Source organism: Antechinus flavipes, chromosome 4, assembly GCF_016432865.1.
Source record: "Antechinus flavipes isolate AdamAnt ecotype Samford, QLD, Australia chromosome 4, AdamAnt_v2, whole genome shotgun sequence".
NCBI classification, from domain to species: Eukaryota; Metazoa; Chordata; class Mammalia; order Dasyuromorphia; family Dasyuridae; genus Antechinus; species Antechinus flavipes.
Genome location: NC_067401.1, coordinates 470,201,697 through 470,318,948, shown reverse-complemented (window position 1 = coordinate 470,318,948; position 117,252 = coordinate 470,201,697). Strand labels below are relative to the sequence as shown.

The following is a 117,252-nucleotide window of genomic DNA, read 5'->3' as shown; positions in this document are numbered from 1 at the left end:
TCACTTCTGGATCTGGTTCTCATTAACAGGGAGAAATTATTTGGTGGATAGAAATGACAGGAAGTCTGAAGAAGAAAGTATCACCCTTTCCTAGATCTTGTCATTGAGGGGGAAAAAATCCGGGCTTAGCTTGACATGTGTCTTACATGTTGGGAAGGCAGATAACAAAGGAGTGAGAAGGAGAAGAAAGTCCCATGCATAAAATGCTACAAGGAGAAGTTATCCCAGGAGGGATGGGGGATATGCAAAAATGAAAATTTAAAGACAGAAAGAGAAATCATTTCAGTGAGGAGGAACACATTTGTCTGAGTGTTTGCCCCGGAAATTCACCTTAAATTTAGATTTTAAAAAGAATTCTACAGGTGATAACAGAGGATAAATATAAGAACGTGGCAAGGTCTGGGAAAAATAATGTCAAGAATGTTAAAGCTCAGAATGAGTTGGGGCCGACACTGGAAATTAAGGACTAAAAATAGTGGAGAGAGAGTTTGGGGAGAGGAAAGATTAAGCTTTATGGGAGGAGAGGTGGACCAAAGAGTTTAGAAGATCTTTGCCTTGGGGTAGATGAAGTGATAAGTGAAAGGAGAGAAAAGACAGAGATGCTCAATATTTGTTTATTGCTGTTTTCTTTGTTAAAGAGAAGAACTTTTGCACGGAAAATAATGGTAAAAACAAAAAACAAAAAACATAGTTCCAAGAGAGCTGATAATCAGTGCAAGTAAGGATATAATCAGTGGCACCAGCTGTACTCGACAAATTCAAGTCATTTGGCTCAGGAGAGTTACCTCCTTCAGTACTAAAAGCACACGTAAGTATGAGTGTTAAGATGCTGTTGTGTTCAGGAAATATTGATCTTATTTTTTTAAAAATAAGTCTTCACTGATTTCTCTTATCTATTTTCTCATATCACTATATTGTTCCTATTAAAGCAAAACATTAAAAAAAAAAACCTATGGTATCTACCGACTACAAGCCAGTGAGCTTCCGGATGAAAGGAGCTAACATGGAGAAAGGGAAGCCGTGATTACAGAGGCAGCCTGGCTTTGTCAGGAACAGACTACAGATCACTTTCCTCATTTCATTCTAGGACAGGAAAACTAAAAGAAGAAATATGGGAAATGTTGTGGATACAGTTTGCAGAGATGTTTGCAAAACTTCGATAAATCTCACATGATTTATGGAGAAGATGGAGCAGTAATGACTTGATGATACCATCAGATGAATTCAGAGCTGATTGGATGGCTAGATTCAAAAGATACTTGTTAATTATACAATGTCAGTGTGGCAGGAGGTCTCTGGTGGAGTGCCCCAGGGATCTGTCCTTGGTCCTGCGCTGTTTAAAATTTGATCAGTAACTGATCATTATCGGCTGGGTTGCAGATGACACAGAGTTGGGGGGGGTAATAAAGAACAGGAGAGTAACTCTGTCTTTTCTCTCTTTTCAGTTATTGTTATTTCATCCATCTCAAGGCAAAGATCTTTTGACCTCCCACAATAGAGAGTCACACAATCTTCCCCACAATTTTTAGTCCTTAATTTCCAGCGTCATTCTCAGTTCATTCTGAGGATTAGCATTTTAACATTTTTCTAGGATATATATGTGTGTATATGTATGTGTGTATAAATGTGTGTATCTATGTCACACACACACACATATATCACCTACTATATGCCAGGCACTTTGCCAGGTACTTAAAAATATATCTTATTTGATCCTAATCACAACCCTGGGTGGTAGTTATTATTATTATTCCCATTTTACATTTGAGGAAACTGAAGCAAACAGAGTTTAAGAGAATTGCTCAGGGCTATACAGCTACTACGTGGCCAAAGTCAGATTGGAATTCAGGTCTTCCTAGCTCCAAACCTATTTGCCTATAAGTGGTTTTGCCAAACTACTGCCTATAAGGCAGTGGTCCTCAAACTTTTGTCCTCAATCTCTTTATCCTATTAAAAATGATTGAGGATCTGTCCAAAGAGTTTTTGTTTATGTGGGTTATCATTATAGATATTGATCATATTAAAAATAAAAACCAATTATGAATTTGTAAACTCTCTGAAAGGATTTCAGAGATTCCGAGGATACTCTGGACCAGACTTTGAGAACTACTGTTCTTAGGATTGAGTCACCAGCTACACAATGAATAAGAATGAGGATCCAAATGGGATCTTGATGGCCTAGATAGAGCATCTGACTGAGTCTGATAAGATGAAGTTCAATAGAGATAAATAGAAATTCTTAGATTTGGGGCCAAATGAGTCAACTACGTGAGTATGGAGTGTAGGAGGCGTACATATTCAGTAGTTATTCTGAAGGAAAATCTAGGAGATTTTTGCTTGCCACTGAAAACTCCATGAGAGTCAGCAGCGTGATATGGTAGGAAAGAACTCCAGTGTGATTGGGAGAACTGTGTCAGAGAATTCTCTCCATCAACAGCAAAAGGACTTATTTGCAGGTCAAAGGAAGTAGGCCAAAGTCAAAGCAATTTCTTTCTGTCTTTCTTTCTTTCTTTTTTTTTTTATTAAAGCTTTTTATTGACAAAACACATGCATGGGTAATTTTTCAACAGTGACTCTTGCAAAACCTTCTGTTCCAAATCCTTTCCTCCTTCCGCCCATCCCTTCCCCTAGATGGCAAGTAGTCCAATACATGTTAAATTATGTTAAAAATATATGTTAAATCCAATATATGTATGCATATTTATTCAGTTATCTTGCTGCACAAGGCAAAAAAAAAAAAAACTTGAGAAGGAAAACAAAATGCAAGCAAACAACAACAAAAAGAGTGAGAATGTTATATTGTGTCCACACTCAGTTCCCATAGTCCTCTCTCTGGCTTCTTCATCATTGAACAATTAGAACTGGTCAAAGCCATTTCTTAGCATATTAAGGAATGCTCTTCTCACTGAAGAGTAGCTCCAGCTTTCTCAGATACAGATTTAGGTTTTATAATCTTTTACGGTAGCTAGGTAAAGCAGTTGACAAGAGAGAAGGAATAGAGAAAGGGGGGGAGGGATCAGCCAAGGAAGAAAAGGGGAGTATTTGGAATGCAGGCGACAGGATTTATGATTAGAAAAGATTCCATTTCCCCTAGGGGAAGTGACCAGATGCAAGGTCTCTTATCCAAGGACAACAAGCAGTTGTTACAGGAGTGAATGAGACCACCCCCTTTACTATATCCTTGCATTATTTGTTATATTTTATTTCTCCTTCGATAGTAATTGGAGATTTTCTAATAGTAGTTCATCAAGTGGTTGAAGCATTAGGTCATCAGCAATTGAGAAATAATAGTGGTTTCTGTCCCCCTAACTATCCACAGTTACATTAAGAGAGAAAAAGCTTTCAGAACTAGGGAGCTGACAGTCTCACCATACTCTGCCCTTATCAGCTGCCATCTGGACTATTCTGTTGGGTCTGGACATCATGGTGTAAAAATGACACTGATAAGATGAAGAATTACCAGAGGAGGCAATCAGAACAGCGAAGAACCTTGAGTTTTTGTCATGTTAAGATCAGTTCAAGGAACTGGGTAAATTTTGCCTAGAGCACAGAAGATTCAACAAAGATATTAATTAGGGATGTCTTCAAATACTGCCGTGGTATGTGGAGAATTGTTTCGTCTGGCTCCAAAAGACTCTAAGGGAGTGAAGGGGGAAAACTGAAAAGAGGGAAAATTGGGGAAAAACTTCTTTAATGATGAAAGCCATCCTCAAATGGAACGGGCTGTTTTGAGAAATGTTGGCTTTCTCCTTCCATTTGCAGAGAGGCGATGACCTAGAAAATAAAGAAAACAAATTTTCAGACATCATTAATGTATAAGTTTTTTTTTGCTTGACTATTCTTATTTATCACAAGGATGGACTTTAATTTTCCTTGGGTTGAGAACTGGGGGAGGGAGAAGGAAAGTGATGATGTTTACAAAAAAAAAAGGGGAAAAAGGGGAATAAAGGAACATCAAAGAAACTTTTTAAATATGGAAAACAAACAAGTATATAAGGGAGCCATTTTTAAACATTTTAAATATGCAGAATAGAGCAGGGAGAGTTCAGCAACAGACACAGATGAACAGGTCAGCACTGGTACTAATCTGTTAAGTTTATACAATACAGAGATTCGCAGTTTTAAAAACAATCCGCATTTTCAAAAATTTCTCTTTGTATGTTGAAATGTTCATGTTTTATTGATGTTTGTTGATATTATATGTAAAGAACTCCCCATACCTTAGGATAAATATAAATGTTTGCTGTTACAATTAAATCCATAGCAACAAAAAAAAGTTAAAAACAAACAAAAAAAGAAATACTTCCCTCTAATAGCGAGAGGAAGGAAGAAGTCATCCATTCTCTGTTTGTTACCAGTGCCACATTGAACCAACTGTCAAATAATCACCTGTGATGAATTAGCTGGAATGGATATATTTCCAGCTGTGTAACCAACAGCTGCATTTGTTTGCTTCTCGGTTCATTCAGAAGGGTTAAGGGAATTCAAATAAATCCATGCCATGTAACCCAAATATCCCCTTCCTCCTGACTCAGCAAACTTTGTGAAAACACTTCCAGCCTCTATCAAGGAAAGACTAGAAGAGGCTTCATGATTCCGGTTAGGAATGGCGAACTGAGAGTTCTCTGGAGGTGATTATTAAAGCTTCATCTGATTCAAAACTGCTCTTCCCATTTTCCTGGAGGGGCGAACATAATACGCTGGGATCTGAACAGAGAAAGGAATTGTTTATAATAACAGGTCAACTTTACCAACAGGATGGAGGGAGACGCTTTTGTGTATTGGCAGAGAACCATGGAAAACCAAGGAGCAGATTAGCTGCAGAAAATAGCTGCCATTTACATGACAAATACCAGATAGTTCTGGAAGCTGCCAGGGGGAGAGCAAAGGAACGTTCGGTTCTCCCTGAAGCTTATGGGAGATTTTTCAATTTATAAACACGCACCCTTAGTCATACACTCACACATATATACATAGACACACATTTACACACTCGCCTTCACCCATAGAGTGTCTTAGATTGAAGAGAGTGTCTAGCAGCATCCCAAATCCTGGATTCTCTCTCTCTTTTCCACCTTCTGGCTTTCTTCAAATCCCAGCTAAAATCACCCTTCCCTAGGAAGCCTTTCTCAGTCCCTATTCCCTCTTTTAATTATCGCCTATTTACAGATGTTAATGAATAGCTGTTTCCGTGGTATCTCTTCCATTGGCCTGTGCACTCCTGCAGGGCAGGGGCTGATTTTTGCTTTCTGTGGATCCCCTGGCACACAGTTGGTGCTTAATAAATGCGTATTGACTGACTGACTGAATGTGTGAATTGATACATACCTGATCCATGAGTCTTGGACTTCAGCATTCATTTTATTCCAATGGGATATAAGTTCCTTGAGAGTAACTCATTTTTATCTTTGAATCCCAAGTACTTAGCACTCACTGAATACAATACACAGTTGCTTAATAAATGCTTTTTAATTGGCTGATTTAGGCCCTGGGAAATAATTTTGATTAAAATCTAGTAACTGCACTATTTGCTCTGCAGTATAGAGAAAAAAGTATGGACCTTAGAGGCCAGATAGAACTTCAATTCAAAGGTCTTCCAGGCCTTACTCACCTAAGGGAAAGCCACTTATCTCTCTAAGACAGGTAAATGTCATCTCATCTGCCAATCTGATGAGTAACAGCATCTGTCCCCTCCTGGATCACTGCTTTATCACGGCAGAAGGGCTTGGATAATTCAATGAAACGATGAGCTACGTGGTGTCAGGTTATCCAAGACGGAAAAGTAATAGTAGAGAATTCTGACAAATGGTGATCCATTGGAGAAGGAAATGGCGGGCCACTCTAATCAATATTGCACAGAAATCTATGACCAAATCATGTTGGACATGGTGAAACAGGAGACGGAAAGATTAAACAGTAACGTCTTGGTTGTCAGTGAACTTAAAAGATATAAATGGGCAAATTAATTCTGATGATGGTTGTCAGTGAACTTCAATGATAACCAACGGGAAATTTGATTCTGATGATCTGTGAAAAAGATTCCATTAAAAGAAATGGAACAGCCCTCATAGTCAATAAAAGCAGGAGAAAAGCAGTCCTGGGGTAGAACCTCAAGTGTGACAGAATGATATTTGAATCCAAAGCCAATCATCCCACATCACGTAATGCAAGTCTGTGCTCCTCAGGCTCAAGTTGCTCAGTTCTATGAAGACCTGTAACATTTTCTAGAAATCATGCCCCCCCCCCCCCCCAAAAAAAAAAAAAAAAAAAGAATGTCACGTTCATCATAGTGGATTAGAACGCTAAAGTCATCAGTCAAAAGATAATTGAAATAACAGACAAATTTGGTCATGGAGTCCGAAATGAAGTAGGGTGGAGACTGATAGAGTTTTGTCAAGAAAAGCTGCTGATCACAGCAAGTGCTCGTTTTATTATTTTTTTTCAAAGCAATAAATATTTATTAAGTGTTTACTATATAACACTTTATATGTGTATATATAATAATATATAATATGTAATAATAATATATCTAATACTTAGATTATTAGATTATAAACTTCTTGAGGTCAGGGATTCTCTTTACCTTTCTTTTTTTAAATAATAGCTTTTTATGTTCAAAAAATATACAAAGACGGGCAGCTAGGTGGCGCAATGGATAGAACACCAGCCCTGAAGTCAGGAGGACCTGAGTTCAAATTTGATCTCAGATACTTAACACTTTCTAGCTGTGTGATCCTGGGCAGGTCACTTAATCCCAATTGCCTCAGGTATATATATATATATGCATACATATACATATATATTTGTGTGTGTGTATACATACATACATATATATATGCAAAGATAGTTGTCAACATTCTCCCTGGCAACAAAACCTTGTGTTTCATATTTTTCTTTTTCTTCTTCCCTTCCTCCCCCTCCCCTAGATAGCAAATAATCCAATATATGCTAAACATGTAGCATTCTTCTAAACATAATTTCACATTTATCATGCTGCACAAGAAAAATCTGATCAAATAGGAAAAAAAACAAGCAAGAAAACAACAACAACAACAAAAGGTGAAAATACTACAAAACACTCTTTTTAAAATAATTCAAAAGGCAACAAATTCTACTCATGCACATCACAGATGGACGATATTGAAATAAAATTGGTTCTATACTTTGTAGTCAGAGGTGGAGGATTTCCATACACTTAAAACAAGACCTAGGCTGACTGTGGCTCAGATCATGAGCTTCTTATTACAAAATTTAGATTTACATTGAAGAAAATAGGGAAAGCCATCCGACCATAGAGATAGAACCTAAATAACATTCTTTATGAATATGAAGTGGAGGTGATGAATAGATTTAAAGAATTGGATCCCAAAGATAAAAGAAAAGCAAGAAAATATAGCAACAAAAAAAATCCCAAAAATAAAAGAAAAGCAAGAAAACAATGGTTGCCTTATGAGACTTTACAAATAGCTGAGGAAAGAAGGAAAATGAAAAGGAAAGGAGAAAAAGAAAGATAAATACAGAATACAGAATTACAGAAAATTGCAAGGAGAGATAAGAAGGTTTTCTTGGAGTAGAATACTTTCTCTTTTAATTAAATGGGGTACTCTATCCACTGCACCATCTATCTGCCCCAAGAAGGTTTTCTTAAATGAACAATGTAAAAAGTAGTATAAAAGAATAGAATGGGAAAGACAAAAGATGTCTACAAGAAAATTAGAGATATCAATGGGATGTTTCATGCAAAAATGGACGTGATAAAAAACCCCAAATGGTAGGAACTTAAAGAAAGCTTTTGACATCCCTGATAACCATGACAGTGCAGTTACTGACCTATAACCAGACATCCGTCTAGAGAATGAAATAAAATAGAACTTAAGAAGTATTGCTAATAATAAAGTTAGTGGAAGTGATGGAATTCTACCTGAACTATTTAAAATTCTAAAAGACATTGTTATTAAAACGCTGCACTCAACGTGTCAGCAACTTTGGGAAACTTAGCGGTAGTCACTAGATTGGAAAAAGTCAGTTATGTTCCAATCATAAAGAGAAAAAGTCAGAGAATATTCAAACTATTGAACAATTGCTCTCACACCTTATGCCAACAAGGTTATAGTTAAGATTCTGCGAATGAGGCTTCAAGAAACATATGAACTGAGAATTAGCAGAAGACCAGGCTGCTTTTTGAAGAGGCAAAGGAACTAGAGACCAAATTGTCAACATTCTATGGATTATGGAGAAAGCAAAGGAGCTCCAGAAAATACTGACTTCTGCTTTATTAATCGTACAAAAACCTTTGCTTGTGTAGATCACAAGAAATTATGAAAACTCCTCAAAGAAATATGAATATCAGATCATCTTACGTGTCTTTTGAATAACCTATATGTGAGTCAAGAAGCAATAGTTCGAACTAAACATGAAACAAATGAGTGGCTCAAAGTTGGGAAAAGGGTACAATTAAGCTTATATTGTCATTTTTATTTATTTAACTTATATGTAGAGTACATTATATGAAATGCCCGAATGGATGAATCAAAAGGTGGAATTAAGGTAATCAGGAAAATATCACCAATCTCAGATGTTCAGGTGAAAACACTCTAGAGGCAGAAAGTGAAAGAGAATTAAGAAGCTTCTGATGAAGATTCAAAAGAAAAGTGTGAAAGCTAGCTTGAAGCTTAATATTAAAAAAAAATCCTAGTTTGTTGTCTCATCAATTCCTAGCAAATCGAGGGAAAAGAATTAGGAGCAGTATTGAATTTTATATTCTTGGGTTCAAAGATCACTGTAGACTGCGAATACCATCAAATTAAGAGATACTTGCTCCTTTGAAGGATAGATAGGAAACTCTGGACAATATATTTAAAAAGTAGACATCATCTTGCTTATCAAAGTCCCTATAGTTTTTTCTAGTAGTAACGTATGGCTGTAAGAGCTAGGTTGTAAGGAAAGATGAACACAATAGATTCAATGAATGAATTCCTTGGATAACGGAGAGATCAAATCATCAGTACTTACAGAAAATAACTGATCATTCGTTATTTAAGGTTCAGTAATAATTGGTATTTAAGAATTCATTGGAAAAGTCTCTAATGCTGGGAAATATTGAAAGGAAAAAGAGAAAGGGACAACAGAGAATGAGATGGAGATTGTCCTGGAAATAGGCACTTGGAGCTTGGTCAAATAGGGAAGATACCAACTGCATCCGAGACCATTGCCAGTCATCTTGACTTTTGTCTTGCCAATAGACTTCAGTGACTCAAGAAGAGAGAGTCAGGCTGGGGGCTTCTGGCAACTGTCTCACTTTGATTCAATTTACTCCCAAGTCAAGAGTTCCTTTTGATATTATTAGTCTTCTTTGAAAACAAAAGACAAACAGCAATATCTTTTCACAGTACAATGAGCCTTGCAGAAATTTGAAAAAGATTCTTCAATTAATTCACTTCAACAAATATTTCTTGAGTCTTCTTTTTATGTGGGAGCAGAGTTAGAAATTGAAACTTGAATAACACCATTGTAAGTAGCAAGCTACTTCAGTGACAACCTGGTTTGCAAAGTAGGTTTTATGATCATCTCAAGATTTTGCACACTCAGTTTCATGGATTCCAAATTTCTAGGCAAGGATACTGGGAAGAAAAAAACATCATAGTTGTGGACAATCATCCACCTTGATTTCTATGTTGGCCACTTACAATGTATGTAGCATTAATGCAAAATCAATTTCGTCACTGACGTGTTGACTTCCCATGAGTCTAGAATTGTGATATAATTAGGTATGGATGACTAGGGTTTTTCTAGAAGCATTACAGTTTGAAGACTAGAAGATCTTATACCATTCAGCTATAAGATTAGCAACTAACTAGTAAAAGGGTAGAGATCCATGGGGGTCAATCAATAACCCAATCACTCATATCATGATGAAAATAACTGACAAGATTCTTTATTTAGCTATCTTTGTCAGTGTGAACACCTCAATCAATCGCCAAGAAATATGAATTAGGTTTGAACAAGATCTAGACATCTTACTGAATTAATCAATCCAAAGCTTTAATTTATTATATATAATTATGAGATATATTATAATATATATCATATAATTATAAATATAAATTAATTATATATATTTGATTACAAAACATATATGTATATTAATACATATAAGTTAAATAAATAAAAATGACAATATAAGCTTAATTGTACTCCTTTCCCAACCTTGAGCCACTCAGTTGTTTCATGTTTAGCTCTAACTGTTGCTTCTTGACTCACATATAAGTTTTTATTTTTTTAAAATTTAATTTAATTTTATAATAACTTTTTATTGACAGAACCCATGTCAAGGTAATTTTTTACAACATTATCCCTTGCACTCACTTCTGTTCCGATTTTTCCCTTCCCTTCCTCTATCCCTTCCCCTAGATGGCAAGCAGTCCTATATATGTTAAATATGTTGCAGTAACATATAGGTTTTTCAAAAGAGTCAACCAAAAAATTCTTAAAAGCCAATGGAAGAATGGAATTACATTATTATATAAGGATTTGATATAAAAGAACCCACAATTCAGAATCCCAAAATTAGAATATCTGGCAGCATGAAGGTGATTTGTTTCAGTCAAGCTCCTGAGAAGGAATCATTTGATTTCTTACATCTGAAACACTGAGAATTATTCCTAACCTATGCGCCTTTCAGGGACATTATGGAGATCAAAGAACTTGATTATAGCCCACATTTACATAACACTTTCCTATTTGTGAAATGCCTTATCTACGATTTGACCTTGGGAAGGAGAATGAGATGGATATTGTCCTGGAAATAGGCACTGTGGAGTGCTTGGAGCTTTAAAGGAATAGCTTCCAAGCTGATGCCCAAAGTAAGTAAGGGTCCAAGGAGAGATTTAAACCTGGAGCCTTTCTGACTCCAAAGTCAGTGACTTAGCCATTAGATTAGGCTGCCTCTGGGCACCTAGGTGATGCAGTGGATGGACCACCAGCCCTGAAGTCAGGAGGTCCTGAGTTCAAATCTGGCCTCACACACTTAATACTTCCTACCTGTGTGACTCTGGGTGAGTCACTTAACCTCAATTACCTCAGCAGAGAACAAAATTAAATAAAAAATAAATAAAATTTTAAAAATTAGATTTTACTCTTCAAATAGTGAATTTTGTAAATTGGGTCACTATACAAAGTAAAAAAGTCCCTTCCTACTCTAGTCCATCCTGTACTCAGCTGTCAAATTGATCTTAATAGGTATGTCATCCTCTCTAGAATTTAGCACAGTGCCCAGAATATATTAGGTGCTTAATAAAGGCTAGTTGACCTGCCTTGCCTTGACTGTGATCATTTGTGGGTCTTAGAAACTGACTTAAGCCATGGGGGAGCTCTGAGTTTCAGCTCCATTGTGTCCCAACTCATCCTCTGTGTGTTTCTGGAGTTCATTAGCATCAGAAAACTCTTTTTAACATGCTTCATAGGGCAGGATGCAAAGATGTAGGATCTGCCATGGAGATTTTATGACCCAAAGGGAATACAAGACAGATGAACACCTATTAATCAACACGTAACAATGCATGTTAAATGGCCAAGGAAATACAATACGCCTCCATTATACAAATACCTCCTGGAGCATGAGTGTCTGCAGAGCTAATTACAAGCTCTATATGGCAGAAGTTCACTTTGCTGTGCGATTTTGGGACCCACTGGCTCTCTCTGAGTTTCGGCTTCCTCGTCCCCTTAAAATTGGGGAAAATTTGCCTGTACCAGGGGCATTGTAGGGAGGAGCTTTGAGAAGCTCTATACAGAGTAAAATTGTGGATAAAAATCAACCCAGACTCCCCGAAGAGGAAATAACTGAATTGAAGATATTCCTTGGTGGCTCATGGAGCGTGAGCCTCCGTAACTAGGGCTGCTGCCAAGTTGATCTAATTGGCTTAAACTCTTTACAGGATAGAGTTGGAAAAGGTTCCCCTTTGTGCTAATCTGGAAGATAGACCCCTCTCTAGGGGCTTTCCCCTCTTTTCCCTGTTCCACGGACAAACAAACATTTCTACAGAACCATATGGCACAGTCAGACATGTTTGTCCACATGACCAGAAAGAAGAATTCATGATTGATGTTTTAATGCTTCTGCAGAGGAAGGGGGATTTTTGTTTTCCTAGGCACAAAGACTCCAGATCTTGCTTTCCAGCCAGGGAAGAGGGATTTCTGGGCCAGGACCAGCCCTGGGGGTTGACTTGAGAGACCTGAAGTTTGAGAATTCAGAACCTTGACCTTCTAAAGAGAAAAAAACTGCTTTTCCTGAGCAGGGTTGGTAACAGAAATCAGCTCTCAATCCCTTGCCCTATATAACCTCCCTTTTGGATAGAGGCAAACCTGTACTTTGCTCCCTGTTGACTAGGAGAGATTTGGACTGTGTTGGCAAGAAGGAACTAGATCCCTCTGACCTGAGGAGGTATAAACCAGAGAGAAGAGGTATAAACCTGAGTCTTGGAGTGGATCCTTGCAAAGGAGGGGGTTTCATTGAAATGTCAGTTAGTTCTGTAAAGCCCAATTTCCATCTCCCTATTGAAGGAAATCACTGTGAATATTTTACATGTTTTCTATCTTTATTTCTGGGCTTCTATGATTATGTTATGCCTTTCATTTTCTGTGGGGTGAATAAAATGTGCTACCCCGAAAGGATTACTTGAGTGTTTCTATAGGAGTTGAGAAAAATGTTTGTCGCAAAAGATATGAGCCTATTTTGAGTTTTCTTGAATAAATTCTGGCTGAGGACATAAAGAACTCAGTTGCCCTTTTTGGTCATTTCCCAAGACTGGACCCAGTTCAGGTGAGCTAGAGCCAGAAGGTCCCAGGTTTTGGATTATGTACTTTCTAAAACTCCCTTCTATCTGCTCTGTGTGGCCCATTTCTCTTATGTTTAAGCATCCCTTGTTAGAGTGAAAGCTCCTGGAGGTCAAGGACTCTGGCTTTTGTAGCAATAGCACTCAGCTTTGGGTTTTATACAGGTTTGTAAAGGAGCCAAGAAGAGGCACAGATGGAGTGGGCTGAGAAAGTCTGAGCAGGGAATTATCACTTCAATTTATGAGAACTGGGGAAACCTTCATGGACAGTGGGGTAAAGAAGCCAAACCTTGAGAGAAAGGGAAACATTTCCACACTGGAGCACATTTCAGACATGAGTCTTGGTCAGAAAGGAAGGAAAGGAGAAAGAAAGAAAGAAAGAAAGAAAGAAAGAAAGAAAGAAAGAAAGAAAGAAAGAAAGAAAGGAAGGAAGGAAGGAAGGAGGAAGGAAGGAAGGAAGGAAGGAAGGAAGGAAGGAAGGAAGGAAGGAAGGAAGGAAGGAAGGAAGACGAAGGGAGGAAGAGAAAGTAAAAAATAGTATATTTCTATATTCAGATAGTATCAGTTCCCTCTCGAGATGGATCATATGCTTTAGCTAATTAGTTCTTTAGGATTGTCTTAAATCATCATATTGCTGCAAATTGCTAAGTCATTCACAATTCTGCTGTTGTGTACACAGTGATCTCCTGGTTCTGCTCCCTTTACTTTGCACCAGTTCACGTAAGTCATTCCAGGTTTTTCTGAAATCATCCTGCTGGTCATTTCTTACAGCACAATAGTATTCCATTACAATCATATCCCACAGTTGGTTCAGCCATTCTCCATTTGATGGGCATCCCCACAATTTCCAGTTCTTAGTCACCACAAAAGGAGCGGTTATGAATATTTTTATTCAAATAAGTCCTCCTCCTCCACCCTTTTTAAATGTCTTTGGGATATAGACCTAGCTATGTGTTGCTTCATCAAAGAGTATGCTGAGTTTTGTAGTTCTTTGGGCATAGTTCTAAATTGCCTTCCAGAATCGTTGGATCAGTTCACAACTCCAACAGACATAAATGTCTCAGTTTTCTTGCATCACCTTGAACATTTGTCATTTTTGTCATATTAGTCAATGTAATAGGTGTCAAGTGGAATCTCAGTGTTGTCTTAATTTGCATTTTTCTAATCAATAGTGATTAGAGCATTTTTTCATGTGACTATAGAGAGCTTTGATTTCTTTTTCTGAAAACTGCCTGTTCATATCCTTTGACCACTTATCAATTGGAGAATGACTTGTATTTTTATAAATTTGACTCAGTTCTTCTGTATTTGAGAAATATGGCCTTTATCAAAGATACTTATCACAAATCCTCCTCAATCCACTTTTCTGCTTTCCTTTTAATTTGGTTGCATTGATTTTGTTTTTGAAAAAACCTTTTAATTATATATAATCAAAATTATTTATTTTACGTCTTTCAATGCTCTAATTTCTTTCATCCTAAATTATTACCTTATTCATCGATCTGACAAACTATTCTACCCTCTCCTCATTTGTTTATGGTATCAACCTTTCTTTATGTGTAAATTATATACACATGTTGATCTTATCTTAGTATGTAATATGTGATGTTGGTCTCCATCTGCCATATATTTATCTGTCATATAAATTTGTCATATTTTTCTGTCATATTTTAATCCAGTTTTCTCAGCAGGCTTTGTCCAATGCTGAATTTTTGTTCTAAAAGTTTAGATCTTGGGGTTTATCATATTACTATGGTCTTTTATTATAATGTAATATTTACCTAATCTATTCCATTGATCTACCAATCTATTTTTTAGCACCAGATTGTTTTGATAACTACCGCTTTATAAGAAAATTTGGCTAGGGTATGGTTAGACCACCTTACTTGTTTTTTTCATTGATTCTTTTAATATCCAAACCTTTTGTTCTTCTAGATGAATTTCGTTATTAGTTCTTTTAGTTCTATGAAATAAATTTTGGGAGCTTGGTTGGACTGGCACTGAATAAATAGATTAATTTAGGTAGAATTGTTATTTTTGTCATATTGGCTTGGACTACCCAATTAATATTTTCCTAGTTATTTATTTCTGACCTTATTTGTGTCGATGTGTCATATAATTGGATTAATGTAGCTCCTGGGCTCACATTTATTACATAAGCATGTGGATATCATTCATCCTCTGGGTTGGCTCAGTCATTCCACTAAGTTCCCAGACAAGGAACATCAAGACCGTTACACTCAAAATTTCTCAGGGTCCTTCACTTGTTTACTGCTCTAGCTCTTGAGCCTCCACTGATATCCTTTTATTTATACAACTGGCTTTTAATAATAATGAATATATTAGATGCCAACCGTAAGCATTTGCTTAAACAACAAAGCAACATATAATAAATATATAATCACAGGTACTTGTATTAATACCAAATGCATCACATTTCACATATAAACCTGGTCACACTTTCACCAATGCAGTCATTATCTGGCTGGTAAGTGATCCAAACGTACACAAACTTGCCATGAAATAGATGAATGAAGAAAATCCGTGTGCTCATGGCAACTCACACTTCTGACACTACAGATTTCGGTGCATCCTTTCTGTCTCATGAACTCTTCATCAAAGTTCCTTGATGAATGCAACTCCTGAATTGAAAAGAAACTTCCCTTGCTAAGGTGAGTTGATCTATACTATATTTGACTAATTAATATGTCCCTGGATGTGACATCTCAGCCAAACTAATTGATCTGCTGAGTACTTTAAGAGACAGCAAGGTGATGGAATGGATCAAGTGCTGAACTTGGACTTAGAAGTGCATGAGGGCAGCTAGATGGCCCAGTAGATAGAGCACCGGCAGTGAAGTCAGGAGGACCTGAGTTCAATTCTGGACTCAGGACACTTACACACTTATTAGCTTTGTGACTCTGGGCTAGTCACTTAAAATCAGCTTCCTTCAAAAACAAACAAATAAACAAAAAAACCCAAACCCTTCCCTCCAAAAAGAAATGCCTGAGTTGGAATCTAGTCTCTTTGTATCTTTAAGCTTAACCAAATAAATAAATAAATAAAATAAAATCTATCTTTTAGGGGCAACTAAGGGGCGCAGTGGATAGAGCACCAGCCCTGAAGTCAGGAGGACCTGAGTTCAAATTTGACCTCAGATACTTAACACTTCCTAGCTGTGTGACCCCAATTGCTTCAGAAAAAAAAATCTTTTAACTTCTCTCTTATAAACTTTTTGGGTTCAGACTATGCACCTTTTTTTTGTGTGTGTGTGAAAAATCCTATTTTAGTTTATGAATAGTAATCAAATTTTCCAATTTTATTTTTAACTGAACAAATTGTATTTTGACCCTAATTCATATAACTAACGTGATATCCATGTCTCTCTAAATTACTCTAGCTTCTTAGATCCTAAAAAGTTATATATAACTGTCTCTTAGTGAATTAGCATTTATTAAGTAACTACTGTGTGCCAGGAACTGTGCTAAGCACTGAGGACAAAAAAGAAAAGCCAAATGCGGCCCCTGCTTTGGAGGACCTCACAATCTAAAGGGGGAGACGAGAAGCAAATAACTATGTTTCAGATAGATAGATGATAAGTGGAGACTATGGAGAAAGAAGGCTTTAAGACCAAGGAGGAACTATTGTAAAGACACGAAGAGAGCCAGAGAGCTGTCTCCTAGAAACGGTTTTCCCTGGCCCTGGAAGTAGCTTAACCCAGCCACAAATCTTAAAGAGACAGAATATTACATGGAAAGATGAAGGCGCGGGACTCGTAGGGTCCCTCCCAGCTCGAAGGCTATGATTCTCTGAACAAGGTTTATACACATACATAATGTGGGTACACAAATATACATGTGTACATATGTGTTTGTCTATATACATATACATGTACATATATTAATATGTAATATGTTATACATAAATACATTACCCAAACCTATTTTAAATATTATATCATAATATTTCTATATTTTAATATATTTCCATCTTCAGGATATACTCATTCTTCTCAGTATTCAGCTACTGTATATCCTACTGCTTATGAAAATCCCTTCCCGAGGCCTTGTCTTTCTGCTTCTAGCCCTTTAGATATTTGCTTGAGTGAGCAGCCTCCGGAGAGTCCCGTTCTGCTGTTAGGAGTCTCTCGAGAGGATAGTAGCTACCTGATGGCACTTTGGGAGATTCCAGATAGCTCTCCCACACATACACAATGTATATTTTCAATACAACAGAAGATACCAGAGCTAATTCGTAGAGAGACCCGAGAATGATCTGAACAAAGAAAAGGGAAACAATTTGATATAAATTAGAATCCTCTACCATTTCACACATATATTGAAACTGTTGGTTTAAAGAATAAGAGAAAAGATTAGCAAATAATTTAGTTGTGTATTTTTCAGATTTCACGCTGAACTCATTGATTCATGTAGGAGATTGAAATTCAACAGAAGAATGGAGAATAGAGATTTCTTTTTGTAGAATATTTTAGACCGAAGACCTTAGATTTATGAAAGCTCGCATAGCTTTGGTTTCCCAATCAAATATTGTGCCTGGTTTGGTGGAACCCACATATAAACCTGGTCACACTTTCACCAATGCAGTCATTATCTGGCTGGTAAGTGATCCAAACGTACACAAACTTGCCATGAAATAGATGAATGAAGAAAATCCGTGTGCTCATGGCAACTCACACTTCTGACACTACAGATTTCGGTGCATCCTTTCTGTCTCATGAACTCTTCATCAAAGTTCCTTGATGAATGCAACTCCTGAATTGAAAAGAAACTTCCCTTGCTAAGGTGAGTTGATCTATACTATATTTGACTAATTAATATGTCCCTGGATGTGACATCTCAGCCAAACTAATTGATCTGCTGAGTACTTTAAGAGACAGCAAGGTGATGGAATGGATCAAGTGCTGAACTTGGACTTAGAAGTGCATGAGGGCAGCTAGATGGCCCAGTAGATAGAGCACCGGCAGTGAAGTCAGGAGGACCTGAGTTCAATTCTGGACTCAGGACACTTACACACTTATTAGCTTTGTGACTCTGGGCTAGTCACTTAAAATCAGCTTCCTTCAAAAACAAACAAATAAACAAAAAAACCCAAACCCTTCCCTCCAAAAAGAAATGCCTGAGTTGGAATCTAGTCTCTTTGTATCTTTAAGCTTAACCAAATAAATAAATAAATAAAATAAAATCTATCTTTTAGGGGCAACTAAGGGGCGCAGTGGATAGAGCACCAGCCCTGAAGTCAGGAGGACCTGAGTTCAAATTTGACCTCAGATACTTAACACTTCCTAGCTGTGTGACCCCAATTGCTTCAGAAAAAAAAATCTTTTAACTTCTCTCTTATAAACTTTTTGGGTTCAGACTATGCACCTTTTTTTTGTGTGTGTGTGAAAAATCCTATTTTAGTTTATGAATAGTAATCAAATTTTCCAATTTTATTTTTAACTGAACAAATTGTATTTTGACCCTAATTCATATAACTAACGTGATATCCACATCTCTCTAGATTACTCTAGCTTCTTAGATCCTAAAAAGTTATATATAACTGTCTCTTAGTGAATTAACATTTATTAAGTAACTACTGTGTGCCAGGAACTGTGCTAAGCACTGAGGACAAAAAAGAAAAGCCAAATGCAGCCCCTGCTTTGGAGGACCTCACAATCTAAAGGGGAAGACGAGAAGCAAATAACTATGTTTCAGATAGATAGACGATAAGTGGAGACTATGGAGAAAGAAGGCTTTAAGACCAAGGAGGAACTATTGTAAAGACACGAAGAGAGCCAGAGAGCTGTCTCCTAGAAACGGTTTTCCCTGGCCCTGGAAGTAGCTTAACCCAGCCACAAATCTTAAAGAGACAGAATATTACATGGAAAGATGAAGGCGCGGGACTCGTAGGGTCCCTCCCAGCTCGAAGGCTATGATTCTCTGAACAAGGTTTATACACATACATAATGTGGGTACACAAATATACATGTGTACATATGTGTTTGTCTATATACATATACATGTACATATATTAATATGTAATATGTTATACATAAATACATTACCCAAACCTATTTTAAATATTATATCATAATATTTCTATATTTTAATATATTTCCATCTTCAGGATATACTCATTCTTCTCAGTATTCAGCTACTGTATATCCCACTGCTTATGAAAATCCCTTCCCGAGGCCTTGTCTTTCTGCTTCTAGCCCTTTAGATATTTGCTTGCGTGAGCAGCCTCCAGAGAGTCCCGTTCTGCTGTTAGGAGCCTCTCGAGAGGATAGTAGCTACCTGATGGCACTTTGGGAGATTCCAGATAGCTCTCCCACACATACACAATGTATATTTTCAATACAACAGAAGATACCAGAGCTAATTCGTAGAGAGACCCGAGAATGATCTGAACAAAGAAAAGGGGAACAATTTGATATAAATTAGAATCCTCTACCATTTCACACATATATTGAAACTGTTGGTTTAAAGAATAAGAGAAAAGATTAGCAAATAACTTAGTTGTGTATTTTTCAGATTTCACGCTGAACTCATTGATTCATGTAGGAGATTGAAATTCAACAGAAGAATGGAGAATAGAGATTTCTTTTTGTAGAATATTTTAGACCGAAGACCTTAGATTTATGAAAGCTCGCATAGCTTTGGTTTCCCAATCAAATATTGTGCCTGGTTTGGTGGAACCCAAATATAATTCCTCCCTTCCCAGTATTCAGCTACTGTATATCCCACTGCTTATGAAAATCCCTTCCTGAGGCTTGTCTTTCTGCTTCTAGCCCTTTAGATATTTGCTTGTGTGAGCAGCCTCCGGAGAGTCCTGTTCTGCTGTTAGGAGCCTCTCTAGAGGATAATAGCTCCACCTTCCTCACACATCCCCTAAAACTTCTTTTCTCCCAGTTCCTTCCACTGGTCCATTATGACCTTGCTTGTCCTTGGTCTTCCTGGTTGCCCTCCTTTGGACCTTCTCCAGCTTATTAATGTGCTTCTTAAATTGTGCCTGCTCACACTTTAAAATGCATTTTAAAAATCCATTTACAATAGATTATTTATGTGCAGTGGGTACAAATAGGACACCGTGTTTTATTGATGATGACTTCTATATACATAGAAAAAGTAACAATCTTCAGAAGAGGAAGAGACTTAGATAAGTTCAATCCACTTTCTTTTTTGTTCTTTCTTTTTTCTTTTTGGCTGAGGTAATTGGGGTTATAAGTGACTTGCCTAAGGTCGCACAGCCAGGAAATGTTAAATGTCTAAGGTCAAATTTGAACTCATATCCTTCTGACTTCGAGGCTAGTGTTCTACTACACCAACTAACTGCCTCAATCTACTTTCTTTTTAAAAAATTATAAACTACTCTTTTTAATTAACAAAAATCTATTTTCTTTTCCTTTACCTACCCCGGGGAAAAGCAAAAACAAAACAAAATATTTAAACTAAAAAAACCAATAACTCCACAGTTGGCAATGTCTAAAAAGAAGTCAAATTGTGACTCTCTCCAAGGATGGGTAGCAGATTATGTCATAGGTCCTTTGGATTTGTAATTGGTTTATTTTTACAAGGTTTTCTTAATATTCCTTTTTCTCCTGGTTCTGCTCACTTCTCTCTGCATTAATTCTTCTTAAGTTTCTCTGAAGCTGTCCTTTTAATAATTTCTTACAATACAATATTATCTAGTATTAATGTAGTATAATTTGTAGGGCAATGGATAGAGCTCAGGGCCTTAAATTAGAAAGACTCAATAGTTGTGTTACTTAATTCTCTTTGCCTCAGTTTCCTTATCTGTAAAATGAGCTGAAAAAGAAAATGGCAAACCACTCTTGTATGTTTGCCAAGAAAACCTCAGATGGGGTCATGAAGTTATTTCTAAAAGCTGAAAAACGACCAAACAACAACAATAACTATAATTTGTTTGACTCTTCTCCAATTGAATGAACATTCTCTTAGTTTGTTATTCTTTACCATTGCCCAAACAATAAAGCTACTATAAATATTTTCGTACACATGGATCTTTTCCTTCTTTCTTTGAACTCTTTGGGAAATATAGGCTTACTAGGGGTATAGATGGGTCAAAGGATATATGCAGCTCGGGGGCTTAGTTTCAATTGCTTTCTAGAATAGCTGAACCAATTTCTAGCATCTTAATGTGCTTATTTTCCTGCAGTCTATCCAACATTTATCACCATCCCCCTTTTTTCAGCATAGCCAATCTAACATATGTGAGGTGAAAACTTCTGAGGCTGCTTTATTTTGCATTCTTCTAATTATTTGTGATTTGGAGAATTTTTTTCAGGTAGCTATTGATAGCTTGGCTTTCCTTCTTTAAAAACTATCTGTTCATTTCCTTTGACCATTTGTCAACTGATCAATGTTTTTTTATCTTCTGAATTTATATTGGTTCTTTTTATATTTCAGAAATGAGGTTCTCATAAGGGAAAATTTCATAACAAAAAATATATATAATTCCCAATTATGTTTTCTTTTTAATTTTAGCAGCATTGATTTTGTTTTTATGAAAATGTTTATTATTTTGTGGAATGAAAATTGTCTATTTTATATTCTGCAATCCTCTCTGTCTCTTATTTTGTCATGTGTTATTTCTTTATCTGTAGATCTGAAAGGTAGTTGTTTTTTTCTTGCTATTCTACTTTGTTTATGTTGTTATCTTTTATGTCTATCGTCTATCCATACACTTGGGGTTTATCTTGGTATATGATATGAGATGTAGAGCTCTAATTAGTTTTTGTCAGAATGCTTTTCAGTTTTCCTAATGTCTTTTTACCAGACAGCTCATTCTGTTTTGTCAAATGGGCAGTGCTCATTTCCTTCCTGTATATTGTTGGCCTAATTTGTTCTATTGATTAACCTACATTTCTTAGTCTCAAATCATATTGGTAATTACTGTTTTGTTGTATAGTTAGAGGTCTGGTATTACCAGACCCTTTTTATTCCTCCTTTTCATTATTACCCTTGAGATTCTTGATCTTTTATTCTTTTGCATGAATTTTGTTCCCAATCAAATATTGTGCCTGGTTTGGTGGAACCCAAATATAATTCCTCCCTTCCCAGTATTCAGCTACTGTATATCCCATTGCTTATGAAAATCCCTTCCCAAGTCCTTGTCTTTCTGCTTCTAGCCCTTTAGATATTTGCTTGTGTGAGCAGCCTCCGGAGAGTCCTGTTCTGCTGTTAGGAGCCTCTCGAGAGGATAGTAGCTACCTGATGGCACTTTGGGAGATTCCAGATAGCTCTCCCACACATACACAATGTATATTTTCAATACAACAGAAGATACCAGAGCTAATTCGTAGAGAGACCCGAGAATGATCTGAACAAAGAAAAGGGGAACAATTTGATATAAATTAGAATCCTCTACCATTTCACACATATATTGAAACTGTTGGTTTAAAGAATAAGAGAAAAGATTAGCAAATAACTTAGTTGTGTATTTTTCAGATTTCATGCTGAACTCATTGATTCATGTAGGAGATTGAAATTCAACAGAAGAAGGGAGAATAGAGATTTCTTTTTGTAGAATATTTTAGACCGAAGACCTTAGATTTATGAAAGCTCACATAGCTTTGGTTTCCCAATCAAATATTGTGCCTGGTTTGGTGGAACCCAAATATAATTCCTCCCTTCCCAGTATTCAGCTACTGTATATCCCATTGCTTATGAAAATCCCTTCCCAAGTCCTTGTCTTTCTGCTTCTAGCCCTTTAGATATTTGCTTGTGTGAGCAGCCTCCGGAGAGTCCTGTTCTGCTGTTAGGAGCCTCTCGAGAGGATAGTAGCTACCTGATGGCACTTTGGGAGATTCCAGATAGCTCTCCCACACATACACAATGTATATTTTCAATACAACAGAAGATACCAGAGCTAATTCGTAGAGAGACCCGAGAATGATCTGAACAAAGAAAAGGGGAACAATTTGATATAAATTAGAATCCTCTACCATTTCACACATATATTGAAACTGTTGGTTTAAAGAATAAGAGAAAAGATTAGCAAATAACTTAGTTGTGTATTTTTCAGATTTCATGCTGAACTCATTGATTCATGTAGGAGATTGAAATTCAACAGAAGAAGGGAGAATAGAGATTTCTTTTTGTAGAATATTTTAGACCGAAGACCTTAGATTTATGAAAGCTCACATAGCTTTGGTTTCCCAATCAAATATTGTGCCTGGTTTGGTGGAACCCAAATATAATTCCTCCCTTCCCAGTATTCAGCTACTGTATATCCCATTGCTTATGAAAATCCCTTCCCAAGTCCTTGTCTTTCTGCTTCTAGCCCTTTAGATATTTGCTTGTGTGAGCAGCCTCCGGAGAGTCCTGTTCTGCTGTTAGGAGCCTCTCTAGAGGATAATAGCTCCACCTTCCTCACACATCCCCTAAAACTTCTTTTCTCCCAGTTCCTTCCACTGGTCCATATCAGGTATGACCTTGCTTGTCCTTGGTCTTCCTGGTTGCCCTCCTTTGGACCTTCTCCAGCTTATTAATGTGCTTCTTAAATTGTGCCTGCTCACACTTTAAAATGCATTTTAAAAATCCATTTACAATAGATTATTTATGTGCAGTGGGTACAAATAGGACACCGTGTTTTATTGATGATGACTTCTATATACATAGAAAAAGTAACAATCTTCAGAAGAGGAAGAGACTTAGATAAGTTCAATACATTTTCAATAGAATTTCTTTTTTTCTTTTCCATCTGGGTTTTGTTGGTACAGAAATGTTGATAATTTATGTAGATTTATTTTATGTCCTGTAACTTTGCTTAAGTTATTGTTTCAATTAATTTTTACTTGACTCTCCAGAGCTAAGTAGAACACTGTATCATCTGCAAAAAACAAAATCATTTTGTTTCCTTGTCACTTCAGCTCAATTTCTCAATTCCCCCTTTATTTTATTGTATAGCTAACATTATTAGAATTACATTGAATAGTAGTAATGATAATGGACATCCTTGCTTTATCACTGATCTTATAGTGGAGCTTATCACTCACCATTATGCATACTCCTGGCTTTTGGTTTTAAATATATGCTACTTATCATTATGGGCAGCTAGGTCAAGCAGTGCATACAGGGTCAGGCCCAGAATCGGGAAGACTCATTTCCTGAGTTCAAACATGACCGCGGACATCTACTAGCTGTGTGAACCTGGACAAGTCACTTAATCCTGTTTTCCTCAGTTTCCTCATCTGTAACATGAAGTGGAGAAGAAACAGAGATTGATTCCTCAATGCTCCAAGACTTTTGAGATGAAAGTATGTCCCTGACTAGGAGATAGAAAAGCTTGGAGATTCAGGAATGTATCTAATAGAGAAGGGACCCTGGATGACCAAGGCACTGCCAAAATCAGAGGTCCCAGGCAGGGACTCCAACTAGAGGAAAGAGCCATAAAGACAGAGGCTAATAGTGTTTCAGTATATATGTATATGTATATATATACATATATATATATATATATATATATACATACATATATATATAAATATATGTGTGTAAATATATATACATATATATGATATATATATATATAAACCAATAAGAAATATTACTTTTTTCAATTAACAAAAATTTATTTTCTTACCCTCCCATCCCCTCATTAAAAAAAAAAAACCTTTGTAACAAATATGTACAATTAAAGAAAACAAATTTCCATGTTGGCCTTGTTCAAAAATTCTCTTATTAAATGGTCAAAGGATATGAACAATTTTTAGTCATTTCTAATCCTATGAAAAAATTTCTAAATCACTATTAATTAGAGAAATGAACATTAAGGCAACTCTGAGGTACCACTTTAAACCTCTCAGATAGATTAAGATGATAGGGTGTAAGGATGTAGGAAAGATTTGGGGAAATTGGGCCACTAATGCTTTGTTGGTAGAGTTGTTTGGAGAACAAGTTGGAATTGTGTCCAAACAGCTATCAAACTGTGTATACCCTTTGATCCAATAGTTTTATCACTGGGCCTATATCCCAAAGAGTTCATAAAAGGGGAGAAAGGACCCACGTGTGGAGAAATGTTTGTGTTGGCCCTTTTTGTGGTGGCAAGGAACTGGAAACTGAGTGGATGCCCATCAGTGGGGAATGACTGAATAAGTGATGGCATATGAATATTATGGAATATTATTGTTCTGTCAGCAAGATGATTTCAGAAAAGCCTGGAGAGACTTATAGGAACTGATGCTGAGTGAAATGAGCAGAAACAGGAGATCAATGTAAACAATAATAAGATTATATGATGATCAACTGTGATGGACTTGGCTCTTCTCAGCAATGTGGTAATTCAAGGCAATTTCAATAGATTCGGGATGGAAAATGCCATCCACATCCAGAGAAAACTATGGAGACTGAGTATGGATTGAAGCATAGTATTTTTGCCTTTTTTTGTTTGTTTGTTTTTCTTTTTCATGTTTTTTTTCCTTTTTTTCTGAGTTTTCTTGCACACCATGACAAATTTGAAAATAAGAGATTTGCACATATTTAACATGTATTAGATTGCTTGCTCTATCCCCTGGTACAGCAAGTGGGACTGGGGTGGGAGAGGAATGAGAGAGAGGGAAAAAAATCTGGAACACAAAATTAAAAAAAAATGAATGTTGAAAACTATCTTTTCATGTATTTGGAAAATAAAAAAAACTATTGAAAAATTTAAAAATTAAATTATAGTTAATTATCAAAAATCATATCTTATTCTGCATTGCATTCATCATTTCTCTTACTGGAGATGTGGATAGTTTGCTTGCTTCATCATCATTCATATGGAATCATGGTAGGTCATTGTGTCAATCATAGTCTTTAAGACTTTCAAAGTTGTTAACTATTGATTTTTTAAAAAGAGTTTAAATGCTTATTACTATGGGTGAAGCATTGTGCTAGCTAGGAATTCTAGAGGGTTCTCTTTATAGCATTCTATTTCAGAGAAGATATTGCAAAAATACACAAAGGTGATGATGTGACCAAAAAATGCACTGTTAAGCACAAAATTACACATTCATTTATGTGAAAGAATCCAAAAGAAATCCAGAAATGGAGCACAGAGGCACTACTTCTGAATTCTAATGTCTAAATGTATATAATGCTTAAGTAATAGACTCTGAATTTGGAAAATAAACTAAAGTCACATAAATATATATTTCAGTTATTTTACACAGTAGAAAGTTGCCTATGAAGGCATTTTAAGAGATAGCAATAATTTTGAAAGTTTTTATAAATTATTTGTTTATGAACACCAGAAATGTTCAAATTAAATTACTTTCAATTTCAGATTTTCTAAAGGCTTAAATTGGTTCTCAGGATTTTGAAATACTTATAGTTATTCTAAAGCTGTTTTAATCCATATCTCTCAAGTGATACAAGCAAAATGGAATTAAGTGATACTTTGAGCACAATTTAAGAAGAGATCCAATCTTCTATTTTCCAGCTTCAAGAGAGAAGACATGTAGTTCCAGATTCCTTTCAATAAGTGATCATTAAAATAAGAGCAAGACCCTGGGAAAGAAACTGACACAAAGCACTTAAATCCTGTCCCTATCACCAACTTTCTACAAAAGAGACTTCTGGGAATTCCCTTTGAGTGAGAATTGGTACTCTCTCAGATGTAATGTTCTTTCATTCTGTAACATCAATTATATTTTCATATTTATAGATTCTATGATTTTTTTTTTCGTTTTTGGCTTGGGCAAATGTGTGTATTTGGATTTGCCATTTGGTCTTTGTGTACCTGGAAATTGATAGTAAGGAGTCCTGGAAATTGATAGGAAGGAGTCAAGTTTTAGATATATAGCTTGGGATATTCCTGTTAAGGGATAGTGATAAAGAGTGCAGTTTTAACTTAAAAATTAATTGATTAATCAGTTGAAGAGGTTGGATTACAAGAAAACAGAGAGGAATGAGGGATACCCTGGTGCAGTATAAGAGAACAATATGAGTACACGTGCATGTAACTGACTGACCATTGGGAATCAGTTTGCATTCAAATATAGAACCCTTATAGCAATTTGGAAACAATTTGATGACAGGTTGAGAAACTGTGAGCACATGTTGCACTTAGTCAAAAGCAGTCAGTTTGATGTAATTGCTACACAAATACCCAAACTGCTGTGAGCATGATCATAACACTTTTGAATTGCTGAAGAAACAAACCTATAATGTTTTAAACATGCATATGCTTTTGGTCACAGCAGAAAAATCCATTTGTGGCTTACCTTGTCGACTATTGATTGTTTCGAAAAATTTTAGTAGCAACTCTTAAATGACTATTGTGAATGACTAAATGGGAATCATCAAGCTGAAGCATGGAATTAGATTTGATCTGCCTTTTAAAATTTTTTTAAATGAAAAAAAATTCCTAATTACTAAGCATTTGTTTTCCCTCACTCCCACTGAAAAAACCCAAACCAAACCAATGCCCTGAGTAAATATGCATAATCAAGCAAAGCAAATTCCTACATTGACCAAGGCTGTGACCTTGGAGGGAATGACCACAATGAACAAAGCAAGGACTTTTTGAAATGAAATACTGTTTCGATTCATAAGCACAATATATTTCTCATAGAATCACACATATTTAAGGTAAAAGGTACTTCTCAGTCTTTTTCATTTCTCACATGAAGGAGAAAAGAAGCTGAGAGAGATGGGTAAAGTCACATAGCCAGCACATAAAAGCAAGTCTCCTGAGCACAAGTTAAAGAGTTTTTTTTTCACTTGTTTATTTTTGATATATCCATGGTCTCATCAGAGTAAAGAGCTCCCAGAGAGGATGTTGAGAGCCCTTTCTCTGAGAACAAGAATGAGACCTTGGGGGAAAAAAAAAAGAATGAGACCCTGAGACCCTGAGGAGGATCCCACTGTATGAACTAGTTAGAATTAGAATCAAGGTCCTCCTGGCTGTGAGGGCAGTTGTCTCCCTCCTCTGCCCAGCTGTCTCTGATCTCATGCCATGCCCTCAGCCTGTTCCTATCTGAAGAAGGGTATCTGAAGGGTATCATTAGATGCAAACCCAACTAAGGCTCAGAATAGAAAGCCCCCACCAGCGAGTCTTTGGAACATAAGAAATGCCAGCAGGGATTTATTTTAATTGATATTTCAAAAATATCCCGAACAGATGGAAGGAAATAAGGGGCCATTCATAAAATCTTTGGCTCGCTTCCACTGAAATGTTGCCTTGCTTGAATGGAAGGGAAAAAACAAGGTGTAGAATGTTCTTTTATCCACATCAGGAATTCATTTCTCCAATTAATAAAACCTATCCTTTCCCTCCAGTCTTGGTCTAAACATTTCTCCATCCTATTCCCCAAAGGACTCCACTCTCGACTTTCAACATAGACTTGTTTTTTTCTTTCCAGTCCCGGGGAGCTGTGATCTCTTATGGAAGGAGGGGGGCTACCTCCTTCCTGGGGCAGTTAGGTGACATAGTGGAGGGAGTACTAGAAGGTCAAATTTGGAGTCCTATCTGTGCCTTCGCTGGGTGACCCTTTCATCTCTGCCTCAGTTTCCTTATCTGTAAAAAGGACTAATAAAGGCATCTAATTCATGGAATAATTATGGGAATCAAGTGAAATAATACGTGTAAAACACCTAGATGTGGATTGTTATGAAAGCCTCCTGTGCATGAGCTGCTGTGGTCAAAGGCATTTATCTACTGGTGGTCAGTCTCCCGTGGCGAACTTCTGTGTCCTCAGCCACACGTTGGCCACGCAGATTACACCGGGTCAGTGCTTGAAGCCGTCCTAGCTTGGAAAGCCCACCTGTGGTCGGAGCCTTGGGGAACCCAGGGATCCAAACACAAGGAGCACTGGGGCAGTTAGGGTAAGGAACACGATACTCCTCCGGAGTTTTCAGGAATGGCTCAGCCATGTTGTACACACGTGTGTCCCCTTGGCTAGCAGCCTGGCCATCGGGGTTACCCAGGGGAGGTGTGGATATCCCAGGAACATCCTCGGGACCTCACGTTCAGAATCACGGACTCCTCTGGGAGTGGGTAGTACCAGCCACTCAATTTATAAGTGTTTAAATGGAGACCCAACTAAGTGACTTCTTCAAGGTCACCCGGCCAATATCAGGGAAGGAACCAGAGCCCTGGGAACTTAACCCAGAATTATTTTTTTTTTCCCAGTACCCTTTCTTTGGGTTGCCTCTGTATTTAGATGCGGCTGGGAAGAGTGGCAAGGGGATAAGGGTAGGAGTGGGAGGCAGGAAGAGCAGTAATTCTCTCTTCTAGACTAAACAAATGTCTCCTATAAGTTTGTTTCAGTTTGTTTATACCTCCTAGAAGGAAGTAAGCCAGGGAAAAGCAGGTCAGCTTCTCACTTCTTCCTTTACTGAATAGCGACAGAAGGTATGGAGGCAAAGGTGTAACTAATTTTTTTTGTCTGATTTATGTGTTGCTGGGGAACAGGGAGGAGGCTCATTTAGGCTGTGATCCAGGGATGAGGGGAAAGTGGGGAGGAGGGGTTTTATGGTGCAAAAAAGGAGAAAAATTAACCTGAATGGCAGCAGGATGGAAGCACCCACCAGGAAGAGGGAAGGGATACCCAGGGAGGATGGCCATTCAGTTCCCTGCTTTGGAAAATAAAACTTCCATGGTCTCATCCCAGATGAGTCTAAATGGGGAAGTTAACCTTCCCAAAGGATTGAAGGAAGAACGTGTATATTGAAGGCAGGGCAGTTTAATCCAATGAACAGACCTAGAAAGGTCTTAGCTCACAGTCTAAGCTATCCCTCAAAATTCATCAATTTTTTTTTGAAACCCTACATATTTATTTTGTGTCCCACAGCATTCTAGGCCCTCAAAATATTCTCAGGGTATTGAATTGAACTTAACTTTTTGAAAAAAAAATGAATGGTTTCACCTGTAAAATATATCTAAATAATATTTGGAGAACCCTGTGTAACCCTCCCATGAAAATTTGCTATTACTAAAATTAATTAATAAGAATGACAGAAAGAAAAATAAAAATATAGCCAGGGAATTTAAGAAAATAGGAAAGAATGATCTCAAGGTTAATTATGTCCTTGTATACATATATTGTATTTAACTTCTACTTTAACATATTTAACATGTATTGGTCAACCTCCCATCTGGGGGAGGGGAAAAGTTGGAACAAATGGATTTTCAATCGGCAATGCTGAAAAATTATCTATGCATATCTCTTATAAATAAAAAGCCATAATAAAGAAGAAAAAAGAAAAAAAAAAGATTCACTATGTCTTCTTTTATAGTTAGAACAGAATAACACAGCTTCCATAGCTGATGGACTGACTACTGCTGATGAGATCAGCAAGTCCTGAATTCCAATCTGACCTCAGACACTTAAAAACTGTGTGACTCTAGATAAGTCACTTAATCTCTCTGAACCTCAGTATCTCTATCTTATTGTGATAATAGCATCTCCCTAATGGTTGTTGTGAAGGACAGAGGAGATAATGAGCATTTTTTCAAACCTTAAGGCCCTATTCAGATTTTAATTTTTATTATTATTCGGTGTTTTTAGATCCACTAAACTAGAGAAAAATCAAATGAGATCTTTAAGAAGGCATTAAAGCAGGAAGGAAATGCTTCAGTGACTTTCATGGCTTCTCAGTAGAATTTTTAAAGAGCAACTGATGTGAATACAGGAGAAGATAATGCTGACATCTGGAAAAAAAAAATGGAAAAAAAAAAAACCCTCCGGAGAAATGTTGTAACAAGTTTTGCCTTAAACATGACCATTTTCATCATTTCACAAAGCTGACATCTTGCGACATGTATAATTACAGCCTCAGCTTACTCAGCAGAGTCATATCCAGAGGATTAAAAATACTAAAAACCCACTATATGTTTAAGCCAAAAAGGGGAATAAAACAAACAGTCCCACAATTGTTCTGCTCTTTGGGTATCAATTTACGTGAGATATGAACATTTGTTTCCGCGTTCTCTGTCCTTACTGAGTCTTTTAGCTTTCCACTTTCCATCCCTTGTTGGTTTAGGAAGATTTGAAGTGACCATACTCCCTATGGCTTAGTGGGACAGAGCACTGAATTTGGAGTCAATAACTGATTCTAGATCCACGTCCTTAATTTTTTTTCACCTGTTATAAAAAAAGAAAATGGAGGAGGGCAATGTTGGCGATGAGGTTATTGTTTGTCCTTCGTTCTCAAAGAGAACCATGGCGATGAGCTGTGGGACAGCCCAACGTGGGGTGCCGTTGAATGAGGTGAAGGACCAATCCTCCCCCCAAAACTTGGCCAAATGGCCCGGCAGAGAATTAGGATTGGGTATCAGAGAGATGGAACCCTGAAGCTGCTGGCCCAGAACCCCAAAGAGGGAATACGGCTGTAACGGCAAAGGCGGGCAGAGGTCTGAGTCTCTTGGAAAGTGTATCGTAAGGAGGAAGACAAGCTGATTGCTTCCAGATATCGGATTAGTTCCCACCTCTCATTTTATAGATGAAGAGATTAAATAATTTACTCAAGTTCACATAACTAGCTACTAGAAGGACATGTATCTTTTAAAATATATATATATATATATTATATTTTTAAGTTTTCAAAGGAAATACTTCTTAATTAAAAGGTATTTTATTTTTAAAAGAATGATTTTCCCAAAATAATGATTAATGAGACATCTTTACAGATTCCAATGGGGTGGTTGTAGAGTGAACTTAATTAGATTTCAGAGATTTGGGATCTATGGTATGCATCTCTCTCTCTGTGTATATATATATATATCTCTCTGTGTGTGTGTGTATGTATGTGTGTATACATGTATGCATATGTATATGTATGTGTATACATGTATATACGTATGTGTACGCATGTTTGTGTATATGTGTTTATATATGTGTGCGTATGTGTATATATGTATGTGTGTTTGTATGTGTATGCATATGTGTATATATGTATGCATGTTTGTGTATGTGTGTATAAATATGTATATATAGAGAGAGACAGAGACAGATACATAAAACATCTTCCACTGAAGTATCAATATAGAATCCACAGAAGCCGGGATATAGAAACAACTTCCAATTCTTATTCATGAATCAAGTTTGGACTGCATTCACTCCTGGTCTTGATAGAAAAGGGGTTGAGTTCCTTGTACTCATAAACTGCTATTCTTCTATCCTGAAGACAAACTTCCTTATAGATTTAGTTATGATTCATATTTTCCCCTTAATTTTTAAAAAAAGAGGAGGGCAAAAATGACATTAGGGATAGAACAGGCAGCTTGTCACTGGATTCAAAAAATATATTCATCTAAAAGACACAGAGTACAAATTTGCCCAAAAAAATGAACACAAGATTCAGCAATTTAACGTATAGCTGCTATCATAATGTACTGGGTGGATAATGCTTGAATGTCATCCGGATATAAAGCGGTTTGCAGCCCTTCTAAATGGCATTTTATACTTTTCCTCAACTACGTACTAACCAAATAATTCCTAGTATATATCTTTTTTTTTCTCCCAGATCAAGAGACAAAGATTTTTTTAATGCTGTTGGCCGTGGGCTAAGTTCTAAAAGAAAGTGGAAAGACTTGACTAAGCTCTCTAGCAGAAGTCACCATTAACAAGGGGGAAGACTCCATAACATGGGGCAAAGCTATTAATTAACTAACAATTACAAGGAGAAAGGTAGTATGTCTTCTAGTAAAACAACCAAGTTGTAACAATTCTCACCAAAAGAACTGTTATCTCCCTCTCTGTCATTTAAATCTGATCCAAAATGGGACCTCCAGACCTCTTAAATTCGGAAGATTACATCCAAACCTGGATGAATTCATTTAGAGATAGGTTCTGTCAAAAATAAAAATGAAATTAAATGTACTTTATGAGGGCCGCTAGGTTGTGCAACATATAGAATGCTGGGTCTGGAATCAGGAAGACCTGAATTCAAATATGACCTCATTAAAGGAATAAGAATAGGCAATGAGGAAACCAAATTATCACTCTTTGCTGATGATATGATGGGATACTTAGAGAACCCCAGAGACTCTATTAAAAAGTTATTAGAAACAATCCACACCTGTAGCAAAGTCGCAAGATACAAAATAAACTCACATAAGTCATCAGCATTCTTATATATCACTAACAAAACCCAACAGTTAGAGTGACAAAGAGAAATTCCATTTAAAGTAACTACTGATTGTATAAAATATTTAGGAATCTATCTGCCAAGGGAAAATCAGAAACTTTATGAGCAAAACTACAAAACACTTTCCACACAAATTAAGTCTGATCTAACCAACTGGAAAAATATTAAATGCTCTTGGATTGGGCGAGCACATATAATAAAGATGACAATACTACCTAAATTAATCTATTTATTTAGCGCTATACCAATCAGACTCCCAAAAAACTATTTTGATGACCTAGAAAAAATAACAACAAAGTTCATATGGAAAAACAAAAGATCAAGAATTTCAAGGGAATTAATGAAAAAAAAATCAAATGAAGGTGGCCTAGCTGTGCCTGATCTAAAATTATATTATAAAGCAGCGGTTACCAAAACCATTAGGTATTGGCTAAGAAATAGATTAGTTGATCAATGGAATAGGTTAGGTTCAAAGGACAAAATAGCTAATAACTTTAATAATCTAGTGTTTGACAAACCCAAAGACCCAAGTTTTTGGGATAAGAACACATTATTTGACAAAAATTGCTGGGAAAATTGGAAATTAGTATGGCAGAAACTAGGCCTTGACCCACACTTAACACCGTACACCAAGATAAGGTCAAAATGGGTTCATGAGCTAGGCATAAAGAATGAGATGATAAATAAATTGGAAGAGCATAGGATAGTTTACCTTGCAGACCTGTGGAAGAGGGAGGAATTTATGACCAAAGAAGAACTAGAGATCACTATTGACCACAAAATAGAAAATTTTGATTATATCAAATTGAAAAGTTTTTGTACAAACAAAACAAATGCAGACAAGATTAGAAGGGAAACGATAAACTGGGAAAACATTTTTACAGTCAAAAGTTCTGATAAAGGCCTCATTTCCAAAATATATAGAGAATTGACTCTAATTTATAAGAAATCAAGCCATTCTCCAATTGATAAATGGTCAAAGGATATGAACAGACAATTCTCAGACGAAGAAAATGAAACTATTTATAGACATATGAAAATATGCTCCAAATCATTATTAATCAGAGAAATACAAATTAAGGTAACTCTGAGATACCACTACACACCTGTCAGATTGGCTAGAGTGACAGGGAAAGATAATGGGGAATGTTGGAGGGGATGTGGGAAAACAGGAACACTGATACACTGTTGGTGGAATTGGGAACACATCCAGCCATTCTGGAGAGCAATTTGGAACTATGCTCAAAAAGTTATCAAACTGTGCATACCCTTTGATCCAGCAGTGTTTCTACTGGGTTATACCCCAAAAAGATACTAAAGAAGGGAAAGAGACCTGTAGGTGCCAAAATGTTTGTGGCAGCCCTGTTTGTAGTGGCTAGAAGCTGGAAAATGAATGGATGCCCATCAATTGGAGAATGGCTGAATAAATTGTGATATATGAATGTTATGGAATATTATTGTTCTGTAAGAAATGACCAGCAGGAAGAATACAGAGAGGCCTGGTGAGACTGACATGAACTGATACTAAGTGAAATGAGTAGAACCAGGAGATCATTATATACCTCAACAACGATACTGTATGAGGATGTATTCTGATGGAAGTGGATCTCTTTGATAAAGAGAGCTAATTCAGTTTCAATGGATCAAGGATGGACAGAAGCAGCTACACCCAAAGAAAGAACACTGGGAAATGAATATAAACTGCTTACATTTTTGTTTTTCTTCCTGGATTATTTCTACCTTCTGAATCCAATTCTCCCTGTGCAACAAGAGAACTGTTCGGTTCTGCACACATATATTGTATCCAGGATATACTGTAACTTATTTAACATGTAAAGGACTGCTTGCCATCTGGGGGAGGGGGTGAAGGGAGGGAGGGGAAAAATCGGAATAGAAGTGAGTGCAAGGGATAATGCTGTAAAAAATTACCCTTGGCATGGGTTCTGTCAATAAAAAGTTGTTTTAAAAAAATATGATCTCAGACACTTACTGGTTGTGTGATTCTGGGCAAGTCACTCCACCCTGTTTGCCTCAGTTTCCTTATATGTAAAATGAGCTGGAAAAGGAAATGGCAGACTGTTTTCATTCCTATAAGGAAAAAAGATGCATGTTAATTCCTACAACTTTATATTTTTAGGGCAGTTAGATTGAGTCTACCTAGACAGAAGGTATGAGTCAATTATTTTAGGATGATCTCAAAAAAGTGAAGAAGTAAGAAAGAGGGATGCACTGGGAAAGAGGGAGAGGGAGAATAGAATGGGGAAAATTTCCTCACATAAAAGAGGCTTACAAGGATAATATTTTACAGTAGAAAGAAAAATGGGATGGGTAGGAATCTCACTCTCACTGGAAGGGGTTCAAAGAGAGAAGAAAAAAAAATATATATATACACATACACACTCAGATGTTTATGGAAATCTATCCTACTCAATTGGGAAATAGAGTAAGGGGATAAGAAATATGGGGTGGAAGGATGATAAAAGGCAGAGAGGAGATTAAAGGAGGCACTGGTCAGAAGCAAAACAGACTTTTGAGGAGTGACAGGATTAAAAAGAGAAGGATAAACAGAATGGGATAAGCTTGCCCATAAAACAGAAGCAGATAGCAGAATGGATTAGAACCCCAAAGCCAACAATACGTTGTTTACAAGAGATATACTTGAAACACATAGAGATAAAAATAAAGGGCTGGAGTAAAACCTAATATGCTTCAGATGAAGTTTAAAAAAAAAAAAGCTGGGCAGCAATCATGCTCTCAGACAAAGCAAAAGCAAAAATAGAGCTAATTAAAAAACAATCAGAAAAACTACATTTCGCTAAAAGTACTATTGACAATGGAGTAACATAAACAATTTTTTTGGTGATGTGGCTAATAGGGAAATATTTTTGGTATGATTTGATATGTGTAATTAATTGGTTATTTTGCTTGCTTTCTCAGTGGATGGAGAGGAGGCGAAAGAGGGGAAAGCATTTGAAACAACAAGAAAAATTGTTGAAGAAAAGAATCAGGGAAGATCCCAGGCAGATGAAGGGGATGTGGATGCGGCAGAGACAGCTTCTTAGATAAATACAGACTAAGGAGGTTGCAGCAGAGACTGAAGAATTGGATCTTTTTCTACTGCTGGCCACGTCTTGGTCTTGAGCAATAAACCCGACTTCTTCGGTTCTCTCATCTATAAAGTGTGTCGGATGACTTCGAAGTTCCTTTACGGTTCTGTGATCCCAATCGAGGAAATTCTGGATTGTTAGTATGAGCAACAGACTAGGGAGCGGGGGATAACAATCTTATTGCTAAAAAAGCATGGAGAAACAAACCATAAATTGGTATTAGCCAATGACCTTAGAGCTCTGGACTAAGAGAACTCAGTATGGAAGCTCAAACCAAAGCAGCCATCCAGAGCCCCGGGTGTTTGACAACAGCCTCCCAGTCCTGGGCACCTTGATGGTCCGGCCGGCGCTGGAAGGCACCCAGTGCAGAAAGAGTACCAGAGCCAAGGTGACTTTGGTCTGCATCCACCAGGCCCAACCGGACCAGCTCAGAGCAGCCAGATGCTGATCTGTGTGAGGGACAGAACCAGCCAGTGTCAACCCAAGGGCCTGAAAGCAAGTCTATGTGAGCCGAGAGCCTCCAACCTGAGGAACATAAATGGAAGTCCTCCTCCGGGACTGCTGTCCCATCCATGATGTTTATGTAGCAAAGGAGGCTTTGCTGCCTGAAATACGCATCCGTCACAGGGTCCTGAGGAGGAGAGACCTGATTTTTAAGTTTGAAGGACAGGGTTTTGTTTTATTTTCCAATCATTTCTCCTCAGCTATGCTAAGGATTAACCTATTGGCTCATACCAAAGGGATTTAGTACTCTGCCCAAAAAAGGATTAATTTAATTCAATCTCTTGCTGGCTTTTTTTATGGATCTACTAATGAAAATAATACTTCACTTATATACATGTAGTCCTATGCAGACACTGAGTCCAGTCCATCTTCCACCGTCTCTCCTGTGCATCTTAGAGTGTATCCTTTACAGGCCCAATGAGCTTTCAGACTGGTGAATCTTTGTCCCCTGACAGAGCAGGCACTAGATAAATGCTAAAATAAATGAGTTTGGGTGGATTCACCAAAGCTTTGGCATTAAAGCCCATTACATAAAACTGGCATCACACCACCCACGGCTCGGGATTCAGGACAACTGAGAGTTGGTCCAGGCCCTTGAGGTGTTTTTATTCCTGCCAAGTAGAGATATGACAGGTTCACAAATAAATAAATGCAGCATCTGTCAAAATAAACAGAAAATGATTGGGAGAATGATTTCCTGACAATGCAGGAAAGGAGGGAAAAGGCATTTGAAGAAAAAAGAATTACAAAAGGACCTCGTGGTCCCAAGAGAAATAAGTGAGGAGACGTATACTCTCCATAGGAAAGAGAGCTCAAGAAAAAGTACAGAAGTGGGAGATAAAATGTGACCCCAAAAGCAAATATTTCAGTTGGATGAGTAATGCGTGATCGTCCTAGAAAAGCAGGCTGTGGCCAGTTTATGAAATGCTCTACAAGCCAAACAGAGACATTTGGATTCTATCCTAGAGGTAATGGACCCCTAAAGATTATTGAGGAAAATGCTCAGATCTGAGCTTTGAAAATAGGACTCGGCAGCTGGGTAGAGAATAGATTGGAAAAAGAAGAGACCTGGAAGAAGCCATTGCAATAATCCAGAGGAAAGATAAGGGTCTGAACTAGAGGGGGAAGGGTTGTTATAGGAATAGAGAGAAAGGGAAAGCTGCAAGAGACAGAGGAGGTAGACTAAATAGGACTTGACAGCTGTTTGGACATGATGAATGGGTGATTCTTGTATTGAAAACTTGGGTAACTGGAAAATGGTGGTATCTGTGACCAAATAAAGGAAGTTAGGAGGAAGAATGGGTTTAGGAGAAAAGATAAAGTCTTTGGTTTTGGATGTGATGAGTTGGTGACATCCAGGTGAAGATGTCAAGCAGATAAACCGGGATGTGACTGGCATTATGGGAATCATCTGCATTCAGGTGCTCATTGGGCCCAGGAGATCTCATGAGATCATTAAGAGAGAGAGTGTAGAGAAAGAAGGCAGGGGAGCTCAGGACACAGCCTGGCAGGTACCTGCACAGGGGGACATGAATGATAAACATGGAAAGGAAACTGAGGATGGCTGGGGGGAAAAAAAGGAAGAAAGAATAGACTTGTGTGGAGAAGTGCACATGTAGAGAAGAAAGTATTAGGAAAGGGGCAGAGGTCACAGTGAGAAATAAGAGATGTCAAAGATGAGGAATAAGATTATTGGATTTGATGATGATGAAGATAGTGAAGTGAGTCACCATTGTTTTTCCCTAGGACTTTCACCTAAGAGCCTATTCATCCCTACACTGGTAGAGATTAGTAGTTTCTCAAAAGGTCCATGGCAGGCTCAGCTGTGGGTGAGCATCATGGTCTGGCAAGAGAGGTCCTTTCGCAGGTATCTGACTCTAGCACCGGACAGGTGGTGTTGGAACCCAGGACAACTGTGGAAAGGGGAACCCCAGATCGTAGAGCCCTAGAATCTGGCTTTCTGACGATAGAGAGGGAACCTAGAATGTAGCTTTTAAGAAAATGAATTTATTGGGCTGTTCTATCCTTGAAGTTAGAAAGTTTGGGCATCCAGCTTTCTATTGAGAGAATGGAAATTTTTTGAAGAACGAATTTCTTGGAAAGAGAAAAAGGTGGTGGACATGGATCCTAGTGCTAAGTTAGTTAGTGGCAAAGGACTGAAGCCATAATATGGGGGAAGCAGAGAACCTTGACTATGTACTCCATGGTTTCAATGAATTACTTGGTGGATCCAATTGTTCTCTGTGGGACAGGCAGGACCATTGTCTGTCTGGCAGTCCCAGTTATGCCTGTCTACCAAAAGAATACAAGCCCCCAGAGCATCCATATGTGGACCCCAGATTTCACTGGAACGTTACCTGTGCGACAAATCCAAATTTGCTTTTCTTCTGAGGGGACTTCAAATGCAGCAGGGAATTGTTAGTATGGAGGACTTGAAGAACCTGGGAGAAATAGGTTCACCCAAGCGGAGGAGAATTACATATGTGTATACACACATGTATATATGTATACATGCATATATAGAGAGAAAAGTGTACATACATGTTACATCTCATAGTTTATAGGTAATTGTGAGTTTTTTATGTTTTCTGTGTTGCTTACAGGCTCCTGTGAATCCAGTGACTTTTCTATGGGGTTGTCCAGAACCCAACAAATGAATTGTTATTTTGTGGATTTGCATAGAAAACCTTCTCATCTAATCTGTGGATATCTAATCATGAGCTCGCTCTCTCTTTTTTTTTCTTCAGAGCAAGTCATGAAAAGCATAATATACCAAAGAGGGTCTGCAATTATTCAGGTAGCTCCCAAGATTGAACCTAGGAAGCCCAGTGGTTGGAACTGGGCCACAGTTTAGCAAGGTACAAAAGTTCTTGCCATTTTGATACACACTTTTGTTATAACATTCCTAGAACTGAATTGTAGTAACAGGTATTAGAATTCTTTGTCTGGGGACTATGGATCAGGGCCTATTGCCTATTATTACTATTCAAATAATCTAATTTCTACTTCTCTCTTCTCTATGTGTGTGTATACACGTATTTAATTCTCCTCCCACTTGGATGAGATTTCTTCCAGGTTCTTCATGTCCTCCATACTAATAATCCCATGCTGCACCTGAAGTTTCTTTTTAAGATGGGGAAGGGTGTAGGGAGTAGATGGTTTCCTGGTTGTGTGTGTATGTGTGTGCGACAGAGACAGACAGACAGACCGTGTCGTAGGACAGATAAGATTTCACAGGCCATTTGACCCCAACCCTTCCTTTTACAGGTGAGAAACCAAGATTGCTAGTTGGACAGATACAGAATTTAACCTGGGATTTTAGAAGGAAACTCCTGGTGTGAAAACTCCCTCTCCAAAGGCAGGCTAATTAATTCTCTGTAACTTAACTTGTTTAACTTGTTTCCTAGGAGTTGTGGAGAGATTAAGTGATTTGTTTATGAATAAACATATAGTATGTGTTAGTGAAATTGAACCTTATACTCTGGACTATAAGGCCCATTTTTTATCCATTACACAAGGCTGTCTCTTCACTAAATTTCACCCCCTTCCCATTTAATAAATGAAGCCCCTCACTTCGGCTGTTCCCCAACTTGATAGTCGGGTAAGTTGGTCCCCAAAGGATGGTTGTTTCCCACTTTGAAAACCCTATAGCTTGTTAGTGTTCAATGAGATGCTTGCTATTATTAGTTAGCCAGGAGATAAAATTAAAGACTTTTATTAAGGTGGCTTAGTTATAAAATATTTTCCCCATTAATCGAGGAAACACTTTCCCACCAACACACATGGTGTCCAAGGGCAGAAAGATGCTCTGTAGACCGTAGGCATACGTGGAGGAAACTCCTGCTTCTCTAAGGTTGTTCCTCTGCCTCTCGCTGGCCATGATGCTTCTCCGAGGTGGACAGCTCCTTCCCTGGGCAGCTTCCCCCTCCCCGTCCCAGGGTGGCTCTTCACACAGGCAGCTCCTCCAGAGTCCGTGGGTTTGCTCCTTGCCGGGTACTTAGGTCTACAACAGCAGTGTCAGACTCAACTAGAGACAAGGACTTGGCGTACTTAGAAAACCACATATGTTCTAGACCCAAAGTCTAGGGAAGAGGCCGAGGGAGGTAAAAATAGATGTTGGAACGTGAATGGCGCTTCTATAAATTAAAACTTCACAAACTTAAAAAATAGCTTAACAAAATAAAATGTTTTCTCCAAAAAATATTGGTGTTGGTGACTTTTCAAATTCTTTTTGTTTTTTAAAGGAATGAATTATGTAATTCAGGAGAAAACATTTTTTTCTTAATTTTATCCCCCCCACCCCAATGTTTTTCTTTTGAGAAAGTACTGAATACAAAGTTTTGTGTATGGGGGCCAGGCTGGTAGCTGGCTAAGAGTAGTTGGTGATGATGGGGAATATCCCCTCTCTGTCAGATCCTGTGGCAAATTCCTTGTCCCCCTAGTTAATTAAGAGCAGCTCTATGGCACACAGTGGGTGGAGGTTCCTCTTTCCCAGTTCCAATCTGGTAAGGTGACCCTGGACATGTCACTTAACCCCGTTTGCCTCAGTTTCCTGATCTGTAAAAGGAGCAGGAGCAGGAAGCGGCAACCCATTCCAGTATCTCTGCTGCTAATACCCCCAGGAGAGTCACAAAGGGTCACACGGGACCAAAATAACAGCAGCCACAAACCCCACCAGTCCAAGATTTTCCTTGGAGACGAATAAATGCACCCCCGTCCTTGGAATGGCAGCGACTGTAAGCTCCCCAAGGGCCAGGGTTGTTGAGCCGTTCCCGGTCTCCTCCCCAGCGTGTAACACAATGCCCGGCACATATTAAGTTATTAATAGATCTTTGAGGTAACGCTGCCTTTGCTGTTACTCAATCAGGCCCTCCAGACTTCATCAAACAGCTGCTCAGGATATTTTCTGGAACAAAGACCGAGCCCAGGCTCCAGCATCCGGCTGGAGCCATCGTATTTCCCGGATGCTTCAGAGATGGGGCCTGGGCTCCTGCACGCCAAGCTCCCTCCGAGCTCTTCATTTAGCTCCCTGAGAAGGGCTAGATTGAATTCCTTGGGATTTCAGAGGGTCCCTGGGCTTTCCCACTAGTCCCTGACCCCTTAAGCCCCATTAACCTCAGCCTGTGTGCTTCGGGGCATTTCAAGGCATTCTAGGGGATTAGCTTGAGCCAAGTTTTGTTTACCTTGGAATTAGTTCATTCAGATCAAAAGTTCCTAAAGGGCAAACCCTGGGCTTCTCCAGTTTACTTAGCAAAGGGCAAAGCCCAGTTTGGGGAACGGCAGCTGGACTCTAAATCAAGGTTACTTGATAATGCCAAGGAAGCTGAGTAAATAAGAACGGAGGGTCATCCTTCTCAGCTGGGCCAGACCCTGGCTTCTGGACAAAAGGAGAAACCACGGCATTGGATCAGGAGGCAAAATGTGCAGAAGGGATGGGGGGAACCATGGAGGAGCAGAAAATAACATGGGTTCAAAGGCTGAATGCTTGGTTAACCCAGTAGGTAATTAATATTTAGGAATCGCCTACTGTGCGCCAGGTCCCATGCTAAGCAGTGAGGATACAAGTGCAAGGAATGAAGCCATCCCAAAAGGATCTGATGTTCTAAAAATAATCACCTATTTTATATTAAATGATTTAATTCAATATATATCATTATATTAAATATAGTGAAATATAAATGTAAGATATATTAAATATTTATATATCAATGTATTCCTATCACATTTTAAAATCATCCACTATAATTATTTATATTTATGAATCATCTACCGAGTGCCAGGTGCAAGGGATACAAGTACAAGGAATGAAGCAATCTCCACAAGAAGGAACATTCTAATGAAAGGACATAACAAGTATCAATAACAAAATATACAGCATAAAGTGGATAAGTACAAGTGTAGACAAAGTGGGTAAAAACAAGGAGATTTGGGAAGGAAGACATTGGCACTTGATGGAATCGAGAAAGTCTTCGTGGTGATTGAGCAGGCTCTTAAAGAGAGGGTTCCAAGAGGTAGAGGTAAGGATATTCCAATATGGAGGACATATTTGCCAGCAATAAGTAGGATAGACTTGAGTAGGAGAGATTTAGAGAGGGGGGCCAATTAAGGCTGAACTGAAGTGATAGCTGTGTGAGTGGAGAGAAGGGGTGCAGGTAGAAAGCACAAGAAATCGGCAACTTATCTAGGGTGAGGAAAATGGACAAGTTTAGGGTAGTCCGAACCTGGAAGGCTGGAAGGCTGGTGGTACAAAATGGGGACAAAAATGGGGAAATTTGGGAGAGTAGAAGGTTCATGGGGAAAGATAATGCCTTCAGTTTGGGATATGTTGAGATTACAACGGGATACACTTTGAACTGTCCAGTGGGAAATGTCAGTAGGGCTGAAGGTCAAGGAAGAGACTTGGACTGGATAATAGAATTCTTGGAATCATCTGAATGACAATTAAACCAGTGGAGCTGATGAGATTATTTATTTGTTTGTTTTTATAGTGTTATGAAAGTCATACTTTTTTTTAAAGTTTTTTAATTTCAAAACATATGCACAGATAATTTTTCAACATTGACCCTTGCCTAGCCTTGTGTTTCAGATTTTCTCCTCCTTCCCTCACCTCCTCCTCTAGATGGGGAACAATCCAGTATATGTTATACATGTTAAAATATATCTTAAATCCGATGTGTTTATACATATTTATACAATTCTCTTGTTGCACAACAAAAATCAGATCAAAAAAAGAAAGTAAATGAGTAAGAAAAGAAAATGCAAGGCCAGAAACTGGAAACTGAGTGGATGCCCATCAATTGGAGAATGGCTGAATAAATTGTGGTATATGAATGTTATGGAATATTATTGTTCTGTAAGAAACGATCAACAGGATGATTTCAGAAAGGCCTGAAGAAACCTACATGAACTGATGCTGAGTGAAATGAGCAGGACCAGGAGATCATTATATACTTCAACAACAATACTATATGATGATCAATTCTGATGGACGTGGTTCTCTTCAACAATGAAAATGAACCAAATCAGTTCCAATAGAGCAGTAATGAATTGAACCAGCTACATCCAGGGAAAGAACTCTGGGAGATGACTATGAACCACTACATAGAATTCCCAATCCCTCTATTTTTGTCGGCCTGTATTTTTGATTTCCTTTACAGGCTAATTGTATACTATAACTGTGTGGATATGTATACATATATTGTATTTAACTTAGACTTTAACACATTTAACATATATTGGTCAACCTGCCATCTGGAGGAAGGGGTGGGGGGAAGGAGGGAAAAATTTGGAACAAAAGGATTGGCAACTGTCAATGCTGAAAAATTACCCATGCATATATCTTGTAAATAAAAAAGCTATATTAAAAAAACCAAAATGCAAGCAAACAAAAACACAAAGAGTGAGAATGTTATGTTGTGATGTACACTCACTTCCCATAGTCCTCTCCCTGGGTGCAGATGGCTCTCTTTGTCACAAGATCATTGGAACTGGCCTGAATCATCTCATTGTTGGAAAGAGTCATGTTCATCAGGTTGGATAATATTGATGTTGCTGTGTACAATGATCTCCTAGTTCTGCTCATTTCACTCAGCATCAGTTCATTTAGGTCTCTCTGAAATCATCCTGCTGGTCGTTTCTTAACAATAATATTCCATAACATTCCTATCCCATCATTTATTCAGCCATTCTCCAACCGATGGGCATACACTCAGTTTCCAGTTTTTAGCCCCTACAAAAAGGCCGCCATAAACATTTTTGCACATGCGGGTCCCTTTCCCTCCTTTAGTATCTGTTTGGGATATAAGCCCAGTAAGAACACTGCTGGATCAAAGGGGATGCAAAGCTTGATAACTTTTTGAGCATAGTTCCAAATTGCTTGAGATTTTTTAGAAGGAATGAAGAGAATTTAAAATAAAACCTTTTTGAATGTCCGTAGTTAATAATAAGTTTGTGAAAGGACTAAGAAGAAGACTAGACACTCAGTGGAAATCCAGAGAGGATATAGCAATCAGAAAGATGGTCAACGGTTTCATATGCAGCAGACAGGTAAGAAGGATGAGGATTGAGAAAAATAAGACATCAGATTTGGTGATTAAGACATCTTTGGTAATGTTGGAGAAAGCACTTTCACTAGCTTGATGAGGATGAGAGCCAGTTGGTAAAAGATGGAGAACAAAGTGAGAGTTTAGCTTCTTCACTCAGGGAAGGTAACCTGCTTTTTCTTTTTGTTTTCCTCGCTAGTATTTTTTTTTCTGAATACATGTAAAAATAGTTTTGAACATTAATTTTTGTAAGATTGTGTGTTTCAAATTTTCCTCCCTCCCTCCCTTACTTACCCTCTCGCAAGACAATAAGCAACCTGATAAGTTAAACATGTGCAATCCTTTTAAACATAGTTCTATATTTGTTAGGTTGTGAAAGAAAAATCAGACCAAAGGGAAAAAAAAAAACCTCACAAGAAAGAAAAAGCAAACAAAAAAAAGGTGAAAAGACTATGCTTTGAGTCACAGTTAATCTCCCACAGTTAGTTCTCTCTTGGATGTGGAAAGAATTTTCCATCCAGAGTTCCTGGAATTGTCTTTCATAACCATATTGCTGAGAAAAGCTAAGTATATTCTAGTCGATCATCACATAATCTTCCTGTTATTGTGTACAATGTTGTCTTGGTTTTGCTCACTTCACTCGGAATCAGTTCATATAAGTCTTTCCAGGTTTTTCTGAAATCAGCCCGCTCCTCATTTTTTATAGAACCATAATATTCCATAACATCCATAGACCATAACTTATTCAGCCATTTCCCAATTGATAGGCATCCAATCAGTTTCCAGTTCCTTACCACTATAAAAAGGGCCATTACAAATCTTTTTGCACCTGTGGGTTCTTTCCCCTCTTTTATGATCTCTTTGGGATACAGACTTTGTAGAGACACTGCCGGATTAAAAGGAATGCAGTTTTATAGCCCTTTGGGTATGGTTCCAAATTGTTCTACAGAATTCTGTTAGTTACAGAAAAAGTAACTAACTTTTTCAAGATATTTGGTCAAGGAGGGAGAAGAGGTACAGGAGGATAATTCAAGGGATGGTAAGGTCTAGCGAAAGGTTTTTTGTTTTTGTTTTTGTTTTTTTAAGGATGAGGAAGACTACGATATGTTTGAAGGCCATAGCCAACAGATAAAGAGGTTGGAAGTTTGTGAGAGAAGGTAGATAATTAAGCATGTGATCTGTTGGAGAATGGGGGCAAGGGATGCATCAAGGACACACACAGAGGTTGACTTTGGTTAAAACTTCTTTGTCAGAGAAAAGGGCAAAGGAGGAGAGAGTTGGAGATAGATAATTGCCCAGAGATTTGAGATGACAATAATGGGAAAAGGAGATCCCATTGAATAGTCTTAATTTTCTCAGAAAGTAGAAGGTAAGGTCCTCTTCTGAGAAAGGGAAGTTTGGGAGCTTGGAGGAAGGGACAGGAAAAGAACATTTATATTGTACCTACTGTGTGCTCGGCACTGGGCTAAGGGTTTTTGGTAGATATTGTTTCAATTGAGTTGAGGTTGGATGAGGAAAGAGAAGTTTCTCTCTCTACAATCTTTCTTCTTTCTATTTACTCATCACCTCTGACCTTGACTATTGATTATAATTGCTTTCCCTGCCTAACAAATCTCTTCATTCTCCTTTCTTCCATCCTCATTAAACACAGCCTTCTTAAAGCACAAATCTGGCTCTGCTGTTCTTCTGCTCTAGAAGCTTAAGGGCTCCTGACTGTCTCAGAAATTAAATAAGAATTCATTTGTGTAATTAAGTCTTCACAATCTGGCATCAGTCTCCTTTTTTCAAAGTCATTATGTGTTCCTTCCCCCACCCCTATGGTTCACAGTGGAGTGAAATTGGCCCCTTTGTTCTGCTCTACTCCTAACTGTCCATTTCTCATCTCCATACTTTGTACGGGTTGTACCCCATGCTCCGAATGTCCCCTTCCCTCACTTCTATGGGGATCCCTGGTTGCCTGATTCTGGCCTCTTCAGAAATCCCTTCTGGTTCCTCAGTGGTTCTCAAACTCTTTCTCAGTATCTTTACGGTATTAACAACTATTGAGAATATGTCCAAAGAGTTTTTGTTTATATGGGTTACATAATATTTATCATAAATAGAAAAAAAAAACCTCATTTTGAATTTGTAGACCTTTGTTTTTTTTTTTTTAATTTTTTATTTAATAATTACATTATATTGACACTCATTTCTGTTCCGATTTTTTTTTCCCCTCCCTCCCTCCACCCCCTCCCCTAGATGGCAAGCAGTCCTTTATATGTTGGATATGTTGCAGTATATCCTAGATACAATATATGTTTGCAGAACCGAACAGTTCTCTTGTTGCATAGGGAGAATTGGATTCAGAAGGTATAAATAATCCGGGAAGAAAAACAAAAATGCAGATAGTTCACATTCGTTTCCCAGTGTTCTTTCTTTGAGTGTAGCTGCTTTTGTCCGTCATTTATCAATTGAAACTCAGGTCTCTTTGTCAAAGAAATCCACGTCCATCAAAATATGTCCTCATACAATATCGTTGTGGAAGTGTATAATGATCTCCTGGTTCTGCTCATTTCACTTAGCATCAGTTCATGTAAGTCTCGCCAGTCCTCTCTGTATTCATCCTGCTGGTCATTTCTTACAGAACAATAATATTCCATAACATTCATATACCACAATTTACCCAGCCATTCTCCAATTGATGGGCATCCATTCATTTTCCAGTTTCTAGCCACTACAAACAGGGCTGCTATTTGTAGACCTTTGAAAGGATTCACTGCACCACACTTTGAGAACCAGTGCTCTAAGCTGTCAGGACCTTCCCCTCCCCGGGACAACCACTGCTCTAACTTGTCAGGACCTTCCCCTCCCCGGGACAACCACTGCTCTAAGCTGTCAGGACCTTCCCCTCCCCGGGACAACCACTGCTCTAACTTGTCAGGACCTTCCCCCCCCGGGACTACAGTATATTTATTCAGTTTATGTGTATATGTTGTTTTCTTTAAACAGAAGATCTTCAAGGCAGGAAGTAGGATTTTTTTTTTTGGGGGGGGCAGTGATAAGGCAAGGTCTTCGTGTCCCCAGCACCTGACGCATCGCAGGAATGGTAACGACTCCGGGTAAGTGATTGGTGGCCCACTGATCTTCTGAAACACGGACGGTCTCTGCCGGACTAGCCTCGGGGAGCGGTGGGCCCCCTCATGGGAGAGGGTACTCGGCCAGCCTCAGATGTACAAGCGCTGTATCAAGGCTGGGCTGGATGCGGAGAGTCCGAAAGCCAGCCCTGGACTTCCGAGTCCGAAAGCCAGCCCTGGACTTCCGAGTCCGAACTTGAGTCTTGGTTTTCCTGCTTAACAGCTGCATGGCCACGGACAGATAATTGCTCAGCTCTGGGAGAAAGGGAGTCGGGCTAGACCTTCAGCGGCCGAGGCCCTTTAATACCAAGCCCACGGTTCGTCCCGTCCGGGATCATCCCGGGGGTAATGGAGGTGTGTGACATTCCGGCTTCCTAAGTGGTTCTAACCAGCGTTCAATGCTCCGCTTTGGGAGCCTAATGAAGGAGCCAACGCAAAGGCTCATCGCCTCCTTCTCTTAGTGGGCTCGAGGCCGTCCAGGAATCTCTGCTAACAGGCGGTCCCTGCGGTTCTAAGAGGCGGGTAAAGCAGCCATTCACCCCGAGGGAGGGGCCCTTGGCCAAAAAAAGCGCAATTATCAAAAATAAAGGTGTTAGCTCCGCTTTCTCTCCGAGGCCGGCAAGGGAAGGACTCGGAAATGCTCTTCCTGGGTACGTGTGAGGAAACATGCCCACGTCTCGTTTGTGAGAAGGGATCCCTCCCGCCATCCACGAGAACAAGCTCAAACGCGTCTGTGTCTCCCTCAGTGGCTGCTTTACCACGGCCCCCGGTCCCAGCCCATTCTTCCTCACTAGCACATGCGAGGGAGTCCAACCTGTGACAGCCTAACCCGGCAGCGAGTCCCGGGCCCCCTGCAGAAAGGCATCAAGGCCCCCCACAGACTGCCGGCGCCCGACTCAGCCTCAGGGCACCCAGAACGTCGCGTTATCCCTGCCGCCCCTGTAGCTGCCGGCACTGCCCCTTCCCTCGCAAGCTCCGGGGACGGAGGAGCAGGGAGGACGGCGCTGTCATCCCCCCGCGGTCATTAGCAACAAGCCCCAGCCTTCCGTAAGCGGCTAGGTTTCGAGCGGCTCCCGGCGAATGGGACAGGCTGCGGAGGCTTCTGCCCCAACTGGCTTCACGCGGGACCCTGGGCGGGAGGTGGCAGAGTTGGGAGTTTAAAAAAAATCCTTGCGGCCCGGCCGAGCAGCCCCGGCCGGGTTTTCCTGCCCTCTGTGCCAGGGGAAGCCGCCAATCCCTTTTGTTATTTATCGATTATTTTGGTATCCCTCACCTCTGCCCCTCCCCTCCGCGCTCCCTGCCTGCCGCTGTGCTCGCGCGCGCTCCCTCCCTCCTCCTGACAGTTCGCGCTCCCCCCTCCCTCCCGGCGCCCGGCTCTCGCTCCCTCACTCCCTCGCGCAGGCCCCTCCCCTCGGGGTTCCTCGCCCCTCTCCCCTCTTCTCCCCCTCCCCCCTCCGGCTCCCGCGGCACTGTGGGTAGACAGCTAGACAGCAGCCCGGCGGCGGCGGCAGCGACTGGAGGCAGCTCCGCCGGGGCTTCGGCGGCGGCTTCGGCTTCGGCGGCGGCGGCGGCGGCTGGGGCTCGGCGGTGCGGAGGAGGGGCCCGGCTCGGCGGACGATGGCGGAGAAGCTGAAGCACGACGGGCGCGTGAAGATCGGCCACTATGTGCTGGGCGACACGCTGGGGGTCGGCACCTTCGGCAAAGTGAAGAGTTGAGTGGGGGCGCGCCATGGCGGGGGGTAGGGGGGCGTCCCCTCCCCCAGGGCCGAGGCAGGGAGCGGGGCTGGGGTGCCTGGGCGCCCCTCCCGACCTACACCTGTCGGGGGGGCGGAGGAAGGGGAGGAGGGAAAGGGGAGGGGAGGGGCGAAGAGGGGACGTCTCTCCCCCAGTGCCGAGGCGGGGCCCGGCAGGGGGCGGGGGAGGCACCTGCGCGTCCCTCCCAATAAACACTCGTTGGGGGGAGGAAGAAGTGGGGCGTCTCTCCCCCAGAGCTGAAGCGGAGCCGGTCAGGTGGGGGGGTTACCTGTGCGCCCCTCCCAACATACACCTGTGGGGGGGGGAGAGGTGGGGCCGTCCCTCCCCCAAGGCCGAGGCGGAGAGGGGCAAGGGGCGGGAAAGGCAACTGCGCCCCTCTCCCTGTCCGCCAGTCTTGGGGAGGAGGTGGGGGCGTCTCTCCCTTAGGGTTAGGGGGACACCTTCGCGCCCCTCCCACACCCCGCTGTCATGGGAAGGGGGAGCCGGGAGCGCGTCTCCCTTCGGCCGAGGGGGTGTGTCCTGGGCGTGGCCACTCGGGCCTCCCCGCCCCTCCCACACCTGTCTGGGGTTGGCGCTCTCCCAGTCCTGCCTCTCGCTACCTTCGTGACCTTGAGCGGGGCTTGGCTCCCTTGGGACTTGGTGTCCTCTGCCTCCCTGGAGGGTGGGGCTTGGGGGAGCGCAATGAGCCCCTCCTCATTCCCTTGTGGGCCTGGGCACTGCCGTTTGTGATCCTGGGTTCGGAAGCAGAGGGCACTTCCTTACTCTGCCCCCCGGAAAAGGAGGGAGCGGTCCTCGGGCTGTCGGAGACCCCACCCCCTGGGGCCGGGGTCGCCTTGCTCTGGTCCTGTGGGACCCTAGGCCCGCCCTGGAAGGCTCCCGCTTGGGCACTTGCCCCCGCCTTCAGCCTGTGAGGGGATGAGAAATGCTTGTCACTCGGGTGGGGGAGAGGGCTGTGGCCCGGCGCTAAAGTTTCGCTGCTGGCCGCGCCACATTGTACTCTTTGGGCTCGAACCTGCCCCTGGGCCATGGCTGAGTTACTCCTGGTAGGTTTAAGGAGCAGCTTGGAGTTTACATCCTACTTCGGACACTTCTTCGCTGGATTAAAATGAGCAAATCCATCGCTTTGAGCCATAGTTTCCTCTTCTGTAAAATGAAGGTGGTGATCCAGTTCACAGAGTGGTCTCTAAGTCAAAGGAGATGGTTTGTGGAAACCACTTTTCGCATTAAAATTAAAAAAATGCTCATTATTCTTATCAGAGTATGATAGGGGCATTAAAACAACATAATCTTACACAGCTCTAAGTCTCCCCCCCCCCCCCCCCAAGCTCCTTCATCCTCATTGCATTTATTAAGCACCTGCTGTGGGCAAGTCAAGAACAGGGCCTGGGAATACAAAATCAAAAAGCAGCTCTTTGTTCTCATAAATTTTCTATTTTATAGGAGGGGAAATGCAATCTATGTGCGTACATACACACATACAAACATAAAATGCACACGGTCAACACCGCGTAATTTTGTGCAGGGCGGGGTAAAGCTTGGTGAGTGAGGGGAAGGTTGGAGCTCACACCAGACTAGCTCTGAGGGTCGCTGGCCCCCGAGGAGAGAACGTTATTCCGGAGCCGAGGGGCAGCCTCCCTCTGGCCGGTCCCAGAGCTCGGCCTGCACGGTTCCATCCCTGGCAGGGAAGGAACATTCAGGGCTGAGAGAGCTAGCTGGCTGAGGCCTAAGGGCTGTGTCCCCCAGGAGGATTTTGATTTATTCTGCCTGAGCCAGCAGTAAAGCAGCAATGGGAGGTGCAGGGAAGTAAACTTCAGCTCCACAAAAAGCGGACCCCAAACGGAGCGTGCTGGGCTCAAGGTGATGAATTCTCAACCCAAAAGTGTATCATGTGGGCATTTTTTTACTTTGGGAAGCCAGCTGTTCAGCACTCCACAGACCCACTCACCTTTCACCAGAGGTTTTTAGTGGAGTCATATGGGATGTATGAGGGTGGAAATGAAGGATCTCTGAAGTTACTTTAAATGTTGCAAAGTTTTAGCTAATGCAGATGGCAAAGGAATTCTGGAGCTCCGTAAGTGGTGGGGAGGGGGCAGGGGCAAGCAGTTTGCTGGAAGAGTCTGGCTGCCCTTTGAGAGGCAGCGTGGTTTTCATGGGAAGGGCAGTGACTGGGCATCGGGAGGCCTGGGCTGCCGCCGGAACTGCTTCCTCTGCCGCCTTTGACAGGTCACTTTGCCGCTCTGGGCTTTCCCTCCTTGGGATGTAAGATGAGGCGGCTCCCTCGGGCCCTGCTTTGTGACTCCGAAGGGCAGGCCTGAGTCTGGCCGTCGGAGAGGCAGAGTTCCCATCCTGCATCCTGTGACTGCTATCTCTGAGAGTCCCCAGTCTTGGGATTCAACGAGTGGGGGATCAGTTACCCAGAGGGGACTCCGGAATTCTGGGAAGCGGCCCCAGAATCCTTTCTGTCCTTTCCAGTTAATCATCGTCGCAGAGAATATTGATCGGCTGCTCCTGTTAATTGTACATTGAACCACTTCTAGAGCCAGCTGGTTAAAGTTTCATTCTGATTCGAACTGCTGGACGCAGATTTTTCAAAGGTGGATTATTTTTTCCAGGAGGGGGTAGGCAATCTGGAGATTCCTTTGAAGCCTCTTCTCCAGCCCTAATTCCTGTATCAATATGTCAGAGTTATTCTTACTTTCAGGTTCAGTATATGGGAGGAATGTGCAAGCCCTTGTGCATGGAATTATGGCCAAGATCAGCAGGTGGTGTTTCCTTCCTCATTTCTGGCATGGGGGAGCATTGATTTCTAGGTACTATGTAATCTTAGGTTACTTTTGAAAGCATTGTGATGAGTGGGGACAGATGGGTAGTAAAGACAGATGGGGAGTGTAGACAGATGGGGAGTGTAGACAGATTGGGAGGACAGAGCCGGACCCTGGAGGTGAGGTTGGAACACCATGTCTTCAAGGACTGCATTAGTACTCTTGGGCCATGGAGGACCGAACCTCTTGGCATGAAAAAATATACATTCAAAAAGTAGAATAAATCTCTCCTTCTTCCCCAATTCCATTCTTGGTCAAACCCCTACTTTGCCCTGCTCCAAGACCCAGCCTTGGGCAGTTATGTTATAAAAAGTTTGTAATTATATATATAGAGAAAGGGTTTTTTTAAATGAACACTATTATTTAATCCTTCTGATAAGGCTGACAAGCATATTGCACAACTGTTATTATACCTGTTTTATTGACCAGGAAGCTGAGCCTTAAAGGTTCAAACACCAACTAAGTGAGGGAACCAGGATCAGGACCCAGATTTTCTGTTTGATCAGTTCCTTAAAAAAGGACCCTTCTTAAATATATGTGATATATACCATTACAGATTTAATATTCATAGATATATTTATCATAGTTTTAATACATATTATAGATTTAATGTGACAGATTTACATGTAAACACATTGATATATTAATAGATAATATAGATACATAGAATAAAATTATATTAATATATACATATAGATATAATGTACATTCATATCTGTGATTATATATGCACATATATATATATATATATACATATGTATATCATTAAAGTTCTACATATAATATATAGCTTCATTTTCTTGCATGTTTTCTGTCAGGAGTCTGACAAGTTTGTTGTCAGGAGCCCTGATTCCACCTATTTACTAGCTACGTTATTATAGGTATGTCATTGACAGGCTCAGAAATGAAGTAGCTTCCTCTAAATAACTGAGGTTTTGTCGTGGGCTGACTTGTTTGAAGTATCTCTCATCAGATGTACTCGAGCCCCAAAGGCAATCACTTTTTGGCCATGAGGTAGGAAACAGTTTTTTGGTGTCAGTCACTGAGGATTTAATAATACCTTACTGGGTATCAGGCACTGTGCTAAGCTTTTTGGATACAAAAAAGGGGCACAAAGACTCTCAAAGAACTTCCAGTTGAATGGGGAAAGAAGTGAGATTCAGGGCAGCCAGAGTCACCTAGAGCTAATCCACAGAGGATAGGCCTAGGTGGCTGCTGAAATGTCTTTCACCACTGAGTTTCTGGAATTCTCCAATCCCTCACAAAATTATTGGAATGTCAACATTTTAAAGTGCTATATGAATGTGAATTAATATTATTTATAAAATGTTACTGTGCTAGCTAGGCCCTGGAAGGGGTAATGCTTGACACCTAGAGGTTTGTGACTCAGACTGGTGTCTTAATTTTATAGCTTTTCACTTTGTGTAAAAAAAAAAAGCTCCTTTATTTTGTTTTAATCAAGCACCTGATGGTCAAATGAAAAGCCATTTAGGCTAATTAATCCAGGGGCAAAGGACCATTTAAATTATTGTACATATTCCTAATAAATTTGAATTTCTGACTTTAAAAAGATCTGCGTCTAACATAAACTATGTGGTTTTATGAAAAGCTCACTTCATGGAGAGTGCTTCTCCTATAAAGAGTGTATTTTTTGAGAAATTCCCATGCCAGACCGTGAAGGATTTTTGCCAAATAGGGTCATTTCTGAACCAAGGTTAGGATCTGTTTGGTTGTTTGCTTACTGGATACAGCTCTTAGCTCAACATTTAGGTTAATCATTTCATCAGGAAAGGAAATAAAAACACAGGATCTTTTTGAATCATTCAGATTCTAGACCTTGTAGAATTTTAACCTAATTTCTGTTCAAAGGTTGGATGGTGGGTGATTTAATGCTATATGACGAAGAAGATACATGGAAGTCAGTATTACTGTATTCTTTTACGTTTTTTTTCCCAGTTCTAAATTTAATTCTCATCTTTTATGGAATATAAAGTATCTCGATGCTTGTATTTTAATTGTTATATTATCTTATATTCAATCCTTGAATAGAAATTAAGTTGAAATTCTATGATTTCTAAAAAGTAAATTGATTTAGTAACATTATATAGTTTTAGAAATCAGAAGAAAAACTTACTAAGTAATTAGAAAATGAAAATGGAAATCTCATTTATTAGTCTAAAAAGCACAAATGACTTGAAAGAAAAGTAGCTTTGTAGTTCATTGTTCCTTATGGGAATAGTTTTAATTAGTATAGTGGAAGGAGCCTTGGTCATGTAATCAGAAGGTCTGATTTGAAATCCTGGATCTTCCACTTATGAATCATTAACTTTACTTTGTGGACCTTATTTTCTTCACCTGTAACTAAAGGTATTAACAAGGTCCACCTGTTTTTTTTTTTTTTTTTTTTTGGCTGAGGTAGTTGGGGTTAAGTGATTTGCTCAGGGTCACACAGGTAGGAAGTGTTAAGTGTCTGAGACCAAATTTGAACTCAGGGCCTCCTGACTTCAGGGCTGGAACTCTATTTACTGCACCATTTAACTGCCCCCTTCCCCCCCATTTGTTGTTCTTGAGGAAAAGAGGGAAATCGTGGGTTAGACAATAGGATAGTTGGATGAATTTGGAATTTGGGTTGGTCAGGTAACTCAAGAATAGTTATTCCTGTCTCCTTCATTTTGAGGCCTTTGTGGGTCTCGGGGATCTGTTTGGTCTCCCCTTCCCCCCTTTTTATCAATGACATGGATTAATGAAAAATATCACATTCATCTCATCTGCAGGCTTGAATACTTCAGGAGGCTGGAAAACAAAAGTCAGGTCTCAAATCTAATTAATTGAAATTCATTAGGAATATCTGTGCCATCTTGTGTAGATTGTTTTGCCCCAAGGATTCATTGCGGGGTAGACTCGGCCAGATGACAGTTTGTCTGAAATAAGACCTGGGCGTTTTGAAGGAAGAGCTTCAAGTTTCTCTAGCTTAAACCCTCCTCTCTTTCCTCTCTCTTCTCTTGCTGACCTCATGAGCTTGCAGGAGTTGATTATTTCTGTGCAGATGCCAGTGCCATCTTTCTTCTCTCTGAAGTCTTGCATCAACAGCTTCCTCACTGATCCCGAAAAACTCTCCCTGTCCCCAAGAGTTCAATATTCTCCTCTTCTTCCCCTTCCAAATTTGGCTATTTTACCCTGGATACCTCCTTTCTTCCCGCTTCCCTGGTTTGTAACCAGGGCTTACTCCCAGAACCGCCTTCTTCCTTAGTCCACATAACTGCCTCAGTGACAAACTTTGTTGTTTCTACCTTCACAGCGTCTCTTCTCTCTGACTTCTTTCTGTTTATCCAGCTTCTTGTTCAGGCCCTTATTGCCTTTCATGGGATGATTGCAGCATCTTCCTCATTGGTCTCCCTTTGGCCCTCCACATTGCAGGATTAAGTGCATCTCTGACTGTAAATCCATAAATCCCACTGACTCGTTTTTACCTCTATAAGAAAACATGAACACTTTAGTTTGGCTTCTAAAGGCCCATTTGATCTTTTCACTCACATGCATTACTTCTTTACACACATTTGTTGTGTTAAACTGCCATCTCTTTTCCTAAAACATGGTGTCCATCTCCTGTCTCCAAGCCTTTGTATTGGACATTCTGTTTGCCTGGAACGCCCTTCTTCCCTCCCTCCATCTCACAAAATTCTTCTTTTCTGGTTTCTCCAACTGCTAGTTCCCTACCTTGCTAAATAATCTCTGTCTTGCATTTATTTCTCTTCTGAAGATATTCATTCTGGAACTAGTTTTATAATTACATAGCTCCCCTGACAGAATCTTTGAGAGGATTTTTCATTTTTAAAAAAAAATATTTTATTTTCTTAGTATCTGGCACATAGTAGGTGTTTAATAAATGTTTATTGATCAGTTGACTTCAGATTCAATATGTCAACAGTGTTAATAGGGTGATATGGTAGCCAAGAAAACTAATGAGGTGGGAATTAGGAAGATGAGAGGTAGTTCTGTTACACCCTGTCCCGGGCAAACCACATCTGTCATATTATGCTCAGCTCAGAGTACACATTTTAGGGAGGATTTTGATAAGCTGAAATGTGGAGGGGAAAGCAGCAAGGTTAGTGAGAGGCCTTGTGTTTTTTTTATATAAGAATTGGTTGAGGCAAGTGGGATGATTTATGCTGGTGAAGAGAGCACTTCATGGGGACATGAAAATGGCCATTGATTATGTGAAGGGCTGTCAAGGTAGAAGAGGGATTGCAATTGTCTTGCCTGGTCCAACAAGTGGGAAATACAGAAAGAAATTGTATCTTGCTATAAGGAATACGTTTCCTAACAATTCAGAATTTTCTAACGTGAATAACTTGGGCTAGCCAGTTTCTCCTCATTCGAGGAGAGTTTTCAAGCAGAAGCTTGACGTTCATTGTGATATCAATGACTGGAATTTCTCAAATGATTACTATCAAAATCATAGCAGTTTCTACATGAACATCATTTGCTGAGGGGGAAGAGGTAGACAAATTTTAACAAGAACCTACCAAGATCCCCCAAATTACATTGTGGGAAAAGGTGAGAATGGGAAAAATACGTGGGAAATCATGGTTCAGGAAGAAGGGAGGAAAGAAGTCACAGATTCGAGGCTGCTTTATATCATGAACATTTTCTTTTTTTCTTTTTTCTTTTTTTTGCTGAGGCAATTGGGGTTAGGTATGTCTTGGTGTTGTGTCTCTTGATTTAAAGGCTGGTGCTCTATGCACTTAGCTACCTAGCTGCCTCAAACATTTTCTTCAAAAAATAACTGTTAGGTGCTGGATTTGAGTGAGCCCCAAGTAGCACCAGAAAAAATGAAACAAATTACAATTTAGTGTACAGGAAAAGACTTATCCCTGACTCAGTAATCTGTCTTGGAACCCTATCTTGTCAGACCTAAGATCAAAATCAATAAAAATCAAAAAAGATGACTGATGGGAAAAAGATCTGTTGTATAGTAACCGTGACCTATATAAACAGATGATTGATCATCAGAAGTGGGAAATGGATAACAGGTATGACATCAACAGGGAAGAAAATAGCTTTATCTAAAGATTTAAGTAATATAAGTTAATTGCCACAACAACGATGGTCCGAGAGCCAAGAAAGTGCTTTAGTCCAGAAACATCTGACTTGTTTGCAAAATAGAGGCAGGTAGGTGCCAAAAGAAAAACCAGATAAGGATATTAACTTGCTTATAAAATGTTACAAAGAATGAATATGAGCATTGTCCTTTTAAAACAGAGAGAAACAGGGCAAGGTAAAACCAGTTTAAAGAAAACCTGGCAAGATATCAAACTAAGTAAATTCATCCCAGGGACGTTTAACCATAAAAATGGAGAAAGGACAACTGAGAGGCGAGAAGAAAGTAAAGGATTTATTATGGACATTGGAAGTCCCTGCTTGGAGCCTAGCATTGTAGCCCTGGTTGTGTTAATGGAGGAACAAAGAGGAAGAGAAGCCCAATGGAAGATGTGCTTATAGGCATCTGGGAGGATGCACTGATGCCCCAGAAATGATATACAAAGATCCAGAAGGAGGTGAAAGTGTTAAAGGCGTTGAAAAAAGCCTCAGACTTGCTTAATATTGAAGGAATATCAGTACTTAGAGATTTCAATGCCTATTCTTTCAATCGCTACAACATATGTATAGGTGAATTGAGAGCATTCTGGATGCAGGTGTTTGTGGTCAGGAACAAGCAGACTTTTATCATCAGTGTCCAGCAATGCACTATATTTAGGGCACTGAAGGGTAATATAAAATTCGATTGTTTTGTTTCTTGATTATGGGAAAAAAGGGTTGTTTAATTTGTTTGGAGAAAACCTCGCCTTAAGAACTCTTTTCCAAAGGTATCTTCCAGTCACAAAGACCCTTTGAGTATGAATATTAGGTGAGACACAAATAAGGGAGAAGCGTGCTCGCCTACGTTATCTTCCCTGGGATCGAGACCCAGTCCAGAGTCCAGCTTGAAGAGGGATTCCCGGTTCTCCAGGGACTCTTGTGTACAGATGATATTATGCTGATTACTTCAAGTCACAGCACATTGCTGAGTCTCCTGGAAGAATTCTGAAATCACTCCAAAGAGTCTGACCTGGCCATTTTTGCAAGAAATATAAAGTGAGGAGAATGTGATTCTTGCCCAGATTTCGACACGCATTGGAAGGATGACCTGTTGACAGAGATGTGTGTCAGTGGCAGTCATGGGATTGTTACAAATGGATGAAAGTTTGGATCCGGAGTGGAAAGGGAAGAGGAAAGTGCTGGATTGACTTTAGGAAATCACAAACCTTCTTTAACGACCCAAACTTCCCAAGAAATCAAAAACCTGATTTTGGTGGCAGCGTTTCACTGGTGCTGCCGCCTGGCAGGGAGACATGGGCAGCGGTTCCCTTAGAAACGTTAAATTAGAAAAATTAAATACCGGAGAGAAGTGCCCTGGTGGGTGGGAGAAAACCGGGTCACAGAATACAGAGGACAGGAGTGTGAGCCGCCCTCGGATTGTGATCTATGATGGGAAGAGAGTACGGGCAGTCAGAAGGCCCGCTTTTGGGGGGCAGGTGGTCGTTGGAACGCTCCTCTCCTCCCTCCAGGGATGGAGCAAGCGAGGAGGGCCCCATGGTGAGGACGCAAGGGACGGTAATGGCCAGTCGGACAGGAGAGGCCTGCATGGGCCGAGACAGAACTTTCCAGTAAAGTCCCAGGTATCGAGCCCTGCGTGGGAGAAAAAGAGCCAAGGAGGCCCAGGATAGCCCATGAACCGTGGGCCCGTGTAGTGGGGAGCCAAAGCCTGGAGGCAGGTTCCACAGGGCGGAGGGGCATCGGGACGGGGCCACTGTGGGGGGACCGGGGAGCACGTTGGGCAGCAGCCCCGCAGCCACTTTTCTCTTTGGGAGGAAAGGACATGGGGCAGAGAGGGTGAGTGACCGCTAGCGCACCTATAAAGCAGGATGGAGGTCAGACCTCCGTGACCGGGGCCAGCACTGGGCATGGAGACTCCTCCCTGGGCCCAGATAGAGCATCTTATCGGGGCTCGATCTGCCTTTGTATAGGAATATTTTACAGAGACTTGAAAGTACGTTACATTTGCCATATCAAAAATAGAATTAAGACATTTCAAAAACACATTTTTATTGATATCTTTTACCTCCCCTGGGCTCAGTCTGGGGGTGTCCTTCCCAACACTTCCTTTCCCCCTTCATCTCTGATCAGTGGCTATTTCTTCCCACCTTTTTAAGGCTTCTCCTGTACCTCTCCTTTCTCTCCTCTGCACCCTCCCACTACCCTGGTGCAGACCCTCAGGCCCTCTGCCTGGACCTCTCATGACCTCAGCTCTCTCCCTCTCAGCCGTCCAACCAATCTTGCTAAAAGATTGTCTGACCACGTTACCCCGGCTGTCTGCAGTGCTGTTGTGGCTTCCTCACCCTCTAGGACTGAACAGAAAATTCCCTGGCTTTTAATCCTACGTAACCAGGCCCCTTCTACCTGCCCTGACGTCTCACACCTGGCTGCACATGCTCCAGGGATGCGAACACTCCCACAAGGCGTTTCTTCCCCGGATTCTGGGCATTTCTTCGACTGTCCCTCATGCCTACAATCCTCCCCTCTGCTTCCTGCCTTCTTGGCTTCCTTCAAGTCTCACCCCAAATCCCACCTTCTGCAGTATTCTTTGGCATTCTCCATGAATCCTGGGGCCTTTTCTGAGGATTTCCTTCAGTTTATCTTGTATAGACTTTGTACATGTCTATTTTCCTATTATCTCCCTAACTAGATTGTGTGTTCTTTGAGAGCAGGGACTGCCTCTGGCCCTTATTTTTATCCCCAGCCCTTAAGCAATTAATAAATACAAATTGACTGACTTTTCCTGGTGCTTCTTTTCCCACTTTCTAGAGATCATTTTTTCATAACAAGATAAAAAAAGAGGAAAATAAAATAAGTTCAGTAAATATAACTTTGAAAACACCCCCTGAAAAAGTCTGACATCAGTAGTATTTCATATTCACGGCTTCTTATCTCTGCAAAAAAGGGAGGGAGGTGCCTTAAAAGTCCATTCTTTAAAATATGCTTTCATTTCCACATTCAGTTGGGCCTCAGTCTTAAGATTCTAAGAAATTTGGATGCTCAGCAAATACTTAGGATTCATATCACAGAAATGCTATTTCCTAATTTTCTCTCTAATTTATAGAAAAAAATTACCCATGCTACAAACAATTCACGTCTCCAGGAGATGCTCATAAACCTATAATAAATTCTCTTACTTAGTTTTTATTTGTTGGAGGTTAAAGAAATAGGACATGGGGTAAATCAAAGAGATCAAACTGGAATTTTTTGGTGAATCAACAAATGTTTGTTAAGTTCCTATTCTGTGCTAGGCAATGTGCGGGCCACTTAGGATAGAAAAAGAAATCAAAGACAGGGCCTGCTCTCAAGGAGCTAATAATGTGTTGGAGGCGAGGAGATAGTCCAACAAATGTGTATAAATGAATTTAATACAGGCTAGATAGGAAATAGTAAGGGAAGGGGCAACTCTAGGATCAAAAGGGATTGGGAACGGCTTCCATAGATCATGGATTTGAACTGGGAGCCTTCTGATTGTAGGGTCAGTGCTCTGGGCCACCTGGCTGCCCCTCTTCTTCCCCCATAGAAGATAGGGCTTGTGCTGGGACTTACAGGAAACCAGGGAAGCCAGCAGGTGGAGGTGAGGAGGGGGAGAATTCCGGGCATGGGAGACAGCCAGAGAAAAGGCCCAGTCTGAGAGATTTCACATTCAACATTCACTCCTGCAAAAACCCATGTTCTAAACTCTTCTTCCTCCCTTCTCTCTACCTCCTTCCAGACAGCAAGTAATATATGTTAAACTTGTGCAATTCTATACATATTTTCATATTTATCATGCTGCACAAGAAAAATCAGATCAAAAAGGAAAAAAATGAGAAAAACAAAAAGCAAGCGAGCAACAACAAAAAAGGTAAAAATGCTATGTTGTGATCCACAATCAGTCCCACAGTCCTCTTTCTGGTTGCAGATGGCTCTCTCTAAGACAGATCTATTGGAACTGATCCGAATCATCTCATTGCTGAAGAGAATCACATCCATCAGAATTGATCATTGTATAATCTTGTCACCTATACACTGATCTCCTGGTTCTGCTCATTTCCCTCAGCATCAGTTCCTGTAAGTCTCTCCAGACCTCTCTGAAATCATCCCGCTCCTCATTTCTTACAGAACAATAATATTCCAACATTCATTTACCGTAACGTATTCAGCCATTCTCCAACTGATGGCCATCCACTCAGCTTCCAGTTTCTGGCCACTACGAAAAGGGCTGCCATGAACATTTCGACACATATAGGTCCCTTTCTCTTCTTTAGGATCTCTTTGGGATATAAACCTAGTAGAAACATTGTTGGGTCAAGGGGCAAAGGGTGTGCACAGTTTGATAACTCTTTGGGCTAACTCCAGGTTGGATCATTTCACAACTCCAATGCATTAATGTCCCACTTTTCCCATATCCCTTCCAACATTCATCATTATCTTTTCCTGTCATTTTAGCCAATCGGAGAGGTGTGTAGTGGTATCTCAGAGTTGTCTTAATTTGCATTTCTCTAATCAATAGTGATTTAGAACATTTTTTTCATGACTAGAAATGGTTCTTATTTCTTTGTCTGAAAATTGTTCATATCCTTTGAACTTTTATCCATTGGGGAATGATTTGTATTTTTGCAAATTTGAGTCAATTCTTTATATATTTTAAAAAAGAAATCTTTATCAGAACCCTTGGATGTAAAAATTTTTCCCCCAGTTTCCTGCTTCAAAGGAGGGATGTATTTGAGAGATGTTGAAAAGGTTAAATGGACAGGCTTCGGAACAAATGGATATGGGGTTGAGGGTTAAGACATGGTATAGAATTTAGATGACTTTCATGTTTCAAGCCTGAGAAATCGGGAGGATGATGGGAAGGTAGGGAGGAAAAGTTTAGGGGAAAAGATAATGAGTTCTGTTTTGTTTAAGATTTCCACTGGACATCCAGTTCAAGGTGTTTGAAAAGCAGTTGAGCTGCAGGATTGAAGGTCAGCAGAGAGGTGAATCATCTGCAGAGAGGTAGGAGCTGATGAGATCCCCCAGTGAAGTAGTATAGAGAGACAAAAGAAAAGGGCCTAGCACAGAACCCTGAGGGACACGTGGAGTTAAAGGTGTGGCCTGGAGAAAGATCCAGCCAGGGACACTGAGGAGCTATCAGAGGGGTAAGAGGAGAACCAGGAGAACCCCAGAGGGAAGAGAGGACCATGTGGGAAAGAGTTCCCCCATGTCAGAGGCTGCAGAGAGCTCCAGGAGAATGGTGATGGGGGAAAGACTATGAGACTTGGTGACTTTGAAGAGAGCAGTTTTGGTGGAATATGGTTGGAAATTTTCAAAAAAAGAGAGTGAAAGAAGGGAAAGTGGAGATGTGTAGTCGGTGGCCTTTTCAAAGAATTTAGCCATAAAGAACAGAAGAGATTAAAAACAATTAGGAGATGGAAGAATCAATTGAATGCTTTTAGAAAATGGAAAGGACCTGTTTGTGGGGAGGGGGAAAGCAGCCAGTAGACAGGGAGAGATTGAGAATAAGTGAGAGTGGGAAACACAGAAGGGGCAATCTATTGGAGACCCAATGCAATGGGATTCTTTTCAACAACTTTCCCCCCTTTTGGAATGTAAATCTAAGGAAATTAATTATATTTCTGAAGACCCAGCAGTAAATTTGGTCTTTTATAGATCTTTTATAGATATCTCTCTTCCCCCATGAATTGGAGAATGGCTAAAAAAGTTGTGTATAGCATTGTAATGGAATACTGTTGTGCTACATGAAATGACAAGGGGAATAGTTTCAGAAAAACCTTGAAAGACCTGTGTGAACTTAAGCAGAGTTGAAGTGAACAGAACCAGGAGATCATAGTATGAAATAATAAGTATTATAATGAAGATCAACTGTGAAAGACAGCTACTCTGATCAATAAAAAGATACAAGACAATTCTGAAGGATTCTTCACCTTCAGAGAGAGAACTGATAAATTCAGAGTACAAACTGAAGTTACACACATACACACACACACACACACACACACACACTTTATCTTGTTTTCTTGTTGTTGTTGTTTACCTTATGGCTAATATGGAAAATTGTTTTTCATGACTTCACATGTATAAGTGACATATTGCTTGTCTTCTCAATGGAAAAGGGAGAGGCTAAAGGGAGAGAGAATTTGAAATTCAAAATTAATTAAAAAAAGAATGTTTAAAATAAAGAATAAATTAAATAAGAGATCGTACTAGAAGAAATTACATTTCATCTTTATGGCCAGGGAGAAAGTTTATGACAAACAAGGGATAGAGATGTTAATAGAATGTTAAAATGGACAACATTGATTACATAAAATTAGAAAGCGTTTCTACAAATAAGACCAATGCAGCTAAAATTATAAGAGAAGCAAGAAATTATAAGAAAACATAAATCTTTGCAGCAGAAGTGAGCAGAACTAGAAAACTGATTTACATAGTAACAATGATATTGTAAAGACAAACACAAATCTGATAAAGATATAGGTTCAAAACATAGAGTACTGATTCAAATTTATACATATTAGCATTACCCCCAATTAATACATTTTCAAAGATTATGAATAGGTGGTTTTTAGAGGAAGATCCAAGTTACCAATAGCCACATTAAAACATATTCTAAATCACTAATAATTAGAGAAATGCAGATTAAAGTAACTCTGAAATGCTGCCTCACACCTATTGTGGCACATCACCATTGGAGTAGAAAATTTGACAATAAAGGAAAATGAGCAAAGCTTGAGGTAGGAGAACATTTGTGCATTGTTGATAGAACTGTGAGTCTGATCTTTCTAGAAAACAATTTGAAATTGTGCCTGACATAGCTATTTAACCATGTGCATAATCTATGAGGTCCATCCTTCCAAAAAGGTCAAAGAAAGATGAGAAGGAGTCTTGGGTACAAAATTTTCATAGCTTCTCTTCATGTTGGCAAAGAATTATAAACTGAAAGGGTGCCCCTCAATTGGGGACCCAATAATGAACACATTATGATATGTGAATTGATGGAATACTATTGTGCTATAAGAAAAAATGAGATGATTTCAGAGAAACCTGAAAAGACATGCGTGAACTGATGAGGATCAGAGCTAGAAGAACAATTTATATAATAAACACTGATACTGTAAAGACATCTGGAAGAGGAGGAACGCTGATTAAAAGAAGGACTCACCAGAATTCCAGGGGACTCATATTAAAATAGGCTGCCTTAATCTCCAGGTAGAGAATGAAAAACTCGGAATATAAATTTATATATGTGTGTATATGCACATATATGTGGATAAGCATATAATATACTTATGTTTATGTAATAGTAGAATTTGTTTTCTTGGATATTTATAATGGATTTTAGTGAGTTTTTTGGGGGGCTGGTTTTCTTTCTAAATGAGGGGAGGAGGAGGTGGGAGGGAAAGAATCAGAGCTGAAAATAAAAGGGATGAAAAAACAGGTCATGCTAGAGTACCTTGATTTCCTTTTTTTGACCTTAATTTCCTTTTAGATTTCTAGACTAAGATGAGAGTAATGCTATCAACTTAGTTGTCTTTGAAATCATTTTCTTCTTATAGAGGTAATGGAGAGATGGGGAATAGTAGGTAATTCCACTAGTGGATTAATTAGCCTTTTTCTGCTTAACTCCATAGGCCAGGACCAGGAACAATAGATGAGATTTGCAAGGAAGCAAATTCAGGTTTGATTTCAGGAAAAACTTGCTAAAAATTAAAATTGCCCAAAGTGGAATGAGCCACTCAGCAATCATTCCAAGAGGGATCCGTCTCTCCTTCCTTGGAGCTCTTCAAGCAGGGATGCAGAGCTGTGGGCCTCCTTTTCTCATGGGATTGTGGCTGTGACTATTCCAAAGGTCCCATTCTATGGTTGACTTCAGATGAATTGCTGACTAGCTACATCTTGCCTGCTTTCTACAAGGAAAAGGTCTTTTTTAACCTGTCAGATTAAAATTTCTCATTAGATTTTCCCCAGTGTTCTTACGTGGATCAGTCACCCGCTGTGTTAGCTTTGGAAGAATCACGTTGTCAGCGGAGGAAGGTGGCCTGAGTGACTGGTTAGTCCATAAGAATCAGAAACTACAGGCAGAGAATGACTCCTTAGGCCACAGTCACACGTCAGTGCTCCCCCAAAGCTGACAGCAGCGATGTCGTCTCCTCCTACACAAAGCTTTTGCTCATAACAGTGGGGGAACCTGGAGACTGGCTAATGTTGACTAATGCTACATATTTATTTGTGTATTGACTTTTTTCAAATGATACTCAGCTTTCTCTTCTTCCTCCTTTCCTTCCTGCTGATGAGAAAGCCAGAAAAACGAAGCCAAGCAAAATCGGCCCCGAATTATCCATGTCCAAAAACGGGATCTCCAGCTGTCCCTGGTGTCTGGGTCTTTGGAATCAGGGCCTTTCAGAGCTGTTTGTGCTTACTACGGTACTAGATAAATGGTTCTGGCTTGGCCCACTTCCCCAGGCTGCTTCCTCTGTGTCATCCCAGGCTTCTCTGAAGCGGTCCCCTTCAGCATCTCTTGTAGTACGAGGTTAGGATGCTCATGCACCCTCCTTTGTGAGGGGGTTCTTTGTGGCCACAAAAAGAGCTGTTTTAATAGGTTTGTGTAGATGGGAACCTTCCCCTTGTTCTTTGATCTCTTTGGGAGTAGAGACCCCTCTGTGCCATCATTGAGTCAAAGGAACCAGTTGAGTAATTTGGGGACCATAGAACCAGATGGCTTTTCATAATGCCCCCTACCAGCCCCTGCATGTAGCTGTCTCTCTCTAAGCTCTGCGGTGTTTGTTATTTTCCTTTTTGGGCAATATGAGAGAGAACTTCAGACTTGCTTTAATTTGCATTTCTCTATTTGTAATCAAAAACATTTTTCAGGTGATGGCTTGGATTGCTTCCTTTGAAAACTACCTGTGACCATAAGAGTGAATGGGGGTTCGAGCTGCCTTTAGATCCATGGTTGTGTCCAGGCAGGTCTGGGGCCCTAGACTGTTCCCTTCAGAACTTCCCATTAGGAGGGCCCAGTTCACAGGAGTGTGTGGTGGAGAGGCGGAATACCGGGAGAGACATTGGGAAAATCTGGGTACGAGTCCAGCCCTTGACACAAACTGGCCTCGGGACCACGGACTTACCCTCTCCAGGGGACTCTCCGGCTCCTCTCAGGAGATGCCGATCTCCATCTGAGAAGGGAGTCCCCAACATGGACGAAAGCACTGGTTTAGGAGCAAGGGGGGAAGGTAGCCCTTTATCCCTTGGGAAGGTATTTACATTTTAACAGGATCATGCTTGTTAATCCTTAATTGAATTTCTAGTTGGTAGAATACGTGGAATTTCAATTAGAGTTATAAAATGAAATGAATTTCTCAGTGTGTGGGCATTCCCACCTTGGGCTTTCTTAAGGTAGCTCCCCAAAGTGATTTCTGCTTTTGACCCCCCTCCCCCCTCCTTTTATGTCTAAATCAATAGTTTCCTTAAAATTTGCATTTTTCCCCTTTAATGCCAACATTACCATGGCAACCACCGTGGCAATTCTGGTGTCCGGGTCAGAAGGGCTCTGTGGTGGTGTGGACATTGTATGGGGCAGCCTTGTTCAGAAATAGCAAAACATTAATAACCTCGTAATATAATTTCAAAAAGAAAATGAAAAATGAACCCTAGAACTGCACAACGCTACCCACCTCCATTCCACATGGAATTTCTCATTGAGAAAAGAGTATTATTATTATTTTTTTGGAGGGGGCAGTAATAAAATTGGAGGAAGGTGTTAGGTCACTTTCCCTCCTTTTGTTCAAGTGAAATTTGCTTCCCCCTAACTTCCATCCATTGATTTTGATTTCCTTTACCAAGCTAAGCAGATGTTTGTGGCAATGTTACCATTATTTGAAGGAAGCTATCACGTCTCCTTTAAAACTTCTTGCGCAGTTCCTTTAGCCATTTCTCAGATGACATGGACAGAAGAGTAATGGAAAGTTGACTAGGAATGTAGAGTATTGAGATGGACTTTATTACTTGGGAACCAGCCTTCCCGGCCCCAGTTTACTCCTTACTTTCATTAATGAGATGCTGGCTTGGGTTTTTCATCTCACCATACATATAATACGTGTGTGTGTGTGTGTGTGTGAAAATAATTAGGAGTTAATATTTCATTTCTTTTTATATCGACCCAAAGTTCCCTTGCCCACTTTTCTGTAAGATTTGTAGAAATGGAGTCACTTATCTTATCAGAAAATTGAAATATCCCTTAGCCTCAGGTAATTTTTTGCCCAAAATATTTTATCCTCATTTAACTCTTTTGAGATAACTTTTGAGTCAAGAAGATAATTAAATTCACCCTATAAGATCTCTGGAATGGTATTTTCAGAAATAATGAAATCGCATACATAGATGGCATACAGTGTTATAATTTCCCCCTACCCCAATTAAGATTTAATGTCATGAACTTATAAAAATAAATTCTTGTTTTAGTCTTTACTAAAATTATTAATAGCAAATGTAACAGAAGTTACACCATACCTTAGTTTCAGTTCTTCTTATCTATTGCAAAAGATATTATTGGGTATGCAAAGTAGTGTTTTTATTTTGAAGTATGTGAACAACTTTATTTTTAGAATGGTGTTATTGAGGAAAGAATTTCAGGCAGTTCTTATCTCGGCTAATAATAGTGACCTTCTTCGTCCCTAAAAGGGAACAGTGTTATTGCTCAGTTGTTTCTTACATTTATCATCACTAGCCCCATAGAAATTCTGTAATATTTAGTAGTATCTTAATTTTTGAAACTTTGCTATATTATTTTAAAATGATCAAATTTTTTTTTACTTTCTTAATTTTGATTGCTGTTTTAACTTAAGAAGCTTTATATTTATGAGAATCATCAATTTCCCCCAAATTATATATGCAGATATATATTACACATTTACATACCTATTATGCATACATATATGCATTTACACTAATGCAAACTTTTAAAAGAATTTATCTATATTCAGAATCCATAGTGGGAGATTGGTTTCAGAATTGTCAAAGCTGGCATATGGGCGTTGTGGTGCAGTGCATATACAGCTGCTCTTAACAAGCAGGAGGATCTGGATTCTAGTTCTACTGGCTACGTAGATTGGGAAGTCACTCAGGACTCTTGAGTTTTCCAGACTAAGCTAGTTTTCCATGGGTTATCCCCATATTGCAGTGGCCTTCTGGTCGACTTTCCCTTCTCAAGTCTCTTCCACCTCCAAACTATACCCAGCAGACAAAGGGATTTTTCTAACATTCACCTCCCCGCTTCCTAGGAGCCTCTTGTGCCCTGTAGGGTCAAGTATAAAATCTTGTGGTTGGCATTTCAAGCTCTTCAAGCCTCCGTCCATTGCTCCCTTTCCAAGTCTTCAGGACTGGAGTGCCCTCTGTGTTCCCTGGGATCCAGCCTCCTTCCTGCTCCAGGTGCAGGACTCCCCTTCTCTGAAGCAGGCCGGCAGAGGGATGGGATGCTCTTCCTTCTTCCTCTGCCCCTTTGCTTCCTTCAGGACTCGGTTCAGAGCCTGCCTTCTGCTGGTCCTCGGCCCTTCCTGCCCAGGTGCTCCCTTCCTGCCCAGGTGCTCCCTTCCTGCCTAGGTGCTCCCCTCCTGCCCAGGTGCTCCCCTCCTGTCCAGGTGCTCCCTTCCTGACCAAATGCTCCCCTACACAGCACCGCCTTGTGTATAGGTGGTTATTTAAATGTGAACTCCTTGAAGGCAAAGAGGGGGTTTTGTCTTTTTCCTGCCACCCAGTGCTTAGCCCAACATCTGGCACATTGTAAGTGCTTAGTGGATGCTCCCTGACTGATCAACATTAGCTTTTTGGTGGCAGAGGACTCGCACCCATTTCTTGGTGCATCTTCCCCACGGTTTTTGCTTTGAAAGAAGGACAAAGCACAAGGGTTTGCTCCTGAGGAGGAGGAGGAGCCGCACTTCCTGATGGCTCTGGGGCCCCCACCTGCAGGCCCGTCACCTCCTCGCCTCCAGCAGAAGCTGGCACCCAAGCTGCAGGGCTGCCCTTTGGCGAGGAAAGCCGGGGTGTAATGGCTTTGTTGGCAGCCAGAAACACCGAGTCAGGGCGGGAGGTCTTTGGAGCTTGTGGCAGCGCAGCACAAACGCCTTCGAGAAGGGGACAGAGGCCGGGTCAGCAGGACTGACCTTCCGGAGCTGAAGCCCGGCCCAAGACATCCCTAGCGGGATGACCGGCGGCGGGCTGGCTTCCCTGCGAGCTGGCTCCTAGGTGCTCGCTTCCGTTTCTTTATTCCTTGTGCTCCTCAGCTCCCACCCATTCTAACGTGCTTCCACATCTTTGCTCTTGGGGTGTCCCAGGAGCTTTCTTCCAAATGTACCTCCACACTAGCAGGATCTCCTTTAATGGATTGTCAATTCCTTATGGCTAAAAAGTCTTGGCAGGATGGTCAGGGGAAGGGCTCTGGCATTGGGTTCTAAAGACTAGAGTTCAGACTCTGCCTTCGTTGCTTACTGGCTCTCACTAATGCATCACTGACCATGGACAAGGCATCTGGACTTCTTTGCCACAATTTTCTCTGCTTTAAAGTATAGGCATTAGACTATAGAGTCTCCAATACTACTTATAGCTGTCAATCTTTGATCATATATGTCTCTGGTCTCTGTACTCTCAACAGGTATTGTGGTAGCTCACATGTGATCCACTCTTAATAACGTGTAACGGTGTGGATTATCTTTAAGTTTAGTATGGAACATGACCATATAAGAAGTCATTTGAATTTTATTATATGTAAGTGTTTGCTAATTCTCCTCAGAGATAAATCACGTAAAAGAAGCTGTTATAAATAGACAAATACAAGACAAATTTTAATGCTTTTGATATTACCTTTTGTTGATTTCTAATACTTAATTGTCTCTCAGTATACTTAACTATTTTCTTTTAAAAATAAATTTATTTATTTTTAAGTTAAAATTTTTTGAGTTTCAAATTTTCTCCTTTTTGCTTTCATTTATAAACTTTGAAAAAACAAGAAATAGATCAATTATGCATGTGAAATCATGTAAAAATATTTCCATATTAGCCACGTTGCAAAAAAACCAAGCAAGTAAAGAAAGTGAAAAAATGGCCTTCAATCTATACTCAGACTTCATCAGTTCTTTCTCTGGAAGTAGATAGCTTTTTTCATCAGAAGGCCTTTGGAATTGTTTTGGATTGTTAAAGATCACTAAGTCTTTCAGTGTAGATCATCATGCGATACTGCTATTACTGGGTGCAGTGCCTCTTTCACTTCACTTTGTGTTATATTAAGTCTTCCTTCCTAAGTTTTTCTGAAATCATCCTGTTTGTTATTCCTCATAGCATAATAGTATTCTGTCGTGATCATATACCACAGCTTGTTCAGCCATTTCCCAGTTGATAGGACATTTTCCTTCCATTGCCAATTCTTTGTCACCACGAAACGAGCTACTATAAATATTTTTGTTTAGGGCCTTTCCCTTTTTCTTTGTTCCCTTTGGAGAATGGGCCCTAGTAGTGGTAATGTTGGGTTAAAGAGTATCAAGGCTTATAAACAGTTTTTTATAACTGTTTGGGCACAGTTCCAAATTGTTCTTCATAATGGTTTGAACAGTTTACAACTCTACTAACAGTGTATTAGTCTTCCAATTTTTTTCTTAGTCCCCCCAACATTTATTTTTTTTTCTTTTATATTAATCAGTCATAGGCATGAGGTAGTACCTCAGAAAATCAAGAGTGATTTAGAGAACTTTTTCAGATGACTATGGATTGAATGGCTTCGATTTCTTCTCCTGTAAACTGCTTGTTCACATCATTTGACCATTTATCAATTGGGAAATGACTTTCTTTTTAATACACTTGATTCAGTTCCCTCTATATTTGAGAAGTGAGGCCTTTATCCAAGAAACTTAGTATTAACTCCCCACTCTCCTATTTTCTTTCTGATTTTGGCTGCATCAGTTTTGTTTTTGCAAAATCTTTTAAATTCAGTGTAAAGTATCTATTTTACTTCTCACAATCCTTTCTATCTCTTATTTGGTTATAAGTTATGCTTGACTATTTCATAAGTCAATGATTTTTCTCTGCCGGTATTCCAAAGGAAAAACTCCTTCATGTGTAAAATATGAGTGGTCACTTTATTTTCTGGACAAAGATGTTTATTTTGTATTTTTTCATGAGGTTAATCTTTGGAAAACATTAACTTTAAAACAAATGGAAGCATCGATCCCCTTTTACAAATCCCTTGGATCCTTCCTAGTTATTTTGATGGCTGGGTAAGCTTATTGATTACTTTTCTGTTTGCAGATCACAGGTTGTCATAAGAGCAAGGAATTCAGAGAGGGCCCTCAGGATAGCAAAGCACATTAGAGATAGTATCTCATTTGATCCTCACAGTAATCCTGGGAGGGAGGTCACTCATGTTGCTGCCATCACATTACAGGTGAGAAAAGTGAAACAGACAGGTTAAGGGACTTGGCCAGGGTCACACAGCTGGGAAGTGTCTGAGGCGGGACTTGAGCTCTGGTCGTCCTGACCCCACACTCGGGCCTTTGGGGTTAACTCTCAGGGAAGTGTGCTCGGGGTGTGCAGGGAGGACGAGTACCCCGTGGGAGCTGTTCATCCATTTTTGGGGGCCACTTGTCCCTGACCCTCCGCACCCCACAAACCACCTTGGTACATGGCTCAGGGGCAGGTCACAGGTCTGTTGGTGAGTTAGGGAGGCGTCTGCCTGGAGCACAAGGAGACGTCCCTCAGCACAGGCCAGAGAGCACGGTTCATCCCAGCGGCCATGGGAGTGGCTGAGGCAGGGCTGTGGAGCGCCTCCAGTCCCTAATCCCAACGTTTGTCTCGCTCCGGGCTTTGATGAGGCTGAAGAGCCTCTGCCGATTCCCCGTCATCTCTGGTTTTCTTCAAACATGAAGGATGAACAACTGCTGGAGGGAGCCGGCCCTGGGGCCTGCGGTCCCGGCTGGAATGTGTGTAAATGCGTTTGGGATGCTCTGTTGGGGACGGCTCTCTGCAAAATAAAGGACTCACCAAAATACGTGGGTAGAAGGGCCTGCGCTGGGGAGAGGTGTCAGGGGGCCTCATCAAGAAGCTTTTACAGTAATTGGGGTTTGCACTGAGGCCATCGCTGCTGATAAGGGGGTCAGATGTGAGGGAGGTGGGGAAGGCAGCAAGATCTGGTGACTGATGGGAGCAAGGGAGGGCGGGGAGAGGAGGACACCAGGCTTCGAGATGACTCAGAGGCGATGATCAGTCGTCAAAGAATCCTGTGGGCTTTCACACACGCCTGGAGAAACCTTGTGTGAGCCATGATGGCCTTCAATATTCATCTTTCCAGTCCTTCAAAAGGGCCGCATGTAGCTGCTGTAGCAAACAGAATTCCTTAGTCCGGCTCTAGAAGCTCTAAGCTGGTTATCATCAGGGAGCCCAGACCACTTAAGTGACGTGCACGCTCAAGGGAACACAGCGAATTAGTGTCCGGGGCAGGGCTGAAATTCAGCCTCTAAATCCAGCCTTTTGGTCCTGGCTGAATTCTGGCTCCTCCTTGAATGGCAGAACTACAGCTCCTTGGGCAGCCTCTGCTCCACGCTGCGGCAGGACCCGGCCGAGCTCGCTTTCTTGGGCATGGTCTCTGGGCTAGTCCAGGCTCCCTTCTCTGCCTGGAGGAGAAAACGCAAACCCTTCAGGTGGGCACTGACCCCTCCTGCCTTTGCTGCCTTCCGGCAGCCACATGGAGTCTGGTACCTGACAGTCCCTGTGCTAGGAGCCTCCCTGGAGGCCTCTTGTTTTCCTGAAAGGCTTCCCTCAGATAGCCCGACTCTGGGGCATCCTCCCTGACTCCGGGGGCCATCTGTTCTCTTGCTCCCCAGTTCTCCTGCTCTTCTCTGGGAACATCTCATATCCCTGGGTGAAATGCAAGCTCTTTGATGGCCAAGGTGGTTTTGTTTTTGTCTGTATTCCTGGCACTCTGTAGAATGTCTGCGGGGATGGGGGCTAGATTAATGATTTCACTAGGAGAGGGAGTTCTCTGATGGGGAAACTCAGTCTCCCGATGCAGGGTCAAAACCTTGTCAGGGTCACACTCTGGCACAGGAGGTTTGATTTTTCTCTCCGTCTTAGAAAGTCATCTTTGGCGCTAACAGGATGTGATGTGCCGATCCAGCTGGGGGTATCCGAACTGGGGCTTAACCGAGAGGCTCCTGACTTGGGGACTTGGGGACCACTTCCCTGTCTGCTGAGTTCCATCAGCATCCTTAGTAAAGTAAAGCTGAGGAGGGCTGTAGTGGAGGCACCTGCTGAACACCAGAAACTCATTCATGTTTCTCCCTGCAAGAAGCAGCTTCTTGTTTGTTGTATTCAAAGCAAGAACTCAACAAACTATTCTTTTATTTTTTAAAGAAATTATACATTTTTCAATTAATAGACATTTGCTTTCTCTCCCTCTTCTCTTTCCTACTAAAAATCTGAAAAAACCAAAACCCGTGTAACAATTCTGTCTATAGTCAAGCAAAACAAATTTCCTTATTGGCCACATTCCCAAAAGCCACCTGTCTTATTCAATTGTTATTCTATGAGGAGCGTGTGCAACATTGGAATGGGATATGTACATGTTACCACAGCGGTCTTCAAAATAAGGCGTAGAATAGGTTGTTTGATTTTAACGTGTTGTTAAATTCTAAGAACTACTCAAATTTCTTTCTTTTTGCTTTTGCTTAGTTGGAGAACACCAGTTGACAGGCCACAAAGTGGCAGTCAAAATCTTAAATAGACAGAAGATTCGTAGTTTGGATGTGGTTGGAAAAATCAAACGAGAGATTCAAAATCTAAAACTCTTCCGACATCCCCACATTATCAAACTGTAAGTATTTTTATGCCTGAAAGTCCAAGAGAGTACATTCTCTTGAAATGATTGTTGATTTATTTATAAGTAGTGGTATTTTTAGTATTGTGAAATTTTAATTTCGTTTTGGTCAGATTGATATTTATCATTGCTTTCAATCACTTTTATACCTTTGTTCTTCATCCCTTTTGGCTCAGAATTTAAAGCCGTCGTGCCCCGGGTGATTCTGTGTTCTAGCTCTGTATACACACACACAGAAATGCCTCCTCGTCCTCAGACACCCTTCCCCATCATTATGTCACTTACTGGTCATTTATGACTTTGTACTTCAGATTCATGCCATAATTCTTCCCTAACTAAACTTCCAGGGCACACACAGATTCCCCGTTTCTTTATACTCCCAGAGGAAGGAAGGAAGGACGGTCCCTATGACAGAGTTTGAGTCTGTCCTCAGACTCAGGTGAAGGTGAGAGGCAGCGTAGTATAGTGTTACTTGGGAGATCAGAAAGGAGGGTTCTTGGGTTCCCCCTCTGCACCCTTGCTTTCTAGGTGCCATGTGACCTTGGGCAGCTCACTTTACCTTCAGATATTGCTGGGGTTTCTTTTTCTTTAGGAAATCTGTCTCTCCTACCTCCCAGGGTTGTTGTGAAGATGATGTACGATGCATGATTAGATGACAAATGAAAAGTTCTTTGCAAACTCAAAGATGGCAGTTATGAAATCCTGGGAAACCCGAAACAACACATTTGACAGAGGGGATTATGGTTTAATATTGATAAGACAGCTAATGACTCTGAGAGGTGGCTTTGGGTCCGGCTGTTCTGGACTTCAAGCCCAGCACTCTTCATCAGCTTTGCCATGCTGCTTTTCATTGAACATACAGAGTCTCAGATTAGTTGGAAAAGAGTTTGAGAAGACTTTCCTCTGATGCCAGAGTGGATTAAAGGGGCACTGAGGGCACCCGTGAAGCAGAAGTGAGACCTGGCCCGGTGCAGGCCTCCTGGCCGGCATGAGCCACCTCCTCCTGGCCGAGCCTCTGTTTGGGGTCTCTGGGATGTGTGAAGAAGGAATGGGTACGTGCCTGCGGATTCAGGAAATGTGGACGGGCCATTTTTCCAAGAACAGAATTGAGCTGTGGAATGATGCTGATTCCTGGCATTGCTCAAGGAAGTGTCACCATAGGGCTGCTATCTTGAACAGGGAATGTCTCAGACACAAAAAGCTGGAAGAGCTTCAGGTTGTGCAAGGAAGGGCCTGATTTCTTTGGTTGTTGGGCTTTCTCCTCTGGTAGGTCAGAGGAGGGCCGCAGCCTTTCTTTCTTGAATTTCAGTAAGATCCTGGAAAAAACTTCATGATTTTCATTTAAATAAGATCTAGAGATATTGTGTAGATCAGAGACATCAAACATACATCCCATACATGGGTTAGATCAGAGACATCAAACATACATCCCATACATGGGTTGGATCAGCATCCATCCCTGCACACCCTCTGCCTCTGCAGGCTTAAAAGGCCCGAAGAAGGCATGAAGCCCTTCCCTGTTCTTGGGGATGTCCGTCATCGGCATTCTTCCTTAATGAGATTTTCTCCTGAAATATGGCTCGTCTGCGGTGAGTCTGGGCCGGGCTGAGCTCAGGCTGGTGGCCACGGTATCCTCCCCTGCTCGGGTGCTCTGTCCACACGTGGCTCCTGGGTTATTGCCTGGCCAGGACAGGCCATCTCTCACCTCAGGCTTTCTCAAGAATCCTCTCATTTCAAGGACTGATTCTTAGAAGAGATCTTCCCTGCTCTCTTCCTGCCTCCAGGCTCTTTAGCCTTTGTGCTTTGTGTTCACTTATTTGTACTGGGAGGCTGGCGACTGTTTGAGAGCAGGAACCATTTGGGTTTTATCTTGATTTCTCCAGCACCAGGCCTAGTGCCTGGGCCTAGCAGAGGCTGCTTAAAATGCTTGTTTAGGTTAATTGGTCAACTCTGAAAACTCATTGACATTTTGAGGTCCAAAGGGCTGTCGCGTGTCAGGGAGCTTGTTCTCTTGGACCCGGAGCTGCAAGAGAAAATGAGCGGGGCGGGAGCGGGGCGGTCATGGCAGCTCAGGCTCAACGTGTCTCGTGCAGTGTCTGCGCAGAGTAGGTGCTTCAAAGAGTTGTTCTTTCATTTTTGTGATTATAGTATGGTCTTAGTATATGTATACTTAGTGTAGTATGGTCTTTCCAGGAGAAAATCTCAGTAAGGAAGAGTGCCGGGTGACGGACCTCCCCAAGAACAGGGAAGGGCTTCACGTTCAATGCTTCCATTTGTAGGAAAGTCAAGAGCCTTCCAGGAGCTAAGGATGCGGCAGCAGAGACAGGAGAAGCCTTCTCTTTATTTTCCTTGCTCATCCTGTTACTCCAAACTCCATCTCTTATGGGCTGTTAGAATGGCCACCTAATTGGTCTCCCTGCCTCTCCTCTCTTTCCATGTCTATCCCTCTTCCATGCAGCTGACAAATTGCCTGTTTTTTAATTTTAAATTCATTATTTATTTTAATATTTAATAAAAGAATTCTAAATTCTCTCTCTCCTTTTAGCCTCTCCCCTGCCCACTGAGAAGGCAAACAATCAGTTTGTTAGATGTGTGAAATCATGCATTTCCATATTAGTCATGTTGTCCCCCAAAAGCAAGAAAAATAAAGTAAAAAAAATTCTTTTCAGCGTGTACTGCGAGTTCATCAGTTCTCTCTAGAGGTGGTTAGCATTTTTGTTCATGGGGTCTTCGGAACTGTCGTGCTCGTTGTCACGCTCGGAGCAGCTAAGTCATTCAGCATTAGAACATTGTTCTTCTTGAGTAAAATGTTCTTGTTCTGCTCACCAGGAGATTTTCTTGAAGCCCGGACCTGTGCTACTCTCCTACTGCATAAACTCCACTGACTCCTAATTGCCTCTTCTCTTTCCAGTCTCATTGGTCACTCCCCGGTCCAGCCAGATGGGTTTTTCTCTTTGTTCCTTGCCCTTGTCCCCACGCCTTCCTCACTTGTCTCAGAATTTGCCCTGTCGAGGTCTAGCTCAAGCACTTCTTGGAGCCTCTTCTGGTCCCCGTTTCCCCAGTTCCTGTGCCCCCCTTCATTATTATTGGAGGCACATCCCCCCAAATCCACTTCCATTCCAACCAACCTCTGTTGACCTTGTTAATTGTCAGGGGGTTCAACTTTCACTTTCATGCAAATGATTTTTTGTAGAACAAGACGATTATAGCTGTCATCACAAGGTTCTAAACAAAAATGCAACCCAATTGCTATTACACATGTTACTGGTTTTGTTTTTAAATTGTTTCTGTATGAGGAATTATCTTGAATCCCTTCTTTTAGTTTTTAGCTTGTCTGGATTTAAAGTCATTTGTTGTTATTTTTACCCAGAGATGTTATGGGCCATACTCAGAATTGTTCAGAAAATCCCTGGCTTTGATTTTTTAAGCTGCTGGCTCTAGGGCCTGGGCTTAATCCATTTAGCCACATCGCCTCTTCTGTTTCAGGGAGGAATTAGGAGAGAGCACTGGATCAGGCCCGTTGGTGAGCGTCCTATCATCTTCCCAACGTCTGAGAGAGCTAGAGCTGATTCTTGGAGGAGCTTGCGTTGTGTGGCCTTGCACAATGGCCTCCTGGTTACAAAATGGGCCTTTACAGTTAGCAGGAAAGACCCAAACCTTAGGATGACGTGGCCTTTGCCGCTTCTCTGGATATGTGCTTTGTAAAAATCCTCAGAGCACAGACACAGAGGGAGCAACAGACAGAAAAAAACATGGGATTTAAGGATAGAGGGAACCCCAAAGTTGGGATGGGTCTGGTTATGGATTTCTAGCCAAGAGAGCTGGACAGTCACAGAAAAGGACTGGTCGTGGGCTGGGAGACACAGGGAAGAGGGAAGGCTCAGCTGGAGGGAGGGAAGCCAGGGATGAGGCTGGGCTGCAGTAAGTGAGGCTGGGCTGCAGTGACTGAGGCTGAGAGTACCTCCTGCCCAACTAGCCCCAGGCTCCAGGCTTTTCACTGGGCCTAGCTTAGAGCATTTACACTTCATACCAGTCAGACTTCCATTGGCTATCTTTGTTCAGATCTTTCCCAGTTGTCAAGAGGAGGGTTCTGCCCCAACTCTTATTTGTCTTTATTGCTGTACGGTAGCCCCATTTTGTCCTGTTTGTGGTAGAGATCTGGAGAACTAGAGTTTTCTGCCCTACTCTGCCATCTTGACCAACTCACTTGTTTGGAATTATGTCAAGACTTGGTCCAACCCCAGCCCAACCTCCTGTACTCTCTGCATCTCTAACAGTTTTCTAACAATAGATAACGAGGCCCTTGAGGCAATTTCATTGTCTCCAGCTGTTAAAAAAAAATCTTCTTTATTTTTGCTGTACTCCATAGGACATAATCTGAACAGTCCAACTGATCAGGATTTCACAAAGAATTTGTTATTGTTGTTTTTTTGGGTTTTGTTCTTGAAGAGGACCACGAGAGCAGGGAGGTGATGCCGTGACATGCAAGTGAATTGGATTTCAGGGAAGGAAGGCTGGGCAAAGTCACCTGTCTCACTTTTCCCTTTAGAGCCATCTGGGCTTAATGGCCAGATATAGATCAGGAGGATTGGAGATGGCCCTGGATGCAATGGGAAACCTTGGCCTTTTTTTTTTTTCTAAAGAATTGACAACAATAACAAGGTCACCACAAAGAATACTTTTACGTTGGTTATAATTGCAGAAATATTTCAATACTATTTATGTAGTTATCTATATTGAATAATTTGAACAATTTTCTATGATGGTCTACAGTTTGAGGAAGAGTCGTAATAGTAGAAGCAGCAACAGCAGCAACCATAGTATTGTAGTCATAGCAAATAGCTAGCATTTAACATCTCATCTCATTTTATTTTTATAACTAGGTAAGCATCATTGCTCTCCCCATTTTACAGATGAGGAAACTAAGATAGGTACTTGGAGCAACTCTGTACTGCTGGTATAGTCTTTCTCATTACCCTTGGATTTCTGGATGACTTTTTGTTTAGTTTTGAGGTAGAAGAATTCATCAATTGTAGTTTCATATTGGTTTTTTTGGTTATCATTTGGTTTGGAGTAGTTAAGTAGGACTTGGGCAGTCTACCTCCCATTTGGGCATCTTGGTCTGGAGTTGCCCTAATTGACTTTTACCTCTTTCTCCAGGTTCTCAAACCTCTCCTCTCCTTAACCTGCAAACTGTCCTCTCCACCATCCTGCCCTTCAGAAGATCTTGCCTCATACTTTACTGAGAAAACAGTTGCCATGGTCTGTGAGCTCCCTGTCCTTCCCCCTTCCACCATGTCAGGACTCCCTGTTATCATTTCCCATTTTCTCTTTCTTTACACCAGTTTCTGGTGAACAGATGACCATTCTTCATGCCAAGCCTAATTCCTCCATTTTTCCTCCAGCGAGCCCCTTCCACAATCATTGCATTGCTTTAATTCTTAGTTTTTGTGTATCTTTTGGCTCCTTCCCATCTGCCTACCAACATATCCAAGATAAAAATTTTAATGAATTTTTTTTACAAGGAGACAATAATAACATATAGAGAAAAGATTCTTACTAGGAACACAAGAATTATTCAACACGAGTAAAACATTTTATCTATTGAATTATGTTAATAAGAAAGATAACCAAAAAAATATATGATTCAACAGTTGTGGAACAAAGCTTTTGATAAACTCCAACTCTTATTTATGTTAAAAATTCCTCAAGGAAAAAGCAGAGGAGGACTCTTCTTTAACATTAAAAGTTTATATTTTTAACCCTAAGCTATTGCCATGAAGAAACACTAAAAGTATGCTTATTACATGCCAGGGTGGAGCAAGGCTGCTCCTCCCTTACCCCCTCCTTTGATCTTTGGTAAGATTCCAGAACCGTTTGCTAGAACAATATGCAGAGAGAATAAAATTAAAGGGATAAATGTTTTCAAAATTGGAAATAAAATTATCCATGTGTACAGTTGAAATAATGGCATAATCAGAACCCCAGAGAATCATCAGAGAAAACTAACAGGAATGATTATTAGCTCTAGCAAGGTAATAGGATACTGTTTTGTTGTTCAGTCTTGTCTAATTCTTTATAAGCCTATTTAGGATTTTCTTGGCAAAGTACTGGAGGGATTTGACATTTCTTTCTCCAGCTCATTTTATAGATGAGGAAACCGAGGCAAACGGGGTAAGTGATTTGCCCGGGATCACACAGCTAGGAGGTGTCTGAGGCTGGATTTGAACTCAGGAAGAGGAGTGTTCCTGACTTCAGGCCCAGGGCTCTGTGCACTATGGCGCCCCTAGCTGTCCCTAGTAAGATAATCCATAAAAATGGTCAGCTTTTAAAATGCTACTAACCATAACCTTGAAAAAAATCAGGCATTCCATCCCAAATGCACAAAAGGCACAAAATATCTGGGAGGTAATCTACAAATATAAGACTTATAAAATATAACTGCAGAACATTCTTGATGGAACTAGAAAGAAACAAATAATGAGAGAGATTCACTGCTCAGCACCGAATGTTGCCAATATTTGAAAAATGATATGACTTACATGAATTTATAGGTTTAAGGCTTGCTGGAGGCGTGGTGGTAAAGGAGAGACTTTTTAGAAGTAAAATTCACTGGGAAGAAGGAAAACCTTAGACTCTCAAGGGAAATAAGGAGAGATAAGTTTGGAGAGGCAACGTTACAAAGCATTACCACCCCCCACATGTGTTGTCAAGTGGGATGCTCTAAAACTCTTAATTGATTAAGAGAACTGAAAAACAGAGCCGTAGGACAGACTGACAAATCAAAGATTGGAAGCGACTGAAAACAGGAGGCTCTTGTTGGATAAATCTGAGCGGGGACCGGACCTGTGATTTCTTTGATAGAGGGAAGAGCCATGGGCCGTCATTGCAGATGGGCTCCTCCAGGACATGAATGGTTATGGAATCACTAAAAGATCTGAAATATTAAATGACTCCCTCAAGGTCACACGGCCAGGATGTGCGGAAGAATACAGATCTCGGCTTCGAGGCCATATTTTTATCTACTATGTCATGCTGTCCCCTTTGGAAAAGATCTCTTGGAAAAACTGAAAAAGAATTTGGGAGAAATTATTTTAAGCCCAACTCTAGTGATCTTGCACCAACTACTCAAAATCGATCCATACACAGCCTAAACAGAAAGAATCACACATCATGAAAGAATTAAATGAGTTTGAATTCATACATTTCCAATTGGAGAGAGAGATCTTACTTAAATAAGGGATGGGCAAGATCAAAATAAAGTTTTGATTATAAAATTACATAGGTTTTGTATGATTAAAATAAGGGAAAATACAATGTAAATGGTAGGATAGGAAAATATTTGCTCCTGATGTCAATGAAAAAATATAGAACATCTAGAGGTTATTATATGATTAAGGATTTAGACCTGGCGAGGACCTTCAAAAGTCATGGAGACTGTGCCTTTTGTTTTCTAGCTCAGGAATTGAGGGACAGAAAGGTTAAACAATATTTTATCCTCCCCTTTTCAGAAGTATTTATTTAAGGCCTTTTGTTTGCATTGTGCAATTATGTTCACTAATAGAAAAGTTTTATATAACTTCCAGAATATGGCATTTTAAAATTTGTAGCTTTGATGCTTTGTGTATTTTGATTTATTTCTATATTGACTCTTCATATGACATTGTGATTTGTTGAGGTAAAGGGTTATTTTGTGTGTGTGTGTACTTTGCTATCTTTGCAATTAATTTTTATGGCATTAAGTGTAATGTACCGGATCATCGTAATCCATTTATCAGTGATGAAATAACAGAAATAACAGCTGGTGTTTTAACAGTGTCTAACTGTGTTCTGAGCACTCTCACTGTTTGATCTTCACAGATGCTCAGTGGGGTGAGTTGCACAGTTTTTAGTTTACAGAAGAGGAAACTGAGGCACACAGAAATTGTGATTTCTGACTGTAACTCAGTTCTTTGGAATGCAAATCCCCTCCCCCCTACACTTGCCCAGACCATAGCTCCTCACTCTGAAGAACCTGATCTGATTTTAAAATGTGTGGATGCACATATGAGCGTTCGTTACTATTGGCGGGCCAGAATGCCTTTATGAGCCGCATGCCCATTCCTAAGGTCTGCAAGGGATGAGTCCCAGAGGAAAAGCCCCACGCTCTCAGCTTTTTCCCCTTCCGAGGGGCAGCAGGGCTGCAGGTGGGCGCTTCCATCCAGCAGGACCTTTGGAGTCCATTCTGTCCTTGTGGACAGGCAGGAAGGTGGGAGCGAGGACTGGGACTCAGCCATCCCATGGCTCCTAGAACAGTGATGCGAGGATCCGTCCTGGCCTTTTGGTGGGTGCCCCGGGGGCACCATGGAACATGGTGCTTGTCAGGTTCTGAGGAACCAACCTTTGTTGGAGAAGGACGGAGCCGAATTTTGTAGGCCTAGAATTGGCCCAGATCCAACAGGACGGAATCTGAAAGGGAGGAGCACAAAGTCACACTGAAATGGGAAGAACCAGCACATGAGCCGTGGTCTTGGAGAAGGATCAGGTGATGGAGCTCAATGAGGATGAGGGCCTGAGAGGGCCGAGTTCACACTTTGCCTCAAACCCATTGGTGAGCTCACTGATCCCGCTCCACCCAGACTCAGTGCCTCAGGCTGAGGGACATCCCAGGTGGGTCCTCTGACGTCAGGCGGAGGCTCCCGGCCATCCACCAAGAGGAGGGGACCTGCACGTGAGGGAGCCGGTTTCCTCAAAGCCGTGACAGAGCAGCAATGCTTCCATGAGACATTCAGCTCAATTAAGCTGGAGCTAGCCAACGGAGTGCCCTGGGTGTGGGAGTCTGGGAACAGGGATTTCTTACAGGTTTTATTTTTCCGGGATGGCTTCTGAGCTTTTTTCCCTCTCTTGCCCCCTTGGGGTGAGGAAAGTACTTTGTGAACCATAGAATATCCCAGAGAGAGGAGCTGAGGCTTTAAAACAAAAGGGTGGAGGAACAGTCTTGTCTCTTAGGAAAAGACATTGTTTTCTGAAATAATTCAAAGGTTCATTGGTTGTTTTTTGCTTTTTAAAAGATACTTATTAAAAGAGAAATTCTTTTGGAAATGTTCTGGTGGAGTTGGCCAAGGTATATAACCTAATGTGTAGAATGATCGTGTCTTAAAATATTGTAGTCTCTTATTAATACTAGGAAAGACTATTACTGTTTAAAGTCATTTTTTTCCTATAAACTAACATTTTCTAAATTCTTTCCATTTTCTTCTAAAAGATACCAAGTCATCAGCACCCCAACTGATTTTTTTATGGTAATGGAATATGTGTCTGGTGGTGAATTATTTGACTACATCTGTAAACATGGACGGGTGAGTGACATGATACATTAGGCTGAAGAAGACAAGGATGTTGGTGGACAGGTGTGTGTGTGTGTGTGTGTGTGTGTGTGTGTGTGTGCGTGTGCAAAATGTTAAGGAGTTTTTAATTTTAACTGTTTGATCCCATGTTGAAGAAACTCAGATATCTTAGCGTAATCGCCACATATCAATATTCTTTTCATGTGTGATACAAACTTGAGTAATTGTCTTTAAGCAAACATGCTAAATTTTATAAATATAGGAGTTATTCCTTAGGACTTTTTTCTTTTCTTTTTTTGCCCTTAAGTTTTATAGATTTACATAATTTATGAAACAATGCAAAGCTTTATTTTTTGAGGGGAGGGAATTTCACATCATAGCAGGTATTACAGACTGTTCATTTCAGTATCCATAACTGGGCACAAATGCCTAGGTGAGCGTACCTTTTCAGATCAGGCTCTTTCATCTAGTTCCCAGCCTTCTCCAGGCACCCAGGGAATAAAAATCACCTTTGCATCAAGATATATCAGTGACTTTTCAGGTTTTGCTAACAGAAAGGTTGTTCTTCTTGTTCTTGTTGTTTTGAGGAGAACAGGATTCTGATAAATTCCATTTAACATAAGATACGTTCTAAACTCACTTTTCTTGCTGAGTGAGTAAATATAAGTAAATATAAAAATAAGTCTGTCTTATTGTCACTTCTTTTGTTTCTGGCAGGTTGAAGAGACAGAGGCTAGAAGACTCTTTCAGCAGATTCTTTCTGCTGTGGATTATTGTCACAGACACATGGTTGTTCACCGAGACCTGAAACCCGAGAATGTGCTGCTGGATGCCCACATGAATGCCAAGATTGCCGACTTTGGTATGTGACTCCCACAGGGCGCCAGAAATGTGAAAGCACTGCTGGTGTTCGGGGGAGCGGGCCAATGTAAGGACGGTTCTCCTTCCACCCCAGGCTTGGCAAGCGCTGTGGGCCTGGAGTGTGGGGGGCTTTGTTTGGCATAATCTTCAGAAATGTGTATCTTAAACTCTCCTGACACGTAAGATTAGTTAAGTTGTATCTAGGGAACATAAAATAATAGACCACCATGTAGTAAAAAATGACATTGAAATGAGAGCCACTCAAAAAAAGTATTAAAAATTAATGGGAGAATAAATAACAGTCCCTAAGAACTGGTGGGTCAAAAATAAATCACAGATTAATAGTTTCCTTAATGATAATAACAATCACAAGGCAATTGAATACATTTTTAGGTTTTCCTAAATAGTTTTTAGGGGAAAATTAGGCCAAAATAGTTTTTAGGGGGAAATTTATATCTCTAAATGCTTTTATTAAAAAAAAAGGAAGAAAGAATTGGGAATGCAATTAAAAATATTGGAAAACCAAAAATGAAAAAATCCCCAAGTAAATGCCAAATTATAAATTCTAAAAATAAAAAAAGAATTAACAAAATTTAAAAAAAATCAGTGAAACTAAGCTTTTTTGGAAAAAAAATAATTTGACAAAAAAGAAAGGAAAACTAAATTACCCATATCAAAACTGAAAAAAGGGAACAGATAATAAATGAAAAAGAAATAAAGCATATTATTAGAAAATGTTTTGCAAACTATATTTCCATGAGGTTGCTAACTTTAAATAAAATAAATGAATATTTTAAAAATACAAAATACCTAAATTAAATAAACAAGAAGTAGAACATTTAAATAGCTCATTTTTATAAGTACAAATTAATAAGAAGACATAAATGCATTTTCAAAGGGGGGAAAACTGTATGACTAGATACATTCACATCTATCAAACATTCAAAGAAAATTGCTTTATTATAAAAACTATTAGCAAAACTTATCAAAAGAAGTGATCCTAACAAGTTCCTTCTTTAATATTGACATGCTCCCTAAATCAGGGAGCATGAAAGCAAAAAAAAAAAAAAGAAAAAAAAAGAAAAAGAAAACAATTGATCAAATAACTCTAAAGAACATTAATGCAAACATTTAAAATAAAATTTTAGCAAAGATTTACTACAGATAAAAACTGCTGGGAAAACTAGGAGAAATATGGAACAAATTAGATTTAGACTAGCACCTCATTTATATCTAAATATGCTCCACATGGATATGTGACCTAAATATGAAAGATCTAAATATAACATAAATAAATGAGTGCCGGGCACTAGGCCAAATATCCTACAAATATTATCTTGTTTAGTCAGCACAGTAACCTAGGGAGGTAGATACTTTATCTCCATTCTAAAGTTGTGGAAACTGAGATAGAGGGAAGTTATGACTTGCCTAGTGTCACCCAGCTAATAAGTATCTGAGTCCAGATTTAAATTGAGGTCTTTCTGACTTTAGAACCTGTACTCTATCTACTACATTACCTTGCTGCCATTTGAGGGAGGAAAAAAAAATGGAAATTAAAGGGATGGCTATCAGTTGTGGAATGGTTGAATAAGTTGGAGATAGATGAATGTTAGGGAACACTATAAGAAATGGGGAAATAGATGATTCCAGAGACATGAAAAGATTTATTTGAACTGATGCAGAGGGAAATGAGCAGAACTAGATCAGTTTATAATATAGCATCCATATTAGAAAAATGAACAATTCCAAGGACTTTTAGAAATCGATGGAGATTCAAATGGGGCATTCAGGAGAACAATTTCTATACGAGCAACAATATTGTATAGACAAAGAAATTCGAAAGCTGTAAGAACTATGATCCATACGATGGCTCTCCATTATTCCATGGAGGCTCATATAAATTACAACTGAAGCTCATAATGTTTGAGAAATAATTTATTTGAAATCATTTCATTGTGAAAAGTAAATCAGCATTTCAAAGCCCCATAGGTTTTGGCATCCCATTTGTCTTTTGATGAGATTTTAACCTATTTTTAAAAATAGGATGAATGACACATGGAATGAAAATATGTTTCTGACAGATCTAAAGCTGTTAATAAAGATATTTATTTATTTTTATTGAAGCTTTTTATTTTCAAAACATATGCATGGATAATTTTTCAACATTGAGTCTTGCAAAATTTTGTGTTCTAAAATTTCCCCTCCTTCCTCCCCCCTCCTCCCTAAATGGCAAGTAATTCAATATATGTATATGTTTTTATACAATTATCTTGCTGCACAAGAAAAATCAGATCAAAAAGGAAAAATACCATGAGAAAGAAAACAAAATGCAAGCAAACAACAAAAAGAGTGAAACTGCTATGTTGGGGTCCACACTCAGTCCCCACAAGTCCTCTCTCTGGGTGCAGGTGGCTCTCTTCATCATGAGATTGAAACTGGCCTGAATCATCTCATTGCTAAAAAGAGCCACGTCTGTCAGAGTAGATCATCATATAGTCTTGTTGCTGTGTACAATGATCTCTTGGCTCTGCTCACTTCCTTCAGCATTAGTTCCTGTAAGTCTCTTCAGGCCTCTCTGAAATCATCCTGCTGATCATTTTTTACAGGACAATAATATTCCACAATATTCATATACCATAATTTATTTAGCCATTCTCCAACTGATGGGCATCCCCTCAGTTTCCAGTTTCTTGCCTCTAGAGAAAGGGCTGCCACAAACATTTCTGCACATGTGGGTCCCTTTCCCTCCTTTAAGATCTCTTTGGGGTATAAGCCCAGTAGAAACACTGCTGGATCAAAGAGTATGCACAGTTTGATAACTTTTTGACCATAGTTCCAAATTGCTCTCCAGAATGGCTTGATCCATTCACAGTTCCCCCAACAATGTATCAGTGTCCCAGTTTTCCCACATCCCCGCCAACATTCGTTATCTTTTCCTGTCATCTTAGCCAATCTGAGAGGTGTGTAGTGGTATCTCAGAATTGTCTTAATTTGCATTTCTCTGATCAATGATGATTTAGAGCACCTTTTCATATGATTAGAAATGGTTTTAATTTCTTCATTTGAAAATTGTTCATATCCTTTGACCATTTATCAGTTGGCGAATAGCTTGAATTCTTATGAATTTGAGTCAATTCTCTCTATATTTTAGAAATGAGGACTTTATCAGAACCCTTAATTGTAAAAATGTCTCCCAGTTTATTGCTTCCCCTCTAATCTTGTCTGCATTAGTTTTGTGTGTACAAAAAAATTTTAAATTTAATGTAATCAAAATGATCTATTTGGTGTTCAAAATTGAGTTCCAGTTCTTCTTTTCACAAATTCCTTCCTCCTCCACAGATCTGAGAGATAAAGTATCTTATGTTCTTTTAATTTGCTTATAATTTGATGATATTTTAAAACCACATTTTTATTTTCAGGTTTATCAAATATGATGTCAGATGGTGAATTTCTGAGAACGAGCTGTGGGTCTCCAAATTATGCAGCTCCTGAAGTCATCTCCGGCAGGTAATGCATCTGTGAAAGTTCTGTTTTCCAAAGATTCTTCCTTAACATTTGACAAATCTTAGCACCTAACGGAGTGATTCCAGAATTGTAGAGAGGAACTTGTGGAGCCAGACATTAAGCACTGTCGCCAGTGGCCTAGTGGCCTAGGCTCTTCCACTGGAAGGTGAGTGGCCAGTTCTTCACCTAAGGCCGTGGTGGAGGGGCTTCTTCTTAGAGAAGAGATGGACCTGGTGGCGAACTTCTGTGAAAGGGATTTCACTGTTTGCTCATCATTTCCCAACATTGTTTGGGAAGAACTTGTTTTCAGAAGAAGGAGCTCCTGGAGAATTCCTGGAGTCTCTGTTGTTTTCTGGCAAAGAACGTAGGGGAGGCCCTGGCTCTGGGCTCGCTTTAGAGTTTATCATAAACATGTGGATAAGCTCGCTTGTATAGTCCTCTGGCTCCTGCAGAGTGCAGGCTGAGCAAATGTTTTGAGGGCCAAGTCTCTTCTTCTCCTCCCAGATCACCCTCTGTCTCCTTTATCTTAAATGCTCCGATTATGCAGAGGAGAGTGGCCGTGGTGATGCACGTCTGGGATCCCTGGGCAGGCCTCGAGCTCAGAAGTTCTGCGCTGCCCTGGGCCCAGGCCCTGATGTTGGGGAGCCCCCAGGTGGCCCTTGCGCTGATCGGAAGTGAGTTTAAGATGACGAGGAGCCCCAACCCGCTTGCTTGAGCAAGGTGGGATATCTTCAAAAAGGAGAGAAAGAAAGGAAATGTGTGCTCCTCGAGGGCATTTTTTATCAGTTTTCCCCAGTGCAGCGTGGCAAATAGCAGGCCCTTAAGAAATGTTGCTAGATGGACTGACTGAGATAAAGTACATAACAGCGTACTTAATAGTAGTGGACTTCTTTTTAGTTAACTATAAATATGGGTCAGGGGGACGACACGATAGCTTTTATTGTAAAAAGTTTAGTAAAATTCATAAGCAGAAGCAACTTCTTTTATTAGCCCTTTGACACACTCTGAATTGTGAGGGTTGTAAAAAGCTCTGACTCTGCTGTGCACGGCTGGCTTTCCTGGTGAAGAATACACAGATGGCATCCTTTACCTTCAAAGCCATCCTGCTGCTTGCCCCACTTCTTTGTGGTATTGATCTTGAGTTTGTGTCAGCATTAATGTGAGACTATCTAAACAAAAAATGGAAAGAAATCATTTGAACAAAGAAAACAATTAGCCATCCATTGGTGCAGGCAGTGAGAGTGATTGTTTGAACAGGAAAGCAAAACACGTTCTCAGCTATTGCAATTTTGATAGTTGGTCATTTGTTGGACTTATGGGTCCGCACTGAATTATCAGAGACTCTTGTGTGCCACTGGTGCTCAAAGCAATGTCAATCTAGTGTGTGTGTGTGTGTGTGTGTAGAGACAGAGACAGAGAGACAGAGAGTGAGAGAGAGAGCGAGAGAGAGAGACAGAAAGAGAGACACACACAGAGAGGGACAGAGACAGAGAGAGACAGAGAAAGAGAGAGAGAGAGAGACAGAGAGACAGAGAGACAGAGAAAAGAAGGAAGGGAGAGAAAGTAAGAAGGAGGGAGGAAGATATACATACATATATATACAGAGAGAGAATAAGAATATGAGTGAGAATAAAAGGAATAATAATATTGTACTATAAAAAACAGAACTTAGCTGGAGATAAAGATCTCAGATCTAACTCCAAGATAGCACACATCCACATATTTCAAAGCTTCTTAAACTGTGGGTTGAGATTCCACATGGGGTTGCATAACTGCACATAGAGATTGTGAAGTTATGATTTGTCATTAGTAAGTGTTTGATGTGTATACCTATTTTATATACCTATATAACGTAGGTTGCATAAAAATTTCTAGGGCTAAAAGGGGTTATTAGTGGAAAATTTAAAAAGTCCTGATCTATTTAAATCTAATCTTAACCTCAAGCTGCCCCAGGGAACAATGAGTAATAACCGGTAAGATATATTCAGCATGAAGGGAGTTAAGTCACTTCCATAATAAAATCACAGATGGTTAGAAATGGACAAATCTTAGAGATTATTTAAACCAAAGTTATCATTTTATTGTTTTTTTTATTTTATTAAAAAATTATTTTGTCCCCCTCATATTCTCTCAAGGGAAAAAATAGTCAAAAAGAATCCCTTGTAGCAAGTATAGATCGTCAGTTAAGTCAGTGCCCTCACATTATCCATCCTGCCCCTTGAGTCCTTCACTTCTCTGCTAGCTGGGAGGGGGACAGTGGGCTTTATCATCAGATTCTGGCAGTTGGGGTTGGTCTTAAGCTTTTAAAAACTACTTGTATTTACAATTTTGGGGTATCGTTCTCCTAGTTCTACTCTTCAGGTCACTTCCCTCCGCATGATTCGGTACAGCTCTTCCTAGGTTTCTCTGAAACCATCCCTTTCACAAGTTCTCACCAAAACCCCCCACAAGGCTCCATTACATCCATGGGCATAGTGTGTCCAGCCATTCTTCAACAGCTGGGAACCCATTCCTTTGCTGCCATAAAAAAGGGGATTGTGAGAGGCGTGTCCGTGGCAGGATGGCTGAGCTGAAGGACGCGCAGGGCCAGTCCCCTTTGGGGCACTCTCATCTTGTTCTCGACATGAGCCCGAGAGGCAAAGGGAACTTGAAGCAGTTAAGAGTTTTCCCCACCCTCTTCCCCGATTGTCTCTCCCAAGGGTGATGCTTCCTCCTGTTTACTGACATTTTGTTCTCCGGAGTTTTGGTTCCAGGCCTCGTTACCTACACGGGCCTTTTGGTCATAGCATTGGGTGTGGTTAGCTGGGACGAGCTCTGGGGGGAGGAGAGTGGGGGCCCAGCAGGGAGAACTTTGGACTGGAGGGTGAGGGTCCGTGTGAGGCTGTGGGATTGGGGAGAGCGGCCCCCCGCTGCCGGCCCAGCCCTCCTCTGCTGCCTCCCACAGGTTGTATGCGGGGCCCGAGGTGGACATCTGGAGCTGCGGCGTGATCCTGTACGCCCTGCTCTGTGGGACGCTGCCCTTCGATGACGAGCACGTCCCCACCTTGTTTAAGAAGATCCGCGGTGGGGTCTTCTACATCCCGGAGTACCTGAACCGCTCCATCGCCACTCTGCTCATGCACATGCTGCAGGTGGACCCTCTGAAACGGGCCACCATCAAGGACATCAGGTGAGTGCCGGGGCCGCCCCGGACAGAACTTGACGTGTCTCGGCCGTCACAGAGAGGCTGATGGGGATGAGCTTTTGGGTCTCAGCTTCAATGAAAGAAACTAAAAGGCAAAGGCATTTGCTGATTGTGAAGCCTTTAAATAGCTGCTGGTGGGCTTGGAGGCTGGCACGGGTGAGGCTTTGGGAAGCGCAGTTGCTGGCTTGGCAGCAATGGGGCCGAGCTTTTTATAGCGCCCACATGCCCGGGCGAGCCATCCCCCCGAGCTTGCGCTCGTCACGTCCAGGCCCGCAGACGGCTTTGGTTCCTGCCTGGCGCTCCAGCAGGAGTTAGTTTACAAACAGATTCCCAGAGCCTCGTCCCTCCCCCCACAGACTGGAAGGCCTATTTTAGGACACCCGACCCACCGAAGGTGCCAGTGGCGGCCGGCGGCCTTGTTTGTGGGGCTCACCATCAGCCCGCCTTAACAGCCCAGCGGGCACTCAGGCCGGTAAATGTTTATCAAGTGCCTACTGGGTGCTAGACACCGGATAGACAAAGATGAACAGGCCCTTCTCTTGGCATAAGGTCTGGGTGCTGAATAAATCCTGTTAACTCAGGGAGATTAAAATCTTAGAGGAAATGACACAAGGCAGAATGTGATGGGAATAAAGGAGTCCAGAAAAAAGACCTAGAAAAATGAGGAGGTGGGGAAGATCACTCTCAGCTGGGGCTGAGGCTGCGTAAAGAAGCAGGGGGAACTTTGTGGGGGAGAGGGCCCCAGCGCCGGGGCTTGGACACCAAGAATTCTTTGAGCAGACAGATGAGGAGGTGGCAGGCAGGGGAGAGGGGCATTAGGAGAAAGGCAGAGTGCCAGACAACCTGCTGAGCTCTTTACAAACACCATCTCATTTGGTCCTTACAACAGCCAGGGAAATAGGTGTCTTATCTTCCCATTTTACAGTTGAAGAAACTGAGGCACCAGATTAAGTGACATGCACAGGGTCACAGTGTCTGGGACTGGATTTGAATTTGGATCTTCCTGAATCTGGGAAGGGAGGAAAAAGCATCCTGGGATCATAGACTCTGGGTCTAGTGCACCATCCATTAAGCCACCAAGCTGCCGAAAAGCAGTTGAGAGTTAGTGACCAGAACTTAGAGGAAATAGTGGGACTGGGGAGCATTGGAAGAGAGGTAATTACTGAGACTGTGGAACTGAGTTGGGTCTGCAAGATATTGGGGAAAGACATTTCCCTCTAGGGTGTCTCTGTCTGTTGTTCTTCTTCCCCTCTATCTTTCTACCTTCCTCCTCCAGTACTGCCCTTCCCTTCTTCTTCCTTATCCATCTTCCTCCTCCCTCTTTCATCCTCTTTCATCCTCCTCTGCCTCCTCCTCCATCTCCTCCTCCTCCTTTTCTTCATCCTCCCCTTCTTCCTTCTCTTCCTCCTTCACCTCCTCCTTCTTCTCCATCTTCTTCCTCCACTCTCCTTGATCCTCCTCCTTCTCCATCCTCCTCCTCCTTCCTACTCCTTTCCCCTCTTTCTTTTTATTTGTCTCCTTTCCTTCCTCTCTCTCCCCCCCCCGTGTCTCTTTCTCCCTCTCTCTCTTTCTCTGTCTCTTTCTCTCTCTCCCCTTTCTTCCCTCCCTCCTTCCCCTTTTTCTCCCTTCTGGCCCACTCCTACAATTAGACTCTATTCAGCCATAGAGGACACTATTTAGAAATGGCATTGATGAACAGAAATCAATAAAGAAAAAGGCGTCCAGGACCACGAGAAAGCTCGAATCAGTGCCTGACACGGACCAACTCAAGGGTCCTTTAGCCCGAAGGAGAGCAGCCTCAGAAGGGAGTGGTCCCGGCTTCTCGGTGTCTGCAGAGCTGTCATGGAGAAGGGGCAGGGGACTGGGCAGACCCAGGGGACAGAGCCAGAGTGGGCCAAGTTTGCTGAAGCAAACCGGGAATGGTCAGGAGGGAAAACCAACCATCGGGGCGTCCCCTTCAGGAAGCAGCTCCTGGCTCATTCCTAGAACTCTTCCTTCAAGGCTGGGAAGAGGGTCCTGGCTCTGTCTCCTTCCGGACCAGAGGAGGCCAGATGCTCTTTGGGGCTGGTCTCTGGCCTTCTGACCTCACCATTGTCACCCACAGAGGTGATCAGTTAGGAGTGAGATAGGGAAAGAAGTGGAGAGTGTATGTAGGTAACCTTGGTAGCAATTTAGCACAAAGGGGAAGAAAGCCACAAGATGGAAGCTTGAGCCGGTAGCAAGGCCCAGAGGAGGAGCTTAAATATCCCTTTAAGGACGGACCCAACTGCCCACCCTGCAGCCTTCCTTAAAGCTTGGTGTTGTCATCCTTCTTCTCCTCCCCGCTGGGTTTAGGATTTAAATACAGAAAAAAAAAAGAGAGGTCCATGTTGTAAGAGTTAATTTTAGAAATGATCATGCTGAAAAAGATCCTCTGAAAGTACATCTGCAGAAAAAGGGGCTTACCTTGTGAGATTTGAACATCTTCACCTACTGTACACAGTAACACATTTTTAAAGCAGGAGTTGTCTCTTTTCAAGCAACAATTTATAAATTAGAATCCCATTAACTTGCATAAAGTTCTGAAATGCTGAATATTTTTATCATTAGGGATAAAAGAGAAATATGGTACAAAAAGTGGCATAAAGTATATGTCATAAAATTACCACATATTTCATTCTTCACTAATTTTAATTCTGTAAAGTAACTTGATATATGGAATTTAATGTGAGTTATTTTAAAACTTGTAACTTTGAAACCTAAGTTTATTTTAGAGTCAATTTTAGGAAGTTTTAAATGTTGAATTTATAGCTTTTAGGTATTTATATTTTAAAATTTGGGGAGAAACTCCTGATTTGGCGAGTCATGATTGTATGTAGGTCCGTTCTCTTTATTGTAAAAATTCTTTTTGTTAATTAATTCACTTGGCCTACCTTAGCTGGACCTGGAGTTAAGAAGACTCCTCTTCCTGAGTTCAAATCTGTCCTCATGTACTTACGTGTACTCATGTGATGCTGGCAGGGCAGTCACTTAACCCTGCTTTCTTCAGTTTCCTCATCTGTAAAATGAGTTGGAGGAGGAGATGGCAACCGTCCAGTGGGGGTGGCTGCGGGGCACCCTAACTGTAGCAGGGTATCACCTTAAAACCAAAGAATATCATGCTTTGTCATTGATGAATTTTATTTGGTGCCCATTATCATTATGAAGTATTAAATGTTGAGCTGCTAATGTATCTGCTTTGACTCTTTGCTTCAAAAAGTCCTTTGATGTTTTAATTACTAGAGCCCTTGTATAGTCTTGTTAGTCTAGTAATTAGTTTTGAATAATTGCAATTCGTGTTAATGAGCCTCTATTGTTGAACAATTTTAAATTAGAACAGGACCTCTGAAAAGTAGCTTAGTTCTTGTTACTGGCATCTCCTACTTTGGGTCAGCACCTGTTCTTCCACTTTTAGTTTGAGACTGTTTCCTGGGGCATGGAGGGGTCACAAAACCACAATAAATGAGAGGGAGAGACTTGAACCCAGGTTCTCTACAAGAAGCCACTTTCCCCATGATGCTTATCTTTTATTTCTCTTAGAGAACACGAGTGGTTTAAACAAGACTTACCCAGTTATTTATTTCCTGAAGACCCTTCCTATGATGCAAATGTCATTGATGATGAAGCTGTGAAGGAAGTGTGTGAAAAGTTTGAGTGCACGGAATCTGAAGTGATGAACAGCCTGTACAGCGGAGACCCCCAGGACCAGCTCGCCGTGGCTTACCACCTCATCATCGACAACCGGCGCATCATGAACCAGGCCAGCGAGTTCTACCTGGCCTCCAGCCCGCCCACGGGCTCCTTCATGGACGACAGCGCCATGCACATTCCCGTCGGGCTGAAGCCGCACCCCGAGCGCATGCCGCCCCTCGTCTCCGACAGCCCCAAAGCCAAGTGCCCCCTGGACGCCCTGAACACGACCAAGCCCAAGTCTCTGGCTGTGAAAAAGGCCAAGTGGCACCTGGGCATCCGTAGTCAGAGCAAACCCTACGATATTATGAACGAGGTCTACCGGGCCATGAAGCAGCTGGATTATGAATGGAAGGTAGGGCGCGCTTGGGATGGGTGACCCTTTGTCATGAACTATATCCCATTACTGTCAGTGTGAGCTCGTCACTAATCAGGGGCATCTTACCCCTTTGTAATTCTGTCTTGCTTACAATAGTTCTAATAGTTTTGACTCATGAACTCCATTCTTATTAATGATGTGTCATATGCTGCTGCTTCCTCCTCCTCCTCCCTTCTTCTTCCTCCTTCTTTTTTCTTCTGTCCCTTCTTTTCATCAAGTTGGAAGGATAAAGATTTCTCTTTACAGAACTGGGCTATGCTGGGAAACTATCCACATTTCGAATTCTAGTGGAGAATCCCCTGCCAAGTATGTTTATCAACCTGAAAATTCCTGAGAAAATAGCTCACCTGTTTCAGCCTGAGCTCCAGCAGTCTCATGTCCTGAGACTTCACAGATGGTTTTCTTTTTTCTTTCTTCAAAGGATTCACTTGATAGGAGGCTATGGGAGTGAGTGTGCGGGCAGCATACCTTTCCTCCCCAGGTCCTTGATTCTGCCCTCAGGGGACAGATGCTTTCCTCTAGCTTGAAAAAACCTGACCAATTTTTGGGCGCTTCTGATTCTCTGAAGAATTTGTTCCTGAAAATGGGCAGTTTTAGCACATATTTTGCCTTAAAAGTAAAAAAAAAAAGTAGTTATTGATTGATTCCAATTCTATTCAAATATTTTTCAAATTCATTTCATCATTTTAGAAAGCCATTTTTCATTTCCCATTGAAAATTACTTTAATAATGACAGTTTCTAATTTCTGTCAATGAAAAAAGGAAGAAACAGTCTGAAATTTGCCATATCCTTAATTGACGTATTTGAAGAAAGAAGTACTATTTGTTTTACTATTCATACATTTATATACATGGATCAATATTTTTTTGAAACTATTTTGAAGATCTTTCTTAAATTCTTCCCCATTGCTTTTCTGAGAACAATGAGAAAGATGGTAGGTAGGTAGAGAGTTCTTCCCTATTTCTTTCTTTTTTTTTAAATTTAATTTTATTTTATAATAACTTTTTATTGACAGAACCCATGCCAGGGTAATTTTTTACAACATTATCCCTTGCACTCGCTTCTGTTCCGATTTTCCCCCTCCCCTCCCTCCACCCCCTCCCCTAGATGGCAAGCAGTCCTATATATGTTAAATATGTCACAGTATATCCTAAATACAATATATGTTTGCAGAACCGAACAGTTCTCTTGTTGCACAGGGAGAATTGGATTCAGGAGGTAAAAATAACTCAGGAAGAAAAACAAAAATGCAAATAGTTTATATTCATTTCCCAGTGTTCTTTCTTTGGGTGTAGCTGCTTCTGTTTATCATTCATCAATTGAAATTGAGTTAGATCTCTTTGTCAAAGAGATCCACTTCCATCAGAATACACCCTCATACAATATCGTTGTCGAAGTGTATAATGATATCCTGGTTCTGCTCATTTCACTTAGCATCAGTTCATGTAAGTCTCGCCAGCCTCTCTGTATTCATCTTGCTGGTCATTTTTTACAGAACAATAATATTCCATAACATTCATATACCACAATTTACTCAGTCATTCTCCAATTGATGGGCATCCATTCAATTTCCAATTTCTAGCCACGACAAACAGGGTTGCCACAAACATTTTGGCACATACAGGTCCCTTTTCCTTCTTAAGTATTTCTTTGGGATATAAGCCCAGAAATAACACTGCTGGATCAAAGGGTACCTCTTTATTTCTTTTAAAAATGAACACCATCCTTTTCAAAATTTCTCTATAAATAAATTCCTTTTAAAAAAATTATTTTCCCCAATTGATTTGGTAATTCTCTTTAATTTTCTTGTTTCATTTATTCATACACACACACACACACACACACACACGTGTGTGTGTGTGTGTGTGTGTGTGTGTGTGTGTGTGTGTATGTGTATGTACTTTATGTTGTATAACACAAACTACTTCAGTGAGGGATGGTATTTTAGAAAATTATATATATTTTTCCTCTCCTAATAATAATAATAGTAATAATAAATAGTGAGAGCTAACATCTGTGTGTTGCCTTAAATATTTATAAGGTGTTTTTACAAATGTTATCTCTTTTGATCCTCACTAAGTGAGGTGTTATTATTTCACCCCGTTCTGTAGATGAAACAATTGAGACAGACAAAGATTGAGTGTCTTGCTTAAAGTCTGAAAACTTGAGTGTTAGAGGCTGGATTTGAACTCGGGTCGGCCTATCCCAGACCTAGCATTCCATCCCATTCCATCAGTCCCGACATTTTTCCACAATCCTGTGATTTTGTCCATATTCCACATGGCCATTTCTCATTGCAGCTTAAGGGTAGCAGCGTTTGGGAGGAATGTTGTCAGCAGAGAGTAATGTAATCACCACTGGAGAAAATATCCTGAACAGCTCAAAAGCTATTTGAGAAGCTTCTTTTCTCATTTTCAGGGTTTTCTAAAACTTTCTCATAGATTAAAGGGAAAGTATTGCATTTTCTCTATTCTTCCTTTACCTAAAAGAAGATTCCATGTTGTAGGTGGTGAACGCTTATCATCTTCGAGTGAGAAGGAAGAACCCTGTGACCGGCAATTATGTGAAAATGAGCCTTCAGCTGTACCAGGTGGACAATCGAAGTTACCTTTTGGACTTCAAGAGTATTGACGGTAAGGAGGCCTTGCTGCCGTGGGATTAACTGTTGAGCATCTGTGGAAGGGACAGTATGACTGCAGGTCAGTCTGTTCACAGATCTGTGAGAGGGAAGCCATCATGGCAAATGGAAAGACAAGTTCGCTTGGAGTCAGGGCCTGGCTTCAGACCCTCATTGCCTTTATTATTTGAGGGAAAATCACTTAATTTTTTCTGGTTTACAGTTTGTTCATCTGTAAAATGAAGTGGTTGGATTGGTTGGCCTTCAAGGTTCCCTGTGGCTCTGAGTACAGATCCTGGGTGGAACTGGCCACACTGAGCGTGGCTTCTAGCACTTGTGATTGTGTGCTCCCTAACAAAATGCAAATAGAACAAAAGGAAGGTTTAAGGAAATAAAAGCACCTTCAGATGGAAAATGACATGTCCCTGACAGTAGGCATAAATCAGGTTGGGGCTGCCTCGGTGCATGCACAACGGTGCGCCACACAGACCTTTGTATCATCTTATGTTCCTTCACAGGAAGGGGAGTGTGCACGTGTTGGGTGGGATGGCTTCTGGGACTCCTTTTAGCTTGGAAATTTGGAGTTTCCCGCATTTAACCAGCACCCCTGCTCCACTCTGCCTCTGCTCTCTTTGTCCTTCTCATGAAAATATAGCTCTGTAGTCCTTGGCAGTCAGTGTCCTTACTACTTGTCACTCATCCAATGCCTGTAGAACCATCTCCAGGGAGGGAGTGCGCCTCTCTCCTGAGGCAGCTGCTTCTGCTCTGGGCTCCATCCTGCTTGTTGGGAGGTTTTTCCTTCTGCCACTTAGTGAAAAGCATCTTCTCCAGGACTCGGCAGAATCACTCAGAATCTCTTTATGTGAGAGCCCTTCAGACACCTGAAGAAAGACTTCATGGGGCTTCATTCTCTAGGCTAAACACCTCGTTTTCTCCATGGATACTTTTGTGTGTGTGTAGAGGCTGGGGAAAGATTCGGGTCTTTTTACCAGCTCCTGATCGATCTCTATATGACATCTTGTCAGTGGTTTAGGAAATGAAATGCCCAGCCTTGAGCAGAGGGCCTCAGTTCTGTGACCATATCCTTTATGGCTTCCACATTGCGCTATGGACTCAGAGGGGACTCACAATTCACAAAAATCCCCATATATTCTTCATAGATTGTTATCTAAGCACGCCTCCTTTTGGCTGTACTCAGTCATTTAGGTTTTTTTTTTTTTTGTTTCTTTTTGTTTCTTTTTTTCTTTTCTTTTTGCTGCAGTAATTGGGTTTAAGTAACTTGTCCAAGATCACACAACCAGGAAGTGTTAAATGTCTGAGGTTAGATTTGAACTCAGGTCCTCCTGACTTCAGGGCTGGTGCTTTTATCCACTGTACCACCTAGCTGCCCCCATTTAGTTTTTTATACCTAGATTTTTCCCTTTACATTTATTATAACTTAGTTTTTAGATTCATTCCATAGTTCATTGTCTTTCTGGGTCCTGACTTTGTCAACTAATAATTGAGTTAGCCTCCTCAGCAACACGTTTCCCACAGATTGGTTAAGCATATTCTCTTCATCTAAGTTCTTTATCAAGGTATTGACCACAATAGGGCCAATAATTCCAGAGGCCTTCTTCTATATTGGCTTGGACAGCCAGCTAGTCCTTGATCTAGCCATTTATCCCAAACACTCCCTTCTTGTCCACAAGCAGGTCCAGTGTCACTGAAGTTCAGATATCTGCTCTCTATAGATTCCCTTCTCTATAGTGTTTCCCCTCCCTTCCCTCTCTGGCCCAATCAGAAAAGAAAGTGATGTTGATTTGTCATAAACTCTTGCTAGGTTATAACAATTTTCAATTTCCTTTGTAACGACTCACAAACTCTCTAATATTCAATCTGAAAATTCTTCGGGAAGCAAATACAATTCCTAAGAATATGGTAGAAGAATCTGCCTTCCCTTTTTCAGCATTAGCATCCTTCCATGTGGCACTTAATGCTTTCTGAATGATTTTTCAAAGATCATTTGCAGAAACTCAGCAATCACATCTTCAGGTTTTTTGTTACCATGGAATATTGTTTGCCTACGCCTATTGAGTCAATAAAAGTGTTCTCTTGCCATATCTTGGCAAGTCTCCCCTTCTCCTATATCTACCAATACTAAGATCATTTTCTTTGGTAGAAAAGCAGAAGCCAAATTAAAGTCAAATGGTTCTGTCCTGCTTCCTCATTAGTATCATCTCATCCACATAAAGCAATAGTTTTGCCCCTCTTTTTTTTCTTGGCATTTCTCATACCTCTCAGCTCATTCTGAGTTTAGGGATCTGGCATTCTAAGGGATTCTGCTCCTTATGCAGTTATTCTCAGTTCCCTATCTTTTTTTCAGTCTTTTTTGCATGTCTTTTTAAAATCTTTAATTAATTTTCCTCAGTAACATTTAAAACAATTTTTTAAATTTGTGTGTTTTTTTTTAACTTGAGTTCCATATTATTTCCCTTATCCCCACCCTCAGCTTTCGTTAAGAAACCACATGTAAAGTTGTGCAGAACATTTCCATAAAAGTCATGTTGTGAAAGAAAATATAGAGTTCCCACCCTTAACAAAAATTGTGTATGTCTTAAAAATCTTTTGGTCATTGTGTTTTCAGTGCATTCATACTAGAATTTTTTGACACTAGTACTTTTCTTACTCAGTGAAATGATTTATGATGATGAGCAGAATTTCATTTTTGAATGCATCCCATCCCTCTTTAACTAAATTTACTCTATGGAATTTTAGTCATTCACTTCTTTTTCCCAATGATTATTTGAAATTTAGTTTTCTTATGTATCCTTTTGATGAACAAAACATTTGCATCATTGAGGAGTTGTCATTTTTAAAAAAAAGTTAATGTATTTTAGATATTAAAATACTTATTTTTAGTTTTTGTTTTAATTATACTACTATTTGTTTTTTTTTAACTCATTCAAACATAACCTATCTTGTCCCTTATAATTCCTTCCATTTGTTAGAATGAAAAAAAAAAACTTCCCTCTACAAGTGACTTAGTCATTCTATTTTCTTTCATATTTTTCTAGAGTATATTCAACTGTGGATTCAATTTTCTATTACTGTCAAGGATATCTTCCTTCTCCCAGTTACCTAAGCTCTCAACATAGACAGTTTTCCTTTCCAATTCCAGTATCCAATCGCTTTGCAAATCCCATTGTTTCTGCTTTTGCAACAGCTCTCTCACGTGGCCCCTTCTCTTCTCTGCCATTGCTACCATTGTCACCTTGTGTCTGAACTGCCGAGATTCCTGCCTACTTGGCGCATCCCTCCCTCTGCTGCCAGACTGATTTCCCTTCATTGCTAATCTAATTATGTCCCTCTCTGGTCAGTCACCTCCAGCGGGTTTCTCTGACCTTGAGGCTTGGCTTTATGTTTTAGTACCCAGCTCCTTCCTAGCTCTTTTACTCCTCCCTTCCACTCCTGGAGCTCTCTCTTTATCTCTCCAGACTTTCTTCAAGACCCAACCTTTCAGAGTCCTCTTTAATCTTAGTGCCTTCCCTCTGAACATGGTTGCTTTTTACATAGTTGCTTATGCGATGTCTCACTGGTTATATTGTGCACTCTGTGATCTTTATCTGTATCCTTAATGTGTAGCCCAGTGCCTGGCACATGTTAGGTACTTAATGCTTGCTTACTCCATTTATGTAGATAATGTTAAATGTGAGTCCCAGTATCTTTGGAGGAAATAGTGGAGAGTGGAAAAGATGGCAGCTTTAGAAACAGAGATTTTGAGTGTCAATCCCAGTTCTGCTACCAGCTATATGTGCGACTTGGGCCATTCATTTATCTTCATTACCACATTTGAAAAGTTGGGGCAGGAGGTAACATATACAATCCCTTTCAGCTCTCAGTTTCTGGTGATCCCGTTGCCAAATCAGCTGTATTTATTTAATAATGGCTCCTTTCTCCAGTGTTCATTTTCAAAGTTTGTCAAACATTATAATCATTTTTTGGTACATCGAGATAATATATAAATATTTTATTTATTATATTTGATTTTTTGCCAGTTCCAGTTAATTTTGCTTATGTCACTTGGTAACATGTTTTAAAGTTGGGAACAGACTGGATGCTAGATTCCTGATTCATTAATTTTTCTGGTCAGCATCTCCCTTAATATTCCCTCCAAGTTGTTTTATCATAAACATGTTTTGATTTTATCTAAGTCTATAAAGAAGCCTCTTGCTATTTGCACTAAATAGAGACATAGCTTTGGGAGTGTGGTGGTTCTTCCTATGTAAACAGACCCCTTGTGGGCAGCTCAGTATTCCTTTACTTCGAAGGTCATTATGTTTTAGGCTTCTGCTCCCTTGGATCTTTTGTGTTCTCAGGCAGGCTGGTCCTCAAATAGTGGACAACTTTTCTTATTGTCCATGGGTCTTTTTTATTTCCTTTTTTATCTTCATCGGTAGCAAATAGAATACAGGTGATACTTGTGAGTTCGTGGGGTATCCTGTGGCTTTGCAGAATTTACCGCCTTTCCCATCATCCTTTTCTTCTCCTCGGGATTACCCTTGACTCCCCACATATCTAATCATTTGCCCAATCTTGGCACGCTTAACTCCACAGTCTCTCTTTATTCTCTTCTCACTTCTTAGATATTCACTGCTTATCACCGTTTACTTGAATCATTAAAATAACCTGAATGGTAAGAGATAATTATCATCACCATCATCATCATAGCTACTCTTATTTTTGTATGAACATTAATTCATGTAGTCCCCACAATACTCCTTGAAGATGAATATTTCAGTCCTTTTTCATGTGAGGAATTTTAACTTTAGAGAGATTAAGTGGTTTGTTGATGATAGTAACTATCCCTATTTGTGAGAGTAGGATTTGAACTCAGAACTCTCCCCAAAGCAAGGTCAGAGCTGTTTCAAAGTCAAGTTATTACACATTAATTAAGTACCTACTGAGGATACAAAGAAAAGCAAAACCCCAAAACAATCCTAATCCCTGCTCTCAAGGATCTCCCAGTCTAATGGCAGACCCCACATCTAAAAAACTTTGTACAAGCAAGATATATAAACATAAATTGGTGAAGTCTCAGGGGGACTTGGAAAGACTTCTTGTAGATGGAGGAACTTTAGTTGAGACTTAAAGGAAGCCTGGAGGAAGCGATGAAGAGGGAGGGCATTCCAAGCTGGAGGGAAAATGCTTTGAGTCAAGAGTTGTAGTTCAATATTTGAGGAACAATAGGAGACTGGCCTGCAGAGTGTGTGGAAGGGAGGAAGGTGTGAGAGGACTGGAAAGGGGCTATGAAGGGCTTTAAAGCCCAGAGGGGATTGTCTATTTGATCATCGAGGTAATAGGGAGCCATCAGAGATTGTTGGGTGAGAGTGGAGTGATGTGGTCAGACCTGTGCTTCAGGGAGGTCAGTTTGGCCGCTGGATTGGAGGGAGGCTGACCGTGGGCTGTTATAGGGAGGGCGATTGGAGGCCTGCACTGCAGGGGGGGCAGGCTCAGGGAAGAGAAGGGGAATCAGAGGAATTTTATGAAGGTAGAAATGAGGGTTGGCCACTGATTGAACATGGAGAATGGAGAAAAGGATGACAGGCAAGGGACAGGATACGATCCCTTTGCAGTGGTAGGGAAGTAAGCAAGGTGGAAGGGCTTAGGGGGACGATGAATTCCATTTTGGTTACACTGAGTTGAAGAGGGCTGTGGGGCATCTCGTTGGTGATGTCTGATAAGCAGCTTGGAGAACAACAGAAGGGGTGGAGAAGTAGATCTAAGGCTCATCAGCCCAAAGATAAAATCAAAAGTGGGAGCTGATGGATCACCGAGTGAAAAAGCCTAGAGTCAGGAGGGAAGAGAGGCTGAGACGAGCTCAGCTGGAATGACCTGAAGTAGGAGCCAGAGGTCAGGCGTGTGGGAGGAAATGCCAGAGCCTCAGGGCGACAAAATCCTAGGGAGAGGAAGCTGCCTAGAGGATGAGGATGGAGAAACTAGATCAGTGACTTTGGAAAGGGCACTTTCAGGTGAACGATAAGGTCAGAAGCCAGACCGACCTTAACCAGTTATTGGAGCGAGAGGAAAATATGACCCCTGCTGGGGTCTGTGGGTGTGTATTCTTGGAGAAGTCCCACTAGTGTCGGGGGCGTTTATCTGGTGAGCGAGCGCTCTTACACCTCAGGAAGGACCCTCCTGGCCAAGCGTCTCACGCCCCTTTCTCTTTATTTGTCCGTTTAAGATGACCTCGCGGAGCAGAAGTCCGGCTCGTCCACGCCCCAGCGCTCCTGCTCTGCTGCCGGCCTACACCGACCGAGGCTGAGCTTCGATTCGACCACGGCCGACTGCCATTCTCTCGCTGGATCCCTGACGGGCTCCTTGACGGGGAGCGTGCCTTCGGTAGCGCCACGCCTGGGCAGCCACACCATGGACTTTTTCGAAATGTGCGCCAGTCTGATCACTACATTAGCTCGCTGACGATGGCTCATCCCCAGTCTCTGTCCTTGTGTTATTGCACTGTGAGAATCAAATCTGTCTTTTTAAATTATTATCTCCTATTCTGGATATCTTATACACCATAATCCGAACGGAAAGTTGTATTTCCCAGGGACACCCACTTCCAGATTGATCATTGAGTAGACTGATATTTTATCTATTTTGCTCATGGAGAAGTCACATAGGTAATATGTTTGATAGGTGAATAGGAATGAAAGTGATTGTGGTTTTAAAGTAGAAAATCCGTGTGTAAGCGACACCATCCTTCCGAAGCTGTAGCCTTAATTATGGGGATTCTGAAGCATCATTTCACTGTAGTCTTTGACATGGGTACATCAGGGTGACTCTGCACAACCCTTGCTAGGTGGTGAGGTATTTTTAGCCCTCCCACTTACCTCCAGTTTACTATATAATAAGTACTTATTGAGCACCTACTGTATGCACAGTTGTAGGCAGAGTCCAACAAGACTTTTTGTTTTTATAATCTGTCCTGTAGTCCTTAGTCTGGTGTTGAGAGTGTGAGAGGAGAGAGCTAGCCAAAGAATTCCAGGGTCAAGATTCTCCTTATCTAGATGCGGCGGCCCATGCGGGGCAGCATGGCGAGTTCATGGTTCTTCTGCAGCAGGTTTCCGTCGTTCTCGGGAAGTCACTGTTTTGGAAAAGGTCCTTGGATCACCTTTGCACACCCACCTCAGGGCTTTTGATATCTTATCTTTCCAGAGTGCTGATTTCATTTTTGAACCTTTTTTTTTCTTTTAAAAATTTTCAAGGTTTATAGGATGCTTAGAATTATTCCCATTTTGCTTTTTAGGTTTGTTTCTCCACCCCTCCCACCAAGTTTTCCCCTTTCTCCGAGACAAACTGATATTTGCTTTATTCTTCTTTTCTAATTTTTAATAATAATGAAATAGACCCTTAAATGAGAGAGCAACCACTCTAAAAAAGAAAGCACTTACCTCTGGTCACACATTGGACCGCATTAGGAACTCTGAATTCCATCAAGTCAGCTCTTTGTTTCAAGTTTGATTTCTTTCTCTTCCTTCCCCTTTCTTCCCACCATACTTTTCTTTATGATTTCATTTCTCCTCGATACTGGATTGAGCTTTTACATCTTTCTGAAGATCTAAATTTGGTTATTACCCTTTTAATCAAAAACATAATTCCAACCTTCTGAGCTTCAGGTTTGGAATAAGCTGTGACCTTCGCTGTGGAATGGATAGGGAAGGGACACTCTGACCCATTTTGTTCTATCATTACATCTCTATATCTGATATAGATATAGATATACACACAGTAGATGTATGTGTATATTACATTGGAGTGTTTACTTTCCCTTTTTAAAGAAGAAAAAAAGTAATTTCTTTCTCTGGCTCACCCCTGTATCTACTTTTTCTTTCTTTTTATTCAGTGCTTCCGTCTGATACTGAGAATGCATCTTTCACCTAACTCATCCAAGATATAATACTTAGTATAAATTATAAAATTACAAGCATCCGACAGTGAGCTGAAACGTGGCATTGCTTTTAGGGATTATGTCTGTCAGACATCTCGCGTTCTCTGCCAAGAACCAAATGAGGATTTGATATCCCTTTTCCATTCTAAAAATGGTGCATTTTTTATTCTGAAATATTAGCCAAGTCGGGAATTATTATGGATTAACAATACAGCATGTTGTTTTGTAGGATTTTTTAAAATGCTTTAAATATTTTGTAAATGATTTGATTTTTAGATTCAAATATGGGCTTTTTTAATGCAAAAGTGAACAATATTGTTATTACTACTGTTTTTTTTTAAATTATTATTTTGGTTAATTAGAGAGCTGCTGGAAAGTCCACCATCTAGTGGCAATTGAGCGTAATTGTTTCCCCTTCAGTGGTTACTGGGCATGATTCAGGCTTGCTTGCTCCAGTGAGAGAGGAAGGTCTTTCCTACTCCTGTACATTTCAGATTCTAAATGGACAACTTTGCTTTTTGGAGGAAAAGTTGCCATATTTCACACACGGCTGCGGGACAAGCCTCGTGGCTGTAAAATGCTAGAATAGGAAATGAGTCCAATTAACACCCAAACCTGGAGGAGTTCTGAATATGGAAATCTACAAAACAGGGCCAGTCCCCACCCAGCCAACATGTGTCAGAGCTGGGGCAAGAGGGAGAGCCCTTTTTCAGAAGGGCTCACGTGGTATTGTAGGAGCCCACACCACTGCCTGCAAGGGACTGTGGGCCGTGAAAGGAGGCCGCGGCAGATTGGGGAGGGGGTGCCTGGAAAGGCCCGAGCTAAGAGCCGGATCTGGCGGAGGCCAGGAGGGAACACGTCCCAGGCTTGAGAGACAGGACTGCTATCATATTAGTGCACATATTACGGTGCACCCGCTACTCTAGACTTCGACCAAGTTTGTTCACATAAAATCGACTTTAAAATGGGTTGTGGATATTGGTTTTAGCACTTTTGGAATATATTTTCTTTATGAACATCTCATTTTTTTCGCTCTCATCTACCTAATCATGAAATACTTAGCTGTTTTAAGGTACTCCAAGCAGCAGAAACAGCATTGCAATTGGATTTCAAGAACTGAGGCCCAAATCTCAAATTTTTTTACTTATTCTCTGCACCATCGTCTTGGGCAAAGCCCTAAACCTCTGTTTAGACTATTGTTTCCTCATCTGAAACAGAAGGGATTTGCTTGCTGAGGGTCCCTCTGGGTTTAACTCCTATACCCTTTGAATCTTTGGGAAATTGTTCTAAGTCTTATGGACGGTGTAACAACCCATTAATCCTTGATTTTAGGGTGAGACCATCCAATGAGATTCCTAGTATAGATAATCATAATGGGACTTCCTAAGAATTAGCTCTGTTGTCCAATTATAGGAAAGAAGGAGAGCACATGAGCCACCAGCCTCACCTTTTACTCCGTGAGGAATATGGTCTTTTTTACCCAGTCCTTCTTATACTTGATTTTTGTGGCAGTCAGTCTGGAGCAGAGCAGTCCCTCGGAGGTAACCCAAATTCTGACTCCTGAGGGCAACCAGACTAGAGTTCAGAAGCAGAAGGCTTAGACCCCTTGACCTCAATGATAAAGTACCAGTCTCTCTGGTCCTGGAGTACCTAGAGTACTCCAGGACATTACTGTCCTGGGGAATGATGATAAGGCTTTTGGCTTTGTCCAGTCTTGGTTGCTCTTTTCCATTAGAGATGATCTTCTCAATCAGATTCAATTTGAATTTATTACAGAATCTTAGTATCATAAAAAATTTTTGACTTGAGTTCTTGCTGGACTAAAGAATTAATACAGATTCACAGATATTGGAATTATGATTATGTATGGAACTGGTGACTCCTTAGTGACTTTTTTTGTTGTTGTTGTTGAGACAATTGGGGTTAAGTGGCTTGCCTAAAGTCACATGGCTAAGAAACATTAAGTGTCTGAGGCCAGATTTGAACTTGGCTCCTCCTGACTTCAGGACTGCTGCTCTAACCACTGTTCCACCTAGCTGTCCCTCATTAGTGACTTTTAAGGTCTTCAGGGGGAAGATAACTTCTTACTCACTGGGGATGCTATACAGGAGACTCTTGCTTGAAGTAAGGGTTGGACCAGTGGACTTTTGAAGTCCCCTTTGCCTCTGTTTATCACACGTCATCTTTTTAACCAAAGAGAATCTTGTTCAAGTGTGGAATCAAATCATCATTTCAGCCAATAACCAACAAGTGATCTATTGCATCCAGACATCCCCAATGTTTTCTTTTCTTCCTTCTCAAGTCGTTTTATATAATTGGTCAAACCTTATCCACGACTTAGGAGTGGAAAGTTCATGAGGATGTGGCCCTCAGAAGTCAGTAAATGTTTGCATCTGGAAGAATGTACTGGCCTGAGCCCAAGGGTAACCTGGCTCACGAATAAGGGGATTGAAATAACAATGAGGAAGGGACCCAGTTCCATTCAGCAGCCAAAGCCGGACAGTTCAGGCTTTAGCCGGCTGCAGGCGGCAGTCCCGTGTCAGGTTGTTGGCTGCGTGAAGCACAACTTTCCAGTGATGATAATAGACTGGAAATAACATTTCCATAATGTATGGGGAGGCAGCGTGAATTGGGAATAGCCTGGAAACCAGAAAGGCCTAGATTTGGGTCCTCCCCTTGATCCACACTGACTGGCCAGTCTCTTAAAGTCTCAGTTACTCAGGTTACTCTAAGACTAATAAACTGCAGAACAGAAGCTAATTTACATTGGAAGAGGGAGTTTCTTTACCGGCCACCAAAGCAGTCACGGATCTGGTCTCCAAACTGCAGAGACCCATCCATAGAAATACCATACTTGATGATTTACGATACACTGTCACATGCTCTCCTAATTCATCGATGTGTAAATTGTCCCCGGGAAACATGTAATCCTTGTGACTGTTTTGTCCAGCCAGCCTATACTCAGGAAATACAAATTACTTTAAATATTAGCTTAGGCAGGGCGTATCTCGGAAAGTAAATTTGACTTGACATAATAGGAAATGATCATCAGGCATTCCGTAGCCATAAATGAGTTTGGATCAGTTGCTCTTCGAGTTAATCTGTATTTTCCATTAGTGTATATAACCAAGCGAGCTGAGTCTCATGTTTACGTGTCACCTTCCATCCTTGAATTTGATTTTTTCCCCAAGGATGACTTACATTCATCCTTTAAAATTACTTAGCTACCATAGAAATCACACCTTCGCTCACCAGTTAACACTATGCTCGGCTAGGAGTGGAGAACTCTTACAAAAGAAGAGAGAGATTTTTATTGGTGGCTTTTCCTTTCCCAAATTCTTTCCTCTCTAAGAGCAAAGATCTAGGACCTAATGCAAGACCTACCCCCTCTGGTCTGTCGTTTCTTTTCTCATGAAACCTATAACCATCTCTTGTCATGGTGAAATTCCCTTCCTTCAACAGTTTTCCTTGGGGTAGAGTGTGTACTTTGCTGAATAAATTAACGAAGCACGAACTCTGGCTTTCTTGGAGGAACAGGACTAGATCGTTCCCAAGGCAGGATCCTTCCGGCTTGGAAACTGTGTTTTTTTCCACAGTAGTGATTACTAGAGCTATGACAGACATGATATAATACAGTAGAGATGATGCTGGGTCTCATTTTGCTAGGATCTGATTATAAAACATATACTTGAATCTTTTATAAATAAATTCATCCTCCAGAATGCCAATGGCAGAAACATCTCAGTGAGCCAGACTTTGCCCAGACATATCCTCTACTCGATGGGTGCCATAGGAAGGCAACCCTCCTGAATTTGAATAAAGGGACAGGGAAGACTGGTCAGAATTAGAAAGGAACAACAGTTTCCTTTGGTTGAGCACTTAAAAATTTGCAAAGCGCTTTTTGTGTCTGAATGGTATATTGGAAAAAGAAAATACGCTTTTTTATTTTCAGTAGCACACAGCAAAGGGCGAACAGTGGTGTCTGGTTTAGTTCTTTGAAGAGAACATTAACAGTTTAATAAGAATAATATATAATTGAATCATCATGAATAAGAATGGTTGATCTTTTTCAAAACAAGTGTTTATAAATAGCATGTGTAGGAGTTGAAATTTTTTTTTGTGGAACAGAAATCTTGAGTCCTTGGCCACTGACTATTCAAGTTTCCAGCTTAGGCCATGCAGTCTTTTGTCCAGTTTATTCCATAATCAGGTTCACAAGGGTTTTGTATGTGGGAGTGTGTGTGTGTGTGTGTGTGTGTGTGTGCATTCTTGTATTTACAGATTTAGAGGGCAGTAATACCATTAGAGGAGCGTTATAAACGTGAAATAAACATTTCAGTTTTATATCACTATTGAGCCCATCATCTTGGCAAAACCTTGTATTCATAGGACAAAGGCAAAACTGTCTAAGTTACTACTAGCTCTGAGCTATCAAAGGTTAGCTGTATTTTATACAACAAATTGAAATATTTTCAATTCTGTGTGCCATATGTGCCTAAGACCAACATGATTTCTAAAACCTATGTGGCTATGCACAAGGCTGCACTCAACTTGGATCCTCGCATTTAACTCATTTTTGTTGGATGTTCTTATCATTTGTCCGCTGAAAAGTTTCTAACACAACGGGCAGTTTTTCTCCCATGTGTAGTTACTGTATACTTGCTAACACTAAGCATGAAGTAATTGGTACCAGATCCATCGCTGGAGGTGAATTAGAGTTTTAATGAAAATTTTCTCAATCATAGACCGATCATTTTTAGATATGCAGTGTTTGATCTGCTTGAGAGCCTTTTGTTTGCTTTGTGGATGCTTTCACTATAGGGTAAATCCTTGGTGTATGTGAGTGTATGTGTGTGTGTGTGTGTGTGTGTGTGTGTGTGTGAGTTCTGTTTACAACTGAAGAGAGTTAGATTATATTGAGAAGTTCACAATTATTTAGGCAACCAGGGTAGGTATATTTCATGTAAAATTGAAGTACAATTAAAAAAATTCTCTAGACAAGATTCTCTCTATGAGAATCATCGCTTAAGCACATCATAGCATCCACACTTAACACGGAGAGATTTCAGAAGCCAGGTACTCTAGGATAGAAGGTTAATAGAGCATCAGATCTTTGGCCTGGGTAAGTTTGCACTGATTGAAAATTAAGAAGAGCGAGAGGGATATTTTTAGTAAAGAGAATAGACGGCCAAACACCAAAGACCATTTTTGTGGTTGGAAGCCTTTTCTACCTTTCCAAGGCTCATTAAATCTGCTTTATCAAAGGGAAAGACTTTTATGGAGCCGATATTATTCTCGTGGGACTTTAAAGAAAACCAGAGCCTCAGTTGTCAGGAAAATCCAGAATCGTGCCTTCTGTACTTGAACTAGGGGTAGTATTGTCCAGCCGATAATTATTAGTGCTGCTGCAGCATGGGGATTTGATGGAGACTTGAGAAAATGAGCACAGCTGGGACACATCATTCCCCCTATTTCCCTTTCTCTCTTTGCTTCTTATAACAGCAAATGTTTTGCCATTTGTTCTTGCCAAGTTGGTTCCCAGTTGCCTTTTACCGTGAAGACTGGACTACGTTTATTAAGCCCTTGCTCTGTCCTTTTGTGCTTCTCTGTGGTGTCTGCCTCCTCTTTGACATAACTTGGCCAGCAGCTCCATGGTAAAAGTCCAGCTCCTCCAGTAGCCTTTGAGAACGCCGACTTCAGGCTCACAGAGGCGCTTCCTCTCATAATGTTCGTGAAAGAAGGGAGTATTGCCCAGGGAGCAGAGCTGGGGATAGAATTCTCCAATTTAACAGCTGATTGTGCTATAATCAATCGATGATCACTTTGGCAGAATCCAGATGATAATGATCCTTTCTTTACCTCACAGATGAATTGTGAGAAGCTATTGGAAATGCATTTCTAAGTGCAGAGAGTCCTCATGGGAAATATAAAAACCTTCTGCTCCCTGATTTTTTTTTTTTAAATAATTATCTTTGATAATGGACAGGATGGCTAGTCTGAATTTTCTAGGTGAGTCTTATACAGTGTCCACACATTTTGCGGTTAAAAAGTTTGAGAACACGTCTTTGCAGATTATGAGAGACTGGATACAAAGGACTTGTTCTTAAATTGATTCTAAGTAAATTCTCAGATGTGACCTTTGTCATCTTGTGCTCTGATTTCTAAACGGAAAGCCTTGAAACGCCTGCAGAAGCTGCCTTAATGCATTACCACACACCTTTCTCTCCAGACTGTTCGTGCTCACTGGGTGTACACACAGTTTTGAATGTGTAGTCGTAAAGTTGTCCCAGAACTGTGAAGTGCTCTAAACATGGTCGTATTTATACAAAGCATGTTTGTATTTTGTATTTTGTTACACACGTGTGCTGGCATATCTAATAAGTAACTTTTTAGTGGGAAAAAAAAAACTCCTAAACCCTTGAAATAAATGGCTATGAAGGTATATCTTTCTAATATGGGGGTGACATGTAATAATTTCATCAATGTGATAAGGCATGAATGGTCATTTCCCCCATCTCAAACAGCTACCAACCAGCAGCCTTCCAATGGGGGGCCTTGGAGAGCCCTTGATTTACCTGAAGAAGGCAGTGGGAGGTAGGGGAAAGTTTGCTGGACTTAATCCAAGAAGACCGGGGCTTGAAATCCTAATTGTACCACCAGCTAATTGTGCAACTCTGGGCAAATCACAGCCTATCTTAACCTCAGTTATCTCATCTCTAAAATGGGAATATAAAATGCTTTCCTTGTCTGCCATACAGGGTTATTTATAAGAAAAGCACTTTGTAAATCCCAAAATGACACAGAGATGTCAGTGACATGGTTTACCTATCTATTTTGAGACATTTTAAAAAATCATTGAAAGTGGGGACCATTTTTTCAGGGTTGGCTGTCAAATGAAAAGCCTCTGATTAGCTGCCATTTTTTCCCTTGAAGATGGTAGAAGACCCAGAGGATTTCAGTTTTGTTTTTGGTGCACTTCTAGCAGGGCTCAGATCATTAGTCAAAGGCCTTACTTCCCAAGGTCCAGCTAGAAAGAACTTGTCTTCAGCCACTGCCTCTCACGTCATAGTTCTTGTTTCCCCTGAGTTGGGGTTTGCACTTTATAAGCTCTGAGATTAAGCACCCACCCAGAAGAAAGGATGCTCTGGCTGCTTGCAAGCCTTTACCGGTAAATAAAGGAAAGACTTTGGGCTCTGAAGGATGATTTGTGTGGTTCCTGTTTATTAAAGGGGGGTGATCAAGTGCGCAGGGAGACAAAATGATTCTGGTGAAAATTTGCCACGTTCTTGTGTTGTTGGACGAGAACCAGGAGGTTCTACTATTGCCCACGTGGGCTCCGGTTTCCTCAGGCTCTGGAAGCCCAGCTGGTTTGCGGGCCTTTATGGACCTTTCTTGGTCTGTGTCCAGAGCTGGGATATCCGTACTCTCGATGCCAGCAAACATAGCAGGGACCAGTAGTGTGGAATTGGGAAAGGAGTACTGAATGGGTAATTATGGAGTTGGGGTTCAAATTCTACTTTGGCTCCTTTCCTTTGTAACTGAACAGTTTTACTAGGCGCGGGGTACTTTTCCTTAATAAAAGAGGGCTGGCGAGGGGGGCAGGGAGAAGTTTACCAAACTCTTCCAGCTCAAAATCCTATGACCAACTAGCCATGCTGAAGAATTAAGAAGAGGAAACTCATCAAACACAGGATACCAATAAGAGAGTTTTCAATTGCCTGAAAACTACAGGCAGCCCACAGAGTTGCCCTCATGATGTAAGACTTGTAGCCTCTTTGGTTCATATACTTTAAGGACATTTCAAGAAACTTCAGGATTAGCTCTAGTTATACTAGAGCTAATTAGAGTTTTTTTTAAAGCAGTTTGAACATTTCTTTTGAACTAAAAGCTTCGAATTGCTGTTTTTGAACATGAAACAATGGATGTTCCTTTATACCTTCCTCTCATTTCACACACTCCATTAATTAATACATACTAAAGTATGACATTGTTAACTTAAGAATGAAAGAAAATAGAGGATAGTTTTTGAAAAACCATAAAGAAAATAGAATAAGGTCAGGGAAAAATCAAGATAAATCAAGAAGCATTAATTGAGTACTTCTGTGTGCTTAGCATTGATTGTGCTAAGCACTGGGGATAACATGAAAAGTAATAACCCACAGTCTTAATAGTAGAGACACCATGAAAACAACTAAAAAGAAGCTTTATACTCATTTATAATTTTTTTTAAGTTTTTTTTTAAATAACTTTTTATTGATAGAAAGCATGCCAGGGTAATTTTTTACAGCATTATCCCTTGCATTCATTTCTGTTCCGATTTTTCCCCTCCCTCCCTCCATCCCTTCCCCCAGATGGCAAGCAGTCCTTTACATGTTGAATGGGTTGCAGTATATCCTAGATACAATCTATGTGTGCAGAACCGAACAGTTTTCTTGTTGCACAGGGAGAATTGAATTCAGAAGGTAGAAATAACCCGGGAAGAAAAACAAAAATGCAAGCAGTTTATATTCATTTCCCAGTGTTCTTTCTCTGGGTGTAGCTGCTTCTGTCCATCTTTGATCAATTAAGGCTCTCTTTATCGAAGAGATCCACTTCCATCAGAATGTATCCTCAAACAGTATCGTTGTTGAGGTATATAATGATCTCCTGGTTCTGCTCATTTCACTCAGCATCAGTTCATGTAAGTCTCGCCAGTCCTCTCTTATACTCATTTATACTTGAATAATAGGAAATAATCAAAAGAGGGAGAGCAATGGGGAAATGACAGAAATAGAGAAATGTGAATAGGTTGTCTGACTCTTGGGAGAACTTGAGAAAGCGGACAGCCTGGTAGGGGCAGCCGAAATAAGGAGAATCCCACCATCTCTCCTCTCATTTAGCCCAGGGAGAAGAGCGACCTTCACTGGAGAAGACTGAGACTGATGTGTTTGGGTTGGTAGGAAAGTCAGTTAGTAGGGAAGCGCTGTATGAAGGGGAAGGAGTGCACTGATTGAAAAATAGTGGGAATAAGAGATTCTGTTGAGAAAATCTACATACTATTCTAAGTCTAATTAACAAGTTGTCTTTAGTCCATGAAATCACAGGGTTGGCTGCTTCTGCCTCCCCCCAACTGCTAATCAAGTAATAATGTATGTAAAGGTTTTTAACATTATTACTAATTATTGTATTATACTAATTATTATTAGAATAGTAGGCAATGCACTTGGTATTGTAACCACCGAGGAGAGTGTGCTACCTTGCTGCCATCTTCATGAACTTGGAAACTGTCTTCATGGAAGACATGAAGCTTGGGACAATAGAGAGAGCACCAGATCGGGAGGCAAAGGACTCAGGGGGAAGCCCTGGCTCGCTGGTTGGACCTCTCAATTCCAAGCTAGCCAACGCTGCTGCTTTCTCAATGTCGCAAATACAGTGAACAACATGATTCTGAAGACACTTAAGAGCATGCTGGAAGTTTTGTAGAGCAAGAGTGATCGTTTCCTGAGATCCTACTTTGTGCTTAGTGAAGAATCATTCTTGATGTCAGAAAGACCAGAGTCACGTCCACACATGGGTGGGGTGACTCCAGGCAAGTCACTTAACTTCTCAGGGTTCCAGACAACACCCTTAGAGAAGACACTAGGAACTGGACAAGAGAACTGTCTTGCCAGGGAGTTCCCCATGCCAGGCAACCACAGATCCAGACTCGGCCCTTCCCATGGGCATTGGGTTCCCTGCGGGAGGACACAAAACCAAAGGGGACGCCTTCCCTGCCTTACATGAGGCTGCAGAAAAGAGCTCACATAATCTGTGTATCTAAACAAGTTTAAACACAAACCTATGCGTGTGGGTATACATATGCATATATATATATTCATAGATACACAAGCATATGTATATATAGACTCATACACACATGCATAGGTAGACAAAATAAGTCTAAAGTCAGTTGAAGATTAACACTGGGGCCAGTTAAGGCTTCTAAAGGAGAATTTTTTTTGGAAAATGTCTCTTCAAGGATGAAGTTCTCCTCATACTTGTTCAATAAATGGTACATGCTTAAGCCAGACTCTCAGATCTCAAATTTTGATTTTTGAACTTCTCGAGAAAACTCCAATTTCTTAGTTCTTGACAAATGAGGAGACACCTTGGATAAACCCTCTGAACCTCCATTTCACTGGCACATCCCAAGGAGGTGGGACAGTGATTCCGAAGGTCCCTTGCAGCTTCAGGGATCGCCATCATCATGTGTTGAAGGACTACTGTACGGAGGAGAGGTTAGCTGCCAAAAAACTGTAAAGGTCAAGGAGCCACAGTCGGGGGAGTGGAAAGAGACAGACTTAGACTCTTGTGGGAAAAAGTTTTCTGATAATTAAGAGCTGCTCAGAAAGGGAAGAAGTTAGTGAGGAGGAGGATTCAAAGGCGTGGTGACCAATGCTTGGATCAACATAGTTGATAGGATAATTTTTTCAGATAAGGATTAGGGCAGAGGGCCTGTGACAGACTTCCCAAACATTGGAGTCTTTATTGTAGACTCTATAAACATAATAGAGCCTTTTTGTGTTAGGGTGGTATTCGCTGTCCTCTGACACCCCCTGCTCAGAGCTACTCAGGGTTTTCTCACAACCCAATTACTTACTTTAAGGTGAGTGGGTCAGAAAAAGGGCCGGAATGCCGAGAAGAGCATCAGGGCCCAGAGGGAAACCGTCCGACTTTCCGCTTCTCTTTTGGAAATGTCTAATGTTTGGGTTGGCGCTTGCACAGACCTGCACATGCTGAAGGGCGGGGATGGTGAGCCCATGCCGAAATAACAAAGATCAGCATTCCTTCCCTTGATGCCAGTCGGATTCTAACCTTTGCTCCGCTTCTGCAGCTTGGACCATATTTTGCTGAAATGTTAGTATGAATGGGTGGTGCCCTCGTGTAGTCTGAGCATGGAAAACTCAGGAAAGAAAAGTGTCCGGATGGCACCGGAGGACACGGGCTGCCCTTGGTGGGCTCCATTGCCCATTGCTGAAAGCCAACAAGTGTGTGGAATCACTTAACATCTGTCTTCTTCCGGTTCCAATAGTCTCTGTTCCAATATGATTTCTTCTAAGATTTCTTCCAATTCTGACATTTTTCTGTTCCAGTAGCCTCTTTTTAAAGTCATCCCTAGCAGTTCTAACATCCTCTGCTCTGGCTCTGACTTTCCATGAAATCATCTGAACAATACGCAATGTGAAAAAAGTCAAATGGCATCTGAAGGAAAACCCACCATCCCTTGAGTTTTCTGTAATTCAACCCAACAAATATTCATTCAGTTTCCAGAAGAGACAGAGGAGTAGGATGTCTCCCTGCCCTCAGGAAGCCTGTTGGGTGTTAGGTCCCTCCCACAAAGCTCTGTGAGTGCAGCTGTTCTGCCACATTGTTTTTCACGGTGGTATTTCTGTTTTCACCTTAGTTCCCTAATTAAACTGGGAAGCAACATTGACTCGTCTCTGCCAGTGGGACAATGCTACGCAAGGAGCCCTGATGCTGA

At 40.8% G+C, this 117,252-nt stretch overlaps 1 protein-coding gene and 1 long non-coding RNA gene across 2 annotated transcripts; one reads left to right on the top strand and one right to left on the bottom strand.

Moving 5' to 3' along the window:
• Nucleotides 1–44,763: 44,763 nt before the first annotated feature.
• Nucleotides 44,764–47,413, bottom strand: LOC127563259 (uncharacterized). Its single transcript, XR_007953939.1, has 2 exons — nt 47,320–47,413; nt 44,764–46,712 (listed from the first exon to the last, which is right to left on the bottom strand). It is a non-coding gene; the product is annotated as an uncharacterized LOC127563259 (long non-coding RNA).
• A 1,816-nt stretch (nt 47,414–49,229) lies between these two features.
• Nucleotides 49,230–109,266, top strand: PRKAA2 (protein kinase AMP-activated catalytic subunit alpha 2). Its single transcript, XM_051999597.1, has 9 exons — nt 49,230–49,403; nt 74,098–74,239; nt 83,487–83,580; nt 84,286–84,430; nt 87,849–87,936; nt 90,878–91,102; nt 94,676–95,180; nt 97,712–97,838; nt 104,046–109,266. The coding sequence occupies exons 1-9, from the start codon at nt 49,310–49,312 to the stop codon at nt 104,279–104,281; spliced, it is 1,656 nt and encodes a 551-aa protein (XP_051855557.1). The 5' UTR covers nt 49,230–49,309; the 3' UTR covers nt 104,282–109,266.
• Nucleotides 109,267–117,252: the final 7,986 nt, after the last annotated feature.

Bases quoted from the DNA above. Each gene is read 5' to 3' on its own strand.
- PRKAA2 (XM_051999597.1), top strand. From the start codon at position 49,310: ATGGCGGAGAAGCTGAAGCACGACGGGCGCGTGAAGATCGGCCACTAT. The intron at 91,103-94,675 runs GTGAGTGCCGGG...TATTTCTCTTAG, and splicing joins GCCACCATCAAGGACATCAG to AGAACACGAGTGGTTTAAAC. The intron at 97,839-104,045 runs GTAAGGAGGCCT...TGTCCGTTTAAG, and splicing joins GGACTTCAAGAGTATTGACG to ATGACCTCGCGGAGCAGAAG.